The sequence below is a fragment of the Apodemus sylvaticus genome, chromosome 9 (genome assembly GCF_947179515.1).
Source record: "Apodemus sylvaticus chromosome 9, mApoSyl1.1, whole genome shotgun sequence".
Classification (NCBI taxonomy): Eukaryota; Metazoa; Chordata; class Mammalia; order Rodentia; family Muridae; genus Apodemus; species Apodemus sylvaticus.
The window spans coordinates 68844296-68988474 of NC_067480.1; the positions used below are offsets into that span (position 1 = coordinate 68844296).

The following is a 144179-nucleotide window of genomic DNA, read 5'->3' on the forward strand; positions in this document are numbered from 1 at the left end:
TCTTCTGGGGTGTCTGAAGACAGCTGCAGTGAACTTACATATGATAAATAAATCTTAAAAAACAAACAAACAAACAAACAAACAAACACTAAAGAACATCTAAAAAAAGGCTTAAACACATGATAAGCACTGGAGATATATTCAAATAACTGCAAACCCATAGGAAACATTATAAATCACCTCATTTTTTGGCCGATAGATTTAATGAACTAGTCTGTGTTCTAACCCCAAACTTTATGAAAAATAAGAGCAATCTTGAATAGCTTCAATATTTACTTTTATTTATATATATAAAAAAATAAGGTATCAGAGTGCATATGGTGTACTGTGTCTGTGGTTTTGCACGTTTATTCATGTATTTTACATGATTTCAATATTATAAACATACTGTTTATATCTTTACAAAACCAGATAGATTCAGCTGTCTGTCACCAACACATGCAATTTTAATTCATTCTGATGCTGTGTACTTGAGGATGCTGTAAAAACAACCTGTTTGTTATGACTCCTTAGTGAAGATTTCTTTAACACGTTTCTTTTCCCAGTTGCCATGTGTTTATGCCCCCTACCATCCCCATTAATTTATTTTTAGAAAAAAAGTCTGGAAATAATGTTCCCGTAATTTTTAGTCAAATAAATGATTTAGCTACACCTAATGTAGCATTTTTAAGGCCTCTATATAATTGGAAAAATTTAGCATGTTTTACCTTTTTGATTTATAAAATAAAAAACAGATGATGTTTTAATAAAATAAAATGATGAAAACCTCTCATGCAGTGAGCAGCTGCATCCAACTCAGTGTTGGGGCCGACAGGCAGGATATACCTTCCCACTTGCCAAGTGTGGGAGGCACCAGGAAAGCAGCACGGTGTTAGAGGTCTATATTACATGTATTAAGCCACACGCCATTAAGTTCTCTGATAAATACATATAGTTTTAATGATCAGTATTGGATGGTGGATGAAAACATGCATTAGTCAGACTAAAAATGCCACACATTTGTTCATATATCCATTCACTATAAAATTTTCTGTATTGAAGTTTAAAGTTTTGGTTCTTATTTTAGAATACACAATAATCAGGAGGATACATGATGGGGAGCCAGTTTTCAGTAAAAGATGCACAGTGGGTCCATCCAAGTAATTTCATCAGCTATAATAAAAGAAAGCATTAATAAAGGAAGTGACAGGTCCCAAGCCCCAAATTCAGAATAATTTAATAATAACAGTAACAATGCACAGAAATAATCTTTTATCAGTCTATCATTCATTAATTGACCCATCTACTGACTATACTCCCTAACTCCCTTCCTAACAAAGCACAATCTTTTTCATAGGAGCACAAGTACATAGAAACAATAACAGGAACTCCAGAAAGAGTTCTTCTAACCTAATCAAGACCCAAAGGGCTTAAACTGTCTTACCACTTGTACTGAGGAACAGAGACAGAAAATAAGATGGCATTAATTTCCTTTATATCTCAAGCTAACTCATGGAGAAAGATCCAATTAGTTTTTCTTTGCATATGCAATATACAGTAAATTAATAAAGGTGGTAATCATCTCAGACAAAAAAGGGAAAATATAAATTCCACAAATTCAATGATTTTAGAACCAACGCAATACACATTAAGAAGGAATGCTTCTTCCTTCAAAAAAGAAAACATTGTCTTCTAAATACAGAAAGTATTTCATTCATTTTTGCCCTTGCTGAAACATTCAAAGCTAATAAGGGTCTCTTAATCACAGTGAAAATGTTTTGGAAAGTTGGATGGCTACAAATAATGCATTTATTATGTAGTTCATACTGCTTTAGTAATGGTAACAACTGGCCACAATACAATATGTAATGTTTTATAATGAATGTTGGTTTTTTTTCAGTGTTCTACTTACTACACAGTATGAAAATAATACACAGTATAATTACTTACTTGAATACAATTTTTCCAGTTTTCTTTTGTTGGTTTTTCTTCTACAAGTTTGGTTGCAAATTTAAGGCCTCTCCCATACATCTTATTTACTAATGCATGCTTGTATGCAAATATCAAAACCTATAAAATAAAATGAAGATTATTTATGGCATACATATATTTTAAAGCATATAGCTTTAATAATGAAATAAGGCTTTCACAGAAGTATAGCTTTTCTTGTGTGTAGGCACACATGTGTATGTAGAGGCCAGAAATCAGTACAAGGTGTCTTTCTTAAATGCTTCCCATTTTATTAAGGTTGATTTGGCTAGAGTGCTGGGCCCACAGATCATCCCAATACTGCTGCTGAAGCTCTGGATTTATAGGTGCATGCCATAGTGCTTGGCTTTTTTTTTTAAAAAAAAAAAAAAACATTGGTGCAAGGGATTGAATTAAGGTCCTCCCACTTCTGTGGCAGGCGATTTACTGAGTGAGCAATCTCCCCAGCCTCTGAAAGTATAGCTTTTAAGTTGAATATGTTGTATTAAGGAAATTTAAAAAGATGTCTTTTAAGGGAAAATACATAAACGAGTATAGGAAGTAAATAAAGAGAAATCCATAAGCTACTAAAATCTACTTTAAACCATTACTCTGTGTAAAATAAACCATAGTTTACATAATTTCAGAAAACAAAGATTAGAAATAAAAATGGACAACATCAATCATTAAATTTGTAAAGGACATGCTTTATATACACATATTCTTCCTGTCACACTATTTCTATGTTTTACCTGGACTACAGAGTCTGGTAACCATCTTCAAACTGATTTGTTCTTTAAGGGCCAAGACATGTATTAAAAAACTGTTCATTAGCAGGTTAAACAGGTCAGTACTGTAGTGTATTACCCATGGTCAGCAGTGTCATTGTGAAAACACAAGTGTATGTAACAATCTCATTGTTTACCACCTTGTTAGTTCTCAAAGACAGAGACTAGTTATCTCTGTTCCCAGGAGGAAGTAGTATTTAGCCATCAGTATATCTTCAGTAACTTAACAACCAACAGCAATACCACCAAGGACTTGCCATTAACTTAATTTTTACTCATAACTTTTAGGTAAGAAATAGGCAACAATGTTCACTGACAAAAAAGTCAGAGGCAGGAATCAAACTCAATTTCAAGTTCTCATCTCTAAGCCCTGAATGCTGCTGCCTGTTTTACTTTCCTGAGTACTACTGAGACCTTCTACAAATACACTACTGGTCTGTGGGGGAATTGGAACCATACAGAAAGAACTTTTACTAGTTTTAGCTGTTTGGATTTTTCAATTACAAATTACCATAGTTTATCCTGAGAACCTGTGATTGACAACAATGAACTTTTCTGTGAGAATTCTACTTTTCCTTCCTTTCCTTCTCAAGGAAAATTAATAAAAATAGTTATATAATCACTGCTGTAAGAATAAACAAAAGAGATTTAATGTATTTTTTAAAAACCCAAATTAATGCCGGGCAGTGGTGGCGCACTCCTGTAATCCCAGCACTCTGGGAGGCAGAGGCAGGCGGACTTCTGAGTTCTAGGCCAGCCCGGTCTACAGAGTGAGTTCCAGGACAACCAAGGCTACACAGAGAAACCTTGTCTTGAAAAAAACAAATCCAAAAAACCAAAAGAAAAAAAAAAAAACCAAATTAAAAAAGTTTCAACTTGCTCTTCCAAACATTTGTTTAAAATGAGTAGCTAAAAACTGGGACATGTAGAAGTTACAGAGTTTTGAGGAAAAATATATCTAAACTAAGGAGCATATTTCTCCCTAAAAATTAACATAAAAACTTCAGGGAAGAAAAAGGACAACTTTCTAGAAGACCATATAACCGTCTTAAAAGGCTACTATGAGTATCCTCAAAATTGTTTTCAAAATCATTGTTGAACACTTTAAGACAGTTCGGATATGTGCAAGGTACTTGGGTTATAATCTTCTTGAGAGTGGAGCCTCATGTTTATCCTCTTTGGCAGACAGAGAACAAGAAAGCCTGAGAAATCACTACGAAGAACTGTGCCAAGACCAATAGCAGAAGGGTAAGTTACCTTAGTGTCAAAAAGATCTGTCCACTTCGTAGTTTCCCAATAGGTTTCCGATAGAGATTCCATGGTACTTTCTCTTTCCTCTTCCTTTGCTTCTGCATCTCCAGCTGCTGCCCCATCGTGAGGCTGTGTATGAAGAAGGTGATCTGCCAGAGCACATCCTTTCCTACAGAGGGCATCTACCAGGGTGGACTTCTGCTTGTCCATATCACTGGAGAACAAATAAAAATATTTTTTTTCAAATGTCAGTTAAATGTTTTCCAAGGGATGATCTTATTTGAAGTATATACATTCTTTGCTCTAAAACTTACCATGCATAAATTTTATACATCCATATTGTGTAAGAAAATTAACATCCATGATGTATAAAAAATTGTGTTACACATCAAAAGACATTGTTATTATTAAGTATCATAAGGCTCATCATATATACAGATGAAATAAGTTAGGGCAACTGTACTTTGTTAAAGCAGAATGCCATAGCAACAGAGTTAACGGATTATCCATTTGTTATGTCAGCTTCACAAGTTTTAAGAAAGGCAGTTAAGTCTTTACATAACTAAAAAAAAAAAAAAAAAAAAAAAAAAAAAAAAAAAAAAAAAGGTGGAGATCCCTTCAACAATTCCCTGACTGCCGGGTTTACCTGGAGAAGAGTCAACAAACTTTGAGCTGCACTAAGTACCCTGACCTCTAATGTCTGGCCCAAGACCTTGTCTGCCTTCCTGAAGAGACCTGCAAGGACCGAGGAAGATACAGGTCCAGGGCTCTCCCTAACTCCATGAGGAGTCTTGCTGGAATCAGGAACATCTAACCAACACTAGGACAACCAGATGGCTAGTCAGGGCAAGAACACAACCAAGAGCCAGGGCAATATGGCACCAACACAGTGGAAGCATAAGATGACCTTAAGTCAAGACTTAGAAAGATGATAGAGGCCTTTAAAGAGGTAATGAATAAATCCACTAAAGAAATACAGAAAAACACAGGCAAAAGTTAGAAGCCCTTAAAAAGAAAACAAATCCCTTAATGAAACACAGGAAAAATACAACCAAACAGGTGAAGCAAATGAACAAAATAGTATAAGACCTAAAAATGGAAATAGAAACAATAAAGAAATAACAAATGGAGTCAACCCTGGAGCTGGAAAACCTAGAAAAGGCATCAGGTACTATAGACACAAGCATCACTAACAACAGATGGAAGAGACTATCTATCAGCAGGCATAGAAGATAACACATTGGTCAAAAAACTGCCAAGTATAAAAAGTTCCTAGTGCAAAAACATCCAAGAAATTTGGGACACTATGAAAAGACCAAACCTAAGAATAACAGGAATAGAAGAGGGAGGGGATTCCTACTTCAAAGGGCCAGAAAATATCTGCAACAAAAATCACACAAGAAAACTTGCCTAACCTAAAAGAAAGAGATGGCCATAAACTGTACAAGAAGCTTACAGAACATCAAATAGATTGGGCCAGAAAAGAAAATCCTCCCATCACATAATACTCAAAACACTAAATGTACAGAATAAAGGAAGAATAGCAAAAGCTGTAAGGGAGAAAGGCCAAGTAACACACAAAGGCAGACCTATCAGAATTATACCTGACTTCTCAACAGAGACTCTAAAACATTGAAGATCCTGGACAGAGATGTCTTGTAGACCCTGAGACACCACAAAGATACTATGCCCAGCAAAATTCTCAATCACCATAGATGGTGAAACCAAGAAACTCCATGAAAAACCCAAATTTAAACAATATCTTTTTATAAATCCAGCCCCACAGAGGATACTAGAAGGAAAACTCCAACACAAGGGTAACTACACTTACAAAAACACAGAAAATTAATCATCTCACCACAAACCCAAAAGAAGAGAAACACACATACACAAACACACTACCACCACCACCCCCAACAAAATAATAGGAACGAAGAATCATTGGTCATTAATATCTCTCAAGATCAATGGACTCAATTCCCCAATAAAACGACACAGGCTAACAGACTAGATATGTAAACAGGATCCACCATTCTGCTGCATACAAGAAACACACCTCAGCCACAAAGATAGTCACTACCTCAGAGTAAAGGGTTGGACAAAAGTTTTCCAAGTGAATGGTCCCAAGAAACAAGCTGGAGTAGCCATTCTAATATCCAATAAAATAGACTTTCAACCAAATGTCATTAATCATCAAAGGAAAAATCCTCCATGATAAAGTCTCAATTCTGAACATCTATACCCCAAATGCAAGGGCACCAACATTCGTAAAAAAGAAACTTTACTAAAGCTCAAAACACACACTGAACCCCACACAATAGTGGGAGACTTCAATATCTGACTCTCACTAATGAACGGGTCATCAAAACAGAAACTAAACAGAGACACAATGAACACAACAGATGTTATGAACCAAGTGGATTTAACAGGTATCTACAGAACATTTGACCCCAAAACAAAAAAATATAACTTCTTGTCAGCACCTTGCCTAATCTTCCCCAAAACTGACCATATAATCGGACACAAAACAAACCTCAACAGATACAGGAAGACTGAAATAACCACTTTCATCCTATCATATCACCATGGACTTAGGCTGGACTTCAATAAAAACAGAAACAACAGAAAACCCACAAACTCTCTAGTCAATGAAAACTTGGTCAGGGAAGAAATAAAGAAAGAAATTAAAGACTTTCTAGAATTCAATGAAAATGAAGACACAAAATACCCAACCTATGGGTCACAATGAAAGCAGTCTTGAAGGGGGGTGGGAGAGAGAAAAACAATTACACCACTCAGTGCCTTCACCACTTAACAGTACACCTGAAAGCTCTAGAAGAAAAAGACACTAACACACTTAAGAGGATTAGAGGGCAGTAAATAGTCAAACTCAGGGCTAAAATCGTCCAATTAGAAACAAAGAAAACAATATAAAGAATCAACAAATCCAAGAGCTGGTTCTTTGCTAAATTCAACAAGATAGATAAACTATCCAGACTAACTAGAGGGCACAGAGACAGTATTCTAATTAACAAAAATCAGAAATGAGAATGGAGACATAACAATAGAAAATGAAGAAATTTAAAAAAATTATATACTCAACAAAACTGGAAAATCTAGATGAAATGGATGATTTTCAGAACATGTACCAAAGTTAAATCAAGATAAGGAAACTTATCTATGTAGTCCCATAACCCCTAACGAAATAGAAGCAGTCATTAAAAATTCCCAACCAAAATAAGGCCACAGACAGAAGGATCTCGTACAGTACAGAATTCTACCAGACTTTTTTGGATTTGGTTTTTTCGAGACAGGGTTTCTCTGTATAGCCCTGGCTATCCTGGAACTCACTCTGTAGACCATGCTGGCCTTGAACTCAGAAATCCGCCTGCCTCTGCCTCCCATTGTGGTGGGATTACAGGCATGCGCCACCACCGCCTGGCTCTACAAGACTTTCAAAGAAGAGCTCGTCCAACTATTGCACAAAATAGAAACAAAAGGAACAGTACAAAATTCATTGTGTGAGGCCACAATTACTCTTGATACCTAAACCACACAAAGAGCCAATAAAGAAAGAGAACCTCAGACCAATTTTGCTTATGGACATCAATGCAAAAATAAAACTGAATCCTTGAAAACTGAATTCAAGATTACATCTAAAGTATCATTCACCACGATCAATTATATTTCATCCCAGGGATGCAGGGGTGGCTCAATATATTTTGTATACGGATTTTTGGTACATCTATGTAATACACCATAGAAACAAACTGAAAGATTAAAACCACATGATCATCTTATCAGACTGCTTTGACAAAATCCAGCACCCCTTCATGTTACAAGTTTTGGAGAGAGCAGGGGTACAAGGTACAGACCTAAACACAAGGCAAAATGCAGCAAGCCAGTAGCCAACATCAATTACCTGGAAACTTAAAGTCAATTCTACTAAAATCAGGGATAAGACAAGTTGCCCACTCTGTCCCTATTTATTCAATATAGATCTTGACATTCTAGCTAGAGCAATAAGACAGCTAAAAGACATCATACAAAGTGGAAAGGAAGAAGTCAAAATACAGATATTCCCAGATGATAAGATAGTATACTATGGGACCTCATAAATTCTACCAGAGAACTCCTAGCTGATAAACATATTCGGCAAAGTAGCCAAGTGGCCTGATACAAAATTCTCTCTGTCTCTCTGTCTCTCTGTCTCTCTCTCTCTCTCTCACAAACACACACACACACCCCATACCCCCCCACCATACTTCCCCCCATACTCCCGCACATAACCCCCCCCATACCACCCCCCACATCAGTAGCACTCCCTTCTTCCTACAAATGATAAACAGGACAAAGAAGAAATTACGGAAACAGCTGGGTGTGGTGGCGCACACCTGTAATCCCAGCACTTGGGAGGCAGAGGCAGGTGGATTTCTGAGTTCGAGGCCAGCCTGGTCTACAGAGTGAATTCCAGGACAACCATGACTACACAGAGAAACCCTGTCTCAAAAAACGGAAAAAAAAAAAAAAAGAAATTACGGAAACAACATCCTTTACAATAGTCATAAATATAAAATATCTCAATATACACTCTAATCAAGTAAGTGAAAAGACCTGTTATGAGAAGAACTTCAAGTCTCTAAAGAACAAAAAGAAAATATCAGAAGACTGAAAGATCTCTCATGCTTATGGATCTGCAGGACTAGCAGAATACAAATGGTCATCTTACCAAAAGCAGTCTACAGATTCAATTCCCACCAAAATTCCAATTCAATTCTTTAGAGACCTTGAAAGAACAATCTCAGCTTCATATGGAAAAAACAAAAACCCAGGATAGTTAAAGCAATACTGTATAACAAAAGAAATTTCTGGAGGAATCACCATCCCTGACTTAAAACTGTACTACACAGCAATAAGTAATAAAACCATGTGACATAACAGACAGGTTGATCAATGGAATAGAACAAAAGACCCAGAAATAAACCCATTCATCAACAGACACTTAATATTTGAGAAAGCCAAAACCATACAGTTTATGCGTCTTCAACAAATACCATGGTATAATTGGATGTCTGCATGTAGAAGAAATAGAACCATACTTATTTCCCTGCACAAAACTCAAGTCCAAATGGATCAAAAACTTAACCATAAAACCACATACAGTAAATCTAATAGAAGAGAAAGTGGGGAACTGCCTTGAACTCATTGGCACAGGACACAATTTCCTGAACAGACACCAAATGCTTAGACACCAAGAAAAACTGTATTAACTGAACTAACCTCATGAAACTGAAAAGGGTTTGCAAGGCTAAGGACACCATCAACAAGGCAGAATGGCAGCCTACAGAATGGGAAAAGATCTGACAGAAGACTAATCCAAAAAAAAAAAAAACAAACAAACAAACAAAAAAACTCAAAGAAATTAGACATCAACAATCCAAATAGCCCAATTAAAAAATAAAGTACAAAGCTAAACACAGTATTCTCCAAAGAAAAACACTTAAAGAAATGTTCAACATCTTTAATCATGAGGACAATAGAAACTAAAATGACTCTGAGATCATTTTACAGCTGTCAGAATGGCTAAGATTAAAAGCTCAAGTGACATGACAGCAAATGCTGGTAAGGTTTTGAAGCAAGGGGAATACTCCCCCATTGTTATTGGGAGTACAAACTTGTACAACTGTTTTGGAAATCAACTTGGCAGTTTCTCAGAAAATTGGGGATAGTTCTACCTCTAGTGCCAGTTATATTACCCCTCAGAAATACTCAAAAGATGCTCCCCACTGTACAAGAACAATTGCTCAACTTTGTTCATAACAGTTGTATTTGCAATAGCAAGAAACTGGAAACAACCCAGATGTCCCTCAAAAGAAGAATGGATTAAAAAAAATATGTGGTACATTTATAATTGGACTACTACTCAGCTATTAAAAACAACTACATCATGAAATTTGCAAGCAAACAGATTGAACTAGAAAATATCATCCTGAGTGAGGTAACCCAAACCCAGAAAGACAAATATGGCATGTACTCACTTGTAAGTGGACATTATCTATAAAATACAGGATAACCATGTTAAAATCCATAGATCCAAAGAGACTAAGTAACAGGGAAGATGACTGAATCTCACTCAGAAAGGGAAATAAAATAGGCTATGGAGGTAAAAGAAGCAGGGTGGGGAACAGGTCTCCAGAGAGCTGGAGGCTTGGAGAATGGGAGAGAGAATATAAATTGGTAAATGGGAGCCATCTCTGGAATGAGCTAGAGATCTGGGATGGGGAGGCTCCCAGGAGTCTATAGGGGTATCCCTAGCTGAGACTCCTACCAGCTGGGGACATGGAGACTGAAGTGGTCGATCACCTGTATCCAGGCAAGACTTCCAGTGGAGGGAGGAGAACACCAACTCACCCACAAAACCTCCAACCCAAAATTTATCCTGTCTACAAGATGTGCAGGGATATAGATGGAACAGAATTGAAGGGAATGGTCAACTGAGACCTAACCCATGGGAGAGAGCCAAGCCCTGACATTATTAATGATACTCTGCTATGCTTGCAGAGTCTCCTGAGATTGTTATCCAGCAGCTGATGGAAAAATACGCAAGGCCCATATCTAATCATCATGAGTTGTTCAGAAAGTTTTCTGGGAAGAGTGCAGAATAGGACTGAGAAGTTAGAGGTGTCAAGGACACCACAAGAAGTCTACACAGTCAACTACCCTGGAGTCACTGAGGCTCAAAGAGATTAAACCACCAACCAGAGTAAGCATGGGTCATTTTTTTGGGCTGTATTTTAAAAAGCTGACGAAATTTATGAAATTTCTAAGGGAGTTGAGAAAAAAAACTGTTAATCCTAACTATATGTTTTAAAAGAAATGAAAAATCTTCAACACTAGTACCTAATTATTAAACAAATAACTAAGAAATGAGATGCAAGAAAGATTATTTACTGGTTAGGTACTTTTTTATAGTAGCTGCATCAGGCCTGGGGTCAGTCTTCATTGCAATGTAAACTGCAAGAGCGGTTTGATCGATGTGAGAAATAACAGCATTGGCAGCATCAACGATTTCATTAAGTCTTTTCATTCGTTCCTGGGTAGGAAATAAAGAAGTGTATAAAATAGAGCATTAACATATTTTTATTTTTCCTGTCCCAGCCATGAGACCATATAGGCACTGTGTCACTTTCTTGTAGGCCTAGAGCTCTGTGCTATCTTCTAATGTGACTTTTACCATTTCCAGTATTCCTGGAAAATGCAGGTGTGACAATACCTAACTTAGTCTGTAGTTCAGAACTGAAGATAAAACAAATATATAAAGCTTACCAAAATGACTTCGTTTAAAAAAGGAAAATTCCTTTCTAGCACACCATTAAGATTTTAGAGATAACAATCTCTATTTTATGCCACATCATATGAAAAAAGCAGAAATTAAAATTCCCCAAATCCTCATTTCCAAGTAAATTCTTTCTAAGTAATCATTAAAATAAGAAAAATAAGAGTAAACAAAGATTATAACCAAGACTCTTACTCAACTATGACCACCTTGAATGGTTTACTTAGTTGTTTTCTCTTTTGTCAAACTGCTTTTAAGAGGCCTCCTTTAACATTCTATTCTAGTTCTCCAAACTTTCACATTTTTGGCATGTTCCTACTTCCATTAACAGTAACAACAGCTGGCCTATGGTCCACATTAGACAATCTGGAATTATAAAAACATTGCTAACAAAGCAGTTACTGAAAGTGTTTAGATTTCCAGTTGCCCAGGACAACTCAACCTTTAGATTGAGGCAAAAAACAAACAAACAAACAAGAAACAAAACAAAACAAAATACATCAGACCTTATACCTTTTGCTCTATTAAGACTTCACTAATCATTCAAGAACCATCATCACACAATATTACACATACATACTGCACTTCATTACTAAAACTGAACTCAGTAGTGGCCAATTATTTCAAATGGAAGACATTCATTTTCAGGAGGCAGGAAAAGAAGGTACAGATACACCTTTACTCAAAAATACAAACTTTAGCTACTATTTTACAAAAAGCAAGTTAGTTAAAAAATTACTATATCCAACCTTTTCGGCATCCAATTGATGAAGACGTGCAACATACAGAGGAAGGTAAGCAGGATATGTTTCTTTCAATTCATTGTAAATGTCAGTAGAATCCAGCCTGGGTAAAAGAGACATATTAGTCTCTTTTGAAATTAGTAATTTTCAATTAAAAGCAAATTTTGGTTAAAAATAAATGTAAACATTGCTTTACAGTTGTAGTCATTAAAATATTTTATAATCTAAGTAGAATTATTAGAGGGACTAGTTATATATATCTATCTGAAAATTACTTCAGTTAAAAAGTCCTAAAAAACATTTAAATGAAACTAGGCATCAACATGTGCTAGAGATATGGCTCAGTGGGAACCCACAATGCTCTTTGGTTAGTGTGGATGTCTATCACACATATTTGGGTGTCTATCCAGAGGCCAGAAGAGGGTATCCAAAAAAAAAAAAAAAATCCACAGAGTTGGAGTTCCTTCCTGGTAGTCTTGAACTGCCTAATGGGTGTTGGGAATCTAAACTTCAGTCCTCTAGAGGAGCAGTGCATGCTCTTAACTCCTGAGCTATTTCTCCAGTTCATGAGCGGAGCATTTTTGATGGAGGGAGGACATACAAGGTCTCTAGGCTGACCTAAGCCCCCAGCAAACAATAAGGATATGTGCAGGGTAAGGAATGGTACAACAAAGCTAAGAGAAAAGAAGATAATGTCTTGGTGGTGCCAGTCTAAATCAAGAATTGGCAGGAAGGAGGCAGCAGTGTACTTGTGTGTGAAGACCCATAGTTCAATATTGGGGTCATAAGACACCCTGGCCCTTATTTTTGAGACAAAGTCTCTCGCAGAATTTGGAACTTGCTGATTAGGCTGAGCCCCATGAATATATCTGTCTCCACTTCAGTGGTAGGATTTTAAGCAAGTACCACCATGCCTAGCTTTTTAAAGTGGGTCCTGATGATTGAATTAAGTTTTCTCATGCTTTTCAGCAACTATTTTACTGAATAGTATATATATAAATTCATTCCTGATTAGAAGCTTCTCCATTTGCAGTTTGCCTTTAGAACCATTTTCACAAGTTTTGAGAGTTCTTTTTCTTTACATAAACATTTTTTCCCTACCAGTTCACTGGATGGCAGAACCAAGAGACTTCTCAGGCTCTCCTAAGAGAAGCAAATTTTTGCAACTCTGAAGAAATTTCAATTGTATTGTTTGCTATCTATAAGTAGCAGCCCCAGTCAGACATGGTTCTTTGAAATCTAGTGAGATACTGTTAGTTTTAGATAGGCCAGCAAATATGAATACAGACTGACATTAATCCCCGGGAATTCTTTTCCCATTATAAAATCTTCTGTTCTCTCTCAGGACACATATCCACAAAGATGTATAGACAAAGTCGGTGAAAGAGGACTCCCCTAGGACACTGTCAGTAAGAGAAAACAATGGAAAAAAGCACCTGATTCAACCTCCCAGAATAACGGTTTGTGTTAAAGTTTAAGGGAGTAAGAAAAGCCTAACATTCTAATGAAGAATGGGCAAAGCCTAAGTTCAGCTGAGGACAGTAAGTAGATTCTAAATAGCGCAACTGTCGCAACAGCAGCTTTTTCCATGGTGAACAGATACTGATCTTACATTCATACCAAAAACCAATTTGAGAAACATTATCAAGGTAATTTCTAAAGATATCTAAACTAACAATTAAGATATACTATCTTGACAGAAAATTAAAAAATATGTCTATTAGGCCAGGTATGCTTGTATATGACTGTTATTTCCAGCCTTTAGGAGGCTGGATGACCAGGAATTCAAGGTTATTCTTGTCAAACCAGAGAACTGAGGATAGTCTGGGATAAAGGAAACACTGTCTCAAACAATTAAAACAAAACAAATAGGAAAACAAAGTTAAAAGTGTATGTATAAAAATGAGTCATCACAAAATTACAGAGAAAAGTTATAAACATATATTCTAAGCAAGTTATTAAGTAGATTATATTGTACTCATAAAATAATGACGTATACAGTCACTAAAAATAGAATATTAAATTATTAAATGACACAGGAAGTGCCCAAGACATTAACTGGAAAAGTAGGATAACTACTTTCAATGCTACATGCTCAGACAGAGAACAATAGTAATGTTCAACTTTAATGGTGAAAGAAAAGGTGTACTGTCCTTATGGTGTCAAGTGCAACTAAGAATGCAAAAGACACAATTAAAGCTGAACAAAAAGCAATGGTGATTTTCTTAAAAGAAAAAATGGTTATTTTTTTCTTTTTTATGTCCTTCAATAAAATTCTCCTCTGGACCAAATTAAAATAAATATTTTACATATTTTATTGCTAAAATTATGTATGTTTATACAACGAATAAAAAGAGGAAAAGTTTAAAAACCTGCAATCCTCTGATCCACGTCAACAATTCTGAGTAAAGTCTATATAAACATATATTGTGTTACTTGAGAAAAACTCAAAATGACTTACTTGGTCATCCACTGAATTTTAAGATCCCGTAATGCTTCAGTAAACTCTTCTTTCAAATCTTTTTCTTTTTCTGAGTCCTTTTCTTTATCTTTGCTGCCATTCTTAGTCTTTGTTGGTGGAGGTATGAGATAGTAATGAACAGGGATCACATCCTAGGAAGGTGAAAGTAAGCCTCAGGTTAATATACTTCATTTCATACACTTTAAAATCAGTGTCAAAAGCTGAGAGTCTTGTAATATGGGTTGTGCCTGCCTGAGTTGTATTATACTGTATTCCACATCTGAAGGGTCAAAAACATAAAAAATACCAATCTGCAATTACTAGAGTTTTCCTTCTGAACTTTAAAAACACTGAAGTTTTTATCCATTCCATTAAAATAAAAATAAAATAAAAGAGGTAACAACTTTTCTCTGAGTGTCTTTCGCATTCTTAGTTGCACTTGACACCTTAAGGACAGTATACCTTTTCTTTCATAATTAAAGCTGAACAGAAGAAAACAAGTTAAAACTAAAAAAGATTTTTTTCTTAGTAAGAGGGCAGAATAGACAAGTACTGCTCCAGCACTTATAAATACATGTTCTACCTAGAGTTAGTCAGACAATAAATACTCAAGTAAATAATTTCTGATAGTGACATATGACACGCAAAAATGAATTAATAAAGGACACACAGTGACTGTTGGGTAAGATAGGAAAACCATGCAAACAAAGTGGTTATGGAAAGGTCAGAGAAGCTAAATGAAAACATGAACAAATTTGAATAACCTAATTAGAGAGGAAAAGCCCCTCCCCCAAGAGTTATTAGCCTAGGAGTGGAAAACAAACAAGTACAAGAACCTGAATCCAGTATATGAAAAGCTATATAAACCAAGAAAGGGGCTACAGTCATGGAGAGTTTGGTGGAACATAGTTAAAATGTAGATCCTATTTGAAATAAATAAACAAGCCTATCAAATATTTTATGTCAGGCATTGATTAAAGACTTTGCTTTTTAATGACTTGATATATATATACGTTAAAAATTGGGCTATATATATTTTATAACTCTTGATGACCTAAGTCTTGAGAACAGACTATAGAAAAGTAGAGGTAGGAAAACAAACCAGAAAGCAAGCCTAGTAATCTCTACATTGTGTAGAACTAAATAAGTTGAGAAAACAAAAGAAAATGAATAAATATTCAGAGCTAAGAATAAGCACCAATAGTGCTTAAAGACATGACATGAATAAGACTAACAGAAATTAAGAGAATAGAATAGAGTAGATCTGGTATTATTGCTTGGCCCAAAGATGTTCTAAGACGGGAACAACCTAAAGGAATTTGGAGTTTAGAAACTTTGAGGACGTCCATGAAGAAAGTAGGGATGGCAAGATGTTCAAGACAGTGAAGGTGCTTGCTGCTGAGCATGATAACCTGAATTAGATTCCTGGTCTCTTACCTAATAGAAGGAAAAAACTGACTGCTGTTAGATATCTGACCATCTTTCCTTCCTTTCCTCTCTTTCTCTCCTCCACTCCTAAGACAAAATAAATGAGTCTCAAACAAGCAAAAGAATGGAGTGATCAACTGCTAAATCAGAGGGAAGATGGTGTATAATTGAGAAGAGACTTGGCTGCAAGGAGCTTGCAAATCACCTTGGCAAGAATACTGTCCAGAGACAAAATCAAAGATACAGAGAACAGGGGAATAAGCCTGCAACTCTGAGAAAGTTCTGCTTTGAAGATGGCAGAAAAAGGTAGCTGATTATTTTGTCTATGGTGTGTAAATCTTTCCTACAGGCATACAGTGCTTGGGAAATATTAACCAATGCTTAGACTTAATTTTTGGCAACAAACTGATTGTCCTCAACTAAGTCATTATTTAAGTCAGCTTTCAAATTCTATTTTCAGGTTTATATTATAATGCTGCTACATTAATATCTGTATTTATTTTAATCAAGTTTTTAATATTAGAACTTATATTACCAAAGGGATTACATACTACCCTTTAGACATTATTTCAGAAAAACATGAGACCCCCAAATAGGACTCTTATGTGTAAGCAACACATCTATTTTAACAATATCTGATACTCATTCTGGAGTATGAAGTGATGCAATAATATATGAGGAATGACTGCTGTAGCTCTACTATCACTTCACTACAAAATAACCACCCCATATATATCTTCATGACCCATTTAAAAAGCAGAAAACAGAAATGAGAAATCTCTAGAAATTTATCTGCAGTCCACTGTTATATTCTCTTAGAGGTAAGGGAGCCAGTGGCCCAGAACAAAAGCTCACACAAGGTCCAAGACTAGAAAAAGAACAGGTCTACTGTTAGGCTTGCTTCTTTAGGACCCTGCCACCTTCTTCCTCAACACCACTACTGTTTTTATTCCTGAGATCAGCTCTTTCAATAGAAGCCATGTTGACCCTACTAAATTCATAATTTTGTCTCAGAGTCCTTCCTCTGATGCTCCACCATGCTCAGCTTTTTTTTCTTCTCCACTGCTTGCTTGCAGATCACTTTCCTGAGTGAGTATTGCCCCAGACAAAGCAAAAAGGTGGTTGAAAAACCTGACCCTATAGTATCAAATTCTCAAGAAAGCAGCTTCATTGTCATGTGCTTAGCATGACTGTCTAAGAAGTAAGGATATAAGGAGTCCCCAACATTTACTGTAAATATGGTTTTATCACCTTTGGAATCAAGTTCTTCACATAGCATGTTACACAGACTGTAAATCACTACTTGCCTGACAGTCCCTATTCATTTAACAGGCTAGAAAATGGGAAATACTTCCATGTAGAGAAACCTATGTTTTGGAAGGTGATTTCTCCTCAAAATTTCAAAAATAAGGCCTGTTTTTATTACTGTTTTAGTATGGAAAACAGAAAATAGAATTTAATGAGTAATATATTAATGTATGATAAAAAGGTAACACCTATAAAAATATAAAATCCTATAATAGCAAGCCTGAACTATCATTAAATATGAATATTAAAGTTTATGATCTTAGAAATCAATAACCAATACAACTAAAATATATAAAACCTTATAAAAATATTTCAAACAAGAATTTTCTGTTATTAAAATTATAACTGCGGTATTTATAAACTCTAATCAAAAGGAAAATGAGAGTTTTTTAGATTGTGTCACCATGATCACACTCTTTAATAATTTTTTTCAACTCACAAGGGAATAATATAGTTAATTTAATAATGATAATTTTTGTACCTTAAATCATGAATGATTGTGATGTTTAAAAAAGATATTCAAGAATACTCATAGTAGAAAAGCTATAGAGTTCTCAACAAAAGAAACTTAGTATTAAAATTGAAGAAGAAAAAAAACCTTGATAAGCTATCCATAAAGCTATCAATAGTGTTCAAACTGAAGAATATTTTTCAGAAGCAATGTTACCTGTAAAACCAGTAACTGCCCAGTGGACAGCATAACACAACATCACTTAGATATGGTTCAAAAGTCCCTGTTTCTTGAGTGCTTCAATTATTAATTTAGTTATCAAAGCAAAAGTTTTATAAGAGCTCACTATTTTAAAGATTAATATCACTGGTGCAATTTATGGTTTATTAAAAGTATCTAAATTACTTTATATTATATGTATAAATATTTCTTTTTGTAACTTTGTATTTGTTTTTTTATGAAAGAGCTATATTATGCCATGTACTTGTACTGATAGGAAGGGATGGATAGAAGTAAATCTAGATCCCAAGTTTGTTACACAAGCTTCATTCAACTTCTAGTAATAATAATCTAACACTTTAGTACTACCTATTATACCTTGTACAACCTTAGCCCAACAAGACTTTGTAGGCCAACTAAAAAATAAAAGTGGAAGAAAAGCAGTGCCTAAACCCTTATTGAAATACACTTCCTTTTGTAGTTGAGTTCCTGGCAAACCTTGTTGAACTGTCTTCATGGCAACTCAGGTACATATCAATGCATAAAATAAGCTTTTTTAAAATGCTAGATTATGATCTATTAAATGGATTAAGATTGTACCCAAATGGTTCAAATCAACCATCTGAGAAATACTGGTCTTCAGTTTCTTAACTAGAAGATTCTTCATGATGTACCAGAGCTTATCAATATACAACAAGAACATTCTGGATGACATTTCAATACGATAAAACACAACAGTTTCTTTGATTACAATACCTCTTGGATAAATAAGACCACTGAATGGCTCTTTCTCAAATACAACTCTTTCTCTGTACTTAGAATAGAGATTTTCAGGTTAAATGTGGGTCTAGCAGTCAATACAGACTCTCATATGCTAACAGAAACCAAGTAGAATCAACTACTCACAGCATCAAATCTGTCTGTATTGTTATTGCAGACTCGATTTTTAGTTAGAAGTTCTTATTCACTATTTTTTTTCTGTATCTGCCTCCCATAACTAGGATAGATGCAAGAGCAGAGAGTTTATTAACAAAATCATTTTATTTAAAATGGCCTTGGGATTATAATAGTTTTTTTTAAAACATTTTTCTTACATTTAAAATTTATTTGTTTATTTAGTGTGTGTATATAGGTGAGTGCCATGGTACACATATAGAGGTCAGACTATAACTCTCTTTCCATCATGTGAGTTCTGGAGATCAGACTTAGGCTGTTAGACTTGTCAGCAGGTATGTTTACCCACTGAGTCATCTTGCCAGTCCTAGGTTTTAAAAATGACTTTGCTCTCCATTGCATTCATCTCTTTATGACTTTGAATATGCAAAATTTCAAACTTTTCAACTTGACATCTTATCTATACCAATAAATGAGAAGCAATAAAAATAATCTATACCATTGGAAAATATGGTTGTATAAATAGTTTCCAAATTCCATAAATATGGAAAATAAACCATAGGGTTATGGTTGAAAAAGCCTTTTTATAGAAAGGCAATATATCAATACTGCTTGTAGGTATTAACTAAGAGAACTATACTGCAGAATGTAAAGAAAGGAAACTATGGGAGAGATTCTTTGAAAATAAAGATTTATAATAGTGAGAGAAAAAAGTTTAATAACTATGTAAATAAGGCTTTAAGACATCGTTTTTAAGAACTGACAATCAGTACCTTTTTAAATTTTCCTTGTCGTTTTGCTGCAGACTGCCCCTGGGAGTTAGAACGACATTCTGTAAGAAAACATGCATAATCTACACAGGATGGAGATACCACCTCTGCCTAACTTTCTTCCAATTTAACATTCCATCTGTATGTGTCACAGTAATCAGAAGGGTCAGATCTGTGACCAAATGGCATGCTTTTAAAGAAAGCAGCACTACCATGCCAATTTTTAAAAATAAAAATGCAATCAAATATGCCATTTTAAGGCAAAATTCTTTCAGCGTTCTAGTTAAAATATTTAGTGATTAAACTCCGTTATCATTAAAACATTTAAAAAGCCCATTTAAATTTAGCTGACAGTCTGCAGAGTCTGATTGTATACAGGAGGTCACGACCATCAGACAAGCCTAAGTCATTCTTTAAAAAAAAAAAAAAAAAAAAGGCCAAACAAACAAAAAAGAAAAAAACCAAAGTAACACTCAGGGCTACCATGAATGGCAAAGTGAAGTAAAATGGCATTTCCTTTCCAACTACCAAAACGTAGGAAGTATAAAACTGCTGAGGAAAGTTTAAATAAAGAACCCAATGGCAATTATACTCAATAACTTCAGATTATTGCTATTTTCGTATAAACAACCTTACTATCTATAGTAAACTGGCAACAGTCAATTCCAAGCAATTTCAATATTGTCAGTACTATTTCTGAATTCTTATAAGAATACTTCTGCCAATAATTATTTTCTGCTATTCTTCCTATGAGAAGTGGACTTCTGAGATGAGTTATCTATCATCTGGGTGAGACACTCAGTTGAAGTCCCATAGAAGCAGCCATCTAGGTAAATCTACAAAAAGATCTATGAGGATTTCTCAAATCAATTCAAGAACAAAGTCCAGTATCAAGTGCTGAATTACTTCAAATGACACTGAAGTATGTAGGAGTAAGAGTATACAATGAAATGCACCCTGAGAGATGTTGAGGTAAATGTTCTCTAAGCACAAAATCCTGAAATTATTCCTCATGGCTATGAATATATGACCTTGGTTTAAACAGTGACAAGAAAAATACATTTCAAGATAAATGAGATGAGTTCATTCTGACAACAGCATTTATAGATCCCAGGATTAGGTTAAGTAGACTTACATAGTTTTGTATGAACTAATGCTAAATGAGAAATGCACAGATGTAAGAATTGTATTACACCAAAATGACCTATGATAAATAAAGGGTGACAGATCCACATAAAAAACATTTTCTGCAACAAATCTGAAATAAAAACAAGATGGAAAAACCTGAAATAAATTCCTTTAAGTTTCTAATAATAGTTATCTCTAAACTAGAAACAAAAAGCATCATTTTGAAACTATAAAAAGCAATATCACAAGAAACACCATACATTTATCCACATAATTATACAAGACCTCAACAAGCCTTTACAAATGTGAGAGCCAATATCCATTAATAAATATTCTTCGGATTGGTTTTTATAAACAAATGAAGAGAATCTGACTTATTCCAATATCCACATATGATAGTTGAAATTTTAGGGCATGCTATAATTTTACATATCCCATTTGCTTCAATCAATGATGATCTGTGTGTCAAGAACTTTAGGAACTGAAGTGGGATAGGTTTAGGGCATGAGGCTTGTGGAAAAGAACATAAAATACTTTTTAATGACACATTTAAAAAGATACCAAATATTAATCCACTTTCACTAACGGCTCAAGAAAAAGAAAAACAATTTCTGTTCCCTCCCTGCAAGCATTCTTTTACCCCTTCTGAACCATGGACTTAAAGCCCATCTTCAAAGGGATGGAAAATTTTAAACAGGTACTTTCAGTGTAAAACACTAGTACTTACAGCTTTCTTTCCAAGCTCAGTCTTTGACAATGTCAAGGAGCCTGCAAGGTAGCATCCGGGTCCTGCCCCCTTAGGTATTCTAATGAGAGAATTAAAAAGGGAAAAAGTAACAAAAGAAAAAGTTTCACAAAAATACCATCAAAATAATTCCAAACTGAAATATTTCCAATGTCCAAATTTTCAAAAATCAAACTGAGGAATAACTTCAGACTAAAATGATAGCAAATTATAAATCTAGATTAACATATGAGCCATAATGTCATTCAGTATTGTCAACATCAGCACTTACTTATCATCAGGTAAGGAAGTAACAAAGAATGGCTGATTATATTTGGGTGGTAATGTTAAACTGCTTGATTTCTTCTTTCCTAGAAGTGCAAGGCTATGATTTTCATGAATATCTAAGCTCAAGGTATTAGACAACCTATGCGAAACAATAAATGGAAGATCTTTGAGACGATCCAAATCACTGATTTGCTCATGACGAATCTGTAATCGAATTGTATAATCTCCTTTCTCCAGTTTCAAAGAATACTAAAAAAGAAAACATTTGGAAAAAGTAAGTTTAATTTCAGTAAAATGAGAGTAAAAGGATAAAAGAGACAGTTCCATTTACAGAATGTACAAGGTCTCAGACATCTATACTCAAAGTGTCTAGGGTGCTGGTGAGCAGGCAGAATTTGAAGTATCAAGTGTCATAAGAAACATGAAGTGGTAGTCAAAAAGTCAAAATTAGATTTGTATATCATCTAAAATAAATATTCATGTGCATGAACATGTGTAACTTCTGTTAAACTTTACATTTCAACTGTGAAGTGTCACATCCCTTTACGGTAAAAAGGGAAAACAAGGAGCCAGTAGAGATCAAGGAATATAAAGCTAGTACTTCTCTCTTTGCTAACATGCTCATGGAATAGAGATACTGTCAGTATTCTGTGGAAGCAATGTCTTCTGAGCCAATGTGAAATGCAACTCAAGTAACACTCCAGACTATAGCAATGAGATTGTTGCTTGCTTAACAAGGGAAAACTGGGATCATTCCTTAAATGCAAAAACTTCCATAAACAAGTTTTATTATTTTATTATTTCATTATTTATTTATTTATTGGTTTTTCGAGACAGGGTTTCTCTGTGTAGGCCTGGCTGTCCTGGAACTCACTTTGTAGACCAGGCTGGCCTCGAACTCAGAAATCTGCCTGCCTCTGCCTCCCAAGTGCTGGGATTATAGGTGTGCACCACCACTGCCCGGCTATTTTATTACTTTATTATTCAGCAAAAAATCATGAGCATTTCAGGAAAAATATCTTCTATTTTTTCAAATAGGATTTCAACCAGACACAAATTTCCAAGTAGTTACATGTTAAGAGATTTTTCTTTTCCTTTAGTGCCAGTGGAAAGCAAAGCATGCAGTTCAATTCTCAATACAATTTCTGATCTGAAGGTACTAATAAACTGAAATCACTCCAGTGTTGCACTCAGACCTGGGATCACTTAACAGTCTCCCATTCACTGTCTATCTTGTCAGTAGAAGCAGTGTGTAGGAGGGAGAAATATTGCAACAAACAGATATACTAGGACTGGAAGTCTACTCTAGCAGAAGAGTGCATGCTGAGCATGTACAAAGTCCTGGTCAACTTGTCATCCCTTCTCAACTAAAAATGCTCTGCTGGCCTGTATTTGTAAGCAACATCCTCTAGTATATGGCAGAAAAAGCTGTCAAGTCTGTTGCTTAATAACTACAATAAGCAAGAGATTCTATAGGTGTCAGAAAAATAAATGTAACTTTATGGAATATAAAAAACAAAACAAAACAAAACAAAACAAAACAACCCAACCCTTAAGTGTTATCCTTAACAAGAAATTTGGGATTTATTACTTTTTAATAATTTATACCTGATGTGGATAGGCATCGCCTGAGCCCATCTGTCTTTTGTTCTGGTCAAAAATAATCCACAACTGACTGTCAAATTCTGACTCATATAACAATTCACAAAGAAGTGGACAACTAGGTGTTACTTCTCCGCTCTTCGGCTATTAAAAAAAAATTATTGATATGATTTATATACAATATATACCAATAACACTTTTCAAAAATAACATTCTTATAACTATTTTTTCAAAGTATACAATAGCTACTCTCTTGCCATTAGATATCTGCACTTGTAAACTTTAAAATCTACAAACCTAATGCTCTTCCTACACTACATATACACATACATTTCTAACATGTATAGTTCTAACATAGTCTCATTTCTTTATAAAACTAGAATCTAACAATTTATTGAAATCTACTGGTATTAACAAAACTAAATTCACATTACGCTTCAATAAAGTAAAATAAACTGAAATCTCATTGACTCGAAACTCCCCCTGGATCTAACATTTACAATGATCTCTATTACTTTGATTGTTGACTCTTTGCAGAGCATAATCAGGCTAGGTGTTAAAAATGGAGAATTGTGTTATGGTCAAGAGGTGCAGTATCTCTCACATATGCTGAATACTTGGCACCCAGTTGGTGGTGTTGTATTGTTTAGGGAAATTCTAGGAGGCAGGCTTCATTGAGTGGCAGGCCATACTCTAATTTGTTTTTCTTTTGATCCCCTTCTCTCTGCTTTCTGTCCTTTGTCAGCTGAGCAGCCTTTGCTAAATAAATGTTCATACTGCCACTGTGTACTGTCTGGAGTCATTTGCCTAATTTTAAAAGCAGAGTAATAGCTTTCCTGTTTCTCTGAAGCAGAGAGAAAGAAAAAAAGATAAGAGTCTGCCTGCCTGGCAGTCAAGGTGGGTTAGCATTTGTTGACACATTTCCTAACCTTCTGAGGCATGGATCAATAAAAAGAGGTACACCTGAAGCTCAAGGTGAGGGGCTGGAGATTCTATTGACCTTAGTGGTAGGAACAGAAAGGCATTTGGATGGGAAAAGATGTCTTGCTGCTGCTGCTATGGTACTGCCAGCAGTCTTCCCAATTCAATCTATTGTCTCTGTCGTTTTCTGCCTTTTCTATTTTAATCATTGCTCCCTCCTCAGAGATTGTTCAACTTGTGCTAGTGGCTGCAGTACAGTATACTGCCGGACTACAAGCCCTGACACATACAGCCCAGAGAGTACCCTCTAAAACAGTGTGGCAGAGTAACAACTCTTTTCTTTATGTTATTTTTTTTCTGTTACCTGTCCTATCATCATCATCATCATCATCATCATCATCATAATCATCATCAACAACAACAAAAAACAAAACAAAAACCCTCAATAAATTATGAATAAAAACGAAACCTCAAAGACCAGCCCCATCTTTCTATCTGTGATTTCATAGAACCTAAGATGGGAATTTACTACACAGGTATATTTTATTAGGAAACACATACCTGATGAAAGCTGTATGTCAGGACCATCTCATAAAGCTGGCGATTATTTGGCAAAACATCTCTTGATCCTAAAGGTCTGGTTTTTGCATTTACTGGGCTGTAACAAGATAACAGCATCACTGAATTAAGCCAAGACTTCATTTAAAGAAAGCAGTTAAACATGCAAGGTGAAACCACTTCTTTAACTGTCTTTTATAGTAAACTGTACATTTTTTTAAATTATTAATATATAGTCCATATTGACTAAATTGCTGCAAAACTACAAACACATGAACAGAAGTTCATGATCAAAAGCACTTAAAAATGTTACCACAGAGTCAAATCCCACCACTTGGGTGATGATTACCAGTAAGAGTTTAGGAACACTTGTGATGTGTATATTAGCTCATAGTTGCTGGTGCTGAGCATAGGCATGGCATGGCCCCATCGTAAGCCAGGGGTATAGCTATAGTCCTTGTCCTAAGGAAATGACACTGCCAAGATATCAGCAGCAGAATATCAATATTGGAAAATCCTGCTTACACAGGGAATTTATGGCATATACTCAGAAGACAAATTTCTTTTACTGTCAATGATATTTTCTAGTTCTGAATTTTTCAAACAATTAACAGTGTACTCACAAAATAAAAATTTGACACTGTTAATTTGCTTTGTTGTAATATGTGAGATTAAACTAAGGGTTTTACACATGGAAAGTGAACACTATTGTTAAGTAGTCCTTCAATTCTTTATTTTTCAACTTTTTGAGTTATCCAGGCAGCCTTGATCTTGCCTTTCTCCTGCCTCAGTCTTAACTGCTAATTTGTTTAGTGAAGAAATGAAATGGTTAACATATAGGAACACTACTGATAATGGGATCAGTGAGGGTAGAAAGCAATGCTGAACCATGTTTTGGAAACTTGAGAAGATTCCTAGACAACAAAATAATTTTTTTTTAAATGCTAGCATCACATAAGTACAAATTAGAAAAACAAACAAAAAGCAATAAAAAAAATTCTTCCATTAACATTCAATGTTTGTAGCTCTTAAAACAATGTGATACCGTAGTGTTTGCACCCAGCTCTTCAAAGTAATGCAAGGAGCCAGATCTTCATACTTTAAAGAGGACTGAACATCAAAACGATTGATTCCTTCAGATGCATGCTACAAAACATATTTATGAGTTAATTTCTCAAACAGTAAGACAATATTTTATATATACGCTCATTAATGCAAGTTTTAAATGTCCATGAATGAATATATTTAGATTTATAGATTAGTTTCTAATTAAGTTTTACATCTACCACAGAAGTCATTTTTCAAATCAAAAATGACACTGAAAAAATGAGAATATTATAGTACTTACAATGTTTAACTGTGGTGCAGTACATACTATCCCATGGAATGATATGGTATAATCAATATTGACATCACTGAGACTTGCCCACCAACGAGCAATACAAAATTCAATTGCTTTCCCGCCCTGGAAATAAAAATAAGAATGTTAAAGAATGAATCTGTTTTCTAATTCTTCCTCATATCACCAAATATTACCTGTTTCAAAACAAAATTTTTATTTGTAGAGAAACAAAATATTTTATCATTCATTATCTACTTACATTTATTTATGCACATAGTACACTAATAATAAAAAACCTATGACCAATTTAAATATAAGTACAATTCATAATGAGAAGAAATATTACAAAATTTAAAGCCATACTCAATAGGCATGAATGTATCAGAGCCATATGGCAACTTAAGTATCAATAAAGTTACAGTCATATCCTTCTCTTAAAGATCAATTTTAAAAGAATACCCTAAGCCCTGTTGTACCAGTACACTTAAGGAGATGAATACAGCTAACCACCCCATTTAAAGTTACAGACATAAGAGACATAGTTATCAAAGGAAACGAAAACCCAAGGGAGCGAGCCTGGCAAGCACAGCAGCACGTTCACCTTCCGTGGAGGAAAGACGAGAATCATTCTAAACATGGGTAAAAGTAGAGACCTGACAACAATTTTGTCTGCAAATTAAGCTACTTTATAGAGATTCTTAACAGTAGGACTTTAAGTAAGATAACAACTGCCAATGCAAATGAAGGTCCAAGATTAGAACATTTCTTTGACTGAAGTATCAGAATTAAAGAGACATGAATATTGGATAGGGTACAATTTATCTACTTGCCTTAGATGCACAGACCCTGAGTTCCACCATATAGCACTTTAAGAAGGGGAGAACAGAGGGAAGTTCACTTCTGAAACACAGCTTAAATTTTATTTATTAACATAGATTCTCACTATGTAAATCAGGCTGGTCTTGGAGATCCTACTTCTCCTGCTTCCCAAATGCTAGGATTAAAGTTAAATACTATGATAACTGGTTTAGTCTTCAATATTTTCTTTTAAAGATTGATTTACTTTTATTTTACAGATATAAATGTTTTTCTTGCATTTGGTGCTTTCTCAGTGCATGAGGAGATCATAGAGGACATCAGATCCCTTGGAACTGGAGTTTCAGATGGTTGTAAACTACCCAGTGGGTGCTGTGAGCTGAAGCAGACTCCTCTACAAGGGCAGCAAGTACTCTTAAGCCCTGCGCCTTCTCTCAAAGTCCTGAATTTCAGAATTCTTCACTAATTACCTATCATCCTACCTTATCTGACAGGCATAAACAGAATCTGAATCTCTAACATGGTCTAGGCAAAACACACAATGTCTTGGGAGTGTTCTGGATTTTCCTGTCAGATAAACTTACCAAAACAGGAAAAGCTTCAGTAAGTGTTCCTTTTTCTGGAAGGGAACAAAACTTATAAAATTCATGACTTCGATATGCTCTCTGCTTCACAAGCTGTACTGCATGAAGAACAAATTTTGCTGATACCTCAGAAGAACATGAACACACGGTAACTTCTAAAAAAAAGAAATTAAATTTTAAACTGGCAAGAATTAAAATGATCATAAAATGGTTAATTATTATTATGACATTATTAAAATTTCATCTGTTTAGCTAATAATACAAAATAAAATAATATTTTCTTTATTATGTTGTAGATTTATTTATAGTTCATATATATGGGAGTTTGCATTAATGTATGTCTGTACAACATGTGCATATTTGGTGCCTGCTGAAGAGCTCATTGGGTACTCTGGAACTGGAGTTATTAATGATTGGGAGCCTCTGTGTAGGTGTGAGAATCAAATCCAGGTCTCTTCGGAAGAGCAGCAAGTGCTCTTAACCATTCTTCTCTCCAATCCCTCAACTGGTATTTTCAAAGGAAAGCTGTAAGTTTTGTGAAACAAAGAACAAAGTATGTGTATAGATGATATTCTGTAAGAAATAAACCATTATTAAGTAAGCAACAATCCTTACTACAGACATTAGGGAAGAACAAAACTGAGCTATATACACAATTATAACCAGGACTTCGGGGGAAAACAAAAAACAAAAAACAAAAACAAAGCAAACTATCCTTTCTCTTAATTGGAAAGCGAGTTAATGCCCAAATTATAGAAAACCCTATTTATCATGCCAAAATTTTCATCGTAGCTTACTCACGTATATATTTCTACTTCTTTCCCCAAAGTATCACCACTAGAAGCACACCTGTTTAGCTTTACTGTACTGCATGGCCAGAGGTAAACCAAAGTCACGAAGAGTCAAGATCATTTAAAGAACACTTGATTTAATTTAAGGGCACCAAAATGACGTTTGGCTCATTTTGATTCTTATAGACCAGGGAGCAAAGCACAGAGGGGAAATTAATTGCTTCGAGTACATATATAATGTTTTGATAATATTTTTGCTGACTCTTATCACTAACAAAGTATTTTTCTTTTTCTTTTTTTAATTAAAGAAAACAGACTCTGAGTAAACTGCAAGGGCTAGGTAGAAACAAGTAATTTCTGTGGGTAAGATTTTTACTCTTTAGTACTACTATTAATGAATTTTATCAGAGCCCTGAGGTATACAACTCCAATAGGCCTCATGTACATACTGCAACAGGGAATTTGACAACTTGACCGTAAAATAGCCTACAATGACAACTCACAAGTATAGCTGTAAATAGCCTTTTGCCACTGAATATGCTCAACTATTAAGAGTTTAGTACATCAAACTGTTAAAGAGTATGAAGATTACCTTAACATAGATGAAGCACTTTATAATTGTCTATTCTTACAGAAGAGGGTAGGAGGCCAGGCAGTGGTGGTGCATGCCTGTAATCCCAGCACTCTAGGAGGCAGAAGGTAGGCGGATTTCTGAGTTTGAGGCCTGCCTGGTCTACAGAGTGAGTTCCAGGACAGTCAGGGCTATACAGAGAAACCCTGTCTCGAAAAAACCAAATCCAAAAAACCAAAATACCAAAAGAAACAAACAAACAAACAAACAAAAACCTATTAAAAAAACACAAAGCCAAAACCAACAACAACAACAACAAAACAGAAGAGGGTAGGAAGCACTAGGTGTTCCAAGTTAAGTAGCAGCCTGCACCTGAGCCGAGACGCATTCCCCAAAGCAGGGTCTTCCTGTAACTTCATTCTACCTCTTTCTAAGTCAGTCAGTTTTGGTAAGGTATTCTATAGAAAAGTCCTCTAGAAGCAGTGCTCCTAAGGGCCTAGTATAGACATAGAATATACAAAGAGTAACTCCTGAGAACTCTTAGCAGGAACTCAACACAGCAATACCATATCACAACCAGTTTACCAAAGGTCTATTAGAAACAAGAGACTTAAAAAATGAAAAGAAAACAAACAAATTTTACTTACCGGCCCAGGTTGCTCCCTCAGGAACCTCAACAAAATGTCTTCGAATCTGGCCAGGTTTAAAATGTACATCTGTAAAGGCTAGATCATAATGTGATGACTCATGTACTCTGAAAATTAAAAAGAAAAATTAAACACGATATTCTAAAAATAAAACTATATACAAACAATAAACTCATCAACACTCTAGATGTTACCAACAGAGGCAGGAGAACAGTTTGCTAGAAAAAAACCCTGGAACTTGCAGTAAGTTGGTAATCAACTGTAAGCACAATACTACCTCATTCTGTAACACAGCAGTAGATATAACCTCTGACAGCAGCACACAGATGATCTACTCACCTATTTTTATACTTTGTAACAGAAACAGTAAAAAGCTTATCCTGTTCTGTTAAAGGAATTTTACAAAATTCAGACTCTCATCTCCGATTTCTAAAAAAATAAAAATTTTCTGAGACAGGGTTTCTCTGTGTATCTGCCAACTGTTCTGGGACTCCCTTGGTAAACCAGGCTGGCCTCAAAGGTAAGGCACAGGAGATCCGCCTACCTTTGCCTCCCAAGTGCTGGGATTAAAGGTTTGTACCACCACACCCAGCTATGATTTTTGAATGTTAAAGTTGAATTATATTTTGTGTCAGTAATAGTCTTACAGATGTATGAGTAAAACATTTAATAAATTAAGTCCCCATATGCAGCTTCAAAGTGCTCCAACGACAAACTACTTCCATAAGCAATCAAAGAAATGTAAACATTAAATGGGTAACTATGTGTTATGGCAATAAAATGCAGGTTGCAATTACATTGTATTTAATTTTACAAATAAGAAATGAGTACCTACTATGTATGAGGTACTGTTATTTGTAGCTAGAAATATTCCAATGAGTAAAAAAAATAACCTTTTCTTTGCTCTATAACAGCTGGTAGGGAGAGAAAAAAACATTCAATATAGCAAGCTCCAGAATGGAATTGTTAGAGAAAAATAAAAGAATGCTTTAGATCTTAAGAATGAGCCTGCAGATTGTTGAAAGTCTTGTCTAAACTCCCACTGAACTTACACAAAACATATAACGAAGAATTTAATTGTAATATAATTTTCCCATGTGCGTGCCACATTTTAATCTCATCAATTTTGTCCTGTAGGCTTCATTGGCTAAGGCCTATTACATAAATTATTATTTAACACAAATAACCCCCACCAAAGGTTATTAATTTAGAATGTGTAAATATAGCTTGCAATCAAATGATATATTAAATTAAAAAGCAAATTGGAATACATTAGCTGAAGACTGTCCAGGAGCTTGTTTAAAAAAAAAAAGTGTTAAAGTGTAGAAGGAATAAACTCCTCTCATCTAGAATGTCCAGAAATAAGTTGACTATTTAACAGACAGGCAAATGAGGCAAAGGAACCAATAGTACAAATGCACAAATACTGAGGAAACCATGAGTGTCAGGAGACGGAGATGGCTAAAAATGTGTACTTTGGTATACTCAGTGATAGGAAACCATCTGGGACTGTAATTGTAGGTTATTCTTGTGGGCTTTTTTTAAGGAATGCAAGCATGATCCTTGAGGACTGCTCCTGGTGTGTTTGAAGCAGGAAGTAATAGTATTCCAGGATATGTAAGATGGAAAGAATAAGGCTGGAAATAGAAAGTAAAGAGAAGCATCAGAAGAGCATAATCAAAGACACAAGAAGAGTGCAAAGGGTGTAAAGTTAGTTACTTGCTTCTGTCCTAATCTTTCTAGCTACTTGCTCCTAGGCAATCCTCCAAAAATCAATACTGTATTACATAGAGGCATTGACAATGTATATGTAATAATAAGCTAAACATCTTACTTACTTTGCTGCTATAACTGCAGTGATTGGAACTCTGAATAGAGGACCTGCATTGGGGGATGCTATATCATAGCCACATACCTTGAAGAAAGAATAATAAGTTTCAACATCCATGAAAAAAGTTGCAAAACAGGAAGTAAAAGGTGTAATGTAAGCACAGAATTATCTAATTTTAAAAAATTTAAAGGTCTAACAGTTAATTACTGTTACAGTAATTATAGTAGATTACTGACATTAATTCACATAAATCCCAACAAGCACAGAGCAAATCATGACTGCGATGAACAGGTAATAAGGTATCAAGTTAAAAAAAAGCATTTTAATTACTCTCTACCTCAAACTAAAATTTAGTATTATAAATACTTATGCAGAAAGATTAGTTAGATGAGACTATTCTGAGTTTATTTACAACTGCCAGGCTTAACAAATATTAAATGTGGCAAATGTTATATGTGGCAAAGTTAGCCACAGCACAAGTTTAGCTACTCTGCATAACTAAGAAAGTTAGTTATGCAGCCTGATCAAAATGGCTTTGCTATCTGTATCTTCCCCAGCCTTCTTCACAGAAGATCTCACATTGCTGAAATAGAGATCCAGAAAAGCTAGAAAATCTAGCAAGTGAAATGGTATATAGTTGTTTTTTTGATGAGAGAGAAAAGATATCAGGAATTGTTTACTTTCACCTTTTAAAACATTTCAAAGAGAAAAGAAAAACAATAGATGTGACAATACCTCTGTATAATGTAACCCTTCTCTTAAGCCCCTGGGGTCCACACGTATGTTTATGTGCCGACACTGATTCATGAGTTCCAAATGACTGGGACACTGAACCCAAGATGAATTTGAAGTTAAAGCTAAATGAAGCTGAAAGGATATTTTTTCAGAGTTTTCTGGTATTAAAAAAAAAATAAAAATAAGAAATAAAAAATTAAACTCAGTATTTCTTCTTTTTCCTGGGAAGTTCTATGTTCTATCAAGAAAATTTTGTTCAGACAACTGTATATATTAGATAGCACACCCAAATTATAACTTAAACAAAAATGCAGAATCTTCTTGTGATTCACACATACTTTCATCCAACACTGCTAAACCTTATAAACACTTTAGTGGATCTTTTGTATCACTGCATATGGAGATCAAGCAGCTGACCAAAATGAACTGCCAGATATAAAAGGACAGTTTCCTCACCTCCGCACTATTGTGTTTCTTCCAACACTCACTTAAAGCTCTGTCTTCTATCCAAGGAATGAGATACAGACAGAAAATTAATCTGTAAATTATATTATAGGCTTAATAAAATTATGGGCCACTGAAGGCCTCTGGGCCTACTCTTTTCCTTTATTATCAAGATGCTGATTGAACTGCTGTGGTACTGGGATCCCTAATTAATATCTTCCATCAAATATATTGTTTAAAAATAATCACTTGTCAATTTGTATCTTCTCCTAAGAACAGTGAGTGGCTTGGGTCATGACAAACAGTGGCTGCCTAACACCATCAGAAAACACAGATAATTTCATTAAAATTTGTAACTAACAAAATTACAGATATAAATTTATGGTTGGGAGTTACTACAACATGAGGAACTATTAAAGGGTAACAGTATTTACCCTGTTTTTAATTTTCTATATTCTTTGTTTACTTTTTGAATGCTTTCCCCTTTCCTGGTTCTCCCCTCCCCATTGGTCTCATAAGCCCTCTTCCTTCCACTCATTTCCCAATCACTCCCATCCCATTTCCCTGTCCTGATATTTCCCAACAATGCTGGATCAACTCTTTTCAGAACCAGGGCCCTCTCTTTCCCTCTTTTTGGGTATCATTTGATATGCTGTGTCTTGAGAATTCAGAGCTTCTGGGCTAATTAATATCCACTTATCAGTGATTGCATTCCATGTGTATTCTTTTGTGATTGGGTTACCTCACTTAAGATGATATTTTCCAGATCCAACCATTTGCCTAAAAATTTCATGAATTCAATGTATTTAATTCTTGAGTAGAGTTCCATTGTGTAAATACACCACATTTTCTGTATCCATTCCTCCATTGAGGAACATCTGGGTTCTTTCCAGCTTCTGGCTATTATAAATAAGGCTGCTATGAACATAGTGGAGCATGTGTCCCTTGAGGACATGGGCACAGGGAAAAGTTCCTGAACAGAACACCAATAGCTTAAGCTCTAAGATCAAGAATTGACAAATGGGACCTCATAAAATTACAAAGTTTCTGTAAGGCAAAGGACACTGTCAAAAGGACAAAACGGCAACCAACAGATTGGAAAAGATCTTCACCAACCCTAAAACCGACAGAGGGCTAATATCTATTATATACAAAGAACTCAAGAAGTTAGACCCCAGAGAAGCAAATAACCCTATTAAAAAATGGGGTACAGAGCTAAACAAAGAATTTTCACCTGAAGAACTTCAGATGGCTGAGAAGTACCTTAAGAAATATTCAACATCATTAATCATTAGGGAAATGCAAATCAAAACAACTCTGAGAATTCACCTCACACCAGTCAGAATGGCTAAGGTTAAAAACTCAGGAGACAGCAGGTATTGGTGAGGATGTGGAGAAAGAGGAACAATCCTCCACTGCTGGTGGGATTGCAAGAGGGAACAACCACTTTGGAAATCAGTCTAGCGGTTCCTCAGAAAACTGGACATGATACTTCCGGAGGACCCTGCTATATCTCTCCTGGGCATATACCCAGAGGATTCCCCAGCATGCAATAAGGATAACAGTATTAGGAAGGTAGCTAACCATTACTTTAGAACATTAGACAACCAAAGCAGCATTCTTCTTTAATTTACCATTCATTTAAGCCACAAATACAAATGCTTCTGCTTATTGCCATCCTAGTACTTACCTGTATTCTCTGGAAATACAGGCTCAATGCCAACACCATGATCTGAAGGAGCAGCCACCTGAACAGGATCTCGGAGGTAGATACCACGGTTATTTCCAACTGTAACTGTAAAACCTAATCTGTTAGCAAATGATGTATTCTGAATGAGGTAGTCATAAGCTTTGTCAACCTAAAAGAATATAAATGGTAACATGTAAATGGGTAGGTAAAGAAATTATTTTATTACAAATTATTAACCAATTAAATGTCAGCTGTAGCAAAGCTAATTTCTATATTCATTTCTCTAAACTACATCAATACCAAGTTAAGATGGCAAACCAGCTGGACAGTTGTAGCCCATGCCTTTAATCTTAGTACGTGGGAGACAGGGAGAATTCTATGTTTTGAAGCCAGCCTCGTCTAGAGCTAATTCCTGGATAGCCAAGGCTACAAAGACTCTGTCTTGAAAAACTAGACCCTGTCTTGAAAACTTGAAATGCTAGGGGATATCTTCATGTCAGGATATTCTTTCTGCCTGTCTAGTTCTCCTATCTCCAGAAGTCCCTGACTGAGAAGATGGACACCTGTTTTGTAGTCCCATGCCTGGTCTAGTCATACTGTGAAATCTCTGTGGGATATCTACCCCAGCACAGAATATCCTGACTCTGATTTTGTCTTCCCAGTTGTCTTTGTTAGAATTTTCACCGGAAGAACTTCAGACAGCTGAGAAGCATCTTAAAAAATGCTCAACATCATTAGTCATTAGGGAAATGCAAATTAAAACAACCCTGAGATTTCACCTTACACCAGTCAGAATGGCTAAGATTAAAAACTCAGGAGACAGCAGGTGTTGGTCAGGATGTGGAGAAAGAGGAACACTCCTCCACTGCTGGTGGGGTTGCAAATTGGTACAACCACTCTGGAAATCAGTCTGGCGGTTCCTCAGAAAACTGGGCACCTCACTTCCAGAAGATCCTGCTATACCACTCGTGGGCATATACCCAGAGGATTCCCCACCATGTAATAAGGATACATGCTCTACTATGTTCATAGCAGCCCTATTTATAATTGCCAGATGCTGGAAAGAACCCAGGTATCCCTCAACAGAAGAGTGGATGCAAAAAATGTGGTACATCTACACAGTGGAGTACTATTCAGCCATTAGAAACAATGAATTCATGAAATTCTTAGACAAATGGATAGAGCTGGAGAACATCATACTAAGTGAGGTAATCCAGTCTCAAAAGATCAATCATGGTATGCACTCACTAATAAGTGGATATTAGCCTAGAAAACTGGAATACCCACAACATAATCCACACATCAAATGAGGTACAAGAAGAACAGAGGAGTGGTCCTTTGTTCTGGAAAGACTCAGTGAAGCAGTATAGGGCAAAACCAGAACAGGGAAGTGGGAAGGGGTGGATAGGGGAACGGGGGAGGGAAGAGGGCTTATGGGACTTTCGGGGAGTGGGGGGCCAGAAAAGGGGAAATCATTTGAAATGTAAATAAAAAATATATCGAATAAAAAAATATTAAAAAAATAAAAAAAAATTTAAAAAACCCTAAAAAAAAAAAAGAAAGAAAAGAAAAAGAGGTAAATTTACGCTTTTAAAGAAAATACCATTCTGATGATCTTCCACTTCAGTCTGCATTCAGTTATTTTCCCATGAGCTAAGATAACTTATGCCTGATATTTGCAATGCTTACTTTTATCACTTTGAATTTCTAATCTCTACACACCCTAAATGTTTCTTTTACTTAAATGCAGTTAATCTCCTTTATCTACAAAGAGTCTTTGTGCCTTTTTTGATTATAGTTCTATAATGGCCACATCTAGAATTTAGACATGCTGAATCACCATTACAGAGCAATATTTACAACATTATCTCAATATATCTTAGTATACAGACAACAGTACCTGAATAATTCCATGTCCTTGGGCAAATACTTCTATATTGTCAGCTTTTATTGCAGTATTTTCTAGAGCTCTTCTGACTGAGTGAACAGTATAGTTAACATTATTTGCTTTCAGTCCTAAAAACAAACAAGCAAACACCTAAGAAACTAATGTTAATGAACTCACTAGTTGAAACACTCCCCCTTCAAGATGTTAACATGTATGCTCTTCTGTCTTCTTTTAACATTCACTTCTAAATATTTTCTTAAAAATTAAACAGTTGTTTAAATTGTTTGCATCACACATATACTTTAAGAAAAACATTCATTGCCAACCTGCAATCACATTGATGCAGGCTATGTGGATGTACCGAGCGGGCACTTTAGGGGCATTCTAATGGCATTTTCTTTAAAATATCAGATTCTGCACTATGGTTTGAAACAGCAATTTTCAACTCAATTATATTTTATAATTACCAGTGGAACTTGAACAAATCAAAAACACTTGACATGTTTCACAGCAGATCAGAGACTTCAATAACTATGTACTATGTGATTACAGTGTATAGCCAGATTTCAAACACAGAAGGCTATTGCCAACATATTACTTACTGTTAATGGATGAAAACTATACTATTTTTGTCCTCAAATCCTTCAAACATGTTACCATTAAGATACTGTAATATGCAAAAAACAAAACAACCAAAAAATATTAATAAATGTACAGAGCCATATTGGGGTAGTTATGCACTTGGTTGGAGTTTGACTTTGGTCAAGGACAATCCCTGGCTTAGGGCAGGAATCTGCCCTTAGGACATAATAGGGAAGTAGGTTAAAGCAGGAATTTTTATCCTTGGGTGGAGAGCTAAGAGTGTACTTGACTAAGGTCAAGGTTAACTTCTCCCAGATATCCAGGATCCTGCTCCACCTAGGGTGGAGTGCTTGAAGTAAAGGTTAAGTTCATTGTTCCTCCAGGTCTAGGAATTCCTGAATTAAGCAGGTGACCCACCCAGCTGAGGGAGCAGTCAAGACAAGGACCTCCAAGAGAAGCTAGACAACTTCCCATGGAACTCAGCCTGCAGTGGGGGGAGGGGGAAGGGTTTGCCCAAACTGTTAAAAGGTCTGGCGCCATTAAAGTTTCCGGCTTTGATCAGTGAATATTGTCTAGACCATTTTTCTTTTCGCCCCTTCTGTATCCATCCCTCAGCTTCTGTTCCAGAAACCCACTTCGTAATGGCTGCAGGCAGCTATGGAATCCAACAGAGTGGTGCTTGGACGCGGGGCTGGATTCAAAATACTCCATGATTCAAGCTAAGGAAGCTATCACATCCATGAGAATGTGAGAATCCAGGAAGATGCGAGTTTATTAGGAACAGCTGGTAATGAGCTGATTCTTGTAGAATGTATGAGTTTTCAAATCTGAAACATGGCAGAAAGGATCTGCAGGCAAGAGAGCTGAATATTCAAAGAGAGACGTATGACCTTGAAATATTTGGTGAGTTTGAAGGAGGAAAAATGAGTAGCCAGGGATTTGTCCTGGAGGTCTGACTCACCCTCAGGTGATTACTGACTGGGGATTAATGGCAGAGTACTCCCCAGTGCCTCACCCATACTGGGCAGACCAGAAAGTTACAGTCAGAATAGGAGTGAACTAGAAGAGGCAGGTGGGAGATAAGACTAGAGAAGGACAGTTTGAGGCAGAAATCCAAGTTCTAAGTGACCTGGTGACACTCTATTTAATACTACACAGCATTCAACACCTGGTAATGCAGTGACTTTTACAACAAATCCTGTATCACCAAAGTACTTTTGATGTTCAATCCATTGATTTATCTCCAGAACTAAAATATTATTTAATAATCATTAATAGTAGTCAATAGATCTTATTTCCTGAATGACTGAATATACACTCAAAAGATTATTATCCCATGAATCATTTTCTACTTTACATCTTACTCTGTGTCCAGGACATTTCTACTGTATACACTCTCACCATGAGAACTTCAGAAAGCATAGCCTACAGTAAAGAAGAGAGTAATATGCTTACCTGAAAGGACCAGGGCAATGCCACCACAGGCATTGGGGGAAGACATTGATGTCCCATTCATTAGCTGAGTCCCCCTCAATGTCCAGTTAGGCACAGAAGCAATAGCACCTCCTGGTGCACTGATGCTCACACCAAGGGCCCCATCAGCACTGAAGAGAAAAAGGGGAGGATAGCTGGGCATGAATAATCTTTAAAAGGTCCCAACTGTAGTCTAAGTGATATCATAATTGCAGTTATTATAAAAGAAAAAAAAGACAGAAGAAAACACAAAGATATTATTGTGAGGCAATAATGGAAGAAAAATGACTAAACATTGCTAATTTTTCAACACACTTATTTTTTTCCTTTTAAGTGAAATGTCTGTGTACAGCTATCTATGTTTATGAGAAAGGCATAGGGGTCAGCTATTTGAATGCTCTAACCCCTTAATGAGGGTATTTCTTTTACCTATACCAGAAAAATTTTACGTTGTCTAATAAAAGCATATCATCACCTTATACATAATGTTAAATTTTCTAAAGTTTAAAGTTTGAGGGTTTCTCTGTGTAGCCCTAGCTATTATGGAACTCGTTCTGCAGATCAGATTTTTCTTAACCACACAGAATATTTGACTGTCTCTGTCTCCTGTGTATTGGGATTAAAGGCATGCAACACCACCACCACCTAGCACATTAAAGAACTGTAAAATTGTACTTTGTGTGTGTGTTTGTTCAAGCTTACACAGAGGGAGGAAAGAAGGGAGGGATGGGAAGAAGAGAAGAGAGACAGAAATAGAAAGATACGCTGTTGGGTGTGGGGCATAAGCTGGTATCATGCTATATCTATGTAGGTCAGAAGGTAAGTTACAGGATTTGGCTCTCTCCATTATGTGGGACCTGGGTATTAAACTCCAGTTGTATGTCTTGGCAGTGAGCACCTTTAATCAGTTATTTTACCAGCTGCAAGATCACAATAGCACCCATCACAGCTCTATTTTCTGTCCCAAGGAAAGATATAAAGGACATGTTATTTCTCCAGAGATTGTTGGATTTCCTACCATGATTCTTCCCCACAGTGAGTGATACTTGGTTTGTTTTTTTTTTTTTTAAACTCCTAGCTAAGAACACTAGGGTGACTTGATTTCAGTTCCCTACAAAGTGGGATGCACTCCACCTATACACAAATGGGTTGGTGGCAGTGCTTTTAGAACCTATTTGAAATATGACTAGGCTAAGTGCAGTTAGTCTGTAAAATTATTCACTTATTGATAGACAACAGTGTGTAGATAATATCACCAAAAATAACACTATGTTCTTCATAATGTCATAATGTCATTCATAAATTTATATAAAAGAAGTAAAGATTCAGGGACAATTTTCACATTCCTGCTCACAATATCTGTGGTATCAACCAACAGTCACACTGATCACTAGGCATCAAGCAACTAGAAGAAAGTAATTACAAAGAGTCAAAAATGTAATAATTTCCTATTTTTTTTTAACTAATTTCTCACTATCCTGTAAAGTAGCTAATCATAAGGTACCTTAATTGTTTAAACTGCTAGACTAAAAATGAGTTTAATGAAAAACCAACAAACATTTAAAATTTGGAAAAATATTTTCTGTGGTTACTTTTAATTGTCAACTTGACAGTCTAGAATCACTTGGTTAGAATCATAATGAATAACTGTTGGACTGTGGGAATGTTTGTAGGTGACTAATAGAAGACTCAGCCTAAAGGTGAGTGGCACCATTTCCTGTGGAAGAGCCCTGAAATAAAAATAGTGAACTAAGCACTACAAAGAAGCATGTATTCCTCTCTGTTCGCCTAAGCTTCTGAACCTCTGACTTCCCTGGTCTGATGGACCTTACTTGGAACTGTGAGCTAAAATAAAACCGTTCTCTGTGGCTTTTGTCAGGGTCTTTTATCAACAGAAAAGGAAACAGAGAAATTAGTACTGAGAAATGGTGACACTGCTGTGGTAAATTATTACGTGGCTTTTAAGCCTTTGGAATGGAGTAATATGTAAGATATTTAGAAATTTAAGCTAAAAAAAAAAAAACACTGAATACTATGGGAAAAGCTTAGTGGAATCTTCTTGTGGGCACTTGAAAGATAAAAGTGCTGAGTAAATGTAGACTGTTGAGGCCGGGCTTATGAGTTTTCAGAGGGGAATAAACATTGTATCAAGAACTAGGATGAAATGAGGCCAATTTTATGATATTGACCAAGAACCATGCTGGAATATTTGTTTTGTGAAGCATGACTAGGGTAAGTTCAAAGCCTGGTTGATTGCATAAGAAGTTTCAAGGCAGAATAATATTCAGGCTGATGCTAAAGCAGCAACTGTAATTCATAGAGATTAGCATTTTTAAAATGAAACCTGTTATACTGGGACAAAAGGAAGGGAGTTCTGAGGGCAACATCACAACCCTCAAAGGCTTCATTACAGTGATGTGAATCAAGATGACATGTAGGTGGGAGTTCCTTAAAAAAAACAAAACAAAACAAAAAACACTGCATATTCCAGATCCCTTCTTATCTGTACATCTACACTCACTCTTGGAAGATCTTTGTGCTTGTTCCCAGACCCCACAGACCTGCCTGTCTCCCAAGAGGACTCCTCTAATCAAAGACACACATTTCCACTTGCCTTTAAACAAGCCTGCTTCAATGTGAGACACCCATGCTAGTTAACACCCGAGACAATCAGATGACCAAAGGCAAGCTCAAGAATGTAATCAACAGAAGTCAATGCTTCTGGCAGCACCAGAACCTAGCTCTACTACCACAGCAAGCCCTGAATACCCTAACACTCATGAAGAGCAAGTTCTGATCTTAAATTCCATCTCATAAAGACAGATAATAGAGGACTTTAAGGAGGATATAAATAATTCCGTTAAAGAAATACAAGGAAATACAGGAAAACATGTAGAAGCCCTTAAAGAGGAGCAAATCCCTTAATGAAACAGGAAAACACAAGCAAACAGGTAAAGGACATGAACAAAATGATACAAGACCTAAAAATGGAAATAGAAACAATAAAGAAATCACAAATAGAGTCAACCCTGGAGCTGGAAAACCTAGAAAAGGCATCAGGTACTATAGACACAAGCATCACTAACAGAATAACAGAATATAAGAGATGGAAGACAGTATGTATTTCAGGCATAGAAGATAACACAGAAGATATTAACATATTCGTCAAAAATTTGCCAAGTGTAAAAAGTTCCTAGTGCAAAAACATCCAAGAAATTTGGGACGCTATGAAAAGACCAAACCTAAGAATAGAAGAGGGAGGGGATTCCCACTTCTAAGGACCAGAAAACATCTTCAACAAAAATCACACAAGAAAACTTGCCTAACCTAAAAGAAAGAGATGGCCATAAACTGTACAAGAAGCTTACAGAACACCAAATAGATTGGGCCAGAAAAGAAAATCCTCCCATCACATAATACTCAAAACACTAAATGTACAGAATAAAGGAAGAATAGCAAAAGCTATAAGGGAGAAAGGCCAAGTAACACACAAAGGCAGACCTATCAGAATTATACCTGACTTCTCAACAGAGACTCTAAAACATAGAAGATCCTGGACAGAGATGTCTTGTAGACCCTAAGACACCACAAAGATACTATGCCCAGCAAAATTCTCAATCACCATAGATGGTGAAACCAAGAAACTCCATGAAAAAACCAAATTTAAACAATATCTTTTTATAAATCCAGCCCCACAGAGGATACTAGAAGGAAAACTCCAACACAAGAAGGGTAACTACATTTACAAAAACACAGAAAATTAATCATCTCACTACAAGCCCCAAAGAAGAGAAACACCACCACCACCACCACCACCACCACCACCACCACCACCACCACCACCACCACCACCACCAACAACAACAACAAAATAATAGGAACTAAGAATCCGTGGTCATTAATATCTCTCAAGATCAATGGACTCAATTCCCCAATAAAACGACACAGGCTAACAGACTAGATATGTAAACAGGATCCACCATTCTGCTGCATACAAGAAACACACCTCAGCCACAAAGATAGTCAATACCTCAGAGTAAAGGGTGGGACAAAAGTTTTCCAAGTGAATGGTCCCAAGAAACAAGCTGGAGTAGCCATTCTAATATCCAATAAAATAGACTTTCAACCAAATGTCATTACTCATCAAAGGAAAAATCCTCCATGATAAAGTCTCAATTCTGAACATCTATACCCCAAATGCAAGGGCACCAACATTCGTAAAAAAGAAACTTTAGTAAAGCTCAAAACACACACTGAACCCCACACAATAGTGGGAAACTTCAATATCTGACTCTCACTAATGAACGGGTCATCAAAACAGAAACTAAACAGAGACACAATGAACACAACAGATGTTATGAACCAAGTGGATTTAACAGATATTTACAGAACATTTGAGCCCAAAACAAAAAAATATAACTTCTTGTCAGCACCTTGCCTAATCTTCCCCAAAACTGACCATATAATCGGACACAAAACAAACCTCAACAGATACAGGAAGACTGAAATAATCACTTTCATCCTATCATATCACCATGGACTTAGGCTGGACTTCAAGAAAAACAGAAACAACAGAAAACCCACAAACTCTCTAGTCAATGAAAACTTGGTCAGGGAAGAAATAAAGAAATAAAAGACCTTCAAGAATTCAATGAAAATAAATGTACAACATACCCAACCTATGGGTTACAATGAAAGTAGTCTTAAGAGGGGAAAAAAAATCCTACCACCCAGTGCCTTCATAAAGAAATTATAGAGATCCTATACTAGCAACGTAACAACACACCTGAAAGCTCTAGAACAAAAAGAAGCAAACACCCCCAATAGCTAAACTTAAGGCTAAAATCAGTCAATTAGAAAGAAAGAAAACAATACAAGAATCAATAAAATCAAGAGCTGGTTCTTTGAAAAATTCAACAAGATAGATAAACCCTCAAGCAAATAAAAGGCAGAGACAGTATCCAATTTAACAAAATCAGAAATGGATAAAAATATGGTACAATGGAATACTATTCAGTTATTAAAGAAAAGGATATCATGAATTTTGCAGCCAAATGGGTAGAACTAGAAAATATCCTGAGTGAGGTGACACAGACCCAAAAGGACATGTATGAGGATGCTTCCATCCTACTTCAATAAGGAACAAAAAGACCAGGGGAAAGCACAGGGAGGAAGGGAGCTGGGTGGGAGAGGTGGTGTGCAGTACCAAGTATAGGGAGAGACAGGAGATAAGCCCAGAGGGCCAACTTTATGAATGAAAATATGCAGCTGCCAAGGGTGGGATGAACCCCTAAAATGTTACAGAGACCTGGAATGGGGGATTTTTCCAGGACTCAATGTGGGTGACCTTAACCAAAATGGCCAACAGTAGGGAAATGGAACCTGAAGTGACTACCTCTTGTATATAGACAGTGCCCTCACCAAGCACCTTCAAATTTTTCGACTGAAAATTGTTCTGGTCTAAAAGAAATTCAGAGGTGAAAATGGAACAGAGCCTGAAGGAATGGCTAACAAGTGACCTCTTCAATTTGGGATCCATAGCATGGGAGGTCACCAAATCCTGATACTATTCCTGATGCTATGTTGTGCTTGCAGACAGGAGCATCTGGCTATGAGAGGCTCTACTAGTAGCTACTAAGACAGATGTAGAAACTCACAGCCAAGCATTGGATTGAAGTCAGGGACCCCTATGGAAGAGTTAGGGGAAATACTGAAGGAATTGAATGGGATGGCAACCCCATAGAAAGACCAACAGTGTCACTTAACTTGGACCCTTGGGAGATCCCAGACACTAAGCTACCAAAGAATATACATGGACTGGTCCAAGGCCCAGGGCACATTTGTAGCAGAGGACTTGTCTGGCCTCAGTGGGAGAGAATTTGCCTAATCCTGTAGAGTCTTGATGCATCAGGGAGGAGGAATGCCTGGGGTTGGGCACTCTATCAGAGGTGAAGGGGTATTATCAGGGGGGACAGGGAGGGCATCAAGATATGGGATGTAAAATAATAATAATAATAATAATAATAATAATAATAATAATAGAACAACAATAATAAAACTACTGCATGTGAAATGTTTCTCTAGAGCTAGCACACAGAAGCTGATATAGTTGTGGTCCAAGGCCTGGGCTACCTCTTGAGTACAGCAGAACAAGGCAGTGTCATACATATTGTCCATGTAGTACTGGTTTTGAAGACAATTTAAAAAATGGCAAGAATAGGGTAGTCATGGAGAATAACTGACACCAAACACTGTGGTAGGTAGGGGTGCAATTCCTGCAAAAAGGCTCCCATATGCTACTGTTTGAAGTTTCAGCTGCAATAGAGAACCCAAGAAATCAAAAGCAGATCTATATATCTCATGTTCAATGCTAAGGAAGAAGTAGGACAGTTTTTCAGAGAGCAATATCAAATGTTTTTCATAGTAATCATTAGGCCACATCTTGTACTTTATACCTTGATAATTTAACTAAATATCTGCTAAGGTATTTCATATGTTATATACTAGATAAAGACAAACTCAATTATTAGATCAATTAGTTTATTGTAGATTTTACTAAAATAATTCTTTGTGCATTGGTTTTGGTTTTGGTGCTGGAGATCAAATCTAAGTCCTTATGTTAAGTATGCATTCTATCACTGCACTGTATCCCAATCATCAACAGAAACTCCATTTTCTACAGCAAGTGACATTTGCAAAGGCTGGCTTAAATAAGTCCTTAATATTTTGTTTTTATTTTAAATTTAATTCCATTTTAAATTTCAACATAAAACTTGTAATTTAGAAATCAGATTTAAAAGTAATTTAATTAACTTTTCTATTAACTGAACTTAAACCTTTTTTATTAATTGAACATACAACCTTTGTGAACTTAGGATTTTTTTGAAAAATTTAAAGATTTTTATTATTTTTAAGTGTGTGTGTGTATGTGTGTGTGTGTCTGTCTGTCTGTCTGTGTCTGTAAGTAACTGTTTGTCTGTCTGGAGGGCAGAGGTATTAGATTCTCTGGTGAGTTGCAGCCAGTTGTGAGCTGCCAGACTCATGTGTGAGAAACTCAATTCAGGTCTTCTGTTCTTAGTATGTATTCTTAGCTACTGAGCCATGGCTTCAGCCCATACTTTGGATTCTCATCCATAGCTATTGTTACTGACATCAGATGGATGGAGGGCAGCCTATGATGATGGTCAAGACAAACTTTCCTGATACTTATGAAATTAGTTTAGTATAGTAAATTAGTTCTACACCAAATCCTGCTTATCTCTAACTCCATACAACTTCTTCCTGTATCTTAACATTTCAATAAATCCTTCAAGATTATGACCACCTCCTGTAGAATGGGTTTAACCATTATTCCTATTGTCCTACCATCTGACAATGTCAATTGCTGAATCAAAATCAAAATTCTTCTAAATCATCTCTGAAGAAATAAAGGGATGAATTAAAATGAACTTTATTTTTATCAGGTGCCACAGTACCCACTGATGTCCTAATGAGGTATTATTAAAAATTAAGACTTATATAATCTCTTATTAAGACAAATGTTCCTAGATTCAGACACATATGGTGCAGATGTTAAAGAACCAAATCTTGTCAATTGGAATTTGCTTGCAAGCCGGGCAGTGGTGGCGCACGCCTTTAATCCCAGCACTGTCTTGAACCTCTCACCCCGCCAAAAATGAATTTGTTTACAGATCTCACCCAAAATGCTCAAAGTAGTTTATAACTTAAAAATGAACATAGGATCTGTTACTATGATCCGCTGTAAAAGCACAACATTTGTTTTACCAAAGTTTAAATATCAACTTTGCTCAAAACAAGGCTATCAATATTTATTCTCTACAAGTCCCTTTCCCAACAGTACAAAGTTTAATCAAATACATGTATTACTTCCAATAATTACTTGTACTTACCTTGGGCCTCTAGAAGACCATGTATATTGATTTGCAGGTAGTTTCTCTCTCAGTGAATACTCTGCAACCATCATATCAGGAGAAACATAAGCTCCAACACCTATTAGGATAGATTTTGCCATTAACAAAGGGGAACACAATTCATGTCCTGCATCCTAATTTTATTCCCAGTGAAATACATTATACTTAATATATACATTAGCACTCTCTCTCTTGTAAATGTTAAGGGAAACCACTTAATACAGAAACAAAGGCTATGTATATATATGTATACTATGTATACTGCTTTCCAGGATTATCATGTGAATTAAAACAAAAAAACCTGCCAAAATGTGTGCACATATTTCTATTAATCCACTTTTCCTAAATTACAATAAATTCTAGGTAACACAGTTCCTAAGACTTTCCTAGGAACACATTTAAGGTCTATGTGAAGGTATGTCAGCCCACAGATCACAGGACACATGCAGCCCACAAACTGTAAGCTTACTTAAAACATAATAAAAGTTTGTTTATATAATTTGGCTCTATAGATGTCTCCTGTCACAATGTAAAACAACTGAAAATACCTGGGCCTTCAGTGTTTTATATACAGGATAGGATATAATACTAGATTAAATAGTGGTTTATTGTTTATTTTATATATTTTTGGATTCAGGGTCTCTCTAGTATCATGGGCTAATCTCAAATTTGTGCTTTTCCTTCTTTAGTCTCTTGTTTTGTTTGTATTTAAACAAACCTATTTCTGAAATTGTAAAGCTTACTACTAACCTATTACACTGGATGTAGTTCCTCCTGGACAACCCACTGTAGAAAGGCATGGACCATTATTTCCAGCACTTGAAACATAAATTATATTATGTTTCCAGACTGCTTCATTAATTACTTCACAAATTCTCCTGAAAAGAAATTACTTTGAGCAAATACAACTTCCATATTTAATTTATAACCAAACAAATCACATTGATTCCAAGCTGTGTAACTGACAGTAGCTTTAAATGAGAAGATGTGTATCAGGTACATTCAGTTATGTAATTACATGGACATGTAGGCTTTTAGTAGGACAGAGTGCTATGCCAACTGGTACACCGTAATTGAGTTTCATGGAAGTGGAAAATCAGATTAAATGCAAGAATAACATCAGAAATAGCCTGGGTGATAGTGAACACCTTTAGCTCCAGCTTTCCAGAGGCAGTAAGAGAAGTAGCTTTATGAATTCGTGTTCAATATGGTTCACTCAATAGAGGCGTCCAGGCCAGTCAAGAGTAAATAGTGGGATCCTATCTCAAAAGAACCAAGCTAACAAACAAAAAAAAATCTAATGTAGAAAACAGACAAACCAAACCAACTAACCAACCAAACAAAACCCCAAATCTACAGAGCATTAAAATATTAACAGGGGTTGTAAAGTAGTAACATTGAGAGAAAAATGAAAAGCAAACAAAAGGAACCAAAACAATGAAATGACTTCTGCATGCATTTGACTAAAAAAGCTAGCTAGTATCATTAGTGACAAAGTTACATGGGAGATGGGATGGGGAGACACTAGTAGAAAACCTAAGAAATTTAAAATAAAAGAAATCTACTTAAAGATTGACAACAAACAAAGTTTACTGGCATTAGTTAAGGGAGATGTTGTTAGATTAATCAAGAGTTAGAGATTATAAATCATCCAGCTTCAAAGGGTTTGGCAAAATCCAGTGTGATATGTAACAAGAGATCCAAGTTCAGTTACCAATACACACAACATTGTGGCTAACAAGTGTCTGTGACTCCAGCTCAAGTAGATCTACTGCCCTCTTCTGACCTCCATTGATGCTATGCACAGGTGAAACACACACACACACACACACACACACACACACACACACACACACACACACACACACACACAGAGCAGGGGCAGGGACAGAGAGAGAAAGGAGAGGGAGAGGGGAAAATAAGCAACTGGCAAAGGAGAAAATATCACTCGTGTGAAAAAGACAATGAGATGACAAGGGGTAAAAGTGCACTATAGAAAGAAACTGTGAAAACTGGCAGGGTACATATTACAAGGGCAATAAAAAATATTTCACAAGAAATTATCACAATTATCTGCAAAAAACAAGTGAACCATTTGGTAACAATAAACAATAGCTTCTAGGTTGTTAAAGCTTCCCTTTTGATAGGACTTTGGTCCACCTGTCTGTCTTTGAGTATTTCTGCTCCTGTAAATACCCTCTCACCCATACTTCTGTAAATGACCCCAATTAAACTCACTGGTTCACCAATGTGTACTTTGATGGTATCTGAATTTTGGTCTTATGTATGCTAGTTCCCTAGGAAACGATCTGTCACAGAACAGAATTGAAATTCGTCTGCCCTGGATAAAACTCTGTGGTACTTACCCAGAATTTGGCCAATGAGTTGCTTCTCCATAACTGTAGTTGACAAGATCACACTTATGATTTATAACTTCTATCATCTATTAAAAGATTATGGATCTGGTTTAGGAAGTCATTTTTAGAAACAGGTTAACCAGGCAATAGTTATAATCCTACAGTGCCTAGACTAATCATATTCCAATTTATAAAGTATTTCTAGGCATACAGTAATTAAAGCCAAAAAGTAGCAAGGGAACAAACAAGTTCAGTAAACTGCCAGTTAAAAGTGAAACTATTCTTTACAGAATGTAAGAACCAAAGATGAAAATGGGTAGAGGCAATACAATGATTCTGCTTAGATTTTAAAGGTACTTAAGTTACACGACAAACAAATATACAAAATATTAAATTTACTAAGGGCTTTAATTTTCTTTTTGAGTACTGGATCAAGTTATATATTTTTAAAAATTATCTTAAAAAGTTTGCTAGGAAATTTACTACAATGAGTATAAAGTTTTTTTTTCTATAAAGACTTTAAGTCAAGAAACATTTTCCTGGAAATTTTTAACTTTACATTTTGCTGTTGCTTTTTTGAGACAGTGCTTCCTTGTGTAGCCTTGGCTGTCCTGAACCTCACTGCAGATCCCACTAGCTTCCAACTCAGAGATCCGCCTGTCTTTGCCTCCCAAGTGCTGGGATAAAAAGCAAGTGCCACCACCACCTAGCAGCTTTAAAAAATTTAAGATGAATTAATCAACATTGGTCTGCTCTAAAAATACTGTTCTGTATATCAAACTACTGTTAAATGTACTCTTGATAAATCAGTAGCATTATATAAATATAAGTTTCTAATCCCCTAAATTATTAATCTACATCAAGAAGTCCTAGACACTCACAGCTCTGATGAGGCCTGTGCCTGTTTCCATGGTGCTTAGCCTTGTATCACCAATCTTAATGGATAGAATCTGAGCACCAGGGGCAACTCCATTCCGTTCAGGCTCTTCTGGAAAATGCCCCGCAGCTATACTCGCTACATGGGTTCCATGAGCTCCTATAGACAGAAATAGGATGTTTGTGCTTAAGATGACAAAAAATGTCATCACATGTGAAAATCATTTCAACATGTGCATTATGACAAAATAATTTAATAAAAATATATTGCAATTATATATGTAATATTATCTCAAATATATTCATGTTTAAGTCAAACAAAAAAAATTTCAATTACATATTTATGTTTTTTGTCTACCCTGGATATAACTCTGTAGTAAGGTTAAAAAAATGTAAGCCAGAAGACAGTGAGTATTGGTAATACATAAAATTCACAAGTAACATGTTATCTAAAGTATATAAAAAAAAATCTTCCAAATACAGCAAAGAAAATAAGTGGAGACACCCTGTCCACCAAGTAAAATAGGTGAAACATGTGAAAAGGCATCTCACAAAAGGATGCCCACAAGTCATACAAAGGATAAAAACATTTTGCTTCATCAGTCATCTTAGAATTACAAATTTCTGTCACAATGAAGTATCTCTGTGTACTTTGTAACATAACTAAGATGTTAGAGGTTTGACAACAGTTTAGAATATACTACACTCTGTTCTTGTTCGAGAAATCTGAAGAGGCATACTTATGAATTTAGCAGTATCCAACAGACAAGTATAAACATATTTACCAAGACATTCAAAAATGTTCATTGCTGCATTATTTATATAATTAAAAATTCCAAATAACTTAGGGTTCATTGAAAGTAAATGGCTGTTTAATATATTAACCTGTAGAGTTGACAATAAATATGAATTAATATGCATTGAAAAAAGTTCATGGGCTGGAGAGATGGCTCAGCGGTTAAGAGCACTGACTGCTCTTCCTAAGGTCCTGAGTTCTAATCCCAGCAACCACATGGTGGCTCACAACCATCCGTAATGAGATCTGGTGTCTTCTTCTGGGGTGATTGAAACCAGCACAGTGTTCTAACATATAATAAATAAATCTTAAAAAAAAAAAAAAAAAGCTCATAAGGTTGAGTTACTCATATAAAAACTGAGCTTATTCAATTTATGTAATTGGAAAAAGGATAAATCATGTAGAAACTGGAACTATTTTATCACTTGTGATGTAATGCAAATATCCCCATATGGTCCAAAGAATGTAGCAATGAAAATCAAGAAAATAAAATTGGAAAATAAAATTAAGGTTATTGGGTTTTCTAATGTTAGCACAGAAAATATTAAATATCGTTATAATATCTGTATATGTTTATTGTATTGTAATTACATCGTGTCCTCATTATTTTCTTCTGAACTGCCATCTCTCTGGTCTTTTTTAAGAGTCATAATTTACTGTATTCTCCTTTCTCCTCACCCACCCAATCCTAAAAGCAGCACGGTATTTCCACTTGTTTTTACAGTCTCAGCATAAAAACACCCAAGCCTATCTGCGACCCACAATATTATTCAGACTGTTCTTCTACTTTATACAAGCATTTTATGATGGATATATTTTCACTTAAACTCAAGTTCAGCATTCTGTATATATTCTTTTTGATTATGTAATATTTCACATCATAATATCTGTGTTGGATAGTTACAGTTACCTAGTAGTATAAATATCTAGTAGCCAATTTTTAAAAACTTACATAGAATACTATAATGAGATTCTCTTTATATAAATATCCATAGTTAGGGGTGAATTTCTTTCTCAAAGGTTAGTATTTGCAAGTAAAATAATTTCATACTTATTCATGGATTTTCAGATGTTAAGGTTTTGTGTTTATTTATAAACGACTTCTACACAGTGATAATTTAAAAAAAAAAAATCAAAAAATTTCTAGGCTTGGTCCTTCAATAAAAATTTCTATAGAGAATTCACTAGAGCCTTCTCTCTGTGCTGCAAGAATTTATCCTTCAGTCACTGCATGACTATCTCTCACTAGTAAATTTGAGACAGATACCTCCACTGGTCACAATGGAGAGCAGGTTTCCATCATCATAAATATTAACAGAGTAATTCAGCATCTCAGCTGTGCCAAAAGAACTGTATTCTTGGGCCTCTTTGTAGTTTCTCAACACAGCAGATTTACTTAAGTCCCCATTTTCATTCGAATCAACACAGGCTCTGTTGGGAAGGAGAAATAGGCATTAAAATGTATCCTTCTATTCCTCTTTCTAAATATCACACACTACAGTTTTCAGTCATCTTCTCATTGCGTACTTCTCCCACTACTCAAGTCCAGTAACTAGATTCCTTTATTTCACAGAGTAAGCAGTGAGGTCAGAAGTCAATGTTAAAACCACAAACAAGGACATGGATGGTCAGATGGTATCATCTGGGCAGGTGAAAATATTATATTAAAGCTTGGGTTGGAGTGTAGACGAGTTTTAGGATCTTACTTCATGCTACCATTTTCAGTGTGGCCGTTGTGAACCCCGCAGCCTTTGGAGCTTTCTGACACCACATGACTATAAACTTTAGTTACATAGAGCTTTAGGAAACCATATTTTTTAAACAAAATAAAATTTCCGTCTAATTTTATGGTTTTCTTCCTACCTGTTCTTTACCCATTTTATTACTGTTAAAAATTAAAAGATAAGCCAGGCGGTGGTGGCGCACACCTGTAATCCCAGCACTCTGGGAGGCAGAGGCAGGCGGATTTCTGAGTTGAGGCCAGCTTGGCCTACAGAGTGAGTTCCAGGACAGCCAGGGCTACACAGAGAAATCCTGTCTCGAAAAAAACAAATCCAACCCCCCCCCCCCAAAAAAGTAAAATAAAATAAAAATAAAAGATAACATATTTTAAACACATTATCAGACTGCTTAAATGTATCTAAAAGTCACAGATAAAAATGCATGTTATGTAAAGATCAACACTTTTTTTTGTATGTTTGTACGCGCATATTTGGGTGATTTCTGCCAGTTTTGCTACACAGCCCCAAATGGACTGATATTCAGTAAGCAACTTGTGGTAATCTTCTTGCCTAGTCTACCAAGTAGTAAGGTTGCACATAGGAATCATTTTGCCTAACCCAGAACTGAATATTTAATAACTGTGCTATTTGCCAAGTTACCTTAGCTATTCTATCTCTACTTAAAACATCTGAACCCAAATTTTCTTTTTTGCACCCTCAACATGTTTTCAGTAAATGTCCTGCAATATTTATGGTTACTTTCCAAATTGCCCAGTTTTAAAAAGGAACATTTCTATATTTATCAGTGATAATCTGAAAAAATGTGGCTAATAAAGTAAGTTTTTAAAAAATAAGTTCAATGATTACTGTGAAAAATATTAAGTTCAAAAGGTTTGCCCACAACTAACAAAAGCTGGTAATGACTTTCACATAGTGTTGCTAAGTGATATGGCTATATAAACCAGAACTCTGTACAGGTCAGAGAGTTTAAAGTTCTTCAGGGTGTATAAAAGCATTTTTAATAAAGAAGATCTACAGAATACTTGAGATTACCTCCAGGTCTCACCATCATGCCACACCAAACAGTCATATACAGGGCCTGGATCACTATACTTTTTCTCAAAAGAATTAAGTAATTCCACTTGACTTTGCAATTCTTCCTTGATTAGTTTATTAGCCTATTAGTCAGAAAACAGATTAATATTAGATAAAATTTTGTATACCTGAAAGTTGTATTAACATATGACAAAAGACGGTATTGAACAAACAGAAAAAAAAATCACTTCACTTTAGAAAAATAATAAGGAATCAAAATGTTTCTGCAGTGTTGGAGACTGAATCTAGGGTGTTGGATATATAAGGAAAGTACTCTACCTGTAAGTTACATCCTCAGTCTACAATTCCTCATCTGATTAAGAAAAGTATATATTCATAATAAAAGAATGATTCAAAAACTTTTGTTATTTATTTACATGCCTAGATTGTCCAAAGTTGTTGCAATTAGCACATTTTCACAATAAAGACAAAATATTTATCATTAATGAACTCACATATATAGTATATTTCATGGAAGTCCCTTTAATTCATTCTCAAGGTTTAACACATTTTCAATGCAAGGTAAGCCCCTAATCAGCAGTGTCTGAGAGACCAGAATTTTAAATTGTTTTCATTGACTATTTCCATAGGGTCTAGTTCTTCGTAAGTCATACTAAACGTAAGGTTATTTCATTTTTTAGATAAGAATTATAGCTATTCAAATTATAGTATGACAACTGCTAGAATTGTTTAAAATAGGTTTGAAAACTATGAGAATAACCTGGAAATACTGACTTACTGTTACCGAATCTCAACAGTAAAACCCCAGAAAGTTGAAAACACTGAGAAGCTTTTTTGCTTTTTCAATGTTGTAGTTCTAAATTGTAACACCGTGGATGCATAAACATACCTTGGTTTTTCTTCTTAAAGAAAAAGCATAAAACCAATAACATCTAAAGGGACATTATTTTCATCTATAAACTACTTTTAAAATTAATTGGGGGAGGGGGAGTAAAGTAGACCTAGCATATTTACTTCCCAGCATCCACATGGTAACTCATAACTATCCAATTTAATTTACAGGGAATGCCTTCAGGCCTTCAAGGGCACCATGAACACATGATGTAGGCAATCACTCATACATATAAAATAAAAAGAAACAAAATCTTTAAAGCCATTTAGCAGGTGAATGTATATGCCTATGGTGGGAATATAAACTGGCAAAATCATTATGGTCTATGAAAAGCTACAGCCAATATTTAAAATGATGCTGGGTGGTAGAGGCGCACGCCTTTAATCCCAGCACTTGGGAGACTGAGACAGGCAGATTTCTGAGTTTGAGGCCAGCCTGGTCTACAGAGTGAATTCTAGGACAGCCAGGGCTATACAGAGAAACCCTGTCTCGGGAGGAAAAAAAACCCAAAAAATTTAAATGATAGTTTTCTTTTTTAAAAGATTTATTTTGATTTTATGTGTATAGTTTATATGTATGTATATGCACCACTTGTATGCTTGGTACTTGTAGAGGCCAGAATACATTGGATCTCCTGGTACTAGAGTTATAGCCTAATTTTTGAGGTATCCTCAAGAGCAGCAAGTGTTCTTAATTGCTGAGCAATCTCTTTAACTCCTAAAATAACATTATTCATAACCATAAAAAAGCCAATATCTATGTGCAAGATGAACAAACTGTAATATACCTATAAAAATAGAAGTAAAATAAACTGTAATACCCAGGACACAGAAAGATATCCTAACATTCTTGATATAAGAAACTGAATAAAAGCTTTGTATGGTTCCGTTTTACAAACGTCAAAGAGGAAAACCATTCTATACTGTTAGAAAACAAAATCATGCTTATTTCAAGGAGGACAATTGAGATGGTGGCTAAGAAGAGATACAGAGGAATTTCTATGTGAGCTGGTAGGAAAGACTTCATGACCATGTTTTAAAACCCTGATAAATACACATATAAATTGATAAGGTATAAATAACGTCAGAACTAGCAACTTTAGCCCACTGAGAAAAAAACATTGTCAACATCATTGTCAACAGAAGAATCCTAGACTACTAATATAATTCTGTGAAACATGTAAACAAAAGTGAGTAGCACCAACTTGGGAAGAGCCATTGTTGGCAATATCAAATTCTTCTTGTTTTCTACAAGCTTCTGCAAGCGCAACTCTGTGAATTGGATCCCAGATTTTTTCCTTCCGTTCTTTCTGCAGAGACAAAAAATTCACCCTACAATCAGGCAGACAAAATAATCAGGTAAACCTACAAGGTTATGATTATGCCTTGCTAGTAATTCAGAGACTACAAAGTTATTAAACAAACCATTACAAAACCATTTCTAGTAAAGGTAAAAGTAGTGGATCAATAAATGAAGTTGGTTAGGAGAACAAGTTTAATCAAGTCATACCAAAATATTTTTATATTGTATTCCTCAATTTATGCCCACACTTCTCCAAAATGTAGTGTATCATATCAGGAAACAAACTGGATTTCCTCCACTTAAAGTACAAATAATGATCCTGAACCCACATAAAATTGGAAATGCAGATAGGTAAGTACAAGATGATGACTAAAGACAGGCTACAGTTTCACTGGGAAAGGTAGATATCCTAAATTTTCCTGTCCATGATGCTTTATCCTCTTTTATTGGACAGGGCTTCATGCTTCTGAAATTGTCTTAACCATTTTTCTCCATTCTTCATCACATAGTATCACCTAAAAAAAAATCTGCTAGATAAAAGAATCCTTTTATTAAACTAATAAACTGGACTATCTAGAAAGACCCTACTTCAACTAAATGATCTATATTCACGTCGATATTTTCTTTACCAAAACTTAGTATAATATACCAAATTAAAAATGTCATTATGTCTGTATGTTTATGTTCAATCAAAGTTATGTGCATTAAAATAAGTCCTGGTTCATGGATAGCAAAGGAAGTATACGTTGTGATTAGATGACAATAACAGCACATCAAGATTACTGTCGATAATGATACTTTGTTTCATTGTTGAAGTACTGAACTCTCATCAGTGATTAGTGTCAGTGTTCAGAAATAGTGCTATGCAATACAATAAGAACAGTTCCTTTAATAGAGCAGATATTTAAAACTTCAAAAATCTGCATCATCAAAGAAAGTTCCACTGAATAGAAACTCTTTATATATATAACCACACTTAGCTCTTCTTTAACTACAGATACGTTTTATCTCATCTATGTGCATGTCTGTATTATTTTTTGTGCACTATATGCATGGTGATGCCCACAGAAGCCAGAAGAGGGCATAAGATGCCGTGGAACTGGAGTTATATATAGGTAGTTATGAGTCATCTGATGTACACATTCAGAACTTATCCATGATTTGATGCAAAGGCAATAAGACCTTTAAACTGCTAGGCTATCTCTCTGGCTCCAGACTTGTTTCTTACACACATATTTCAACAGCATGAGATCTGATTAACAGAATAATACTAAATAACGACAAACTTAGAGCAAAGAGACTAGACGATAAAACAAAAGTAGAGAACTATATTTTAAGGAAGTCCTTGAAAACAAGTCTAAAGTTTACTTTATATCATCTACCCATTTGCATCCCACCTCAAAAGACAAAACCTTGAGCTTTAGCTTAGTTTTGCATTAATTTTCCTTAAATAAACTAGTCCATGTTCTGAAGACTAAGAACCAGTTTAAGCAAAAAGTATACTCTTGAACAGTCTTTGAAAGTCCCTCAAAGATTTAAGACCTCATGAGAGTATTGTTTTTCTTCAAGTAGGAATCCAATCTACGCATATACATTTGCAAGCTGATACTGAGTTTGTCATTACCTGTATCCTTTCCTTGAGAGCCTTTGGATAGAAGTCATAACCATTTTTAATGCCGATATGATATTTTCCTGAAGGATTTGTCCAGTTTGCAGGAATCTGTAGAGAAAACAAATTGTTCACTCATTTTCCAATGCCAATGATACAGCACTGTGAGAATAAGTTATCTCACATCTATCTACTGGCTCACATTGGGTAAGGAGGCTTATGTATATGAGAAATACTTTTAATATTCTAATTGGTCACTAAAGTGTCACTATAGTTTCATAGTTTATAAAGCCTTCTGAAAGCGTATTATATCATTAAACTACCATCATTATTTAACAGTCCTTTACATTGCTGACATTTCATCTCTCCTCTTACCACACTTGTTGTGAATTAAGTAGCAGGAAGGAAGAACAATATTCAGGACTTTCTCTACACTCTGATGTCCTATTTAGAGTAAGAGTGGCATTCTTCTATAACAGCACCATACAGATAATGCACAGGTATAAAATAAGGATCTTTGAATCCTTGTAGACAAAGCACTATAAAATGTAATTTCATTTAAGATCATATAACACTCTCAAATTATGTCATAATATTTAAAAATAGTTTTATAAAGGTAAAATTAAATCACTTATACAAACAACAGAAAGGTAAAAATTGGAATCTAGCTCCATCATGAAAACCAAACTCAGTTTTAAGGATATGAGATTTTAAATCAGATAAATGTGGCTATTACTCTAAACTTCATCACTAGTGGGGGCAGGGGAGATACAAATATTTTCTTCTGTGTACAAGGGAAAAATATTCCATAATCCATGCCTTATGACCATTTATGGGGTGGGGTATGTATGCAGTCACTCTAATGTTTTTGGAAGCAAATACACCAGTTGTAAGATACAGTTTAAAGAAAGTTGATGCAGCAAAGCAAGCAAGCAAGCAAGCAAGCAAGCACTCCAAAGAAGACTGGAGACTGGGATGTCTCAAAAGTGAGGTGGCAAACCCTGACACTATTGCTTGTTGACAGGAGCCTGGCATGGCTGTTCCCTGAGAGATTCTACCAGCACCTGACCAATACAAATACAGATACAGTCAACCATTAGATTAAGCCCAGTGACCCCAATGGAAGAGCTAGGGGAAGGACTGAAAGAGCTAAAGGGGATTGCAACCCCACAGAAAGAACTAACAGGACCACCAGAGCTCCCAGAGACTAAACCCCCAATCAAAGAGTATTACTGGAGGGATCCATGGCTCCAAATACATATGTAGCAGAGGATGGCCTTATGTGGCATCAATGGGAGGGGAAGCCCTTGGTCCTGTAGAGGTTTGATGCCCCAGAGTAGTGGGATGCTAAAGCAGTGAAGCGGGGAGTGGGTGAGTGGGTTGGGATGGGAGAGCTGTAGAGGGGAAACTGGAAAAGGGGATATCATTTAAAATGTAAATGAATAAAATGATTAATAATAATAAAAAGCGTAAGAAAGTTGAGTTGGCAGCACTGCAGTTCTGACAGAGATGGCTGAGAGAAGTTTCTATGAATATTTATGAGGTAGGTGGCCTATTCATGGAGTAGAGAGATCCTCTTCTGTTCCTAAATCATGGAAACACAAAACCAGAAAATAAGTGAGGACGTAGGCCCTTCATTATTGCATGCATGGGAAAATACCCTTGAATCTTGGTTTCTGATATACTGAGAACAGCCTATCTATCACAGTGAGAACTAATCTATCAGCAGCTTCAAGGTCATTTAACCACAATGGAGCATTATGAAAATTCAAATGTCAAAATACATCCAGTTTCTTGGTTAACTCCCTTTGAGACTGGCTTAAATGTCCATGACTATTCTCATGTTCTCTGTTGGTTGATACATTCTACCTCTCCAGGATTAAGATCACCTGTTATTTAAAGCTTAATTTATCATGAAATCTGGGATTTGCAATAGACAGGCAGGATGCTCAAAGAACACCACCCTGACTGTCTAGTTCTACCACTCATGACTATCTTCTACCAAACAGTGAAGCTAGGAGTCATAGCTCTATGATTCATGAATGAAAGCAATGAGTACCAACTATTTTAAAATTTCAAAATCTATTCTTAGTTATCCTAATTACAAAAAATAGTTATCTATGTACTAAATACAAGGTTGAAATTCTAATAACTTACACCTGCCTGGCTTACACCTTTAATTCCATACTTGAAAGCAGAGGTAGGTGGATCTCTATGAGTTTGAGGCCAGTCTGGTTTACATCAGTTCTAAAACAGTCAGGGAGGGATACACAGACAGAGATCCTGTTTTTAAAAACCAAAAAGAAAAATAAATGAAAAAGATTCCTGTCTTGTCTCACTTGTACAATATTGTTCCCCAACTTATTCCCATGATCCATAGAATGATTTCACAGGTAAAAAACTTTTGGGTGAAAATTTCACACATTAGATATATGAAAATTATTAAGAGGCCTACGTGTTAAACTAAAATTTTCTGTATAAATTAGCTGTCTAATGAATCCCATCCATTTTCTTCAGAAAACAACATGTTCTTCAGAGTCTTGAAGTGCTCTTGACATAACAAAAAAGTGTTGCCACAACTTGCCACTATCGATCAACAAAATACCCATTGTACATGTACCTTTTTAAGCTTTGCCTAGGGACAAATTCAAAATATTCAAAAGGCCCTGAAATGCTAACAAAAAAAAACCTCTCAAGCCATTAGACATGTTTAATCACACTAGTATATATATGACACAATGAAAATAATTCAGTTGTCGATTTATATTTAACTATAAATAAAACAAAAAAAAATGTAGAGTCCATGGGATCACATACATCTTAAAATTTACGACTATGCTTTCCTTTAAAGGTAGACTAGTTATAAAAACTAAAAAAAAAAAAAATCTCAAAAATTAAAGTCATGCTATCTAAACTTAGGCAATTATGAAATATCATTTCATATATTTAGTTCACATTTTGAAGTTATATATATCTTTAAGAAGCAAAAATTCAGTTTTACCATTTTAAGAAATCTTTAAAATGTTTGAAACTACATATAATAGTAATTACAATGAGTTTCTTCTGTTTGTAATGTATGTCTGTGTGGGTATATGCTCATGCTGTACACATGGAGCACATAGAGACTAAAGGTTGATATAGAATTCCTTTATTGCTTTCCAGCTTGTTTTTTGAGACAGTCTCTGACTAAACTGAAGCTCACTGATTAGCTGACCACTGAGATCCAGGGATTCTATTAATTCTACCTTCAAGCGCTGACATTATAAGCATATGTTACCACACCTCAATTTTACATAAGTGCTGGGATCTGAACTCAGGTTTTCATACATATTTTATCTACTGAGCTATCTCCCCAGGTCCCATCTCTGTCTCTTCTTTTAAAGATAATATATTGTTCGGAACTCAAAATCTCCATGTCTAGAGAGTACATAATCTCTATAATTACAAATTACAGTTCATTTTTGAAACAAAGAGATGTTCCTAATAAATGGGATGATTACCTCAATGAATCTAAGTGTCATCATGACCATGATGTTATTTCAGTCTTTCCAGCTTTATAACAAACACATCCTGTATACTCAAATGCCATCTGTTCTGGCTATACTATATCTAGTCCCACTTTTCTGTATGCCTGTATTAGCTTTTTAAAAGGTTTTTCAATATTTGAGACTAAATATAGATGATTTAAAAAAATGTTTAACTTAAATGTGGTAAAGTGAAAACAGCAAGGTGTTCCCTTCTAAAATGCTTCTGAAATTAGAATGAAGTAGAGAAACTACTGGAAAACCACAGGACAAAGAGAACTAAACATCAAGACTTAGGAGTAACTGTAATTTTTTTTCAAGCCTTACTTTTAATGATGGTTCTTAAATGCTTTAACCTCCCTTGTAGCCACCCACCTGAGGTAGTGGGAAAGAAAGGATGAGGGGTGGAGTGGGGGAAGGTGGACCTGTGTAGAAAGGTTCTTTGGAGCAACTCCCATCTGTGTTGTCTGGAAATCGGCAGTTCAGTTTACAATTTAGCAGCGGCAGCTCGATCCACTCACAAACACTTCACGGATACAGCAGCAGTCCAGTTCGGTACAGTCAGCTTAGCAACACGACCTAGCGAAGACAGCCAGGCCTCAGCCTCAGCTCAAGTCAGCAGGAGGGACCAGGAGGAACACCAGAAGTTGTTCTTGGCTATGCCAGAGAAGATCAGAGAGAGACCTACACTGCACAGCTAGCTGTATCAGCAAGCCAAGTTCACCTCTGTCACTCCATCAAGTCCTACTTATATTCTCCAAACATCACGTGTTCTTAGCATGTGTCTTGCCTTAGCATGTGCATCCAATCAGTCAGAGTCCAAGAACTCGAATAAAATGGAGCTCAAATATGCAGTGTTAAGACGTACCAATAAATGCATGTTGTTAGCAAAGAATCCTTCACATGTTTGCTTTAATAGAACATCCTCTCTACTGCGTCTGCTTCAGCGAAATGTTCCTTCACCAGTCTGCATTAGTCTTTCACATCTGTGTCCACTTTAAGGAAACTTGCCTTCATATATTTGCCCTAGTAAAACACCATTCAACTGACTTTACAATGAGCCCTTAAGTTTCTACTTCATACAAGTGTACCCAACCTTTTGATATTGCTAACACAACACTGTCATATACAAAGTTCACAACCCAGAATCCACCCTACCCCCAGCCCTCACTGGATGCCTTAAATCAATCTGACTTTCTCTTGGGCCACACCAATAGCTCTCTTGGCTGAAATGCTTCCTGTGAGCCTCAGGCTGGACATACCTGCTAAAACACTTTGAAGGTTGCAATGTAAAAAGAAAGACATGAGTACTGGGGAACTAATGGAATGTTAATGTGTGATGTTGGCACATTAGGTATTCTTATGGAAAAAATAAGACACCAAATTCAAATTAAGCATAAAAATCACTTCCAGTCAAATCCTCTAGAACAAATAAGAAAAAACACAATTTTCTAGAAATATAGATATAAATTTAAGTAAAGAGTGTTCATTCATTAAATATGTATACATGTAAAATTGATATGTAAAAATTGAAAATTCCAAGTATAAAGTAGAAAATGGATATATAAAAAAACTCACCAGTCAAAAATGGACAACTTAGTAGTATTTAAAAAAAAAAAAAACCAGAAAAATGAAAAAGGTAAATGAACTTTAGGCTACAAGGTGACCTAAAAGCCTAAATGTGTGGGGAAAAAAAATGACTGTTTTCATTATACAAATGCAAATTAAACCTACAAAATGATACACTGATTTTATCATCCTATTTTTAAAAATTAAAAAAGGGTCTGAAAATTCCAAGTATTAGCAGATTAAAGTTGGCCAGGTATGGTGGAATATATCCATAATCCCAGCATTTGGAAGGTGGAGGCAGGAATATTGGAGGAGTTCAAGACCAGCTAAATGATAAAGCTGTTACACATGACCTACTATAGCTGTACTTCCATGACTCAGCAATTCCATTTCTGGCACATGTTCTGAAAACATCTGCACAAAAGCACAGGAACTGTGCCTAATGCTTTTGAAATACCTGTTAGCTAACAGTTCCAAACTGTAAGAAACAGCTTTAATATAGCAGATAGAATATGCTGTATAAAAATCAAAACATACTACTCAGCAGTGAAACTGAACAAATTAGTGTTACAACGATAAAGGCCAGTCTTAAGAATCTCAAATCTCACAAACATCAACAACAGGAAAAAGAAATGATATAGAAATGAAGACATTCATGAAAAGTTGGTTAAATTAAATAATGTATTTTATATAACTGCACAATGGAAGAAAACAAAGAAATGATTACCAAATAAGTTTAAGTTGGTTGTGATCTGGAAGAAAAGGGTAAAGACTATATAGATGATTATCATCTGTAGACAGTGGCTACCAATATGTTCAAAGCATTACCTTGTACCTGGTCTTAAACCACAAGAATGAGGTTCTGTTGGCTGTTTACAGGTATTTGGAAGGAGAAAAAAAGACCAGATATTTACTTCACTGTAACACATGGCTAAGTCAAAGAAATTTATTGTGCTACTTTTAGTAAACTCTTTAGGTATCCCAAAGAGCTTAGGAAATCCATGTAGCCATGGTACCAGTGACTAATAATTATTCCTTCTTGACTACTGAAAAACATCTGAATACCTCTAAGTACATTAAACATGGATGAAGAAGGGAAAGGCTGGCAGAAAAGTCTGTATGAAATGCAATTAGTTTTCCACTACCCCATTCCACAAGCTATCATACTTAATCAATCAGCAGCCCCCTATCCCCCATGTGGACTCAGAAGATGGTCTAGTTGCTAACTGCCTGGAGAATGTGCATAGCAAATTAAGCTATGAAACACACTGGATATCAGTCTGCATGTGGGTAAAAGGCAAAATTGTCAGTCTTAATTGTTGTATCTTATTTAGTAAGGAACAATATATTACACATAATTTCTACCTTTGAGCACTAGTGATAATAGTTCCTATGTCTTATTTCAAGTTTAAGTTTTTACAGCTATTCAAAAATAAGCTACTAAGAATAATTATGTAGATCTTAATCTGCAAGGCTCACTAGCAATGTGACTTACTGTCCTAGAATAAATTAAAGCATTTCAAACTAAGTCCGCTTGTTTTAAAAGATTAAAAATCACTTCTAAATCTATTATTTATTGTCATTCTCTAAATCTATTAACCAGTAGCTCATCAATAACAAGGACAAATAAAAACAAAGCTAGTCATTTAAATTGGTCAGTATTAGTGTCTAAATATTTCTTCATGGTCAGGTTCATGGAGAAAATGATGGTGGTTGGTTACTTTCTGTTTTTTTATTTAACAGTTAAAACCATTTGTTGACCTCAAGACAATTCCAATTATAAGTACTTTATTGAACAAATAAGTTCTAAGATGGCTCTCATGATCCACATCTTACCATATACATGCATGTAGTTATGGGATACCTCTTCCATGTATCTGCTTATTTACTGACCAATTTCCAATAAGTAGAATACAATGAATGAAGAGATGGACTGCCACTTGTAAGCTAACCTTATAAAAGACCAAGACTTTCACCTTAGTTACTTTCTCATAGCTCTTGCCCTGAGAGAAGATAGCAGTCACACTATACTACAAAACAGCTGTGTGGAAAGGGCCATGTGGCAAAGAAACAAGACATAGTGGTTCAGCTTTAATTCCAGCACTTGGGAGGCAAAAGCAGACAGATCTGGTCTGAGGCCAGACTGGTCTACCTAGAATTTCAGGATGGCAAGGACTACATAGAGAGACTCTGTCTCAAAACAAAGCAAAACATCCATGTAATAGCTAACTTCCCAATGCACCTAAGCTAAACCTTTAAATAAAAGCATAGCCTTGGGCAACAAATTTACAACTTCATCAGAAATCTGAAATATAAACATCCATCAAGATCACACCTAAGTTCCTGGAACACAGTAATGGAACATCTCCTTAGTTTAAACCATGCGCTTTGGAAATAATACACTTTACAAATAACAGGTAAAGACTACTATAGTGCTTAGTTTTTTTTTTTTTTTTCTCTTTTTTTAAAAACACATGTTTTGAGGCAACATTATAAAAAGAGGAGGGAGGGAAAACAAACAAAAAACACATTCAGTAAGAAATGTTCCAACCTTAAGCACTCTTCCAGAAAGACCAATAATTTCACCATCTTTTGGTTCTACTTCTGTAGCAGTATTCACATCACCACTTCCTGTTGTATCAATGATATCAATGATTTTTGGTTTTCCATCAGTTGTAATCTAAAAATTGAGGCAAATAAAACATAAGTTATTGTCTTTAAAGAAAGTAATGTATATCCATATGTTCACATACATAAATAAAATTGCCTCTGAAAACATTTTTTATTAAAATTTTAATTGAAGTATAACAAATATTAATGAAAAAGTTAGTCATGGAAACAATATATAAGTCTTCCAGTGGTTTCATTTATTTCTTCAATATTTACAAGCTTTTAGGTGTTGGATATAGAAAGCAGTTGCCAGTACACAAAAATCCCTTATATACTGCAGAGTGAGGCAGGAGACAAATATATAAAGATGTAAAATACCAAGAGAAAGTAAGCATGAAGACAAGAGTGGTATGGATTTTTTTTTTATTATTTTAAGGTGATTGGCCAAAAAATGCCTTGCTAAGAAGGTGACATCTGAGCAAATATCTGGAAAATGTGAGCTTTGGAATGGATAGAAAATAGAATTTCATTCCTAAATGTCACACCAGTAGTTGAAATTTACTTAGTTCCAAGTTCAAAGGTAGCACACTCCCAAATTTGTTTTTCTCCAAATGCTCTTATTAGGTATCATCATACACTAGAGTTGTTCAATCCAGAAAGCAGAAGTGTTTCTCTGCTTATTTAGCTTACACCTTGCATCACAGCTATTCGGAAGTACTTCTCCTAACATAAATTTAAATCCATTTTCCTACTTTTTATCACCAATGTGCTAATTTGTCAAACCAATAGCATTTCTTCTTTTCATAATATATCAGCTTCTTCAACTGAGTTGAAACTCACTCTTTGTGAGGGTCCTGTAACTTAATCTCATGTGATGTCACACACAAAAAAAAATTGGCAACAGTAAAAGGTCACTAATTTACAACAACTAAAACTTAATTCAAAACTACATGTGTAATGAATCCAGTGTTTGTGGCAGCACTTAATGCCAGCTGCACTGTATAAACGCTGTGGACTTGATTTTAAACATTCAACACACGTACTTTGTACTGTGCAGGCCATTATACCACAAAGTTCATTGAATACTTGTTTGAAACACCGCAGGCTTACCTGACCCTACTGTATTTTTACTACATGAAATTTTCTACTCTTATAGAAACCTAATGGTTCAATTCCAAAAAATAAAACTTATATTTTCCATCATTCCTCAATATATAAATATCAAATTAAAAGTTGATCACCCTTTCAGAAAAAAACTCTCTAATTATCATTTAATGTATACTAAACTTGATCATCATACTACACATTTTTCATTTCACAGGACATAATCCAACTTGTAATGAATACACCTAAGGTGGCTCTCATCAATTTCTCCTGTTAGAGTTCTAAGGGCACAGGTGGTATCTCCATTCAACTTAACTTGCCAACATATACTCAACATCAGTGTTTTTCTTTTTTTCATTACTGAGTGATCCAACATTGATTACTTAGCTCTAATTCTGGTAAGGTATGTTCCTTTATTAGCCCTAAACATTCATGAGAGACACAATATTATTGCTACAGGTAACTGTAGTACTATACTTTCATGGAGGAATTAATTTATGGGCTCTTTAGGGTTTATTTTGGAAAGGCAAGTTGTTGCATTCAATATATACTTAAGGAAAATACAATATATATTTAAGGAACTTCAATACTAATTTCCATAGTGGCTGTTCTAATATATATTTCCATCCAGAAAACATAAGTTTCTTTTTTTTGCAGTTCTCAATTCATCAGCATTTGTTGCTTTCTTGATGATAGAAATTCTGAGCTGGTTAAGCTGAAATCTCAATATAGCATTTGCTGCTCTGATGGCTAAGAATGCTGAATAGTTTTTCATGTATTCATTGAATAGTCAAACATTTCAAAAATCACACTTTATTCATTTTGTATGTATAGGTATGGTGTGAGTCCAAGCATGTCACAGAGTTTGAGTAGTAGTCAGATGACAACTTATAGGAGGAGTTGATTCTCAATTACAGCCTTGTGGGTCACGGAGAGTCAACTTAGGCTGTCAGGATGACAGCAGATGTATTTATTCACTGATCCAACTCATAAGCCCTGTTCTTTTGAGAGCTAATTTATTTTCCTATTTATTATTTGATGTCTTTTGTGAGATACATATATAAAACAGTTATGAAGAAACCCATCATTTTGTACACTGGATATATATACACACACACAAACATACATACATGCATATATACATACATACATACACACACATATACATGTTAAAAACTGTATTTGTGTACACACACACTTGTGTACACACAACAAACACACACACACAAACTCTGGAATTAGGCATGGAAACACAAAGTCTGAAAAAAAAAAGAAAAAAGAAAAATATACAAAATGTCAAAAATTAACAACCACAAACTCTTTAGACTTTTCTTCAACCTAGAAAATTCAAAACTCTTTAAAACTGTGGTTAATGGGCATTACTACTGAATCTTTTTTACCACTATGAATCTTTTCTTCAACACAAAGTATTTCCTCTACAGTATATGCAAAGCTTTGTATTTAACATATACTCAAGGAAGAAGTGACTCTTATAGGAAACAAGACAGAATTTTTTCTCAATAGGACAAAAAAGGTACAGCTAGTGGATCCCACATCAAACTCTTGTCACGTTGCCTTCAAAAACTGAGAGCTTGATGGTATGAAGCTCCCAAGGGCCTGACAGGTCCAGCTATTCTTTTGATTTAATGGATTTATTGGTTTTTAATGGTTTATTTACCATGTACTATTTCCAAAACTTTTATTTAATAAGAAGTGCCCCCCCACACACACACACAGAGAAAAAGAGAGAAAGAGAGAGAGAGAGAGTGCAAGCAAAATACATATGCAGAAAATTTAAATTTCTTGTCCACTCCACTGGAGATTTTTCAAAGAGACCACAGATTTGAAGGATAGAAGAGGCAAAACCACATGAACATTTTGCAGTAGAGCTTTGGGGTAAAAAGGAAATTCAATTGAAAATAATGGAAATCTGTTGTTCATCTTTGAAGAAGGAGAGGGCTGGCTAACCTGGAAAAGGGAATTATGGGGAAAGCCACAGTAATAAGCCCTCTGTTCCTAAGGGGAAAACTGGGAGATACTTCCTGGCTATGCTAGCTAAATAAAGAGAAATTGCCTAAATATTTACCCTAAATGTCAGGAATCCAAGTTATTTATTTCTCCAATTATGAAGTGAACTGGTATGGGTAGAAGCCATGCATTAAGAATCTTTAGAACACCCACCGTCGCCTGCCCTTTCTGCTGTGGCAGACTCTTCCCAGGTCTGCCACAGTGAAGACACCATCTCCTGATACCTCCTTGAAAACCAGCTGCACTCAGAGTTTTTGAGAACCAGCCCCACTCAGGGTATTTGGAATGCAGCGGCCTGGAAGCACAGGAGAGCTGATGCCTACATACCTGGGTGCACAGAGACAAAGGGAAACCCAGGAGTACAGATCAGAGACAGCAAGACCAGCTAACACCAGAGATGACTAGAGGCAAAAGGCAATCGCAAGATCATTACCAACAGGAAACCAAGGAAACATGGCATAATTAGAACCCAGTTCTCCTACAACAACAAATCCTGGATATTGCAACACACCTGAAAAGCAAGAGCTAGATTTAAAAATCACATCTCATAATACTGATAGAGGACTTCAAGAAAGGCATAAATAACTCCCTTAAAGAAATACAGGAGAACATGGGTCAACAGGTAGAAGCCCTTAAAGAGGAAACACAAGCCAGGCGGTGGTGGCACATGCCTTTGATCCTAGCACTTGAGAGACAGAGGCAGGTGGATTTCTGAGTTCAAGGCCAGCCTGGTCTACAAAGTGAGTTCCAGGACAGCCAAGGCTACACAGAGAAATCCTGTCTCGAAGAAGACAAAAAAGACAAAAAAAAAAAAAAAAAAAAAAAAAAAAAAAGGAAGAAACACAAAAATCCCTTAAAGATTTTCAGAAAAACACAAACAAGTAAAGGAACTGAACAGCCAGGACCTAAAAATGGAAGTAGAAACAATAAAGAAATCATAAAGTGAGATATCTCTGGAGATAGAAAACCTTGGAAAGAATTCAGGAGTCATAGATGTAAACATCAACAACAGAATACAAGAGATAGAAGAAAGACTCTCAGGCACTCAAGATACCATAGAAAGCATTGACTCACAGTAAAAGAAAATGCAAAATGCATTAAGCTGGTAACTCAAAACATCCAGGAACTCCAGGACACAATGAGAAGACCAAACCTAAAGATTATAGGTATAGGCGAGGATGTACATTTTAAAGGCCCAGTAAATATCTTCAACAAAATTGTAGAAGAAAACTTCCCTAACCTAAAGAAATTGATACCCATGAACAAACAATAAGCCCACAGAACCCCAAACAGACTGGACCAGAACAGAATTTCCTCCCTCACATAATAATCAAAACACCAAATGCACAAAATAAAGAATATTACAAGCAATACGGGGGGGGGGGGGGGGTTCAAGTAACATGTAATGGCAGATATATGAGAATTACACCAGACTTCTCACCCAGAAACTATGAAAGCCAGATCGTGGGCAGATGTCATACAGATCCTAAGAGAACATAAATGTCAGCCCATGCTACTACACCTAAGCAAAAAATCTCAATTACCATAGATGGAGAAAACAAGACATTCTATGACAAAACCAAATTTACACAATATCTTTCCACAAACCCAGCTCTACAAAGGATAATGGGTCGAAAATACCAACACATAGTGGGAAACTACACCCTAGAAAAAGCAATAAAGTAATTTTCTTTCAACAAACCCAAAAGAAGATAGCCACACAAACAGAATTTCACCCTTAATAACAAAAATAACAGGAAGCAACAATCACTTTTCCTTAATATATCTTATCAATGGTCTCAATTCCCCAATAAAAAGACATAGACCAACAGACTGGATTTGTAAACAGGACCCAACATTTTGCTGCATACAAGAAACCCACCTCAGTGACAAAGACAGTCACAGTGACAAAGACAGTCACAGTCACTACCTCAGAGTCAAAGGTTGGAAAACAATTTTCCAAACAAATGGTCCCAAGAAAAAAGCTGGAGTGGCCATTCTTATATTAAATAAAATTGACTTTCAACCAAAAGTTATCAAAAAAGATGAGGGACACTTCATACTGGTCAAAGGAAAAATCTACCAAGATAAACTCTCAATTCTGAACATCTATACTTCAAAAGCAAAGGCACCCACATTCATAAAAGAAACTTTACTAAAGCTCAAAGCACACATTACACTCCACACAGTAATAGTGGGAAACTTTAAGACCCGACTCTCAACAATGGGCAAATCATGGAAACAGAAACTAAACAGAGACACAGTGAATCTAACTGAAGTTATGGACCAAATGGATCTAACAGAACATCCCATCCTAAAGCAAAAGACTATACCTTCTTCTCAGCACCTCATGGTACCTTCTCCACATAATTGGTCACAAAACAGGCCTCAACAGATATAGGAGTATTGAAATAATTCCATGTACCCTATCAGATCACCACTGCCTAAGGCCGGTCTTAAGTTCAAACAAAAGCAATGGAAAACACATATATACATGGACATTGAACAATGCTCTACTCAATGATAGCTTGATCAAGGAAGAAAGGAAGGAAGGAAGGAAAGAAGGAAGGAAGGAAGGAAGGAAGAAAGGAAGGAAGGAAGGAAGGAAGGAAATTAAAAGACTTTTTTAGAATTTAATGAAAATGAGGACATATACCAAAACTTATGGGACACAATGAAAGCAGTGCTAAGAGAAAAACTCATAGCTCTGAGTGCCTCCACAAAGAAAATAGAGAGAGCTTACACTAACAGCTTGACAACACACCTAAAAGCTCTAGAACAAAAAGAAGCAAATACAACCAAGAGGAGTAGACAGCAAGAAATAATCAAACTCAGAGCAGAAATCAACCAAATAGAAACAAAAAGAACTATACAAAGAATCAACAAAACTAGGAATTAACAAAACCAGGAGCTGGTTCTTTGAGAAAATCAACAAGACAGATAAACCCTTAGCCAGACTAACCAGAGGGCACAGAGACAGTATCCAAATTAATAAAATGAGAAATGAAAAGGGAGACATAACAAGAGAAAATGTGGAAATTCAAAAAAATCATCAGATCCTACTACAAGAGCTTATACTCAAGAAAATTAGAAAATCTGTATGAAATGGACAATTTTCTAGACACATACCAGATGCCAACATTAAAACAGGATCAGATAAGCCATCTAAATAGTCCCATAAGTACTGAGGAAATAGAAGCAGTTGTTAATAGTTTCCCAACAACAACAACAACAACAACAACAACAACAACAACAACAAAAAACAACCCAGGACCAGATATCTGGGTTTATTGGGGAAGCTTATCAAATCTTCAAAGAGCTAATACCGATACTCTTCAAACTATTCCACAAAATAGAAACTCACAGAACACTACCCACTTCATTCTATGAAGCCACAATAACACTTATACCTAAACCAAACAAAGACCAAACAAGGAAAGCAAACTTCAGACCAATTTCCCTTATGAATATTGATACAAAAATACTCAACAAAATTCTCGCCAACCGAATCCAAGAAGGCATCAAAATAATAATTCACCAGATCAAGTAGGCTTCATCAGAGGGATAAAGGGATGGTTCAATATATATGGAAATCAATGTAATCCACTACATGAACAAACTCAAAGAAAAAAACTATACGGTCATTTCATTAGATGCTGAAAAAGCTTTTGACAAAATTTAACATCCCTTCATGATAAAAGTCTTGGAGAGATCAGGAATTCAAGGCCTATACCTAAACATAGTGAAAGCAATATACAGCAAACCAGCAGCCAACATCAAACTAAATGAAGAGAAACTTGAAGCAATCACACTAAAATCAGGGACCAGACAAGGCTGCCCACTCTCTCCCTATCTATTCAGTATAGTACTTGAAGTCCTAGCCAGAGCAATCAGACAACAAAAGAAGGTCAGAGGTATACAAATTGGAAAGAAGTCAAATTCTCACTATTTGCAGATGATATGATCATATACTTAATCAACCCCAAAAACTCCACCAGAGAACTCCTACAGCTGGTAAACAACTTCAGCAAACTTACTCAAGCAAATCAGTAGCCTTCCTATTCTCAAAGGATAAACAGGCTGAGAAAAAAATTGGGGAAATGACACCCTCATAATAGTTATAAATAATATTACATACCTTGGTGTGACTCTAACCAAGCAAGTGAAAGATCTGTATGACAAGAACTTCAAGACTCTGAAGAAAGAAATCGAACAAGATCTCAGAAGATGGAAAGATCTCCCATGCTCATGGATTGGCAGGATTAATATAGTAAAAATGGCCATCTTGCTGAAAGCAATCTACAGATTCGATGCAATCCCCATCAAAATTCCAAATCAATTCTTCATAGAGCCAGAATGAGCAATCTGCAAATTCATTTCGAATAAAAAAAAAAAAATCAGGATATCGAAAACTATTCTCCCCAAAAGAAGATCTCCTGGGGGAATCACCATCCCTGACCTCAAGCAGTAATACAGAGCAACAGTGATTAAAAAAAACTTTATGGTACTGGTACACAGACAGGCAAGAAGATCAAGGGAATAGAACTGAAGACCCAGAAATGAACCCACACACCTTGATCTTTGACAAAGGAGCTAAAAACATCCAGTGGAAAAAAGACAGTATTTTTATTAAAAAATGGTGCTGGATCAACTGGAGGTCAGCATGCAGAAAGACACAAATAGATCCATTCTTATCTCCTTGTACAAAGCTCTAAAGTCCAAGTGGATCAAGGATCTCCACATAAAACCAGATACACTGAAGCTTATAGAGGAGAAAGTGGGGAAGAGCCTTGAACACATGGACACAGGGGAAATTTTCCTGAATAGAACACCAATGGCTTATACGCTAAGAACAACCGACAAATGGGACCTCATAAAACTTCAAAGCTGTCAATAGGACAAAACTGCAACCAACAGATTGGGAAAAGATCTTTACCAATCCTATATCCAACAGAGGGCTAATATCCAGTGTATACAAAGAACTCAAGAAGTTAGACTACAGAGAATCAAATAACTATTAAAAAATGGAGTACAATGCTAAACAGAGAATTCTCAAACTGATCAAACTCAAATGGCTCTGAAGCACCTAAAGAAATGCTCAGCATCCTTAGTTGTCAGAGAAATGCAAATCAAAACAATCCTGAGATTCCACTTCACACCAGTCAGAATGGCTAAGATGAAAAACTCAGGTGACAGCCAATGCTGGAGAGGATGTAGAGAAAGAGGAACCCTTCTCCATTGCTGGTGGTTTTGCAAGCTGGTAAAACCACTCTGGAAATCAGTTTGGCAGTTCCTCAGAAAATTAGACATAGTACTACCTGAGGACCCGGCTATACCACTCCTGGGCATATTCCTGGAAGATGCTCCAACATGTAATAAGGGAACATGCTATACTATGTTCACAGCAGCCTTATTTATAATAGCTAGACGCTGGAAAGAACCCAGTTGTCTTTCAACAGAGGAATGGATACAGAAATTGTGGTATATTTACACATGGAGTACTATTCAGCTATTAAAAATTCATGAAATTCTTAGGCAAATGGATGGAACTAGACAGTGTCATCCTGAGTGAGGTAATCCAATCACAAAAGAACACATATGGTATGCATTCACTGATAAGTGGATATTAGACCAAAAGCTCAAAATGAACAAGTTACATATAAGTCACAGACCACAGGAAGCTCAAGAACAAAGACCAAAGTGGTGGTGATTTGGTTTTTCTGAGAAAGGGAACAAATTGCTCACAGGAGCAATTATGGAGACAAATTGTGGAGCAGAGACTGAAGGAAAGGCCACCCAGAGACTGTCCTACCTGGGAATTCATCCTATAAACAGTCACCAAACCCTGACACTATTACGAATGACAAGAAGTGCATGCTGAAAGGAGCCTGTTATGGTTGTCTCTGGAGGGGCCCTGCCAGAACCTTACAGATACCGAGGCAGATGCTAGCAGCCAACCATTGGATTGAGGGAGGTGTCCCCAATAGAGGAGTTGGAGGGCAGACTGAAGGAGCTGAAGGGGTTTGCAGCCAGCCCCAAGGGAAGAACGACAATGTCAGCCAACCAGATGCCCCAGGATTCCCAGGGACTAAGACATCAACCAAGGGGTACACAGGGTTCCAGCCAAAAGAATGCCTTGTTGGGCATCAGTGGGAAGATAGGTCCTTGGTCCTATGAAGGCTCGATAGATGCCCCAGTGCAGGGGAAATTGAGGGGGAGGGTAGGTGGGAGTGGGTTGGGTAGAGGGGCATATTCTTTGAGGCAGGGGCTGGGAGAATGGGATGGGGGTTTTCAGGGATAGGCAAACTGGAAAATGTGAAATGTAAATGAAGAATATATTCAATTTAAAAAACCAATAATTAGAAAAAAAGAATGTAGAAAGGAAACATGATAAGTTGCTGATGGCTCACTCAAATAAAAAAAATTTTAAAAAAATCTTTAGAACAGACCAGAACAAAAGGGAGTAAGCTTGCAAATCCATAAATAACAAAAGTTCACTAAACAAATGAAACAATAGGAGTATACACAGCTACTTGAAATTTCAAGGGAGATATTGAAAAGTTCACTTAAGTAAGGGAATTCATGAGATTACTACTTAGTCACTTTTATTCCAAGAACACATCAATTTACAAAGATCTCTGCTTATAGAAAGCTTATTATCAGTTGAGATAATAGATGAATAGAGATAAGGATCCAAGAAGTAAAGAGTCATGAAACACCTTAAGAACTCAAAGCTCAAAGCTCAACTTGCAAAAACTAAACCTATGCAATAGACAGTTAACAAGAATACTATATAACCAATTATATATTCATCAATATTTGATTACTAATATTTTACTAAATTACTGTATTAAAAGTAAATTTTTAAGGGATTACTTGCATCCTTTTACCCTAAACTGTTTTTCTCCAAGAGAAAATTATATTCCCCTGTCATGAATACAGACCTCTTTTCAACAAAAATGAATATTACTATTAGATTTCCTACCAAATAAATCATTGTGAGCAGGGACTGACTGGACCTTACATCTCTGAAGCCACAGACCTTAACAGTAGAGCTGGTAGAAGCCCTTACAAAGGAAACACAAAAATCATTTAAAGAAATTCAGGAGAATATGGGTCAAAAGATAGAAGCCAATAAAGAGGAAATTCAAAAATCACTTAAAGAAATACAGGAGAACTTGGGTCAACAGGCAGAAGCCATGAAAGAGGAAACACAAAAATCTCTTAAAGAATTACAAGAAAACACAAACAAGCAGGTGAAGGAACTGAATGAAACCATCCAGGATCTAAAAACGGAGGTAGAAACAACTAAGAAATCACAAAGGGAGACAACTTTGGAGATAGAAAAAACCTTGGGAAGAAATCAGGGGTCATAGATGCAAATATCAACAGAAAGAATCTCAGATGCCAAAGACACCATAGAAAGCATTGGCTCACAGTCAAAGAAAATGCAAAATGCAAAAAGCTTGTAACCCAAAACATGCAGGAAATCCAGGACACAATAAGAAGACCAAACCTAAAGATTACAGGTGTAGATGAGAGTGAAGATTTACAACTTAAAGGACCAGCAAATATCTTCAACAAAATTATGGAAGAAAACATCCCTAACCTAGAGAGATGCCCATGAACATACAAAAAACCTACAGAACTCCAAACAGACTGGACCAGAACAGAAATACCTCCCGTCACATCATAATCAAAACCACAAATGTACTAAACAAAGAGAATATTAAAGGCAGTAAGAGAAGAAGGCCAAGTAACATATAAAGGAAGACCTATCAGAATTACACCAGACTTCTCACCAGAGACCATGAAAGCTATAAGATCCTAGGCAGATCTCATGCAGACTCTAAGTGAATACAAATGCCAGCCAAGACCAGCAAAACTCTCAACCACCATAGATGGAGAAACCAAGATATTCCATGATAAAAAGTTACACAATATCTTTCCACAAATACAGCCCTACAAAGGATAATAAGTGGAAAACTCAATACAAGAAGGGAAACTACACCCTGGAAAAAGCAAGATAGTAACCTTCTTTCATCAAACCCAAAAGAAGATAACTACTCAAACATAAAAATAACATCAAAAATGACAGGAAGCAACAATCACTATTCCTTAATACCTCTTAACATCAATGGACTCAATTCACCAATAAAAAGACAAACTAACAGACTGGATACATAAAAAGGACCCTACATTTTGCTGCATAAAGGAAACACACCTCAGGGTCAAAGACAAACACTACCTTAGAGTAAAAGGTTGGAAGACAATTTTACAAGCAAATGATCTCAGGAAACAAGCTGGAGTAGCCATTCTAATATCAGATAAAATTGACTTTCAACCTAAAGTCATCAAAAGAGACACAGAAGGACACTTCTTACTGATCAAAGGAAAAATCCACCAAGAAGAACTCTCAATTCTGAACATCTATGCTCCAAATGCAAGGGTACCCTCATTCGTAAAAGAAGCTTTACTAAAGCTCAAAGCACACATTTCACCTACCACAATAATTGTGGGTGACCTCAACACTGCACTTTCCTCAATGGACCGATCATGAAAACAGAAAGCAAACAGGGACACAGTGAAAACTAATCGAAACTTTGGACCAATTGGATTTAACAGATATATAGAGAACATTTCACCCTAAAGCAAAAAAATATACCTTTTTCTCAGCACCTTATGGTACCATCTCCAAAATTGACCATATAATTGGTCACAAGACAGACCTCAACAAATATAAGAGGATCAAACTAATCCCATGCCTCCTATCAGATCACCATAGAGTAAGAGTGGTCTTCAATAGCAACAAAAACAACAGAAAGCCCACATACACATGGAAGCTGAACAATACTCTACTCAATCATACCTTGGTCAAAGAGGAAATAAAGAAAGAAATCAAAGACTTTTTAGAATTTAATGAAAATGAAGGCACAACATACCCAAATTTATGGGACACAATGAAGGCAGTGCTATGAGGAAAACTCATAGCCCTGAGTGCCTCCAAAAAGAAAATGGAGAGAGCATACACTAGCAGCTTAACAACACACCTGAAAGCCCTGGAACAAAAAGAAGCTAATTCACCCAGGAGGAGTAGAAGACAGGAAATCAAACTCAGGACTGAAATCAAACAAGCAGAAACAAAGAGAACCATACAAAGAATCAACAAAACCAGGGGCTGGTTCTTTGAGAAAAATCAACAAGAGATAAACCCTTAGCCAGACTAATCAGAGGGCACAGAGACAGTATCCAAATTAACAAAATTAGAAATAAAAAGGGAGATATAACAAGGGAAACTGAGGAAATTAAAAAACTCATCAGATCCTACTACAAAAGCCTATACTCAACACAACTGGAAAATCTGGATGAAATGGACAATTTCCTAGACAGATATCAAATGCCAAAATTAAATCAGGATCAAATAGATCATCTAAACAGTCCCATAACCCCTAAAGAAATAGAAGGGGTCATAGAAAGCCTTCCAACCAAAAGCACAGGACCAGATGGTTTTAGTGCAGAATTCTATCAGACCTTCAAAGAATACTTAACACCAATACTCTTCAAACTATTCCACAAAATAGAAACAGAAGAAACTCTACCAAACTCGTTCTACGAAGCCACAATTACATTGAAACCAAAACCACACAAAGATCCAACAAAAAAAGAGAACTTCAGACCAATTTCCCTAATGAACATCGATGCAAAAATACTCAATAAAATTCTTGCCAACTGAATCCAAGAACACATCAAAACGATCATTCACCATGATCAAGTAGGCTTCATCCCAGGGATGCGGGTATGGTTCAATATATGGAAATCCATCAATGCAACCCACTACATAAAAAAACTCAAAGAAAAAAAAACACGTGGTCATTTCATTAGATGCTGAAAAAGCATTTGACAAAATTCATCATCCTTTCATGCTAAAAGTCTTAGAAATAACAGGAATTCTATGCCCATACCTAAACATAGTAAAAGCAATATACAGCAAACCGGTAGCCAACATCAACATCAAACTATATGGAAACTTGAAAAAAGAAACAATGTACTCTGATAACCAGAACTGAAAATTCTACAAATGTCCACTGAGTAGTAGTACTCCAAAGTCTTAAGGATTTTCTGATCCTCTAACTGAAAGAACCAAAGAGCCACTTACCCTAGCTGTTCTTCCACACCGTACAAAAAGTAAACACACACTCCTGTGTAATAAACTCTCAATGTGGCATTGCTGTTACCAAGTTTTCAACCTTAGCGATTACTATTAATAAAATAACAACTGTAGTCATCAGGAGGACACTCATACTTGAGCTTCTAATCAGAGATTCCTAAAGTGTGCTTCAGGGCACAGGTGTGCACCAGAAAGGGGACAAAGTAACAAACACTTGGAAGCGGAATACCCCGAGAGTCCCCCCAGAGTGGCCACACAGGCTTCTTTCCTATTCTTTCCAATAATCTCCAACATTAATGTCAACTATCTTCCTATCCACTTATGTCAATTATCAGGCAGCACAATGAAAGAATTAAAGATTGGAGGAAAAATTAAGGAGAGGAATTACTAAATATCCCTCTTTTGTGAGGAACAAGGATAAGAAGGTATCAATGGAATCTAAAATATCTATTTGATAGATAAACTGACGGTAGACTGAAAAGGGGAAAAAAGCGCTAGTTTTTGTCAGAGAAGATCTTCAACAAAGGTTAAAGAGTATTTATTAGTGGGTTTTAGTAAGAGGCTAGTTTAGTAAAAGGAAAATGAAGTCGCTTTTAGGAAGCTATAATCAAAGTATGTTCTCTTATGTTTAAAACGAAGCTATAATCAAAGTATGTTCACTTATGTTTAAAACGCGTATTTTCATAAGGCCTGAAAAGTTCGCCCAAAACAAATTAGTCGGGTCTTTCGTGAAAAAGTCTAACCCAGGTGATTTCAAGGAACCTAAACAAATACACAGCAGATAACGTAAAAATAGAACAAAAGTATCAGAAGAAACCATTCCGGAAGCGGACAGGGTCGTATTCTGGGAACCCATTATGCTGGTCTTGCCAAAACCTGTATCTCTAAACATCACTAAGGAGTTCTTCAAGGCTGTTACTCCATATCCGCGGCGCCCCCACGCTCCCGCGCCCCCCAGAATTAAAAACTAAAATTTTCCCTTGCCGAGGTCGGGTGCGGACCCTGAAGAGGTGTGGGGCCTGGAATGCCCAGGCAGGCCAGCAAAGCGTTCCTGCGGCCCCCGATCCCGAACAGCCACGCTGACCACGCTGCTTTTGTGTGGAGAGGGAACGGGGCCCAGCGGTCGCCCAGAGCTGTCCGGCCCGTCCGGTCCTCGGCTTGGTCCAAGCTCGGCCCTCTCGGCTACGGGCCCTTGGCGCCGCCTCACCTGCATGCCCGGGGCCCCGGGATCGACCCCTGTGTCCAGGACGGCGATGAGCACCCCGCGCCCGTCATACTCCGGGTAGCGGCACAGGAAGGAGGAGGCCCCGGTCTCTTTCTTTGGTAGAAGACCGTGGAAAGGGAAGGGCTCCTCGGTCGCGGCGGTGGCCATGGACGCAAGCTGGAGGACGGACGAGGAAGAGGCAAACTGCCAGGCAGCGCGCGGACGAGCAGCGCGAGGACACCCAGCTACCGCGGGACAGAGGCGAAGGAGGGGCGGAGCCTGGCCACCAGTACCCAATCGTATGCGGTTATAGATGTTTAGCCAATCATATGCTTCAACGTAAGTTAACGGCGCCGCTTCGAGGCAGGGCACAGGAATGTTACCCAGGCTGCAGAGCAGGGGTGGAGTTTGCGCTGACGCAAATGATAACGCACTGGAGGGAGGTTCTTAAAGGGTCTCTGGGATGCGGAGAAACCCGGACTTGCCTTCGGGGCTGTCATTCTCAGTGAGAGGTAGCGAGAGGAACACGCCGTCTGCCCGAGGCGTGGGATCCTCGCGTCGCCGCAGAGGTTGGCTTAACCCGCGGCGGACCGGAAGCCTGTAAAATCGAGCTCCGAAGTCTCAGATTTAGCAGCCCGGCTTTCTGGCAGGGTGGGGTTCTGTTTAGTCAACAGGAAGTGGGTTGTCGGCTATTTTGTCACCAGAGTCCCCGAAGCCAACACGTGACAGAAATGGGCCCCCTCCTGTCTTCATGGCTTACTCTTGGCATCCGGGATTTCTGAAAAATACCTGCCCTTTCTCCAGTGAAGTTCCTGTTTGCCATTTCAGGCTCAACACAGTTATCGAGCCATAGTTGGCGTTTTTTCCCATTAGGATGCACAATGACAGCAATCGTAAATGACATTTGAAATTTAAACTACACAGATTATCCAGTAACAAAGGTTGCCTACATTCATAATTAAGAACATTGTGGGGATGAAAATGATATTTTCCTGTTTGTGACAAATCCACTCTGTACCGATGAGAGATTCTGCACCTTTTCTTACAGTGTGTCTGTCTGTCTGGAGCCCTCTGAAATACTGAGCACACAACCCCAGCCATAAGTGTAGTAATTCTTCTCTTTAGTGGCAGCGACTGCTGTGTCTACTCTGAAAGTCCCCACAGCCGGAAGGCTCCCGGGGTAATCTTAATTGTCCCATTAACAAACTCTAGAGATCTTATTACAGAGATGTTTTTAAATGCATAAGATGAAATCTATAGGATTATACAGGAAGTCCGATGGTTGACATAGTTATAAAAACTTAAATTTTGTTAATAATTATTTTTGCAATAGTTTCACATATGTAAATAATTACATATATGTTCTTTTTTTAAATTCAATAACAGCCATCATCAAGTCTAAAAATCTAACGTTATTTTAAATTGGGAGGCAATCGTAAATGACATTTGAATATATATAAACTACACATATTAACTAGTAACAAAGGTTGCCTGTGCTCATAATTAAGAAAAAAAAATTCCTATTCAGTCATGGGCCCTGTGCATTCTATGGTCTCCAGTTTAAAAGGCAAGTTCATAGAATCCCTTGTATGCCATTTTTTTTTTCAAACGATAGCATTTCCATTGACTGCTCAAATTTTGCTCTAGTGTCTGCAGTAATTCTTTTTTTTTTTTAAAGATTTGTTTATTATATGTAAGTACACTGTAGTTGTATTCAGACACTTTTTTCTTCTAGCTCCAGGCCCGCTTGCTCACTGTAGCTGTCTTCAGACACCCCAGAAAAGGACATCAGATCTCATTATGGATGGTTGTGAGCTTGTGGTTGCTGGGATTTGAACTCAGGATCTTTGGAAGAGCAGTAGGCACTGAGCCATTTCTCCAGCCCCGCAGTAATTCTTGATGGTCTTCATTTTTCAAAGAGGAGGAGAAAGAGGAGGAGGGAGGGAAGGAGGGAGGACAGGAGGCAAGGAAGGAAGGAGGGAGGGAAAGGGAGGGAGGAAGGAGGGAAGGAGGGAGAGAGAGCAAACAGTCTGGATTATATAGAGGAGCCTCTGAGGGAAGGGCAGCCCAGCCCTAGAAATTTTAGGCTTATAAGGTATGCCAGATAAGGACTAAGGAATGCCAGAAGAACCTGGAGGCCAGGTGTGCTTTGATATGTAAAATAGGTACCTGAGTCTCTTGTATGATGTTTGAAACTAACAGGTGTGCTTTAGTGGTTGTTTTGTTTATTTGTGTGAGAGTTTTATTATATTGTATCCCAGAAGTGTCCTGAGGCTCACTATGCACCTCCTGCTAATCCATTGAACTCTGGTCTTGATTGTCCCTTGGTATCTGGCCTCACCAGTGCTCCACGGAAACCCGGACAATGTCCTTGACAATATAGTGGAAACTCAACCAAAAGTAGTAAGTTTTATATGCATATTTTTAATGATAAAATACTATTATGTTTGTTGTGTTTTATAAAAATAAAGAGACACAGAATATGTTTGTAGTATATGTAATCAGGTATGGGGGAAAGGGGTGCCTCTGTGGGCCCAGGCTGAGGGCATCCCCTCTGAGATACTAGCCACAGACAGTATTTGTTGCAAGAGTTTCCCTATCCAATTACATTCGTGCAGAGGAGGCCTGTGATTGGACAGGGAAAAGAGAGGCGGAGCTAAGAGTTGCAGAGAGGGAGTGTCTCAGGGTAGGAGAAGAAGGAAGATGTAGACATTAACCTGCTTGGCATTTACCCACCACAAGTAGCTATGATTTCACAACGTTAGAATATTGGAGCCGGGCAGTGGTTGTGCACGTCTTTAATCCCAGCACTTGGGAGGCAGAGGCTAGCGGATTTCTGAGTTCGAGGCCAGCCTGGACTACAGGGTGAGTTCCAGGACAGCTAGGGCTATACAGAGAAACCCTATCTCGTAAAAAAAAAAAAAAAAAGAAAGAAAGAAAGAAAAAAAGAAAAGAAAAGAATATTGGGAAAAAGCTTTTATCATTATCAATTGGCTCTGAAATTACTGTATTGTCATCTTGTAAATTGTAATTTTATTGATACATAAATCTGATTGGTTAATTAAGCTTTAAGAGTTTTGATTCTACCAGGTTACTGGGTATGGTGATTTGCAACCGCAAGTTCTGTGGTTCCATTTAGTTACTGGAATGCAAAATTTCCAATGAAAAGATACACTGAAAAGAAATCATCTATCTTATATAGCTTTTGTTTTAACTTCTTCCTCACTTTTGTTTCCATTTAGTGGTAACAAATGATTTGACTGTGTTATTATGTTCATTTGTCATTAATTTCCATGATTTTAGATTTTTAAAATTTACACTGTCATGGGAAAACATGTCGTGGGGGCAGTTGCTTTCTCCTTCTATCATGAGGGTTCTGGGAATTGAACTCAATTTCTGGAAATCGACCCTAGTTCTGGGAATTATCAGCTATGATGACAAAAGCCATACCTTTATCCTGACATGAGTCTTTGTCTATTTTAGATGAGGTTGGCACTTAAGATGGAGAATAGTGTCATGTCCCAGATACAGAGCATACTCAGTGATATTTTGTGTCTCATTCATGTATTTAATAAGGCTTGAATTTCCAAACTAGTTTCAGCACTATGTCACTTTATTAGATAAGTAGGTCCTAGAGAGAACACATCCTTTATGTTTGTTCTCTCAGAATTGTGTGCTCTCTTGTGTCTTTTTCTCCCATGTCAGTTTTACAAATTTACTGATGTGCTGTGCAATCCTGAAGGTGTTAACAAGTGTCCTGATTAAACAAAACTGCAGGTGTTGGGACTAATACAAATGGTCACATTGTAGATAGTGGTAGAGGGATCCTCTTCAGAATAGTGCAGCACAAATTTGAGTTGGACTTTCAAGCAAATAACTGTATATGCTGAAAACACTGCAGATTTTCAGTAGATTTGTTGAGGACTTCATACAAATTGGTGGTGTGGGAATTGCTTGCTTTGTAAAGCATATTATGTTTAAGCTTGAGACTGTAAGTTCCCATTCCAAGAACATATAGAACAATCTAGTAATCTGTATCTTTAGTGCTTTGGGGAAGAGAGAAGATTCCTGGAACTTTTTTCTATGGGCATATATCCAGGTTTAATGAACCTCAACTCAAACAGAGAGTGATGAAACAGTACTACCCAGTGCCATCCTCTGGACTGCACATAGTCAGACAGAAGGACAGAGAGACAGACAAATACATACAGAAAGAGAGAGACGGAGATAGAAACATAGAGACAGAGGCAGGGCACAAACAGGAGACAGAGGTAGAGAGAGGAGATTATGTATTGATTGAAATGCCTGATATTTGAAACCGTCTGAATTCCAAAATAAATGTTGAAATAGTGGAACTCGCATATCACTACATGAATGATGGGTGAGAACCCAAAGAACAAACAACACAAATGCTGGCCAGGTTGTAAATATCCAGCCACAATATCAGATTATGCAGCCATAAATATGTGCCACAGGATGAAAGACTATTAAAAGTTATGCAAGGTGAAGAAATTTGATACATAATCCACATTTCCTATGGACATATTCATAACAAATACTCAGGAAATGCAAATGTAAAAAGACATGAAGGAGACTTATTACTATCCAGAGCAGAGCTTCTTACACTTTAGTGTGTCATCAAGATGCTATTTATTCTAGGTATCCCCATAAAAACTTCCTTTGTACCACTGCTGTCTAAAAGATACCAAGTCCAGCCCAGACAGTGAGTACTGTGATAATTTGGTGAGCAACTGGTCAGGAAGTGAGGGAAAGGTGGGTGAGAAGCAGAAGGTTAAAAAAGGTGGGGGGGAGGGAGGTTTAGCCTGCACCTTCTGCTGGGTCAGATCATCAGCTTGTCTGCTCCTCAAAAGACCCCAGAGTCTGAAAGCCTCCCAGGAGATCTGTTGCAGCCAGGGCCACAGGTCTCCCTGGAAACCTACAGCAACCCAGGGACACAGGAGGCAGCTTCCAGACAGAGACATCCAGACCAGTCAACAGCAGAGATAACCAGATGGTGAGAGGCACATACAACACCATAAGAAACCGAAGCCATTATACTTTGACAATATCAGATCCCTGTTCTCTCACTACAGAAAGCCCTGGATATCAAAACACACCTGAAACCCATGATGCTAACCTAAAATCCAGTCTCACAAAGATAATGTGGTCCTTTAAGAGGATATAAATAACTCACTGAAAGAAATACAGGAAAACCCAGGTAAACAGGTAGAAGTCCTTAAAGCAGAAACAAATCCCTTAAAGAAATACAGAAAAACACAACCAAACAGGTGAAGGAGTTGAACAAAGTGGTCCAAGACCTAAAAGTGGAAGTAGAAAAAAAAAAAGAAAACATAAATGGAGACAATACTGGAAATGAAAAAAACTAGGAAAGAGGTCAGGAAATACAAATGTAAGCACCAACAACAGAAAACAGGAGATAGAAGGTAGAATCTCAGTTGTAGAAGATACTTTAGCAGATATGAACACAACAGACAAAGAAAATTCAAAACAGAAAAGAACTCCTAACCTAAAACATCCAGGAAGTCCAGGACACAATGAAAAGACCAAATCTGAGAATAATAGGAATAGAAGAGAGCAAAGGTTTCAAGCTCAGAGGACCCAAAAACATCTTCAACAAAATCATAGAAGAAATCTTCCCAACCTAAAGAGATGGCCACAAATGTACAAAAAGCCTATAGAATACCAAATAGATTGGTACAGAAAAGAAAATCTTATTTTCACATAATAATTAAAACACTAAATGCACAGAACAAAGAAATAATATTAAAAGCTGTAAGGAAAAAAGGCCAAATAACATATAAAGGCAGACTTATCAGAATGACACCATACGTCTCAAAAGAGATCTGACAAGCCAGAAAAGCCTAAAGAGAGGTGAGGCAGACCCTTAGAGAACACAAATACCAGCTCAGGCTATGCCTGGCAAAACTCTCAAATCATCATAGATGAAGAAACCAAAATATTCCAGGAAGAAAACACAAAATTTAAAAATATCTACCTACTAATCTAGTCCTCAGAGGATTTAGAAGGAAAACTCCAACACAAAGAGGTTACCTACACCAAAGAAAAAAACAAGATATTAATCATCTTACAGCAAAACCCAAAAGGAGAGAATCATGTACACATAATGCCACCTACAACAACAAGCATTAGAGAAAGTAACAATCGTGTCTTTAATATCTCTCAATATTGATGGACTCAATTCCCAAATAAAAAGACATAAGCTAAAAGACTGGCCACTTAAGCAGGATCCAGCATTTTGCTGCACACAAGAAACACACCTTAATAACAAAGACAGCACTACCTCAGAGTAAAGGGCTTGAAAAAAAATCTTCAAAACAAAATGGTCCCAAGACACAAGAAGCAGTTGCCATCTTAATATTATAAGATTAATAAAATAGATTTTCAACCAAATGTTATCAAGTGAGATGGAGGAAGACACTTCATATTCATCAATGGGGAAATCCACCATCAATTCCGACCATCTATGCCCAAAATGCAAGGGCACCCACATTCATAAAAATTTTTTTACTAAGGCTCAAGACAGACATTGAACCCCACACAATAATAATGGGAGACTCAAACAGTCCACTCTCACTAATAGGCAGGTCATTGAAACAGAAACTAATCAGAGACACAGTGAAACTAAGAGAGGCTTTTGTTTGTTTGTTTTTGTTTTTGTTTTTACGAGACAGGGTTTCTTTGTGTAGTCCTGGCTATCCTGGAACTCCTCTGTAGACCAGGCTGGCCTCGAACTCAGAAATCCACCTGCCTCTGCCTCCCACGTGCTGGGATTAAAGGTGTGTGCCACCACCACCTGGTGAAACTAAGAGAGGTAATGAACCAAATGGATTTAACAGAGATATACAGAATATTTCATTCCAAAAAAGAATATACCTTCTTCTCAGCATCTCATGTTACCTTCTCCAAAACTAACCACATAATCACAAAACAAGCCTTAACACATACAAGAAGATTGAAATAATCCCATGCATCCTATCAGATCACCATGGGCTAAGGAAAGACTCCAACAACAACAAAAACAACAGAAAACCCACATATCCATGGAAGCTGAACACCTCTCTACTCAATGATAACTTGGTCAGGGAAGAAATAAAGATATTAAAGACTTCTTGGAATTCAATGAAAATGATTTCACAGTATATCCAAACTTCTGGGACACAATGAAAGCAATGCTAAGGAAAACTCTTAGCACTAAGTGCCCTCACAGTGAAATTGGAGAGAATTCCCACTAGCAATTTAACAGCACATCTGAAAGCCCTAGAACTCAGAGCTGAAATCAACTAAATAGGAATAAAGAGAAAAATACAAAGAATCAACAAAACCAAAAGTTCCTTCTTTGAGAAAACCAACAAGATAGATAAACCCCTAGCCAAGCTAAGTAAAGGGAACAGAGACAGTGTCCAAATGAACAAGATCAGAAATGAGAGATATAACAACAGAAACTGAGGAAATTAAAAAAAAAATCAGATCCTACTACAAAAGCCTATACTCAACAAAACTAGAAAATCTAGATGAAATGGATGATTTTCTGGACAGGTACTATAAGACTTTGACAAGCCTTAGCTTACTGGGGACCCCCTGAGTAAACAATGCAGAGTCAGAAATCAATGCAAAACCAAGAGGAATTTATTGTTCCAACGTGTTGGGGTCATCCTGCACTCAAAGAAGAGGCAGCCACCCTGAGCAGCTCATTCAGAGAGTTTTTGTACAGTTTCTAGGGGAGGAATAGAGCATCAGCAACTAGGCACTATGATTGGTGTAACAGTGCACCCTTTAAACTGATTGGTCTTTAGGGAATGAGGTAGTAGGGACTTAATTAGCCTCTTCCTCCTGCCCTACATGTTCTCTGACCTGTCTCTTCCAGTAGGGCAGGGATGCCTGGTGGAATTTTCCAAGGGCTCTGATCTGTCATTTTCATGTACCCCTTTTCTTTGTGCATGTGTCAACCCTGAAGCTATTGCTAGTATTCTGATAGCTCATACTCCTTGTCTTCTGTGTCTAGTTCTTTGTATTTCTGCTTTAAGATCATTAGCTGTATGGTACCTATGTGTTCATTAGCTGTATGGTACCTATGTATTCCTTAACAAAAGCAACCACGTGGTTTAAAATCAAGGGTCCAAAAGTCAACAATAGTGGGGGAATAATTAGGGGTCCTAACAGGGTGCATATGAGGGTGGTTAATGAAGGGGAGGAGTTAAACCAAGACTTGAACCAACCCTGACTCTGTTCTCTCTCTCTCTTCTGCTTGGCTAATCCTTCTTTCACCTGGTCCATTGAATCTTTAACAACTACAGAATGGTATACATAAAAGCAACACTCTTCAGCTAAGGCAGCACATAGCCCTCCTTGCTGGAGGAAAGAGTTAAGTCTAATCCCCTCCTACTCTTCATTATCTTCTGATAATGAAATCAATGATTCTTTAAGGTGACCGAGGGAAGTTTCTATTCTCTCTATATCTAAATCAATGGCTGCCCTCAGACTGTAAGAATAAACTGGAGGTCCTGGTGGCTGTCCCAACCACCCCCAACCCCAACAGAAGAGAGACAGTGAGTGCTGTAGCAGGTTTGGTGGATGGGTACATAGGATGAGGGAAGGAACCAGAATCCAAAGGTACCACCAGGAAGTCATGATCAAGGTCGAGTGATCTTGAGCTTGAGCAGATTTTCTGTCTTCTGTAACATCCAGTGGGGGTCTCTGGGGAGCAGGGCATCTGCAGGTTTTACATGGGAAGCATGCACCCAGGCCAAAATACCATACATCCTGAGGGCTCTGAGAGTGGCTAGCAGCACCAAGAAGGGTGCTTTCCACTGGGTTTCCAGCGACTGTGTCAGATGCCTCTTTACATAGAGCCAGTCATCAGTCTGAAAGCAGTGAGTGGTCTCTGGCATCCTTGGAGTATTTAAGGCAGACAGTTTGGACTGAATCTCATATTGTATTGACTGAAGGGCTTGGAGCCTCAAGAAGAGTTTACTATCAGTGAGTTGGGATACCTCCAGGGAGGGTCCAGTGGACAACAAGGGATTCGGGGTACCAAATAGGATATCAAAAGGGGTCATGTTAAAATGGTAGGGGGTGTTACAGGATCAGAATAGGGCCAAGGGGAGGAGCATCACCCAGTCCAATTCAGTCTCTAAGGTCAATTTAATCAAGGTCTTTTTTAAGGTTCTATTTATTCCCTCTACCTGCCCTGAGCTCTAGGGATAGTACACACAATGGAGTTTCCAATTAGTCCCCAATGTCTCTGTCAATCTCTGTCTTGCCTTAGAGATAAAAGCAGGACAGTTGTCCCATCCAATGTCCTTGAGCACTCTGAACCTCCGGAAATTTTCCTCTAATATCTTCTTAGCTACAAAGTTTTCTGTTTCCTGCTTGGTGGGGAAAGACTCAACCCATCAAGAGAAAGTATCTACAAACAGTAGAAGGTGTTTGTAACCATATATTCCTGGCTTAACTTTTGTAAAATCAACCTACCAACATACTCCAGGCCATTCCTAAGACCCCCAGGTCTTTTGCCGTGTTTACTCTTGGCTGTGGAGGCCTTCATCTGCTGGCATACTTTGTACTCTTCTACTATCTCTGCAGCCCAGAACCTGAGGTCTATTACATATACTTTAGGTCCCTTAACTGGCCAAGTTTTTTATCCCCTAAATGAGTCCATCTGTGCATTTGGCCTAGTAAGTCCTTTGCTTGCTTTCTGGGAAGTATAGTTTTTCCTTTTTGTGTGTCCCCTTGCCCTTCCTTCTCTAGGTTGAAGTTGGTAGGGTGGCTAGCAATCTGAGTCCTTTCTTCTTTAGTATTATTCTAAGTGAGGCCACCCCTAAGTCCAGGCCCATTTCCCAGTGGGTGTCTCTTGCAGGCCCATAACTGGGATAGGCTCCTGCATAGCAACTTCTGGAGCCACTGTTATCGCCTTGGGTCACTAAGTGTCTTCCCTTCTGATGTCTTGGACAATGAATAATACTTACAGTTGCTGCCTTCACCAAGGCATCCAAGAGATCCAAGATTTTTTGCTTGTTTATTTCTTTTCCCTCAAACGTGAGCAGTCCTCTCTCTTGGTATATATATCCCATGGATGTGGGCTGTGGCAAAGGCATACCTGCTATCCGTGTAGATGTTGATCTCTTTGCCTGCCCCCAAGTCCAAGGCTTTGGTCAGAGCTATCAGCTCTACTTTTTGGGCTGACATTCCCAGAGGATACGGTTCCACTCAGATCACCTGGAACCCATCCACAATGGTGGCCCCTGCCTTGCATTGTTCCTTCACCAAGTAGCTGCTGTCATCAATGAATCAGGTCACCTTGGCATCGGGGAGCAGCTGATCCAACAGGGCCTTTCACCATCCCTGGTCCTCAGCTAGAATCTGCTGGCAATCATGAGCTGGTTGGTGGGTTGAGGTTGGGGTCAGGTAACAGAGTGGCCAGGTTGAGAACCACTGGTGATATAAGGGTCACCTGATCTAAATTTAGCCACAGAATCTTATAATAAGTCATGCATGCATTGGTCAGCCATTGATCCAGGGGCTGGCAAACAATGCTCTCTAAGGAATGGGGAGCTGTCATAGTCAGGTTCTGTCCCAGAGTCAATTTATCAGCATCTTTAACTGGAACTGGCCACCACTGCCACTATCCACAGGCAAGCAGGCCACCCAGCGGTGATGGGGTCTAATTTCTTTGATAGATAGGCAACTGGGTGCTACCAGGGGCCCAACTGCTGCGGGAGGACTGCCTTAGGTACCCCCCTATTCTCAGCCACACATAAAGGTGGAAAGGTCTCCTGGCACCAGGCAGTCCTAGAGCAGGGTCCTGGAGCACAGTCTGCATAGTCTTGTCAAAAGCCTGTTGCTCTTCTTCCTCCCAATGGAAAGGTTGCCTGTTTTTCATCACAGGGTAGAGGGGGGCAACCAATTCAACAGCCACTGGGATCCACGGCTGGCAGAACCCATCCTTGCCCAGGAGTTCCTGTACCTGCATGGGCTCTTCAAAGGAGGGATGTACAGGATGATCTCCTTTCGAGTGTAGGAGAGCCAGTGCTGGCCATCTTTCAGCAGGGAGCCCAAATAACTTATTTTACTCTGGCAGATTTAGGCCTTCTTGGCTGAGACTCTGTATACCAATCCTCCCAGTTCCTCCAAGAGGAATTTATTCCCCTCTAAGCAGTCCTCCTTAGTCTTGGATCCCAGATTTCTTCACAGTCAGGAGGGGGGTATTCCAAGTTGATTGGCACTTCCACAGGATCCCTTATTCTAGGAGCTTGATATTGTGGGGCCTGATTCCATCCTGGGCCTCCCTCAACATTGGGTATTGGTACACAGAAACTGGGGAGGCTTGTGCTCTGAGCTTTACCTGGATGGGGGCGCTGCTTGGTGGCCCTTCCCATTCCCTGCTGTCTCGGCCCAGGCCTGGAGAAAGGCCTCAAGCCACCAGTCTAGGTCCTGGGGTGCCCTATCAAAGGTTTCAAACAACTTGTATTCATCCTCTAGCCCGAGATTCAGGATTTGGAATGGCTGTCCCTGTTATGGTAGACTTTCTCAGCAACCTGTACTAAATCCCTCAACAGCTTATTCTGTCGTTCCTCTAGCCTCTGAAGCTTTTTCCTGATAGCTCTACTAGCCTGGTCTATAAAAGCCATAGTTGGTGCAAGATATTTCCTATTCATTCACGCTGAGGCAGCGAGAGGCCAGTGACTGGAGAGGAGAGAGGAAGAGGAGCTAAGAGAGGGAGGGACAGAGAGAGGGGGAGCCTGAGAGCTGCATGAAAAAGCAGAGGAGGAGACACAGATCCAGATGGCATCAGATTTGTTTCTGGTGTGCTGAGAAGTTAGATTTATTGGGATAAAACTTTATCATTGTAATTTGGCATTATGTAATTGGGAGTTATATATACTTAAATATATTTGGTTAACTACTCAAGTTTAAGAGTCATGCTTTACCAGATACTTGGAAGTAGTGGGTGCTGGGCAGGAGAGTGGGACCTGGTGGGACTTGGAGCAGAGGCCTGGTGGGGCGGTACTATGTTTTAACAACTTCCCATTACACATAGTCTCAGTATCTTTCTTTGTGCTCCTTGCTGCTGGGGTCATTGGGTGTATACTGACAGAAGTCTCCATGAGTCACTCTAAAAAGATAGCAGGCAACTCATCTGATCCCTGTCTAACCTCATGTACCTTGGTCAAATTTGTGGGTTGTTGTGCAGCCCCCTTGAGACCTGCTAATGGATTCTGGTGGTGGACCTGCAGATGCTCCTTACCTACTGCCATATTAAAGTTCCAGTTCAGTCTCTGGAGGGGAAAGCCTTCATCTATGTCAGCTGGTTTCTGGGTTGGGGGACCATTGGCTCCTGGAACATTCTTTCTAGCCTCCAGAACATGCTCTTTCTCCTCAATAGCAAAAAGAACCCATAGGAGCTGTTGGCAGTCATCTCAAGTGGGCTGGTGGGTGAAAAGAATAGATTTTAGAAGTTAGTAAGTCCCTGAATCTTGGAGGACCTCCTTCTTCTGCTCTGGGCCTGTGGGTAGCTCAGGCTGAGTCTTGAGTGCTAGGACCCTGCTAGGAAGAAAAGGCTAGATCCAAGAGTCAGTCATGAGTTCTTTCCAAGCAACTATGTCACCATGACTGACAAATTATGTGCTCACCCTTGGACCTTGTCCCTGGGGTTCAAAATAAGGCTCAAAGTTATGGTGGAAACTTTTTGTTCCGTGTCCAAAAATTTCATCAGTCCCAGTCCAAAAACAAGACAAACACCAAACAACAAGACAAACACCAGACAAACCAGGAGTCCCTGCCAATGCAGCAGGAGCCAGATAACAGAGTTACTGGTTGACTCCGGCCACACTGAGACAAACAGGCACCCCTACCACAGGTGGTCAAGTTGTAACACAGACAATCAAGTCATAGAAAAACCATCCCTGTCACAGGCAGAGGAATCCAGTAACCAGGTGACTCAGCTGGCTTAAGTCTGGGCTGGGTCTAATGGTGGGAGTCCTCCTGATTTCTTCTAGGGGACCTGAAGGCTTCTTGCTGTTACAACATTAAGACACTCTTGACCTCCTAGACACTTGCAAGCAAACTTAAAGTTTAGACAGGTTTACAGACTCAGACTTTGACAAACAGCATGACAGACAAAATATTGTGGTACCCATTCCAGACCCCCAAGTCCTCTGATTCACCACTCTCTGGTGTGCCTCCACAGGGGGTCAAATTCTCAACCAATGCACCAAATGTAAGATTCTGATGGGCCTTAACTTACTGAAGAGGTCCCCCCCCCCCCCCAACCAGAGTGAACAACATGGAGCCAGAGATCAATGCAAAAGCAAGAGGAATTTATTATTCAAACACTTTGGGGTCATCCTGCACCCAAAGGAAAGGCAGCAAGCCTGGGTGGCCAGTTTGGTGGTTTTTGTACCATCTCCAGGGGCAGAATAGAGCATCAGCAACTATACACAATATGATTGGCAGAACAGTGAACCCTTTAAACTAACTGGTGTTTAGGGAATGAGGTAGTAGGGGTTTAATTAGATTCTTCCTTCCAGCCTGCATGCTTTCTGACCTGTCTCCTCCAGGAAGGGAGGGGCACCTGTTGGAATTTTCCAACAGCTCTGAGCTGACCTCTTCAGTACCACATACCAAAATTAAATCAAGAGCAGGCAAACTATCTAAACAGATGCATCTACTAGGCATCTCCTAAGGAAATAGAATTCATTAAAAAAACCTCCTAACCAAAAAGAACTCAGGACCAGGTGGATTCAGTACAGAATTCTACCAGACCTTCAAAGAAGAGCTAATATCAACACTTCTGAAACTATTCCATAAATTAGAAGAAGAAGGAACACTACATAATTCATTCTATGAAGCCACAATTACTCTGATACCTAACCACATAAAGACCCAACAAAGAAAGAGAACTTCAGACCATTTTTGCTAATGAGTATCAATGCAAAAATAGTCAATAAAATTGTAGCAAACCAAATCCAACAACACATCAAAACCGTCATTCAAGGGCTGGGGGCGGCGGCGGCGGCGGCGGCGGCGGTAGCAGTGGCTGCTCCAGCTGAAGGGCCATCAGCAGTGGAACCAAGGCGACACAGGGTCCAGTTAGGCCCTGCGCCCACGACCACTGACCTTCGCTGACCAGCCGGGCGGCAAGCAACTGCGGTTCTGCGGAGCCTTTCGCTGCACGGAAGCCACTTCAGAACTCGGCTGCCCGCCAGTCAGGAGAGACTCACCGCCATCTTGATCCCGGGCTCCAGAGATCGGTCAGACTGAGGTACACAAACATAATCCTAGGCCCAACACCGCAGGGGTCTGAGCCAGACGGGCGTTGGCCTGCACCCAGGCCCTGGGCTGTTCGAGTGGCCATCGGGGCGCCAACCCAGCCAGGAGTTTTTTTTTTTGCCCTGGCCGGTGCACGCGCCGCCATTTTGCCTACAGGAGCCAGAGTGCTCGGGAGGGCAGAGACTGCTAACAAGCGTAGCCTGAGGCTAACAAAACGGGGGTCTAGGCCCCAAAAGGCACAGGACTGACCCCAAGAACTGGGCGGCTTGGTGGGCCATCTGTGTGTCAACCAGCCCAGGAGGTTATTAGCACAACAGACTCTCCCGGTGCTTTCGCGGAGCGCGGACGCGCACGCCCGCCATCCGGGTCACCTGGCGGACCCAAATAACAGACATAGCCCTAGGGGAACTTTGCTCGGACCTTGGCCTCCCAGGCGTTTGCCTGGACTCAGGGCCCAGGCGACAAGGCTAACCTAGTGTGCGCCAGCCCGGTTGGGGAAATCGGCTGCCCAGCGGAGTGAGCGGAGCACAGGGGAGGTCACAGCAACATTCACCTTCGGAGCTCCCTGGGGGTGCACACGGGTTCCACCTGGTCCACAGACACAATCTGGGGCAAGGCCTCAGGCAGAAGCCCCCAGCTCAAATCTCTCCGCTTCAGATCAGCCTGGGTGGCCGCCACATCTCCAGGTCCCTCAAGAGGCTAGTGGGGGCTTCCGGGTGGCCAGCTGGGAAAAGTCGGTGTGCTCCGATAAATCCTGCGGGCCCCAGCGGGAGCCTTCAGGTGCCTGCTTTGGGATCTGAACAGCCTGGAAAACAGCACCCTGTCTATAGGCAGTGCAGAGTGTAAGCTGTGCACCAGAGGCCAACGGGGAAGGGGCAGCTTGCACTGGTGAGTCCAGCACTGACAAGACCAAGTAACACCAGTGAGAGCTAGATGGCAAAAGGCAAACGCAGAAACGTCACTAACAGAAATCAAGGCAATATGGCAACATCTGAACCAAATTCTCCTCTACCAGCAAGTCCTGGATACCCCATCACACCAGTAAAACAAGATTTGGATTTAAAATCACTGGTCATGATGCTGGTACAGGAACACATGAAGGACATTGAGGAGAAAATGGATCAAAAGTTAGAAGCCCTTGCAAGGGAAACACAAAAATCATTGAAAGAAATCCAGGAGAATACAAAAGCCAACAAGGAGGAAATGCAAAAAACACTTAAAGAAATACAGGAGAACTTTGCTCAACAGGCTGAGGTCATGAAAGACGAAACACAAAAATCTCTTAAAGAAATACAGGAGAACTTTGGTCAACAGGCTGAGCTCATGAAAGAGGAAACACAAAAATCTCTTAAAGAATTACAGGAAAACACAAACATGCAAGGGAAGGAGCTAAGCAAAACCATCCAGGATCTAAAATCAGAAGTAGAAACAACTAAGAAAACTCAAAGGGAGACAACTTTGGAGATAGAAAGCCTTGGGAAGAAATCAGGGGACAGAGATGCAAATATCAACAACAGAATACAAGAGATAGAAGAAAGAATCTCAGATGCTGAAGATTCCATAGAAACCATGGACTCAACAGTTAAAGAAAATGCAAAGTGCAAAAAGCTTGTAACCCAAAATATCCAGGAAATCCAGGACACAATGAGAAGACCAAACCTAAGGATTATAGGCATAGATGAGAGTGAAGATTTACAACTTAAAGGGCCAGCAAATATCTTCAATAAAATTATGGAAGAAAACTTCCCTAACCTAAAGAGAGAGATGCCCATGAATATACAAGAAGCCTACAGAACTCCAAACAGACTGGACCAGAACAGAAATACTTCCCGTCACATAATAATCAAAACACCAAATGTTCTAAACAAAGAAAGAATACTAAAGGCAGTAAGAGAAAAAGGCCAAGTAACATATAAAGGAAGACCTATCAGAATCACAGCAGACTTTTCACCTGAGACTATGAAGGCTAGAAGGTCCTGGGCAGATCTCATGCAGACTCTAAGAGAACACAAATGCCAACCAAAACTACTATATCCAGCAAAACTCTCAATCACCATAGATGGAGAAACTAAGATATTTCACGACAAAACCAAGTTCACCCAATATCTATCCACAAACCCAGCCCTAAAAAGGATAATAGGAGGACAACACCAATACAAGGAGGGAAACTCCACCCTGAAAAAAGCAAGATAGTAACCTTTCATCAAACCCAAATAAGTTAAGCAATCAAATTTAAAAAATAACGTCAAAAATGATAGGAAGTAACAATCACTATTCCTTAATATCTCTTAACATCAATGGACTCAATGCCCCAATAAAAAGACACAGACTAACTGACTGGATACGTAAACAGGACCCTACATTTTGCTGCTTACAGGAAACACACCTCAGGGTCAAAGACAAACACTACCTTAGAGTAAAAGGCTGGAAGACAATTTTACAAGCAAATGGTCTCAGGAAACAAGCTGGAGTAGCCATTTTAATATCAGATAAAATTGACTTTCAACCCAAAGTCATCAAAAGAGACTCTGAGGGACACTTCTTGCTGGTCAAAGGAAAAATACAACAAGAAGAACTCTCAATCCTGAACATCTATGCTCCAAATGCAAGGGCACCCTCTTTCATAAAAGAAACTTTATTAAAACTCAAAGCACACATTGCACCTAACACAATAATTGTTGGTGACTTCAACACTGCACTTTCCTCAATGGACCGATCAGGAAAACAGAAACTAAACAAGGACACAATGAAACTAATTGAAGCTTTGGACCAATTAGATTTAACTGATATATATAGAACATTCTATCCTAAAACAAAAGAATATACCTTTTTTTCAGCACCTCATGGTACCTTCTCCAAAATCGACCATATAATTGGTCACAAGACAGACCTCAACAAATATAAAAAGATAGAACTAATCCCATGCCTCCTATCTGATCACTATGGAATAAAAGTGGTCTTCAATAGCAACAGAAACAACAGAAAACCCACAAACACGTGGAGATTGAACAATACTCTACTCAATGACACCTTGGTCAAGGAAGAAATAAAGAAAGAAATTAAAGACTTTTTAGAACACAATGAAAATGAAAACACAACATACCCAAATCTATGGGACACAATGAAAGCAGTGCTAAGAGGAAAACTCATAGCCCTGAGTGCCTCCAAAAAGAAAATGGAGAGAGCATACATTACCAACTTAATGACACACCTGAAAGCCCTAGAACAAAAAGAAGCTATTTCACCCAGGAGGAGTAGAAGGCAGGAAATCATCAAACTCAGGGCCGAAATCAATCAAGTAGAAACAAAGAGAACCATACAAAAAATCAACAAAACTAGGAGCTGGTTCTTTGAGAAAATCAACAAGATAGATAAACCCTTAGCCAGACTGACCAAAGGGCACAGAGAAAGTATCCAAATTAACAAACTTAGAAATGAAAAGGGAGACATAACAACGGAAACTGAGGAAATCCAAAAAATCATCAGATCCTACTACAAGAGCCTGTACTCAACACAACTGGAGAATCTGGAGGAAATGGACAATTTCCTTGACAGATACCAAATACCAAAATTAAATCAGGACCAACTAGACCATCTAAACAGTCCCATAAAGCCTAAAGAAATAGAAGGAGTCATAGAAAGTCTTCCAACCAAAAAAAGCACAGGACCAGATGGTTTCAGTGCAGAATTCTACCAGACCTTCAAAGAAGAGTTAACACCAATACTCTTCAAACTATTCCACAAAATAGAAACAGAAGGAACACTACCCAATTCCTTCTACGAAGCCACAATTACGCTGATACCAAAGCCACACAAAGATCCAACAAAGAAAGAGAACTTCAGACCAATTTCCCTTATGAACATCGATGCAAAAATACTCAACAAAATTCTTGCCAACCGAATCCAAGAACACATCAAAACGATCATCCACCATGATCAAGTAGGCTTTATCCCGGGAATGCAGGGTTGGTTCAATATACGGAAATCCATCAATACAATCCACTACATAAACAAACTCAAAGAACAAAATCATATGGTCATTTCATTGGATGCTGAAAAAGCATTTGACAAAATTCAGCATCCTTTCATGCTTAAAGTCTTGGAGAGAACAGGAATTCAAGGCCCATACCTAAACATAGTAAAAGCAATATACAGCAAACCGGTAGCCAGCATCAAACTAAACGGAGAGAAACTTGAAGCAATCCCACTGAAATCAGGGACCAGACAAGGCTGCCCCCTTTCTCCTTATCTTTTCAATATTGTACTTGAGGTACTAGCTCGGGCAATTCGACAACATAAGGAGGTCAAAGGGATACAAATTGGAAAGGAGGAAGTCAAACTATCATTATTTGCAGACGACATGATCGTCTACCTAAGTGACCCAAAGAACTCCACTAGAGAGCTCCTACAGCTGATAAACAACTTCAGCAAAGTGGCAGGTTACAAAATCAACTCAAGCAAATCAGTGGCCTTCCTATACTCAAAGGATAAGCAGGCTGAGAAAGAAATTAGGGAAATGACCCCCTTCACAATAGCCACAAACAGTATAAAGTATCTTGGGGTGACTCTTACCAAACATGCGAAAGATCTGTATGGCAAGAACTTCAAGACTCTGAAGAAGGAAATGGAAGAAGACCTCAAAAAATGGGAAAACCTCCCATGCTCATGGATCGGTAGAATCAATATAGTTAAAATGGCCATTTTGCCTAAAGCACTATACAGATTCAATGCAATACCCATCAAAATCCCAACTCAATTCTTCACAGAGTTAGAAAGAGCAATTATCAAATTCATCTGGAACAACAAAAAACCCAGGATAGCTAAAACTATTCTCAGCAACAAAAGAAAATCTGGGGGAATCAGTATCCCTGACCTCAAGCAATACTACAGAGCAATAGTGTTAAAAACTGCATGGTATTGGTACAGTGACAGGCAGGAGGATCAATGGAACAGGATTGAAGATCCAGAAATGAACCCACACACCTATGGCCACTTGATCCTCGACAAAGAGGCTGAAAACATCCAATGGAAAAAAGATAGCCTTTTCAACAAATGGTGCTGGTTCAACTGGAGGTCAGCATGCAGAAGAATGCGAATTGATCCATCCTTGTCTCCTTGTACTAAGCTCAAATCCAAATGGATCAAGGACCTCCACATAAAGCCAGACACTCTGAAGCTAATAGAAAAGAAACTGGGGAAGACCCTTGAGGACATCGGTACAGGGAGAAAGTTTCTGAACAGAACACCAATAGCGTATGCTCTAAGAGCAAGAATTGACAAATGGGACCTCATAAGGTTACAGAGTTTCTGTAAGGCAAAGGACACCGTCAAGAGGACAGATCGGCAACCAACAAATTGGGAAAAGATCTTCACCAATCCTACATCAGATAGAGGGCTAATATCCAATATATATAAAGAACTCAAGAAGTTAGACTCCAGAAAACCGAACAACCCTATTAAAAAATGGGGTACAGAGTTAAACAAAGAATTCTCACCTGAAGAACTTCGGATGGCGGAGAAGCATCTTAAAAAATGCTCCACTTCATTAGTCATTAGGGAAATGCAAATCAAAACAACCCTAAGATTTCATCTTACACCAGTCAGAATGGCTAAGATTAAAAATTCAGGAGACAGCAGGTGTTGGAGAGGGTGCGGAGAAAGAGGAACACTCCTCCACTGCTGGTGGGGTTGCAAATTGGTACAACCACTCTGGAAAGCAGTCTGGCGGTTCCTCCGAAAACTGGGCACCTCACTTCCAGAAGATCCTGCTATACCACTCCTGGGCATATACCCAGAGGATTCCCCACCATGTAATAAGGATACATGCTCTACTATGTTCATAGCAGCCCTATTTATAATTGCCAGATGCTGGAAAGAACCCAGGTATCCCTCAACAGAAGAGTGGATACAAAAAATGTGGTATATCTACACAATGGAGTACTATTCAGCCATTAGAAACAATGAATTCATGAAATTCTTAGGCAAATGGATGGAGCTAGAGAACATCATACTAAGTGAGGTAACCCAGACTCAAAAGGTGAATCATGGTATGCACTCACTAATAAGTGGTTATTAACCTAGAAAACTGGAATACCCAAAACATAATCCACACATCAAATGAGATACAAGAAGAAAGCAGGAGTGGTCCCTGGTTCTGGAAAGACTCAGTGAAACAGTATTTGGCAAAACCAGAACGGGGAACTGGGAAGGGGTGGGAGGGAGGACAGGGGAAGAGAAGGGGGCTTACGGGACTTTCGGGGAGTGGGGGGGGCTAGAAAAGGGGAAATCATTTGAAATGTAAATAAATTATATCAAATAAAAAAAAAAGACAAAAAAAAAAAAAAAAACCGTCATTCACCACGATCAAGTAGGCTTCATACAAGGGATCAAAGGGTGGTTCAATATACAAAAATCTATTAATGTAATACATTATATAAACAAAAGCAAAGAATCATATGACCACCTCATTAGATGTTGAGGAGGCATTTGACAAAATACAAAATCCCTTCATGTTAAAAGTACTGGAGAGATCAGGAACTCAAGGCCCATACCTAAACATAATAAGGGCAATATACCACAAACCAACAGCCAATATCAAATTAAATGGAGAGATACTTGAAGCAATTCCAGTAAAATCAGGGACAAGACAAGGCTACTCAATCTCTATCTATTCAATATAGATCTTGAAGCTCTAGCTAGAGCAATAAGACAACAAAAGGAGATCAAGCAGATACAAATTGACAAAGAAAAAGTTACAGTATCACTATTTGCAGATGATATGATAGTATATATAGCGAACCAAACACTCTACCAGAACTTTTACAGCTGATAAACAACTTCAGCAAAGTGTCTGGATATAAAATTAACTCAAACGAATCACTGGTCTTCCTTTATACAAATGATAAGTGCACTGAGAAAGAAAATAAGGGAAATAACATCCTTCATAATAGTCACAAATAATATTAAATATCTTGGGGTGACTCTAGCCAAACAAGTGAAAGATCTATATGACAAGAACTTCAAGTTTTTCAAGAAAAAAATTTAAGAAGACCTCAGAAAATGGAGAGATCTTTTATGCTTATGTTTTGGCAGAAATAACGTCGTAAAAATGGCCATCCTACCAAAAGCAACCTACAGATTCAACACAATCACCATCAAAATCCCAACACAATTCTTCAAAAACATAGAAAGAACAATTCTCAAATTCATCTGGAAAAGTAAAATACCTACAATAACAAAAACAATTTTTAACAACAAAAGAACTTTTGGGGGAATGACCATCCCTGATCTCAAGCTACACTACAGAGCAATAGTGATAAAAGATGCATGGTGTTGGCACAGAGACAGACAGGTTGCTCAATGGAATAGAACTGAAGACCCAGAATAAAACCACACACTTATGGACACGTGATCCTTGACAAAGAAGCCAAAAATATACAGTGGTAAAAAAAGAAAGCATCTTCAACAAATGATGGTCTACTTGGCAGTTGGTATGTAGAAAAATGAAAATAGACCCATATTTGTCACCCTGCACAAAGCTCAAGTCCAAGTGGATCAAGGACCTTAACATAAAGCCAGATATACTCAATCTAATAGAAGAGAAATTGAGAAAGAGAGTCTAGCTTATTGGCGTTGGGGGTGGGGTGCTGGGGCGAGATTTCCTAAACAGAACTCCAATGGCTCAAGAACTGATCAATGGGACTTGATGAAATTGAAAGCTTCTGTATGGCAAAAAACATAGTCAATAGGACAATTTGGCAACCTATAGATTGGGGAAAAAATCTTAACTAACCCCACATCTGATAGAGGGATAATATCCAATATATATATATATATATAAAGAACTCAAGAAGCCAACCACCAAACAACCAAACAATCCAATCAAAAAATGGGGTGTAGAACCAAAAGAATTTCACAACAGAGGAAACTTGAATGGCTAAGAAGCACTTAAAGAAATGTTCAAAGTCCTTAGTGATCAGGGAAATGCAAATCAAACCAACCCTGAGATTCTACGTTACACCAATTAGAATGACTAAGATAAAAACTTCAGGTGACAGCACATGTTGGTGAGAATGTGGATAAATCCATTGTGGTGGGATTACAAACTGGTACAACCACTATGCAAATCAATCCGGAGGTTCAGAAAATTGGAAATAACTTTACGTGATGACCCAGCTATATCACTCTTGGGCATATGACCAAAGGATACCCCACTATGCCACAGGATTACATGCTCCATTAAGTGTATAGCAGCCTTATTTGTGATTGTGAGAAGCTGAAAACAACCTAGATGTCGCACAATGGAAGTATGGATACAGATAATGTGGTTCATTATTTACACAATGGAATACTATTCAGGTATTAAGAATGAGGATATCATCAGTTTTGCAGGCAAATAGATGGAACTAGAAAATCTCATCCTGAGTGAGGTAACTCAGGCCCCCAAAGGACATGCATGGCATGTATTCACCAAGTGTATATCACCAAAGATGCTGAATACCCAAGATAAAATCCTTAAAACTCAAGACCATTAACAAACTGAAGGGCCCAAGTAAGGATGCTTCAATCCCAGTTGGGAGGGAGAAGAAATCAATCATGGGTGAGGGGGCAGAGGGAGGGAGGGATCTGGGTGGGACAGGGAAGGATGAGGGGAAAGGGGGAATGTTATCAAGTATTGGGGGAGGGGAACAGGAGTGAAACTCTGAGGGCCAGTGGAATGAATGGAAACAGGCAACTTCAGGAGGTGGGAGGTGGAGGGACCTTCTCCAATGTACCAGAGATCTGGGAGGTGACAGGCTCTTAGGATTCAAATAACCTTAGATGAAATGCCCAACAGTTGGAAAGGGAACTTGTAGAGTCCACCTCCAGTAGAAAGAAAGACACGGAATCAAGTGAAAGGATGGGGTTGCTACCCTACAGTCAAAAACTCTGATCCCAAATTGTTCCTGTGTAAAAGAACTGCAAGGACAAATATAGAGAAGAGGCTGATTGAAAGGAGGTCCAGTGACTGGCCCAAATTGGGATCCATCTCAAGGGGAAGCACCAAGGCCTGACACTATTACTGATGCTATGGTGTGCTTACTGACAAGATCTTAGCATGGCTGCCCTCTAGGAGGCTGAACAAGCAGCTGACTGAGATAGATGCAGATACTTATACACATTCAATGGACTGAAGTCAGGACCACTGTGGTTGAATTAGGGAAAGGCTACAAGAAGTTGAAGAGGAAGGCAGCCCCTTAGGAAGACTAAGAGTCTCAACTAACCTAGACTCCAGAGATCTCTCAGATGCTGAGCACCAACCAGGCAGCATACACTAGCTGGTATGAGGCTCCTGACACATATACAGCAGAGGCCTGGTCTTGCCTTGAGAGACTTGAGACCCTAGGGAACGGAGAAGCCAGGCAGTGTTGGGTGGAGTGGGGTGGGGTGGGTGAGGAAATCCTCTTGGGGATGAGAGGAGGAATCAGGTGAAGACATGTTTGAGGGTGGACTAGGATGGGGATAATGACCACAATGTAAAAAAAAAAAAAGATTAACGATTTAAAAAGCATTGGTAAATAAATGTACATTTATGTATAAAAAAGGGAGTACGAAAGAAAAGATATGACAGAGTGGTAAAGTGGGGGAGGGGTGGGAGAAGGAAACACTTGAGAAGAGATTGACTTAGAGGCAGGGCAGTATTGGGGGAAGAGTGAAACAGTCTGGAGCTAGGCTCCAGGCTTTCAATTGCAATCTGATCTTTATTTAACTGTAGAAGGTTATATGTACCATATATTAAGAAAATTCATTCTTCTTAGATTTTCCAATTTTGAGGAGTGCAAGTTTTTAATGTATTTCCTTATGAATCCCTAGATTTTTCTCAGTTTCTGTTATCTGCATGTTTTCAATTCTAATTATGTTAATTTGGATAGTTTCTCTCTGTCTTTTATTTAATTTGGCTAAGGGTTTGTGAATCTTGCTGATTTTGCAAAAGAATCAACCTTTTGTTATATAGATTCTTTGTTCCAATTTTATTTATTTCAGCCTCAAGTTTGGTTATTTCTTGCTATCTACTTCATTTGGTTGTGATTTCTTCCTTTTGTTCTAAAGCTTTGAGGTATGCCAACAGTTGTTAATATATCAGCTCTTAACACACTTTATGTATTACTTAGTGCTCAGAACTGTCTTAATTGTGTCCCATCAGTTTGAATATGTAGTGCAGTCATTTTCATTCAATTCTAGAAAGTAATGTCTTTCTTAATTTTTGGCTTGACTTACTTTTCATTCAGTAGTGACCAGTTCATTTACCATGAGTTGTACACTTTCTGTTTTTTATTTGTTTGTTTCTTTTTCTATTGTTGGTATCCAGCTTTCTCTTGTGATAGACAGGATGCAGAGAGTTATTTCAATTTTTTTGCATGTGTAGACTTTGTGTCTAAGTATGTGATTAATTTTGTAGAAAATTCTATGAGGTGCAGAGAAGAAAGTACACTTTTTTGTATTTGTGTGAACTGTTCTGTAAATATTTGCTAGATTCATTTGGTTTTTGATGTCAGTTAGCTCTGGTAATTATCTGGTTTGTCTGAATGACTGTCAGTTGGTGAAAGCAGGTGACAGAGTCTCCCACTATCCATGTGTAACAGTCCATATATGTTTCAAGCTGTAAAAATGCTTCTATTATTAACTTAGGTATACTGGTATTTCATGCATGTATACTAACTATTCAGCACTTAAACTGAAAAATAAATCAAATAATAAGGGACTAATTAATTGGTTGGCGCAGGCAATTTCAAGACAAGAGAGCATTTAGTCTATGGTGTGACTTCTTAAGTCTCTTGTCTATGTCTATGGGTGAAAAAAGAGCAACTGTTGGAGAGAGAAAGATTTGACAAAACTGCAGGTTATTGAATAGGAAAAGAGAACGTGAAGATTTCGGTCAAGGCATATGCTGAGAAAGAGGCCATGATTGTTCTGTTCTGCTGTGGAATGATAGGAGCATTCAGTGAGGGGAAACTCCACCCATCATAGGCTTCAACTTCTGAATACGAGAATTTATTTAAGAGGAGTCAGTCTGAACTGAGACTGCCAGGGAAGGGGATCCCTGATCCTCAACAGTACCCCAAAAGGCCAAGGATGGAGCTGTGACCTTGAAGTCCAAGAAGCATTAGAGACCTCAAGATGTGAGTGATACCAGAACCGGGAGAGGTCAGCTGAGGAAGGTTGCATGAGTCTATTAATTGGCCCAATCTTAAGCTGGACTGAATCATTCTTAATACCAACTTTTCCTGCACCCGCTCTATTTTCAGTATTTGTCATGAATAGAAATAAATAAATGACTGATAGCAAGGAAATGGAGTAACTAAATTTTTCTTTATTGAAATTTCTGTATAGAGACATGCCAGTAAAATAAAAAGTCAATCCTAGTAAAACAAAAATATTTATGGAAGTATGATTCTAACAGTTACTTAACTATTGTTCTGATGTAATATTTCACCTACATGAGTAGTTCTTGGCTCTAGAAGTAATAATTAAAAACTATCAATGCGTAAATTATAAATGCAATTGTGAACTTACAAAGCTAACATAGTTTAAAAGGAGTCAGATAACTGTTTTACAAATTATCTCTTTCAAGTCCTGCTATTTTAAATTCTGAATACAAAGGAAACCCTCAGAAGACAAAGACAAATGACACCTAAGTTTGACACTAACAAGTTTCCACAGTTTACCTTAAGTGTACAGTTAGCAGCTAGAAGATGGTTGGAGACCGAAGGCATTCCTTTTATAGGCCAGAGTGAATCTGGGCTGTTATGAACTTAACCTTAAAAGGAAGCAGATGTAGGGATTTTGCTTTGGTATGGATTGTAAGAGGGACTCTCTACCTAGAGAGATATCGAATAACTTTAAGACTTAGAAGCAAATGATAAAAAAAAATTACAATACGATTAGGATATAAACATCTTTTATATGGCAGAAGTTGTAAATTACCTATGCACACATAGTTAGTTTTCAGCAGTAACCAAACAATTGCTTATAAGTTCAACAAACTTAAGGATGTTTTCGAGGGAGGAGTATTTTATATCCACATCATTGTGAATGTGTTGGTGAGCTTCCTTTCACTACAACAAGTATCTGGGATAAGCAACTTATAAAGACAAAAGCTTTACTTTAGCTCTTTGTTTTGGAATTTACATTCTGTGGAGAGATGGACAGAATATCATGATAGGAAAAAATGGCAGAGCAAAACTGCCCCCATTATTTTATTGAATTTTTCATGGCCAAGAAACAAGGGAAAGGAAAAGCAAGGGCCTGGTGCACTCATTACCTTCCAGGTCATGTTCCAGTTTCCTCGCTTCCATCCACTATCTTCTACTACATCTTCTAATGGCTCTTGCTGGCAGGAACACATGCTGTGTCCAAGTCTTCATCACATGGACTTTGTAGGTTTGAGTGATAGAATGCAAATGGCATCCTCGCTCATGCTATATACCCTGGATTCCTGCTCACAACACAGGCTCCTCCTGCTGCTCTCAGCTTAGCAATACCGCCTTTTGCAACTAAAGTGAAAGGGTAAAAGCTGAGAATTAGTGAACTAAAACATGTTTGCCTTTCTGTCTTCTGTGCATTCACTCATGCAACATGCTATATGGCCCATACTGCCCAGGTACTGCGAGTAAGAGGATGCCCAAGACATGGAACTAGTGGGAGATGGAGGTAAGTATGTGGGCAAGCAAATACAGATAGGCTCAGCTAAAGTGGGCAGAAGTACAAGCTTCTCTTTAGAAGAAATGGCAGGATATCCAAACTCAATGGGCTCCAAGCTGAGCACCAATCCTCCATTCTGCTTTTGTCTGGACAATATTTGTGCTTCCCAAAAGCCAACCTCATGCCTTCCTTCTGTTTCCTTTATGACCCAGAACTAGGATTCCCTTTACTAAGATTTGGATTTCTGACATCTCTTTGAACTCCTTCCCTCACTTTCCTCCTACCAGGTAGAACCTGTTCCCATGAACATATTGCAACAAGTTTTCCATAAACTGATACTTTCTATTGTAATCAGGCAAAACAGATTGAGCAGGAAAGACATTAGGATTTCATGTACTTTTATTTAGATGATCTCTATTACTTGTGTATTTGTCATTCAGGTTGTTATTTCAAAGTTAGAATCCAGGTTATACCTTCTAGAAGAATGCCAACATAAAATTTATACTATTCAAGTTGTATTTATTTATTTATTTATTTATTTATTTATTTATTTATTTATTTATTTATATTAGCTGATTAAGCTGTCTTACTGATTTACACTGAATAGTGGAGAAAGTGTACGTTGGACATGATCTGCTTTTATGAATTATAATGTGATGTTAGTAATCACAGGGTCAGAGCCACAATCCTTGGCATGTACAGCTTGCTTTCAGAGCTTCCTTTGGCTGGGTCGAGGCAGACAGACTCCTGCCCTTGATGTCTTCACACTTTGATCAGAGTTCCATGCAGAAGGTCAAAGAGGTTCTCCCCATCTTTTGCTGATAGATTTCTTCAAACCTCTCATTCTGGGCCACAGTAAAGTGGTTTTTCCAATCACCCACAATTCCTAGAAGACAAAGCCCAGACAGGAGCATCAGTCTCTGACTGACAGACTTTGTGTTCCTGACTAGAGTGTGGAGTGTTCACACTGGAGCAATCCAATTCCTCATCACCTTACCTCTCCTGTCTGAGAAGGGGCCCTAGTTGTCTTTGTGCAGGGGCACCAGCTTCTAAATCAAGTCATCAATTCAATGTGACCCAGAATCCTGGCTCTACTATGGTACATACATATACTGGATATATATATGTGACATATATGTATGTCACAGTTATAAAAATGAATGAATGGTTGACATATAACCATAACTAGGGGTTCTTAAGATGTTATACTGGAGTACATAAGAAAATACGTACTGTGATATTCAAGGCTTGTGCCATCTAAGAACAAGTCAAACCAACCTACAGTGAGAAATGAGAACATTTTTCTGTGAAGGAAGAGATTTACTTAAAAGGATATCACAGGATATTGCCTAAGGAATTCTTTGCTTCTTTGATTTAGGGTGTTGATTGCATAGTTTTATTTGTTTATAAAATTTATTGAACTGTATAGATTATGTCTGTGAATTGTTTTTTTGTAGGTTATATTATTGGAATGAGATTCTATTTTTCACAAAGAACTTATTAAAATAATTTTAGATAGAGAGATGTTCATTGGAACACCTGTTAGTGTTTCTTATCTGTGTTTCTTGCCCTAGAGAGATGGCCTATATTCTAGTAAGCAAAACTGTATAATGTAATCACAATTTGTGTCATAGTGAACAGATTTCTGTCACATATTTGTGTTTTTATCAGCCAAAGCAAGCAAGCAAAGAAGAAAACACAAGTGTATGCAGAGAATGCTGGACATGGATGCTCTGGAAAAAGGCTACTTGTCAAATCCTCACCAGAGATTAAGAGAGAAAAGTGGTAGAACAGTTTGATTCATTTCACAGTCTGGACTACTTGGTATATTGCAAGGGCAATAAAATGAATTAACTCATGTGCTGAAAGTAAAAGAAAAGATGTTTTGGAGCAGTGTGAAAACCCCAGTCTTGGATAAACTGCTGTGGAAAAAAAAAGCCTATGCTAATGAGATAGTGGGATGGGCTTCTTTCTGTGCCTATCTTCTTGCAAAGTGGGTTTAGTGAGGATCTGTGTGAAATTGTCAAACAGTATTGATTTTTTTCTAACAGTTATTGTGTATACTAATTTAAAAAACATTTTTCACTTAAAAGTGAACCATCTGGGCCAATCAGAATTCTTTCAAAATCTAGGAAGCATTAAGTGGTTAGATCTCAGTAACACATGTTGAAAATTCTGAAACCGTTATGAGTCATGATTCAGAGTCATAGTCTAACTAGCTTATGCATAGAAGCTGAAGCTGAAGCAGCAGCTATGGAGCAGAAGAAAGGCATAAGGGTGGAAGACAGGAGGTAGGCATGAGCACAGTAGAGCCTTACCGCAGAGTGGTACCTTCCTAGTGTCAAGATCCCAGCTTTGATCCCAGTCTAACCTCTACCAGGGTTCCCAATTAGGTGTGCACCTAAATTAGCTCTGGTCTTTTTTGTTTGTTTGTTTGTTTTTGTTTTTGTTTTTGAGTCAGGGTTTCTCCATGTAGCCCTGGCTGTCCTGGAACTCACTCTGTAGACCAGGCTGGCCTTGAACTCAGAAATCCACCTGCCTCTGCCTCCCAAGTGCTGGGATTACAGGCATGTGCCACCATGCCCGGCTAGCTCTGGTCTTAGTTATCTGTAAGACTTGCTTAGTAGTCTTGTACACTAGGAGCAAATCTCTAGCCTTCTTAGAATCATAATACGTGGATTCAAGGGTGTCTTAGAGTTTCTATTTCTGCATAAACATCATGACCAAGAAGCAAGTTTGGGAGGAAAGGCTTTATTTAGTTTACATTTCCACATTGCTGTTCATCACCAAAAGAAGTCAGGAAAGGAACTCTAAGCAGGTCAGGAGCTGATGCAGAGGCCAGGGAGGGATGTTAATTACTGGCTTGTTTTCCCTGACTTGCTCAGCCTGCTTTCTTATGGAATCCAGGACTACCAGCACAGGGATGCCACCACCCTCAATAGGCACTCCCACCCTTGATCACTTATTGAGGAAATGCCCCACAGCTGGATCTCATGGAGGCATTTCCACAAAGGAGTCTCCTTTCTCTGTGATAACTCCAGCCTGTGTCAAGGTGACCAACAAAAGCATCCAGTACAGAGGGGGCTGTCTCTGAATTAGGGATAAAAAAGCCCCACAAACCTTTTCTCATGAAAGGGGAAATGGACTGGTCCAGGACAGATTTGGGGACTGTAGAACGATTTGTCATAGGATTATTTTTCATTTTCTCAAATGATGTCTCCTGGACGATTTTATCCACAACCTCTTCATCCAAATTCTTGCCCATGAACTGAATTACCTTCTGGATTTCCTGCTTTGGGTCCTGTGAGTACAGACATCCCTGTCAGAACCACATTCCAAAAGCAGCTTCCCTGTCCCTGATCCCAAAGCAGTAATTTACTTACCCTCTTCATATCTTCATAGAAGAGGAAGAGAATCTCATATCTGTCTCGAATTTCCCACCATCCTTTCACATGGTCAAACCAGGATCCCCAACTTACTGTAACAGACAAAAACAACTTGCATGGCCAGAAACCCTCTGCATCAGAAAAGTTTGACTTTTTTCTTTTTCTATTTCTTTTTTCATTTTCATTTTCATTTCCTTTTCTTTTCTTTCTTTCTTTCTTTTTTTGGTTTAAGATACATCAGAGACAGAAAAACTTTGTAATTTTATATCAGATACATCTCAAGGGCTTGATTCTAAGGTCACATCGTTTCTGTCAGAATTGGGGATTTTGCCTTAATTTGAGAATAAAGTGGCATCCTCATGTTATGACAGGGTCACACAGGCTGAGGGAAATCTATGGGCCAGGAGTCCCTGAATAAAGGTTTTTAAGTAGGAGTCACAGGAAATGGGGAATCAACTGTCATGGGTGGTTCTCTCAACTCAGCCTCACTGGAGTAAAAACACAGGGAGACAAAGCATTTTTGTTTACCTTTTCCATTGATGAAGGTTTCAAAATACTCATCCCAGGTGCCTGGATCTGGGAGCACCTGGCTCATCCTGTAGAAGTGGTAGTAGGAAACCATGCAGTCTTTAGCATTTCGAGCCACATAAAGGAACTTTGGAGAAGAGAGGTGGGGTTAAAGGGTCACAAAAACTCAAAGTTCTGAGTTCTTGCTCTGGCTGAGACCTCTTGGGAGATGCTCAGCTCTACTGCCCTGGCAGCAAGACTCAGCTGAGAGCATTGTTGCCAATTATGCTACGTCCAGCCTGGCCACAACTCCTTAGCAGTTATCTCAATTCTTAGTTTCCCCTTTGTTATCAGGGGCAAACTCTCTAGAAACTGACCTGTTACCCAGCTAAGAAGCCAGCTTGGTTTCTGGGAAAGCAATAGCTCCACCTGGTGTTTTGATGTGGAGCAGCACCATGGATCGTACTTGCTGTGAGCACAAACCTTTGTCTATGATGACCATTCTTGAATCTGTGTGGTTTCACACAGAATAAACAAATGCCAGGTGCATTTGAATAAGGGCCCTGCTGGGAGACCTCGTCACCTTGCTAGACATCTAGCCCATAATTTCTCCATGTCAACATGCTGCTGTGCTCCAATGGAAAGAATTTTCTAAAGTGTTTGTTTAATTTTTTTTTTTCACTTGAATTCTTGAACTTTATACCTCAGGTTGCCTTTCACCTCAGTATTGCCTGACATTTTATGAATGTCTTCTTTCCATTTCATGTATGTGAGTTCAAGCCACATTACATGACTCTCACCTTTCCTCAGCCCTCTTTAATTCCATTTCCAAGTTCATACACTTCTCTATTCAGATGTACAGAGGCTGGGAGTTAGGCTAGTTCTGGTTTTTAATTTTCAGTGTTTTATATATAAACCTCTCTCTTTCTCCCCTCCCTCTATGTGTGTGTGTGTGCAATTATAAAACACCATTTCTTTATTTGATGATTTGACTTAAAATCACATCTTATTTCTTCATGTCATTTTTGACACAATTATTTATTTTTTTAAAGCATTAACATTTTCTTATTTTTGCATATAACAGGTTTGTCAGAAGTTTTTGGAGCTATCTCTGGCTATTCTTTAGCAGACGCCCTTATGACGGTCTCTTCCCTTATGTATGTTGTAATGTATGGTCACGATCACAGTGGTAATCTGAGGATCTGAGCTGATATGACTCTTCAGATAAGATTTCTATGCATTTCTGTTAGGTATACTGGTGTTTCTGGCACTGGGGTCATCTTATTCTGACTTGCATGCAGTGTCCTGGACAAGAAGAGGGAATTAATTTTAAAACCTTTGAGAGATGACTCAAGGCTACCCAGAAGCCTGACCCAAATCCCTGATCTCCTTTACCACCCGCAATGTACACTATATTGGTAAACTGCCTTCTGCTGTTTGAATTCACTAAGAAGCTGGCTCTGGAAGTGGGGTTACTCCACACACACTTCAACACCAAGCATGTTTTTCTAAGTGTTCTCAAGATCTCTTATCTGGGAAGAGACTACTCCACTAACTCTGACAGGAAGGGAAGAGAACAGCAAAATAGTCCAAGTAAACCCTTTGTGTTACAGAGAACATCTGGAAGGTGAACTATTTCCTATAGGTGTTATTTGTTTAGCCCATTGGGAAAGAGATGCTAGAAGATCAGCTCTTAGACATAGACAGAAAGCTCAGTGTTAAATTCCAGCCGATGCTTAACTTTCTCAGTCAGTTTCTGGAAAATGTTGTGAGCACAGGATCTGCTGATGTTGGCACTCTTGATGGGTAAGCTGACTGCTTGTCCTAATGGAGATTCATCAGTAGTTTTTACTATACATTTGTGAGTCCTGCCTTTGTAACATTATTTTTCCATTGTGATTTGTTGCTTGACCTTGAAGCCTCACCATGGGTATACTATGCTCTGCTGGGACTCTCTCTGCTGGGAACACCAGCTATCAGATTCAAGAGGACTGACTGCCCAGTCAGTTTCTGCTTCATGCTTTGAGGACCTGATTTGTTGTCTGTCTGTCTGTCTGTCTGTCTGTCTCTCTCCATTCTTCCATCTGCCTGCTGCTTGCTATTTATTCTTTTTTTTTTTGACTTGCTGTATTTACTTAAAAAACTCACTCATTCAAAACTAAAAATATAGCCATTGAAGATTATTCTCTGTACCATAGAGCTCAACTCCTCCACCTGCGTATACATGGAGGCTGCTGGCCCATGGCATCTCTGCTCTCCCGCCTCGTTCTCTGATCTTCTTGTGCTTGAGCTGTGTTACAGCCCATGTCAAACAGTAAAGCTAATGTTGCTGAATTACCCAGGGGATCAAATACCCATGTACAGCTCCAGGCTAATTTTGCATTTCTTAATTTTATTTCCTTTTTTTAACTTAGGAACTTTCTCAACTTATTTGATTTCAGTTGGAGAATATCAGGAGGTGTTTCTCAGTGATTTTGTGGTATTTGGTCTCAGTCACGCCAGAAATAGAATTGTCATTCCTCACCCAGCTTTTATGGCAGTGGACAAGCAATTTGATCATGGGAGTCCCAACTATACTCCTGCTATCTAGAAATATTTTAGTCCTTTATAAAATAATCCTGAACATTTAAATTATGAAGTGATTATATATATATATATATATATATATATATATATATATATATATATATATATATATATTGATGTTTTGCCTGCTCATATGAACTTGTCCCATGCATTTGCAGTCCCCACAGAAACCAGAAGAGGGCATCAGATCCCTTAGAACTCAAGTTTCAGACAGCTGTGAGACTCCATGTGGGTGCTGTGCTAGAATCTGGGCCTGGGTCCTTTAGAAGAACCACCAATGCTCTTAACCACCGAACCATTTCTCTAGTCCCCCTTTGTCTTTCCTTCTCTATTTTCCACAAAGAAAAAGAGCATCCTTAGAAAAGCTATTGCCTCATCCTGAGATCTTAGCTCATCCATGGCAGGGTTACTCTACCCTTGTTCCATGGTCTAGTATCCTTAACGTGTCAGGAACATACTAGACAAGACACTAGAGTACATAACATAGTCCTAGAAAAAAGTGAAACAGGACTGTAGGCTGCTGAGACGGCAGCCAAGCTTCCTCCGTGGCTCCACTAGGATCTACCCTTTGAACAGCAGTCCTCTGCACTTGATCTACTCAGTCTTGTTTGTGCACCATTCCATACGTCCTCCTATAGTCTTCAGCCTGTGGTTACTGCTCCCACTCCCAGTCTGCTTCACTGAAGAGCAGATGATCTCCAACACCTCAGTCTGGCCTCTGCCTTCACATCAGATTTGAAAGCATCCAGGGAAACACCCTACTAAGTCTAGCCTGGTGTTTGGCTTTACTGCAGAGTATTAGGTCTCAGAGATGGAGGATAGATAGTGCTGAGGAATGTATTCTCACCCAGACTTGGGAGGCCTGGTTCTTTGGGCTTCCTGCTCCAGTCCCCATGGGAAATGCTGCTGTCTTACCTTACAGTTGCTTGTCCAGAAAGATGGTGGCAGCAGCTGAGTGGGAAGATGGGTCCTTAATATCCTTGGAGCTGGCATCTCATTGGCTTTGTCCACACCTGTAAAGGAATTCAGGAGATGACTGCATAGTATGCACAGCACATGAGAACATCCACTCCAGGTGCTGCTCAGAGAAGACATCATGCACACATGGATTCTTTTATTTTTGATCTTTTGGCGGGGGGGGGGGGGGGAGCTTTAGAATTATTGGTATTGCTTTTGTGTTTGTAGACTTACATAGCTTAAGTGCTGGATGTGAACTTTGAGTGAATTTACTTTTTCAGTTTGCAAAAGATAAGTTAAAGCTTAGATAAGTGTGTGTGTTATTAAGAATTCCAAACAGGACTGCTTCTCAACCCATGAGCCCTGAAGTAGCACTTTTCTTTCGTAAAGGGAATAGCAAGTCCCCACCAAGAACTTATATGTGAATCTGTAAACACACAGAACAGCAGATTCACTGGTTTCTCAAATTCTAGGAGAATGGCGGATTCCATTCTTATTTCTTTAAGAAAATTTAGAGGCCCACGCTAACAGACCCAAGATCAGAGAGCCACCAATGGCAACACATTCTACACATGTGTAGTGTGTTCAACCTCAACTGGATGTGCTCCCCATGAATCGCTGGAGTTGTACAATCCTCCTCTGGCAGTCCTCCTCCTCCTCCTCCTTTTCCTCACTCATCTCTTCCTCCTTCTCTTCCTCTTCTTCTTCCTCCTACTGCTGTATAGGAATTAGAGACAGCCTGAGTTCACGATACATCCGCACTTCCTCTGATACCTATTAGAATGGACTTCTTACATTCTACCATGTTGCTTGGATTCTCATCAGAGTCCTTACATGCTGCTGTCCATCTGTATGTCTACAGAGTTAAGAATTCTCCTAACAAGACTTTCATCTCTAAGGAAACTCCTCTCTGTGTCCCTCTCAACACCCAAACCTGACCTTTTTATGGGAACCTCAAGGAATTTCCTCTATCATTTTGAGGATCATGAGCTTGAATCTGAGGACAATACAATGTATATATTAAGGCAGAGCCACTCAGGAGCAGCGAGCAGCCTCTTTCGCCCTCCTTCCAGCCAGAGCCGAATCTTCTTTCCGGTTCTGTGCAGTGATGTTTCTTCTCTAACATCCTTTCTGATACATGTTTTATAATTTTTGCACTTCTATTTACAGCCCTTATAGGGACTCGCTTTGTGGACCATTGAGTTAAACTTGTATAAAGAGAAATAAAGATGTTGCAGACACTCCCTAACATCTTTCCTTTAATCTAGGAATTAGGGTTTTCAAGTTATGCCAGTGGGGAGCTAAGAGAGTTAGTCCTGAGTTGCAATCATGCTGTTAGGTGGCACATTTGAATCAGGATTCTGATCCACAGAAAGTAGTAAAGATTCTGTTACAATGAATAATCAGAAAGCCTGTCACACGAGAAGCAGAAGCACTTATAAAAACTTGTGTGACTGGTAATAAGTGACACTTAACTATAAATGCACAGCAGGAGGGCATGCTGTGAAGTTCCTCTAGGTATAATGGAATTCCCAGAAAGGTGAGCAGAACACTAGCATTGGTCTCAGCTTCCTGACTATAGATACAATGGATTCACTTGCCTTAAGCTTCCTGACAGATTCATAATGTGAACTTCAAGATAGAAAATCCCTAAAACGCTGTAAGAAGAACTTAATGGACCATTCTGGTGGGAATTTGGAAGACTAGAAATGCCAAGAAAATAGTGGATAATGGAGTCTCAGCTAATGAGATTTAGGAAGTGCTGTATTGAGAGCCAGGCTAGAGGTTATCATATTTTGGTGAAGAATCTGTCAACATACTGCTCATGTACTAAGAATTTGAGTGAGGTTGAATTCACAAATAAGAGGTTAATATGTTCAGCAAAGAAATCTCCCAAGACTAGATAGTGTCACGTTATTTTTATTGCTCGTGGCTGTTTTTCAATTCCATAGTGGAAGTGAACAAGTAAAAAAAGTAATGAGAAGTGTGCAGTTTGACAAGGAAAGAAGCATGGCTTGATTAAAATTTCAGAGAATGCAGAATAGAAGTGACTCTTACAAGAATTGCTTCCTTAAAGAGACACGCCCTTGGGGACCAGAGTGAAGAGGCACTGCAAGGTAGGAAAGAGGAGAGGCTCTGCTGACAGCTGCCTTCTCTGGTCACTGCAGCTGTGCCCAGTGACCCCTGTGGAGATGAGGCAGATAATTCTGGCCTTCAGGAGGTCTGAACAAAGAGCATACATCTGTGTTTGTATGGAAAATGAAACATCTGTCATCTTAAGAAAAAGATGAAAAATAAATCTAGCAGTAGTATCTGGGAAATTTCTCTGTGCATGCCTTAGCTGTGATACATGAATATAGTCTTCCATGAGAGTGAGATACCATACACTGTCCTCTCATTATCTGTTTAGTCCTTATATGACAGTCTCATTATCTGCATAAGCTCTAAGTCAGTTCAAGAGAAAGGAGGAAACAAATCCTGTGAAGGAGTTTTTCTATAAATTCGATATATTTTTTATTTATATTTCAAATGATTTCCCCCTTTCTGGCTCCCCACTCCCCAAAATTCCCATAAGCCCTCTTTCCTTCCCCCATTCCCCCATCCACCCCTTCCCACTTCCATGTTCTGGTATTGCCCTATATTGCTACACTGAGTCTTTCCAGAACCAGGGGCCACTCCTCCGTTCTCCTTGGACATCAGTGATGTGTGGATTATGTTTTGGGTATTCCAATTTTCAAGGCTAATATCCACTTATTAGTGAGTGCATACCATGATTGATCTTTTGAGACTGGGTTACCTCACTTAGTATGATGTTCTCCAGCTCCATCCATTTGTCTAAGAATTTCATGAATTCATTGTTTCTAATGGCTGAATAGTACTCCATTGTGTATATATATATCACATTTTTTGTATCTATTCCTCTGTTGAGGGATACCTGAGTTCTTTCCAGCTTCTGATTATTATAAATAGGGCTGCTATGAACATAGTGGAACATGTATCCTTATTACATGCTGGGGAATCCTCTGGGTATATGCCCAGGAGTGGTATAGCAGGATCCTCCAGAAGTGGTGTGCCCAGTTTTCTGAGGAACCGCCAGACTGATTTCCAGAGTGGTTATACCAATTTGCAACCCCACCAGTAGTGGAGGAGTGTTCCTCTTTCCATCCTCGCCAACACCTGCTCTCTCCTGAGTTTTTAATCTTAGCCATCCTGACTGGTGTAAGGTGAAATCTGAGGCTTGTTTTGATTTGCATTTCCCTAATGACTAATGGTGTTGAGCATTTTTTAAGATGCTTCTCAGCCATCCGAAGTTCTTCAGATGAAAATTCTAACAAAGACAACTGGGAAGACAAAATCAGAGTCAGGATATTCTGTGCTGGGGTAGATATCCCACAGAGATTTCACAGAATGACTAGACCAGGCATGGGACTACAAAGCAGGTGTCCATCTTCTCAGTCAGGGACTTCTGGAGATAGGAGAACTAGACAGGCAGAAAGAATATCCTGACATGAAGATATTCCTTAGCATGTGTTCACAGTCCCTAAGTATATCTAATCAGGAGCTTCTTGTCTGGAGACATTTGGAAGAATTTATCAGTGCCTGTAAATGACTTTCCCAAGAATGCCATATTTAACATGAGAATGATCCAGACATCCCCTCATATCAGCAGTTTCTAGGGTTACGAAGTTTCTGTTACACAGCTCTGCAATATGATAACTTAGGAAGATAGGTTTCCTGTCCCAGTTGCTGTCTTCTGGTTGTCCTTGTGAACTTTACCCCCATGTATGAAAACAACAACAACAAAAATCATCTGGTTAACTTTATGTGAAAAAATTGCTCTTCAACTTGGCACAAGTTGTTGGGAGCCATAATGGGACAAGCTAATATACTAGCCGGTGATCGTCCTGAAAGACCTGCTTTGGATTATTATATAATCTGTGACAGGTGAGCCTGCATTCAGCAAGGCTGTGTGGGACTAATTTTAGGAAAGATTCCTGCTATTAATATGCTTTTCCTGTTATTATTAAACATATATAATAATCAATAATTAATAGCACACCCATTTGGAGCAGATCTCTTCAGATTCATGAAGATGTACTGCCTTATAGTGATGCTATGTAGTCAAATAGGTGACTTAAATTTTAATGACGATCCTAAAAGGATTCCTAAAATTATATCTGTGATTATTAAGTTCTTCTTCTTCTTCTTTTTTTTTTTTTTTTTTTTGGTTTTTAGGATTTGGTTTTTTCGAGACAGTGTTTTTCTGTATAGCCCTGGCTGTCCTGGAACTCACTCTGTAGACCAGGCTGGCCTCAAACTCAGAAATCCGCCTGCCTCTGACTCCCAGAGTGCTGGGATTACAGGCATGCACCACCACTGCCTGGCTATTAAGTTCTTTTATAATGGGACTGCCACTAGGATCTTTTTCTGATAGTCAAAACTGCAATGAGAACTCTGCCAGTCTCCCAAGTATCACAAATTAATTGCTCTTAGATGGCAACCAAACTTTCTCCTACTCAGAGCACATTCCAAGAAGTTGTAAAACAGCCAAAGGTCATAAAAAGGGAACTAGGATTTATTACAGGTGTTAGGACAGAAGATAAAAATATTGACTGGGTTTATCTATACAAAACTTCACTTGTAACTTAGTTATGCTTTTAAATTTTCTATGAACCCGTAGAGAAGACAAATGATAGCTAGATAACTACTCCTAATGCATGTAAACATTTTCTGTTGTAAACTTCTATTCCAATTTATGACTTGGTATTTTGTGTGAACTTGTAATGAACTTTGTAACATGTCATCATGTATTCTGAAAGATGTTTAAGGGCTGAGGACAAAAAGAAGAGAGATCAGAAGAATTGAGTGAGAGGAACAGAGCTGAGAGAAGAACTGAACAGAGGAGAAGTTTTTAGTCAGAAGAGAACAAGATTAGAAGGAGAATGCAGAGTGCAATAACTTAGAAACTGTAGGTAACATAAAATAACTAAGAGAACAATGTTCAGGAGGCAGAGGGAAAGAGGAAAAAAGAGGATGTAGCAGAGAGCAGAAGGAACAAGCAGGCTTCTCCTTACAATGGGACAGGACAGGTCAGGTCCCATGGTAAGGACAAGGCAGGCTTAGTCTTATTAAGAGAAACAAAGCCTTTTTCTTACAAACATGGATTGAATTCATTTAGCATTAAAAGGGTGGAAGCTTTTTCTTTCTTTCCTTTTATTATATATTTTTATTATATATTTTTATTATATATTATATATTTTATTATATATTTTTATTTTCTATTTTCTTTGTTTACATTCCAAATGATTTCCCCTTTCCCAGTTGCCCCCTCCCCATATGTCCCATAAACCTTCTTCTCTCCACCCATTCTCCAATCACCTCTCTCCTTTTTCTCTGTCCTGATACTCCCCTCCAATGCTAGCTCAAGCCTTTCCAGGATCAGGACCCTCTCCTTACTTCTTCAAGGGAGTCATTTCTTATGCTAATTGTGCTTGGGTATTCAGAGCTTCTGGGCTAATTAATATCCACTTATCAGAGATTGCATTCCATGTGTATTCTTTTGTGATTGGGTTACCTCACTTAGGATGATATTTTCCAGATCCAATCATTTGCCTAAAAATTTCCTGAATTCATTGTTTTTAATTGCTGAGTAGTGTTCCATTGTGTAAATACACTGCATTTTCTGTATCCATTCCTCCATTGAGGGACATCTGGGTTCTTTCCAGCTTCTGGCTATTATAAATAAGGCTGCTATGAACATAATGGAGCATGTGTCTTTTTTTTTCATTTTTATTTTTTTTTATTTATATTTTTTTATTTACATTGCAAATGATTTCCCCTTTTCTGGGTTGCCATTCCCCACGAGTCCCATAAGCCCTCTTCTGTCCCCCTATTCTTCCATCTACCCCTTCCCACTTCCCTGTTCTGGAATTCCACTATACTCTTGCACTGAGTCTTTCCAGAACCAGGGGCCACTCCTCCATTCTTTTTGGACATCATTTAATGTGTGGATTATGTCCTAGGTATTCAAAGTTTCTAGGCTAATATCCACTTATCAGTGAGTGCATACCATGATTGATCTTTTGAGACTGGGTTACCTCACTTAGTATGATGTTCTCCAGCTCCATCCATTTGTCTAAGAATTTCATGAATTCATTGTTTCTAATGGCTGAATAGTACTCCATTGTGTAAATATACCACATTTTTTTGTATCCATTCCTCCATTGAAGGACATCTAGGTTCTTTCCAGCTTCTGGCTATTACAAATAGGGCTGCTATGAACATAGTGGAGCATGTGTCCTTATTGCATTCTGAAGAATTCTCTGGATATATGCCCAGTAGTGGTATAACAGGGTCCTCAGGAAGTGACATGCCCAGTTTTCTGAGGAACCGCCAGACTGATTTCCAAAGTGGTTGCACCATCTTGCAATCCCACCAGCAGTGGAGGAGTGTTCCTCTTTCTCCACATCCTCGCCAACACCTGCTTTCTCCTGAGTTTTTGACCTTAGCCATTCTGACTGGTGTGAGGTGAAATCTCAGGGTTGTTTTGATTTGCATTTCCCTAATGATTGATGATGTTGAACATTTCTTAAGGTGTTTCTCAGCTCTCTGAAGTTCTTCATGTGAAAATTCTTTGTTTAGCTCCGTACCCCACTTTTTAATGGGGTTATTTGGATCTCTGGGTTCTACTTTCTTGAGTTCTTTGTATATATTAGATATTAGCCCTCTGTCGGATTTAGGGTTGGTGAAGATTCTTTCCCAGTCTGTTGGTTGACGTTTTCTCCTTTTGACGGTGTCCTTTGCCTTACAGAAACTTTGTAGTTTTATGAGGTCCCATTTGTCAATTCTGGATCTTAGAGCATAAGCTATTTGTGTTCTATTCAGGAACTTTTCCCCTGTGCCCATGTCCTCCAGGGTCTTCCCCAGTTTTTTTTCAATTAGTTTCAGTGTGTCAGGTTTTATGTGGAGGTCCTTGATCCATTTGGAGTTGAGCTTGGTACAAGGAGATAAGAATGGATCGATACGCATTCTTCTGCATGTTGACCTCCAATTGAACCAACACCATTTGTTGAAAAGACTATCTTTTTTCCACTGGATGCTTTCAGCCCCTTTGTCGAAGACCAAGTGGCCATAGGTGTGTTGGTTCATTTCTGGGTCTTCAATCCTATTCCATTGATCTGCTTGCCTGATATTGTACCAATACCATGCAGTTTTTATCACTATTGCTCTGTAGTAGAGTTTAAAGTCTGGGATATTAAATCCCCCTGAAGTTCTTTTACTGTTGAGAATAGTTTTAGCTATCCTGGGTTTTTTGTTATTCCAGATGAATTTGAGAATTGCTCTTTCTAGCTCTATGAAGAACTGGGTTGGGATTTTTATGGGAATAGCATTGACTCTGTAGATTGCCTTTGGCAGGATGGCCATTTTAACTATATTAATCCTGCCAATCCACGAGCATGGAAGGTTTTTCCATTTTCTGAGATCTTCTTCGATTTCCTTCTTCAGAGATCTGAAGTTCTTGTCATATAGGTCTTTCACTTGTTTGGTTAGAGTCACCCCAAGATACTTTATGGTATTTGTAGCTATTGTGAAGGTGGTCATTTCCCTAATTTCTTTCTCAGTCTGCTTATCCTTTGAATATATAAAGGCTACTGATTTGCTTGGGTTGATTTTGTAGCCAGCCACTTTGCTGAAGTTGTTTATCAGCTGTAGGAGTTCTCTAGTAGAGTTTTTAGGGTCACTTAAGTATACGATCATATCATCTGCAAATAGTGATAGTTTGACTTCTTCCTTTCCAATTTGTATCCCTTTGACTTCCTTCTGTTGTCTAATTGCTTTAGCTAGGACTTCAAGAACTATATTGAAAAGATATGGAGAGAGGGGGCAGCCTTGTCTAGTCCCTGATTTTAGTGGGATTGCTTCAAGTTTCTCTCCATTTAGTTTGATGTTGCCAATGGTTTGCTGTATATTGCTTTTACTATGTTTAGATATGGGCCTTGAATTCCTGTCCTTTCCAAGACTTTTAGCATGAAAGGATGCTGAATTTTGTCAAATGCTTTTTCATCATCTAATGCAATGATCATGTGGTTTTTTTCTTTGAGTTTGTTTATGAGGTGGATAGCATTTATGGATTTCCTTATATTGAACCATCCCTGCATCCCTGGGATGAAGCCTACTTGATCATGGTGGATCATCGTTTTGATGTGTTCTTGGATTTGGTGGGCAAGAATTTTATTTAGTACTTTTGCATCAATATTCATAAGGGAAATTGGCCTGAAATTCTCTTTCTTAGTTGGATCTTTGTGTGGTTTTGGTATCAGCGTAATAGTGGCTTCGAAGAAGGAGTTGGGTAGTGTTCCTTCTGTTTCTATTTGGTGGAAGAGTTTGAAGAGTATTGGTGTTAAGTCTTCTTTGAAGGTCTGATAGAATTCTGCACTGAACCCATCTGGTCCTGTGCTTTTTTTGGTTGGAAGCCTATCTATGACCCCTTCTATTTCTTTAGGGGTTATGGGTCTGTTTAGATGGTCTATTTGATCCTGGTTTAATTTTGGTAATTGGTATCGGTCTAAGAAAATGTCCATTTCCTCCAGATTCTCCAGTTGTGTTGAGTACAGGTTTTTGTAGTAGGATCTGATGATTTTTTGAATTTCCTCGGTTTCTGTTGTGATATCTCCGTTTTCATTCCTAATTTTGTTAATTTGGATACTTTCTCTGTGCCCTTTGGTTAATCTGGCTAAGGGTTTATCTATCTTGTTGATTTTTTCAAAGAACCAGCTTTTGGTCTTATTGATTCTTTGTATGGTTCTCTTGGTTTCTACTTGATTGATTTCAGCCCTGAGTTTGATGATTTCCTGTCTTCTCCTCCCCCTGGGTGAATTAGTTTCTTCTTGTTCCAGGGTTTTCAGTTGTTCCGTTAATCTTCTAGGGTAAGCTCTCTAGAATTTCTTTTTGGAAGCACTCAAAGCTATGAGTTTTCCTCTTAGCACTGCTTTCATTGTGTCCCATAGATTTGTGTATGTTGTGCCTTCATTTTCATTAAATTCTAAGAAATCTTTGATTTCTTTCTTTATTTCTTCCTTCACCAAGGTATCATTGAGTAGAGTATTGTTCACTTTCCATGTGTATGTGGGCTTTCTGTTGTTTTTACTGTTACTAAAGACCACTTTTACTCCATAGTGATCTGATAGGAGGCATGGGATTATTTCAATCTTCTTATATTTGTTGAGGTCTTTCTTGTGACCAACTATATGATCTATTTTGGAGAAGGTACCATGAGGTGCCGAGAAAAAGGTATATTCTTTTGCTTTGGGATAAAAAGTTCTATATATATCTGTTAACTCCAATTGGTTCAAAGCTTCAATTAGTTTCATTGTCTCTCTGTTTAGTTTCTGTTTTCCTGTTCGGTCCATTTGTGAAAGTGGGGTGTTGAAGTCACCCACAATTATTGTGTTAGGTGAAATGTGTACTTTGAGCTTTAGTTACATTTCTTTTATGAATGAGGGCGCCCTTGTATTTGGGGCTTAGATGTTCCAGACTGAGAGTTCTTCTCATTGGATTTTTCCTTTGACCAGCAAGTAGTGACCTTCCTTGTCTCTTTTGATGACATTAGGTTGAAAGTCAATTTTATCTGAAATTAGAATGGCAACGCCGGTTTGTTTCCTGGGACCATTTGCTTGTAGAATTGTCTTCCAGCCTTTTACTCTAAGGTAGTTTTTGTCTTTGACATTGAGGTGTGTTTCCTGTATGCAGCACAATGTAGGGTCCTGTTTACGTAACCAGTCTGTTAGTCTATGTCTTTTTATTGGGGAATTGAGTCCATTGATGTTAAGAGATATCAAGGAGTAGTGGTTATTGCTTCCTAACATTTTTGATTTAAATTTTATACGTGTGTGGTTTTCCTCTTTGGATTTGATGAAAGAAGCTTAATATCCTGCTCTTTCCAGGGTATCGTTTCCCTCATTGTAATGGTGCTTTCCCCCTACTATCCTTTGTAGGGCTGGGTTTGTAGAAAGATATTGTGTAAATTTGGTTTTGTCATGGAATATCTTGATTTCTCCATCTATAGTAATTGAGAGTTTTGCTGGGTATAGTAGTCTCGGCTGGCATTTGTGTTCTCTTAGAGTCTGCATGAGCTCTGCCCAGGATCTTCTAGCTTTCATGGTCTCTGGTGAGAAATCTGGTGTAATTCTGATAGGTCTTCCTTTATATGTTACTTGCCCTTTTTCTTTTACTGCCCTAAGTATTCTTTCTTTGTTTAGTACATTTGGGGTTTTGATTATTATGTGACGGGAGGTATTTCTGTTCTCGTCCGGTCTGTTTGGAGTTCTGTAGGCTTCTTGTATATTCATGGGCATCTCTCTCTTTAGGTTAGGGAAGTTTTCTTCCATAATTTTGTTGAAGATATTTGCTGGCCCTTTAAGTTGTAAATCTTCACTCTCATCAATACCTATGATCCTTAGATTTGGCTTTCTCATTGTGTCCTGGATTTCCTGGATATTCTGGGTTACAAGCTTTTTGCATTTTGCATTTTCTTTAACTGTTGAGTCCATGGTTTCTATGGTATCTTCGGCATCTGAGATTCTTTCTTCTATCTCTTGTATTCTGTTGTTGATATGTGCATCTATGGTCCCTGATTTCTTCCCAAGGTTTTCTATCTCCAAAGTTGTCTCCCTTTGTGCTTTCTTAGTTGTTTCTACTTCTGTTTTTAGATCCTGGAAATTTTTGCTCAGTTCTGTCATTTGCTTGTTTGTGTTTTCCTCTAATTCTTTAAGCGATTTTTGTGTTTCCTCTTTCATGACTTCTGCCTGTTGATCAAGGTTCTCCTGTATTTGTTTAAGTGATTTTTGCATTTCCTCCTTATTGGCTTTTGTATTCTCCTGAATTTCTTTCAATGATTTTTGTGTTTCCCTTGTAAGGGCTTCTAATTTTTGATCCATTTTCTCCTGAATTTCTTTAAGTATGTCCTTCATGTGTTCCTGTACTAGCATCATGACCAGTGATTTTAAATCCAAATCTTGTTTTTCTGGTGTGTTGGGGTATCCAGGACTTGCTAATATTGTAGAATTGGGTTCAGATCCTGCCATAATGCCTTGGTTTCTGTTAGTAACGTTCCTACGTTTGCCTTTAGCCATCTGGTTCTCCCAGCGTTTAGATGGTCTTATTGTCACTGACTGGTGCTTCAACCTACTGTGGATCTTTAAGATTATCTTTGCACCACTGGATGACTGGGTTTCTTCTGGCCCAGATTACTAATATGCTGGCTTCCTTTTTTGTGCCTTTGGAGCCCTTCTCAGTCTTGCCTCAAGCAATGCTTTACTTAGGTTTTCAAGGTCAACCAGGTGTTCTCTGTCTGCTCTATTATGGAGGGAAGAAGTTGTGGTGGGGGCCACTCCCTCTGTTGATTCTCACATAGGACACAGGTCCTGCGATGGACTGGCTTGCAGATGAACCACCTATATGCTCAGTTCCTGAGTGCAGGCAGACCCCTGGCGGTTTGCACCACCAGAAATCTAAAGCTCAGGGTGATACAATTCCTAGTGATCCTTCTGTGTCCCTGCAGACAGCAGATATGGCTGCAGGGCTTCTCTCCTTCCACAGCTTCCTGGGCAGGACACGGGCCCCAAGCCCGGCGGGCTGGCAGACAAAAGCTGCCTACGTGCTCAGTTCCTGAGTGCAGGCAGACCCCTGGTGGTTTGCACCACCAGAAATCTAAAGCTCAGGGTGTTACAGAACCTAGTGATCCTTTTGTGTCCCTGCAGACAACTTGCGGTTCCTCTTTATTGGCTTCTGAATTCTCCTGAATTTCTTTCAATGATTTTTGTGTTTCCCTTGTAAGGGTTTCTAACTTTTGATCCACTTTCTCCTGAATTTCTTTAAGAGATTTATTTATGTCCTTCATGTGTTCCTGTAACAGCATCATGACCAGTGATTTTCAATCCAACTCTTGTTTTTCTGGTGTGTTGGGGTATCCATGACATGCTGCTAATGGAGAAGTGGGTTCAGATGCTGCCATAATGCCTTGATTTCTGTTAGTAATGTTCCTATGTTTTCCTTTTGCCATCTAGTTCTCACTGGTGTTAGTTGGTCTTGTTTCAATGCTGGATTCACCAGTGCAAGCTGCCTCTTTCCAGCTGGTCTCCAGGTGCACAGCTGACCTCCTGTGCTGCCTGGATCCTGGGTGCTGTGGCCCAGGCTGTTGTGGCCCAGGCTGTTCCAGATCCAGAGGCAGAGACTGGATGCCTCAGGACTGGATCCTCTGCTCTGCATGGCCGGACTCACCAGAGCACACTATCTCCTCCCAGCGGGCCTCTGGGCGCGCAGCTGGCCTCTTGCACAGCCTGGAGATGGGGTGCCGTGGCCCAGGCTGCTCCTGATCCCGAAGAGAAGACCTGAAGGCTCCTGCCTGAGGCCTCAGGACTGTATCCTGTGGCCCAGGCTGTTCCCGATCCTGAAACCGAGACCTGAAGGCTTCAGCCAGATGCCTCAGGACTGGATCCTATACTCTGTAGGGCTAGACTCACCAGGGCACGCTGCTTCCTCCCAGCCAGCTTCAGGGTGCACAGCTGGCCTCTTGCACTTCCTGGATACAGGGTGCCTTGGCCCAGGCTGTTCCCGATCCTGAAGCGGAGTCCAGAAGGCTCCCGCCAGAGGCCTCAGGACTGGATCCCCCACTCTGCAGGGCCGGACTCAAGCTTTTTCTTTCTTGATTCAATAAATATTGGAGTCCATTTTTCATCCAGAATGAGTGAGTTCTTTCTGCACTGGTGCTTGGTCATTTGCTCCATATGCATATGTAAGTATGGATGTGTGTGTAAGTATAAAATTGTAAGAATACATGCAAGCTGGGCCCAGCTGACCATGAAAATATGTATGAACCTGTATATATGAATTTATGTGAGATTATGCATATTCACTTATGTAGAAGTTTTTCTTTCTGCAAATGTTATTCTCATTTCATGGTTCAATAGAAGTTTATTGCTCCTAACTTCCCCTAGACTGACAAGCAAGCAACATCTGGACAATAGTGAAAAGGCTCTAGCAACTAATCCTTTACTTAATCTCCTGCTGTTTTAGGATGAGGTATTAAATGCTTGAGACTGAAGTCTCTGGCTTCAGAGAAACACAGAAGGCAGGTCAGCTACGATAGCATAGTAACTTAGGCTTAGATAAGCAAACTTTTTATTATATAGTAACCCTAAATTTTCTGTAAGACAAAGTCTTACCCCAGAACTTTGTAAGACAAAGTCTTACCCTTGCCAATCCTCTTCCCCCCTCCACTGCCTCAAGAAGAACCAAGAAGAAAGAAACATCTCTGCTGGGGCTGGCTCCCTGCAACAAGTAATTGTCTCCGCATGTTTGTGGTGTGTGTTTGCGTGTGTGTGTGTGTATGTTGAGGTATTAGACACTGTCTAGAAAGTACTTGGTTATAATAGGGTAGAATACTGAGATCAGAGGAGTATGAACTGCTGCTGAGTAAAGTTTTGTACCGTCTTGTGTTCTATAGTTACACAAGACTAGATCAAAATTACAATGAGAAAATAGGCAGAACTTCACATTCACATACATCTTTCCTCCTTTTTGACTCCTATTTGGTGGAAATAGAGAAAAGAAAATAGATGGATCTTGAAAGATTGCCACATACTTTTTTTTTTTTTTTGGTTTTTTTTTTGGATTTGTTTTTTTTTTTTTTGAGACAGGGTTTCTCTGTGTAGCCCTTGCTGTCCTGGAACTCACTCTGTAGATCAGGCTGGCCTCGAACTCAGAAATCCGCCTGCCTCTGCCTCCCAGAGTGCTGGGATAACAGGCGTGCGCCACCACCGCCTGGCTGCCACATACTTTTAACTCAACACTTAGAAGGCTGGGGCAAATGAGTTCCGCTACTCTATAAAATGAGTCCCAGGACAGCCAGATCTGTGTAGGAAGATCCTGTTTCAAAAAAAGGAAAAAAACAAATCAGGAGGATGGAAAGGAAAGAGAGGGATAGGGAAAAGGAGAAGGAAGAGGAGGAAATGAAGAGACAAGGACAGAGATAAGACAGGAGAATCAGGGACTTGTACCTGAAGGCTGGGGTGGCCGTGCCCACTCAATATAAGGGGGACGGTGTTGAATGATGGCTTGCCGGCACTTCTTTATATCCCCATTCTGCTCAATCATGTCCACGATTTCTTGAATCCATGTTGTCCCTGGGGAGACCATAAAGACTAAGAGTCAGAAACCCATTGTTCTTCAAGCATACTAATGAAGGGGTGTGGATGCAGATGTTAGCTTCACCTTCCACTCTGGCCAGGATCCTCTTAGCTATGGAAGGGAGACTTTGGACCTCTGTGAAAGGTGGAACAGTAGAGACAAAGCTCAACTCTTCCCAAGAAAAATGAATGGTAGAGGTGAGTAGGTTTCAAAAAGCCCTGGGGTAAAGACATTTGAGATGGCACCCATCATGGGACACAAGGGGGCAAGTTTCTATTTTAGGAAATTCTAACTGAAGTGAGGAGTTCAGATAGCTCAGAGGGGGAGGCTGGAACTATTACTCCACTGGGTTACCTGATCTGGGGTAAGTACAAATGAGGAGGTCATCTGGTTTTGCCTTGAATGTCAGAATCTGACTCCAGTTGTCCACAGTTGGAGCTTGCAGTGGGATCTCTGCTACCTCTTTCAGTTTTGTTTGTTTGTTCAATTCTGGGGTCAGGGCCATTATGTCTAAAGGTAGAGGGTCCAGTTGCTGTGAGAAGAGGACAGAATGAAATATTTAAATACTGTAATAATATATACATGACATGAAAATGACTGTTAACTATCACTAGTGAGTGGCCCCATGGCACTATTATTATTCCTGTCATCGCCTTCCATTTCAGAATTGGAAGCTCTGTTAATGCTTAAGCTCTGTTCCCTGGTCCCTGACTTCCAATATTTTGCTTTCTATTTCCTTGAACTCTAAATGCTTTAGAGAAGTAAATCCTCTTTATCCTTTTGTGAATGGTTTATTTATGTAGTTGAATGTTCTTAAGGATCAGCTGTGTTGTGGTATGCAAATGAATATTCCCAACTGTACCGGCCAATAATGTAGAATTACTCTGAAAACCCCTACCTAGTCCCAAAGGTTTTTTTTTTTTTAGCCCTTATTACCCCCAATAAAAGAGAATGTTTCACTGAAAACCATTTCCAGAGTAAGGTATTTATTCCCAGCACTCATGCTGGCTAGATCCTATGGAACCCACTCATCTGGATAAGATTCATTCCTTCCAGTCCTGCCCAGTGCACAGTAGTGTTTGAATATCCTAAAGGCAGAAGCAGACCTAAGCTGACACACAAAACAAAATAAAAATAATGAAAAACATTTGAATTAACAAACTTATGTTTTTTCCCCTCTAAATAGGGTGTTCCTCTAAATAGATATGCATTATCATATACACCATACTGGCCACAAACTTCCTAGTATCCTTCTAGATGCTGTGGTTAGAGGCATGTACTACCACATCTTGTTTGGGTAATTTTAAACTGATAAATTTGTGAGCAAGAAAAAACTATTTGCAAAAATTTATATTACAAACACATTGTTGGATATGATAGTTTGAATTGTGTGCCTTCACATTCACATATTGAGCTCTAATCTCTTTACTTTAAAATGTGACTGTTTGAGACAGGGCCCTGGCAACTTTATATGTTGAGCTCTACTCCATATCTTTTTTTTCACTGGTAACAGTAGTTTTATTAAGTTTCAAAAATCAGTTAATGCTTCCTTCACTTTTATAATTGTAGTTGTTCATTTGTAAAACTAGATTTTTTGCAGTAAAAGATTCCCATTGTTCTTTTAATTAAATTTATTTATTCAATTTACATCCCAACATCTGTCCCCTTCTCTTCCCAGTTCCTCATTTGGTTCTTTCCCCAATTCCTCCCTCCCCTTCTCAGAGGAGAAGGGGAATCCCCCTTCTAGGTAAGATGACCTAAATACATCAACTAATAATAATTCCTGTGTGATACACTTTTCATTGTTCATATGGATTTATTGCAGGATATTTTATCAAAATTATTTGGCCAGTTTATCAATTTATCAAATCTTACTAGATGTATATATGTTTTTATAGAACTATTCTGATAATAAAAGAATAATAATTATATAATTATAATGCATTTTGGCTACTGTTAATGAATATAAAAGTGTAACCTTAGTATTCAATAAATCACAAAAAAAGACAATCAGACATAATTTATCTCTTGATGAGGAATACTTTCCTTATTAACTGGCCCTTCTAAATCATTGTTACCCCATCTATACTGTACTAGCTGGTTTTGTGTGACAACTTGACACACAGTTATCACAGAGAAAGGAGCTTCAGTTGTGGAAGTGCCTTCATGAGATCCAGATGTGGAGCATTTGCTCAATTAGTGATCAAGGGGGGATGGCCTAGCACCTTGTGGGTGGTACCATCCCTGGGCTGGTGGTCTTGGGTTCTATAAGAAAACAAGCTGATCAAGGCAGGGGAAACAGGCCAGTAAATAACATCCTCCCATGGCCTCTGTATCAGCTCCTGCTTCCTGACCTGCTTCAGTTCCAGTACTGACTTCCTTTGGTGATGAACAGCTATGTGGAAGAGGAAGTGGAATAAACCCTTTCCTCCCTAACTTGCTTCTTGGTCATGATGTTTGTACAGGAAAAGAAACCCTGACTAAGACATATACCAGGGGACAGCACGCCATACCCAAGCGGTGCAGGGAGGCAGCTTAACCACCCAGGAGTGCGGAGAAACTGGCTTGCACAGGTGGAACCACCCTCGCTGCTCAGAGGTTCACATCAGGAATCCTCGGGTGGAAACCCTCTGGTTTCTGTCTCTGGCTTGGGACCACCCTCCGCCACCTCAAGGTAGCTAATCACTCAGGAGTTCAGAAAAGCCATGCAGCATGGTAAGATCACCCATGCTGCTCAGAGGAAACAGCCAGAAAACCTGAGGACACAAAAGCCTAGGATCAGCATGGGAAAGGAGTCTTCCGATTTCTGCCTGCACCCAGAGTTGATTGGGGCCACAGAGCTACATACCCAAATACAACCACAAGAGAGTGGGTCTCACAGGAATACCTACATACCACTGTACACAGAGAACAGGTCTCCTAGGAGCACAGATACAGAGGCTTGCATGATAGATAAGCCACAGTCAGAGACAGCAACACCAGCTAACCCCAGAGATAACCAGACGGCAAAAAGGAAATGCAAGAACATTATCAACAGAAATCAAGGCAATATGGCAACAGCTGAACCAAGTGCTCCCACAACAGCAATTCCTTGATACCCCAACACACCAGAAAAGCAAGACTTGGATTTAAAATCACAGCTCATTATCTCGATAGAGGATTTCGAGAAAAACATAAATAACTCCCTTAAAGAAGTACAGAAGAACATGAGTCAACAGGTAGAAGCCCTTAAGAAGGAAACACAAAAATTGCTTAAAGAAACACAGGAAAACATGGGTCAACAGGTAGAAGCCCATAAGGAGGAAACACAAAAATCACTTAAAGAAGTACAGGAAAACATGGGTCAACAGGCAGAATCCCTTAATGAGGAAACACAAAAATCCCTTAAAGAATTACAGGAAAACACAAACAAACAAGTGAAGGAACTGAACAAAACCATCCAGGATCTAAAAACAGAAGTAGAAACAATTAAGAAATCACAAAGGGAGACAACTTTGAAGATAGAAAACCTTGGAAAGAAATCAGAAGTCATAGATGTAAACATCAACAATAGAATAAAAGAGATAGAAGAAAGAAACTCAGGTGCTGAAGAAACCATAGAAAGCATTGACTTAACAGCCAAAGATAATTCAAAGTGCAAAAAGCTTGTAACCCAAAACATCCAGGAAATCCAGGACACAATGAGAAGACCAAACTAAAGGATTATAGGTATAGAAGAGGGCAAAGATTTACAACTTAAAGGGCCAGTAAATGTTCTCAACAAAATTATCGAAGAAACCTTCCCTAACCTAAAGAGAGAGAGATGCCCATGAACATACAAGAAGCCTACAGAACTCCAAACAGACTGGACCAGAACAGAAATACCTCCCATCACATAATAATCAAAACACCAAATGTACTAAACAAAGAACGAATATTAAAAGCAGTAAGAGAAAAAGGCCAAGTAACATATAAAGGAAGACCTATGAGAATTATACCAGACTTCTCACCAGAGACCATGAAAGCAAGAAGATCCTGGACAGATCTCATATAGACTCTAAGAGACCACAAATGTCAGCCCAGACTACTATACCCAGCAAAACTCTAAATCACCATAGATGGAAAAACCAAGATATTCCATGATGAAACCAAATTTACACAATATCTTTCCACAAACCCAGCCCTACAAAGGATAATAGATGGAAAATACCCATATAAGGAGGGCAATTACACCCTAGAAAAAGGAAGATAGTAATCTTTCAACAAACCCAGACAAACCCAGGATAACCACACAAACATAAAAATAACATCAAAAATGACAGGAAGCAACAATCACTATTTCTTAATATCTCTTAACATCAATGGACTCAATTCCTCAATAAAAAGACACAGATTAACAGACTGGATATGTAAACAGGACCTAGCATTTTGTTGCATACAAGAAACGCACCTCAGTGTCAAATGCAAACACTACCTCAGAGTAAAAGGCTCGAAAACAATTTTCCAAGCAAATGGTCTCAGAAAACAAGCTGGAGTAGCCATTCTAATATTGGATAAAATTAGCTTTTGTCTTAGTCAGGGTAAGACAATTAACTTTTCTATTCCTGCACAAACATCATGGCCAAGAAGCAAGTTGGGGAGGAAAGGGTTTATTCAGCTTACACTTCTGCATTGCTATTCATCACCAAAGGAAGTCAGACTGGAACTCAAGCAGGGTTGGAAGCAGGAGCTGATGCAGAGGCCATGGAGAGATGTTCCTTATTGGCTTGCTTCCCCTGCCTTGCTTAGCCTGCTGTCTTATAGAACCCAAGAATATCAGCCCAAATGTGGTACCACCCAGAAGGGGCCCTCCCCCCTTGATCACTAATTGAGAAAATGCCCCACAGCTGGATCTCATGGAGGCACTTCCCCAACTGGAACTCCTTTCTCTGTGATAACTCCAGCCTGTGTCAAGTTGATACACAAAACCAGCCAGTACAACTTTCAACCAAAATTCATCAAAAAAGATACAGAAGGACACTTCATACTCATCAAAGGAAAAATCTACCAAGAAGAACTCTCAGTTCTGAACATCTATGCTCCAAATGCAACAGCACCCTCATTTGTAAAAGAAACTTTACTAAAGCTCAAAGCACACATTACACTTCACACAATAATTATGGGTCACTTAGACACTCCACTCTCCTCAATGGACTGATCAGGGAAGCACAAACTAAACAGAGACACAGTGAAACTAATTGAAGTTTGTTCCAAATGTGTAGAGAGCCTTATTGAGGTGCCTTGTCACTTGGCAGGAACTTGACTTCGACCAATGTGAAGTTCCTCATCCAGGCTTTGAGTGGGAACTCCTGTGTCAGCCATAATCCCCTCACCTAGGGTGAAGTGCTCAGACAAAGGTGAAGCCTATTCTTCAAGGACCTGCATTCTTCTGAAAAATACTAGCCACCTGTGGAGCAACTGAACTAGTTCTACTAAGAAGCTTCCAACCCTTTCCCCTGCCTATATATATTGGGAGTTCTTCATTAAACTTTGAGACCTTGAATAGCAGGTGCTATCTTGGTCTCCGTCTCTTTTTGCCACCTTCCCATACATCCCCAGCTTCCCTTCCAGGTAATCTGTTCAATGTAACTGCAGGCAAATGGTCCCAGGAAACAAGGTGGAGTAGCCATTCTAATATTGGATAAATTTGACTTTCAACCAAAAGTCATCAAAAAAGATAAAAAAGTACACTTCATACTCATCAAAGGAAAAATCTACCAAGAAGAACTCTCAGTTCTGAACATCTATGCTCCAAATGCAAAGATACCCTCATTTGTAAAAGAAACTTTACTAAAGTTCAAAGCACACATTGCACTTCACACAATGATTGTGGATGACTTCGACACTCCGCTCTCTTCAATGGACTGATCAGGGAAACACAAACTAAACAGAGACACAGTGAAACTATTAGAAGTTTAGACCAAATGGATTTAACATATATATAAAAAAACATTTCATCCTAAATCAAAAGAATATACCTTCTTCTCAGGATCTCATGGTATCTTCTCCAAAACTGGTCATATAAGTGGTCACAAGACAGACCTCAACAGATATAAGAAGATCAAACTAATCCCATGCCTCTTATCAGATCACTATGGAGTAAGGGTGGTCTTCAATAGCAGCAAAAACAACAGAAAGCCCACATACACATGGAAGCTGAACAATGCTCTACTCGACGATACCTTGATCAAGGAAGAAATAAGGAAAGAAATCAAAGACTTTTTAGAATTTAATGAAAATGAAGGCACAACATGCCCAAATTTGTGGGACACAATGAAAGCAGTGCTATGAGGAAAACCCATAGCTCTGAGTGCCTCTAAAAAGAAACTGGAGAGAGCATACACTAGCAGCTTAACAGCACACCTGAAAGCTCTAGAACAGAAAGAAGCTAATATACCCAAGAGGAATAGAAGGCAGGAAATCTTCAAACTCAGGGCTGAAGTAGAAGTAAAAAGAACAATATAAAGAATCAACCAAACCAGTAGCTGGTTCTTTGAGAAAATCAAAAAGATAGATCAACCTTTAGCCAGACTAACCAGAGGGCACAGAGACAGTATCCAAATCAACAAATTCAGAAATGAAAAGGGAAATATAAGAACAGAAACCGAGGAAATTCAAAAAATCATCAGATCTTACTACAAAAGCTTATGATCAACACAACTGGAAAATCTGGATGAAATGGTCAATTTCCTAGACAGATACCAAATAACAAAGTTAAATCAGGATCAGATAGACCATCTAAACAGTCCCATTACCCCTCAAGAAATAGAAGCGGTCATTGAAAATCTCCCAACAAAATTCTATCAGACCTTCAAAGAAGACCTAACACCACTACTCTTCGAACTATACCACAAAACAGAAACAGAAGGAACACAACCCAACTCGTTCTATGAAGCCATAATTGACCTGATACTACAAAAAGATCCAACAAAGAAAGAGAACTTCAGACCAATTTCCCTTATCAATGCAAAAATACTCAATAAAATTCTTGCCAACTGAATTCAAGAACACATTAAAATGATCATTCACTATGATCAAGTAAGCTTCATCCCAGGGAGGCAGGGATGGTTCAATATACGGAAATCCATCAGTGTAATCCACTACATAAACAAACTCAAAGAGAAAAAACACATGGCCATTTCATTAGATGCTGAAAAAGCATTTGACAAAACTCAGCATTCTTTCATATTAAAAGTCTTGGAAAGATCAGGATTTCAAGGCAATATACAGCAAACCAATAACCAACATCAAACTAAATGGAGAGAAACTTGAAGCAATCCCACTAAAATCAGGGACTTGACAAAGCTGACCTCTCTCCCCATATCTATTCAATATAGTTCTTGAAGTTCTAGCTAGTGCATTTACACAATAAGAGGAGGTCAAAGGGATAAAAATTGGAAAGTAAGAAGTCAAATTATCACTATTTGCAGATGATATGATAGTATACTTAAGTGACCCAAAAAACTATGAGAGAACTCCTACAGCTGATAAACAACTTCAGCAAAGTGACTGGATATAAAATTAACTCAAGCAAATCAGTAGCCTTTCTATACTCAAAGGATAATCAGGTTGAGAAAAAGAATTAGGGAAATGACTCCCTTCACAATAGCCACAAACAATATAAAGTATCTTGGTGTGACTCCAACCAAACAAGTGAAAGATCTGTATGACAAGAACTTCAAGTCTCTGAAGAAATTGAAGAAAACCTCAGAAGATGGAAAGATCTCCCATGCTCTTGGATTGGCAGGATTAATACAGTAAAAATGGCCATCTTGCCAAAAACAATACACAGATTCAATGCAACCACCATCAAAATTCCAACTCTATTCTTCATAGAGTTAGAAAGAACAATTCTCAAATTCTTCTGGAATAACAAAAAACACAGTATAGCTAAATCTATTCTTAACAGTAAAAGAACATCTGGGGGAATCAGTATCCCAGACCTCAAGCAGTACTACAGAGAAATAGTGTTAAAAACTGCCTGGACTGGTACAGTGACAGGCAGGTAGATCAATGGAATAGAATTGAAGACCCAGAAATGAACCCACACACCTGTGCTCACTTAATCTATGAAAAAGGATCTAAAACCATCCATTGGGGAAAAAAAGATAGCCTTTTCAACAAATGGTGCTGGTTCAACTGGCGGCTAGCATGCAGAAAAATGCAAATCGATTCATTCTTATCTCCTGGTATTAAGCTCAAGTCCAGGTAGATTCAGGACTTCCACATAAAACCAGACACACTGAAACTAATAGAAAAGAAACTGGGGAAGAGCCTTGAACACATGGGCAACAGGGGAAAATTTCCTGAACAGAACACCAATAGCCTATGCTCTAAGATCAAGAATTGACAAATGGGATCTCATAAAGTTACAAAGTTTCTGTAAGGCAAAGGACACTGTCAATAGGACAAAATGGCAACCAACAAATTGGGTAAAGATCTTTACCAACCCTACACCCAACAGAGGGCTAATATCCAAGATATACAAGAACTCAAGAAGTTAGACTCCAGAGAACCAAATAACCCTATTAAAAATTGGGTACAGATCTAAACAAAGAATTTTCACCTGAGGAATATCAAATGGCTGAGAAGCACCTAAAGAAATGTTCAACATCCTTAATCATCAGGGAAATGCAAATCAAAACAATCCTGAGATTTACCTCACACCAGTTAGAATGGCTAAAATCAAAACTCAGGAGACAGCAAGTGTTGGTGAGGATGTGGAGAAAGAGGAAAACGCCTCCACTACTGGTGGGATTGCAAGCTGGTACAACCACTGTGGAAAGCAGTTTGGTGGTTCCTCAGAAAACTGGGTATCATACTACTGTAGGACCCTGTTATACCATTCCTGAGCATATAACCAAAGGATTCACCAGCACGTAATAAGGACACATGCTTCACTATGTTTATAGTAGCCTTATTTATAATAGCCAGAAGCTGGAAAGAACCTATATGTCCCTCAATGGAGGAATGGATACAGAAAATGTGGTATATTCATAATGGAGTACTATTCAGATATTAAAAACAATGAATTCATGAAATTCTTAGGCAAATGGATGGAACTAGAAAATATCCTGAGTGAGGTAACCCAATCACAAAAGAAAAGTGGTATGCACTCACTGATAAGTGGATATTAGTCCAGAAGCTTGGAATACCCAAGACACATTTCACATATCAGATGATGCCCAAGAAGGAGGAAGAACAAAGAATGGATACTCTGGTCCTTTGTAGAAGGGGAAACAAAATACCCACCTAAGGAGATATAGAGACAAAGGTTGGAGCAGAGTCTGAGGGAAAGACCATCCAGAGACTACCCCAACTAGTGATCCATTCCATATACAGTTAAAAAACCCAGATAGGTAATATCAATGTCCACAAGTGCTTGCTGACTGGAGAGCATATAGCTGTCACCTGGGAGGCTCTGCTAGTGCATGAGAAATACAGAGAGGGACACTCTCAGCCAGCCATTGAACTGAGCACAGGGTCCCCAATGGAGGAGCTAGAGAAAGGACCCAAGGAGCTGAAGGAGTTTGCAGCACCATAGGAGGAACAACAATATGAGCCACCCTGTACTCCCAGAGCTCCCAGGAACAAAACCATCAACCAAAGAGTACACATGAAGTTACCCATGGCTCTAGACACATAGGCAGCAGAAGATGGCCTTGTTAGACACCGAAGGGAGGAGAGGCCCTTGGTCCTGGAAAGACTTGATGCCATAGGGTAGAGGAATACCAGGACAGGGAAGTGGGAGAGGGTTGATTGGGGAAGGGAAGGTGGCTTATGGGATTTTCGGGGTGAAGGGGGAACCAGGAAATGGGAAAACATTTGAAATGTAAATAAAGAATATATAAAATGTTCAAAAAAAAAGAAAAGAAATATACTCAACTAAAATGTTTGGGAAGTGCTGAGAACAGGAATATATAAAATGAGCGGGGCGGTGGTGGCTCACACCTTTAATCCCAGCACTGGGGAGGCAAAGGCAGACAGATTTCTGAGTTCGAGGCCAGTCTGGCCTACAGGACAGTCAGGGCTACACAAAGAAACCCTGTCTCAAAAAAAAAAAAAAGAATATATAAAGTATCACCACAGGGTAAAATCAGTAGGATCCAAACCTGCATGAGTTTGCAGGACAATGATACAGTTCCTTCCCAGAGATGGTAAGAAAAAATATTTAAAGGTAGATATTTACACGTGCAAATGTTTTTCATAAAAGAACATATTTACAGAGACTAAAAAGGTTAACAACTCAACCTAAACTATTATGTTTAAGGATTTTTATCATAGATTTAATAAATTATAAAGAAAATGTATAGCTCAATAGGAGAACACCTGCCTAGCACTCTGAAGGCTGTGAGTTCATCCCCTAGCACTAAGAAAAGAAAGTAAAAGTTCATTTGAAATATTAGGACAGTGGCTGCTCTTAAAGTGAGGGAAGGATATAGCCATGTCTGGGTGAGGGTGAGAGGACCGCACAACCTCCAGGCCTGACCTTAGGTCCTTAGCACCTTAGGAAAGTCATCCTTTCCAGAAACTAGGCAATCAGTCACCAGCTCCAGGAACAGATCATAATGTTCAGGAACAAGGCCATAAAGTCCAAGGAACAGCCTGGATATAACCACAAAGATGGGAAAATATTTTATATTGGGATGGGCCATCTGTGCTGGGCAGCCAAATAGGGTTTGGGTATTTCATCCTGAGGTTAAATGTTTGTGACACAGGAATACAGTCTACTGACCATTTGGACACTGACTCATGTAACATCCCCAGTACCACCCACCAATGAAATTTCAGATTACCTAACCATAGCTAAATTTCCCTGGCTTCTTATAAAAAGGCCTGTGTACCTTTGTCTGGGGTTGTCACCATTTTTGTAACTGGCTGACCCCTACATGCAGTTTTCTTCCTTTCATGAAATAAAAACACTCTTGCCAATTGTGTATTTAAGTGGTGGTCTCTGTGCAGCACTTTCAGATTCAACAAGGGGAGCATGTGGAATGCTTCTTCATCTCTCCCTCCTGGTTTGGGTTGAGTCTCGGATGTATACCTCATAGTAACACCTTATTCTATGAATTTGCTTTATATTTGGCAATAACATATCTGACTCTAGAATGTGAAATCTGGAGGGTAGTGTGGGAGGGGTTAGTGTATTGAGGAGAGAGAAACACATGCAATTTATGCTTTGGATTACTGTTCTGAAACAACCAAGCTAGGCTTACAGAGACAAAAGGCACGGTATGGCGGCATCTGGTTGTGTCCCAGCACGTGGGAGGCTGAGCAGGAAGATCACTAATTCGAGGGTAAACTACATAGTGAGATTCTACCTCAAAATAAACAACAACAAAAAATGACTTGTATTTAGTCCTTAATTTTGGAAGCTTGAAATCCAAAAGCTATGCTCAGGCCTGAAACTTCATCATGTCACAAGAGGAATGAGTATGCCTGTCTTTCTCTGTGATCAGCCTTTCTTTCTCCTAATAAAACCAGGAAAGAATTAATTCTTTCAGTCCATTCATTTACAAAAGCCCCACTTCTACATTACAGAGTAGGATGAAGGTTCTACCTTTAGCACTGATTAACATAAGACCTGAGGCCCAAGTTCCTGCATGAGTTTGGGAGGACAAACATAGCTGAACAAAATGAGATGCAGCCTGGCGGTGGTGGCAGGCACCTTTAATCCCAGCACTCTAGGAGGCAGAGGCAGGTGGATTTCTGAGTTAGAGGCCAGCTGGTCTACAGAGTGAGTTCCAGGACAGCCAGAGCTACACAGAGAAACCCTGTCTCAAAAAAATCCAAAAAAAGAAAAAAAAAAGAAAAAACAAAAACAAACAACAACAACAAAAATGAAAACAAAATAAGATGCAACCTTGGTGGGGAAGTTGCCAGGGCTTAGAGATTTAATATAGGGTATGTAAAATGGGCATGGATAAATAGGTTGGCTCTAAGGATCTTGAGGAGTATGTTTTACCCTGAAGATATCAAGAAGAGCCAGTCTAAAACTGGATTTAAGTAGATTTAGGGTTATGGCCTGGAGGTAATGACTGAAAGTCTTCACTTGACAGAGGCCAGCTCTGTAATAGACTTTGTGTCATACACAGGTAGAGCTGAGGGGAGCCTGGTGAGGCCGTGGAAGTACATAAAATGAGTCAGGCGGAGGCTGATGTATAGTGCTGTAGTAGAGGCTTGCCCAATGTGCACCATTCCCAGCCTGACAATGTTAGGGGGTAGAGGTTTCTGAATGTTTGATCTTACAGTGATACAAAAGCCATAGGCACTCAGCTGAAATCAGATTCTCAGGTTTGCATATGTTCCCAGAATTGGAGTTAATGTGTGGTGCAAGCCTCCCTCCTGCTGCTGAGCAGAAGCAGTGATCACAGGGGAAGAACTGATTGCACCTCCTGTGCTGCTGAGCACTGGTGCCTGGCAGGTTGGGTACATCCGATGCTTAGAATGAGGACATTTTCTACCTCTGATAACCTCATGGAAGATCAAGAAGCACACAGGTGGAAAGATGCCTGGCAAATGATGGCCCACAGCATGCAGACTAGGAGAGAAAAAGAGCCCTCCCTTTGGCTTCTACGTATAGGTGACCTCAGCTATGATCACTGCTATTGTTAGGGCAGATAGACACACAGACATTCCCAGGCAGCCTCCTTTTCATCCTGCGAGGCCTCCTTTGTGAAACATCTCTAGTCTTTTCCATAGAGTTAATCTTTCAGTTTGCTTTTTGAGACAGGTCCTCACATTGTCCTCCAGATAGATTTTGAAATCATAGCAATCCTCCATCCTCAGCTGCAAATGGATCTAACTTTGCATGTCAATTTTACAGATCTTATGTCACAGTGCTATGGTTACTTACTTATCTAAGTAATCTCCCTGAGCAGGAGACCTGGTTCAGTCCCTTTTATAGGTCTAACTTGAGTGGTGGCCAAAGACTTAGACAAGAGGAGGGTCAGGTGTGGTGAAGAAATAGTTATAGCTAGAGAAGTCTACTTGACTGGCAGAAGGGGAGTCTTTGTGGGGGGAAAAGTTCAGGCACATAAGGAGATGGTATCTTAGAGAGGTGTCTGCATGAATTTCTGAGTCGAACACAGCCAGTGTTGGGTTCACACACCCCAAAAGACCCTACATTATGCCTTTGTTCAAAGCAGCCTGTGCCTGGCTGAGTGCAACTCTCCTTAGTTACTCAAACCAACTGCATGAGGCTGATATATATAGTCCCTCTTAACCACCAGGTTTCACTAAGTAAACTAACTCCCATCCTTCCCTTGCCTATGCTGAAAAGAAGTTTAAAAACTGTATGAGTTAAAAAGGTATTTCAGAACATGAGTCCATTTTCTTAGTTTTGCTGGCTTGCTAAGGAATCTTTTTCCCCGTACTATAACAGCTAGTCTTAGTTCCTGGGTTTAGTTCCTTGGGTTTTGTTGCACTGGCAAGTAAATAGACTTGGGTTTAGTAACAGGGAAACTAGGAAGCTGGCTGCAGGATCTCAGACATCCAGCGGAACCTTCTTAGAGATTTCTTTTCTACATCTATAAAATATGAGGCATGCTAACTGTTTAATAAAAAAAAAAACAGTCAGTGCTGTTTGATAAAAACAAAGAGACAGACCAACATACAACAGACTAAATAGTTACATCTGCTCTTTCTCTTTCTTTCTAGAGTATATTCATTGACATATACATGCAGCAGGGACAGAACAGAAGTCTAGACTTAGAGTTTATGTGTGTATTTATTTATACTCACCTCATCCCGTGATAGATATACTTGAATGGAGGCAAACTATATTCCTCAGTGTCTTTGGCTACCTCAGATCAAACTGAGCATATGTTATCTTTTCTAACTTCCAAATTTGATTTAACCATGAAATTAAGGGTTAACTCATCTTTTGATTCTGTAATTCCTACATGGCTGATATATCTTCTACCACCTCTTTTCCTTCCTTCTTTCTTTTCCTTCTTTCCTTCTTTCTTTCTTTCTTTCTTTCTTTCTTTCTTTCTTTCTTTCTTTCTTTCTTCTTTCTTTCTTTCTTTCTTTCTTTCTTTCTTTCTTTCTTTCTTTCTTTCTTTCTTTCTTTCTTTCTTTCTTTCTTTCTTTCTTTCTTTCTTTCTTTCTTTCTTTCCGAGATAGGGTTTCTCTGTGTAGCCCTGGCTGTCCTGGAACTCACTCTGTAGACCAGGCTGGCCTCGAACTCAGAAACTGGCCTGCCTCTGCCTCCCAAGTGCTGGGATTACAGGCATGCACCACCACTGCCCAGCCTACCACCTCTTTTCTAAAGCAGGTTTTCTTTGTTAACTTGCAAGTCACAATTGCCCTGCAGCAGAAGTCTCTGTATCCTAGTATCTGTGTGGAGATAAACTCCACTGCATGCAACTCTTTCCACACTCAAATTGTCACCTTAGATTCTTTCCCCCATATAACAGTTACATTTATTAATTGAACAGGTTTTGATTTAGGATGACTGTAAAATGAGAAAAGTCCACAGTCTCTACCACTATGGGATATGTATTTAGTGAGCATTGATTGCAACTGCTTCCTTCATGGTCACAGTGATGAACTAAAATGCCCCTCACCCCTCCACCAGCTCTGTTTGCTTCCTCTACCACACAACAAACTGTGGACCACTAACCAGATGCTAGTAAATGAGAAACAGAAATGGTAAACAGCTTGTCACAGTTGAAACAGACAGCTAGAAATCAGGGAAGAAAGAGAATGTGAAAATCCTCAAATATTCAGTCTACTTCTGACAGCCCATAGTCAAGTAAGAGGGTATCTAAAAAAGAAAATCTGTAAATATGTATAACCACATGTGCACCAAATACAGGCAAGGCCAATTTCATAAAACAAATGCTGTCTATTAGGTCTAAATCCACAAAATAACCATCACAATAATAATGGGTGCTTTAGTACACCATTCTCAAAGATTGACAGGTTGTCCAGACATGAACTAAACAGAGGAATATTGGATTTGAATGAAATCATAACACAAGAGGACAAAAAATATCCTACAGAACATCTACCTGAAATTATTAAAACTATACTTTCTCCTCAGCAGGACAAACAACTCTCTCCACTATTGACTAAACATTAAAAAAAAAAAAAACCTCTTAACAAAACACAGGAAAATTTAAATAACTTTTTGTATTTTATGTGAACATGATGAAATATTAAAGCTTTGAATGTCTAAACAAAGCAACAATCAAGAGACCTAAAACTCAATAACTAAATGGTACATCCAAAATCATTGAAAAACCAAAATAAAAGAAACCCCAAATCAGTAGATGGGAAGATATGAGCAAAATAAGGTCAGAAGTTAATAAAATGGAAGTACAAAAAATTAAAAAGAATCAATTAAATAAAAAGCTGAGTCTTTGGAAATATAAGCACTTTGACAAATCTCAAGTTAATCTAACCAAAGGAAAAGGAACATACATGTAGGAAGCCTTGGGTGAAGGCCTGAGTGAATGTGTGTTAACAGACCCAAATTAAAAAAGTGAGAAATGGAAAAGGAGATATTATATCAGAAATAAAATTATAACAGAAGTAAAATTAAGAAAATTGTAAGAACATACATTAAAAGCCTTTTTTTCCTACTAAAGTTAAAAGTCTAAGAGAAATAGATGAATTCCTAGAAACACCTGACATATCAAGATTAAACCAATAAAAAAAAATAAGTGATTTAAACAGATCTATAACTTGGTTCTGAGACTGAAGGAATAATAAGACATGTCCTAAGTAAATAATACCAAGAATCAGATGACTCACTGCAGAATTTTAGCCTAAGCTTAGAGAAGAACTAATCAGAATACTATGGAAACTACTCCACAAAACAGAAAAGAATGTAAAAGCCAGCAGATGTAGAGGATAGTTATAAGATGCTGACCTCTGGAAATGATACAGCTGATGCATCAACTAATTCAGAGCAGATGCAGTTACCTGTATAAGACCCATACAAGAGGAGCAAATCAATTAATTGCCCTGTAGCAGGAAGTGCTATGTCCTGTTGTCTCTTTGGGGATATCCTACACTGCATGCAACTATTTCACAGTTGAAGTAGCTTCTGTTTCAGGAGACCCATGCCCTGTACTCATTTCTGTGGACAGGGGTAAAGCATTCAAACATAAAATAACGCTAAACAATTTTTTTAAAAAGACAAGATCATTATTTTTCTTGTTAGCCAAAGTCATTGAAATTTGCTCTTGCCTGTTAAAGAACCAACAACCCCACTTATCTTGCAAAATAACTAGACTATTTTCTTATACTTTTGGTTGTGAGCCTAGCCTTTAATGGCTGAGCCATCTCTTCAGCCTAGTAGCATATTTCTATTCAGAGTTTAATTCCATTTCATTTAAAGACTAAGTGAAGTCAAGGCTACACTCTATCTTTAATTACTTACAGTTAGTGTTTAAGCACAAGCAGTATGTGTTAGAAAGGATGTAAAGCAGAACAGCTGCATGTCTCTTACCAAGGTCCTCCTTCAGACTAATGAGATTCCTGATCCAAGGTTAACTGGCAGCACCAGAATCCACCCACTCTGACCCCATCCTGGAGGCATGAGAACATCTTGTCATGAGTGCTTTGGCTTTCTTTGA

The 144179-nt window shown here is 38.3% G+C and overlaps 2 protein-coding genes across 6 annotated transcripts; both read right to left on the reverse strand.

The window, feature by feature from the left end:
* Window positions 1-260: 260 nt before the first annotated feature.
* On the reverse strand, window positions 261-79222 carry Tpp2 (tripeptidyl peptidase 2). 5 transcript variants are annotated; one of them, XM_052192127.1, is made up of 30 exons: window positions 78962-79222; window positions 64396-64524; window positions 56767-56862; window positions 55045-55149; window positions 52946-53070; window positions 51439-51602; window positions 49381-49535; window positions 48509-48585; window positions 46893-47020; window positions 46122-46221; window positions 38194-38342; window positions 36169-36284; window positions 34269-34437; window positions 32135-32292; window positions 31407-31483; window positions 29569-29675; window positions 27560-27711; window positions 26166-26282; window positions 25863-25963; window positions 24821-24917; window positions 23345-23482; window positions 21741-21985; window positions 21452-21530; window positions 19600-19638; window positions 14527-14678; window positions 12072-12168; window positions 10949-11079; window positions 3993-4200; window positions 1930-2049; window positions 261-1152 (listed from the first exon to the last, which is right to left on the reverse strand). In XM_052192127.1, exons 1-30 carry the CDS (start codon window positions 79124-79126, stop codon window positions 1063-1065), a joined length of 3786 nt encoding a protein of 1261 aa, XP_052048087.1. In that variant the 5' UTR covers window positions 79127-79222; the 3' UTR covers window positions 261-1062. The 5 variants fall into 5 exon arrangements, with proteins under 5 accessions (XP_052048087.1, XP_052048086.1, XP_052048089.1 ...); XM_052192126.1 differs by having other exon boundaries at window positions 27560-27714; window positions 78962-79221; XM_052192129.1 differs by lacking the exon at window positions 78962-79222 and adding an exon at window positions 60701-60854 and having other exon boundaries at window positions 27560-27714; window positions 64396-64488.
* A 27354-nt stretch (window positions 79223-106576) lies between these two features.
* Window positions 106577-128077, reverse strand: LOC127692507 (sulfotransferase 1C2-like). The gene is made up of 7 exons (XM_052192903.1): window positions 127927-128077; window positions 127443-127568; window positions 113344-113441; window positions 109864-109990; window positions 109333-109427; window positions 109070-109250; window positions 106577-106835 (listed from the first exon to the last, which is right to left on the reverse strand). Exons 1-7 carry the CDS (start codon window positions 128075-128077, stop codon window positions 106723-106725), a joined length of 891 nt encoding a protein of 296 aa, XP_052048863.1. The 3' UTR covers window positions 106577-106722.
* Between the last annotated feature and the right edge of the window lie 16102 nt (window positions 128078-144179).

Excerpts from the sequence above, each read along its gene's own strand:
- Tpp2 (XM_052192126.1), bottom strand. The coding sequence starts at position 79,126 with ATGGCCACCGCCGCGACCGAGGAGCCCTTCCCTTTCCACGGTCTTCTA. Across the intron at positions 64,525-78,961 it reads CCGGGGCCCCGGGCATGCAG|ATTACAACTGATGGAAAACC; the intron begins GTGAGGCGGCGC and ends CTCAATTTTTAG. Across the intron at positions 19,639-21,451 it reads CTGAGCTTGGAAAGAAAGCT|GGGCAGTCTGCAGCAAAACG; the intron begins GTAAGTACTAGT and ends TCTAACTCCCAG.
- LOC127692507 (XM_052192903.1), bottom strand. The coding sequence starts at position 128,077 with ATGGCCCTGACCCCAGAATTGAACAAACAAACAAAACTGAAAGAGGTA. Across the intron at positions 127,569-127,926 it reads TTGTACTTACCCCAGATCAG|GGACAACATGGATTCAAGAA; the intron begins GTAACCCAGTGG and ends TGGTCTCCCCAG. Across the intron at positions 109,991-113,343 it reads TCTGGACAAGCAACTGTAAG|TTCCTTTATGTGGCTCGAAA; the intron begins GTAAGACAGCAG and ends TCTTCTCCAAAG.